General features: G+C 41.7%; 1 protein-coding gene across 4 annotated transcripts; it reads left to right on the forward strand.

Annotated features, from left to right (window-relative positions):
- The first annotated feature begins 24,444 nt into the window (after window positions 1-24,444).
- HSPBP1 (HSPA (Hsp70) binding protein 1) lies at window positions 24,445-84,632 on the forward strand. Of its 4 annotated transcripts, none has more exons than XM_089691018.1 (8): window positions 24,445-24,625; window positions 34,593-34,730; window positions 53,857-54,035; window positions 62,310-62,534; window positions 64,179-64,334; window positions 70,740-70,836; window positions 78,971-79,082; window positions 84,317-84,632. In XM_089691018.1, the coding sequence occupies exons 1-8, from the start codon at window positions 24,450-24,452 to the stop codon at window positions 84,392-84,394; spliced, it is 1,161 nt and encodes a 386-aa protein (XP_089547144.1). In that variant the 5' UTR covers window positions 24,445-24,449; the 3' UTR covers window positions 84,395-84,632. The 4 variants fall into 4 exon arrangements, with proteins under 4 accessions (XP_089547144.1, XP_089547146.1, XP_089547147.1 ...); XM_089691020.1 differs by having other exon boundaries at window positions 24,502-24,625; window positions 53,852-54,035; XM_089691021.1 differs by having other exon boundaries at window positions 24,512-24,671.
- The last annotated feature ends 21,494 nt before the right edge of the window (window positions 84,633-106,126 follow it).

Here is a 106,126-nt window from a genome sequence, read left to right on the forward strand (position 1 = left end):
ACCGGGGTAATATGATATCACTCTCTCTGGAGTCTATACCTCTTTTAATACAAGAGAGGATTTTGCTCTCTTTAGAAACTGCAGCTTGGCATTGCATGCCATTATTAAGCTTGTGATCTACCAGAACCCCCAGATCCTTCTCCACCATTGATTCCCCCAGTTGTACCCCCCTAGTATGTATGAAGCATGCATATTCTTATCCCCCAAGTGCATAACCTTACATTTATCAACATTAAACCTCATTTGCCACATAGTTGCCCAATTAAACAGTGCATTGAGGTCGGCTTGTAAGTTGGAGACATCCTGTAAGGACATTATTCCACTACAAAGCTTGGTGTCATCTGCAAAGACTAAAATTGGATTTTTAATCCCAGACCCTATATCATTTATAAATATATTAAAAACACTGAACCTTGGGGTACACCACTAACACCCCTAGACCATTCAGAGTATGAATCATTAACCACTTCTCTCTGGATACAATCTTTTAGCCAGTTTTCTATCCATTTACATACAGATTTTTCCAAGCCTGTAGACTTTACCTTACATATTAGCCGTGTGTGGGGAACTGTGTCAAACATTTTTGCAAAATCCAAGTATACCACATCCACAGCCACCCCTCTGTTCAAGGTTTTGCTCACCTTCTCATAAAAAGAAATCCAATTTGTTTGACAACTTCTGTCTTTCATGAATCCATGCTGTCTGTTTCTTAAAATATTTTTTTCCAGCAAGAACTCATCTGTGTGGTCTTTTATTAAACACTCCAGTATCTTCCCAATTCTGGTGTTACAGATGCTGCCTGTAACACCAGAATTGGCAGGCTCACCACTGGTGGCAGTAAGCCACATAGGTTTGATTTTTAGCCTTTTGAACTTGTTGCCCATCAAAAAAAATTAAAGGGACACTTTTTAATCAGAGTATAGCATCAAGTCAATTAAACTCCTGGGATATTGATCTGGTCAGGTACATAGCAGAGGGTGTTGTTAATCAGTTTCAGCTGCTTTGATGTTAATGAAAGTAACAACAGGTGCACTGGATGGGCAACAATGAGATGACCCCCAAAACAGGAATGGTTTTACAGGTGGAGGCCACTGACATTTTTTCCCTACTCATCTTTTCTATTTTTCACTAGTTTTGCATTTGGCTAGGGTCAGTGTCACTACTGGTAGCATGAGGCAAAACCTGGACCCTGCAGAGGTTGCACAGGCAATCCAACTCCTCCAGGATGGCACATCAATACGTGCCATTGCCAGAAGATTCCAGGAGATATGCATTTACTCTAGGAGAGCTGGACAGGTCCGTAGAAGGTCCTTAACCCATCAGCAGGACCAATATCTGCTCCTTTGTGCAAGGAGGAACAGGATGAGCACAGCCGGAGCCCTACAAAATTACCTCCAGCAGGCCACTGATGTAAAACAATCAGAAACAGACTTCATGAGGGTGGCCTGAGAGCCCAACGTCCTCTAATGGGCCCTGTGCTCACTGCCTGGCACCACAGAGCTGGATGGGCATTTGTCACTGAACACCAGAATTGACAGGTTCACCACTGGCGCCCTGTGCTTTTCCCAGATGAGAGCAGGTTCACTCTGAGCACATGTGACAGACGTGAAAGGGTCTGGAGAAGCCGTGGAGAACGTTATGCTGCCTGTAACATCATTCAGCATGACCGTTTTGGTGGTGGCTCAGTGATGGTCTGGGGAGGCATATCCATGGAGGGACACACAGACCTCTACAGGCAAGACAATGGCACCCTGACTGCCAATAGGTATCGGGATGAAAACATTGGAACCATTGTCAGATCCTATGCTGGCACAGTGGGTCCTGGGCTCCTCCTAATGCACGACAATGCTCAGCCTCATGTGGCTAGAGTATGCAGGCAGTTCCTGGAGGATGAAAGTATTGATACCATTGAATGGCCCCCATGCTCCCCTGACCTAAATCCAATGGAACACTTCTGGGATATCATGTTTCGGTCCATCCAATGCCACCAGGTTGCACCTCAGACTGTCCAGGAGCTCAGTGATGCCCTGGTCCAGATCTGGGAGAAAATACCCCAGGACACCATCCGTCGTCTCATTAGGAACATGCCCCAATGTTATCAGGCATGCATACAAGCATGTGGGGGCCATACAAACTACTGAGTACTAATTTGAGTTGCTACAATGAAATTTCAGCAAAATGGACTAGCCTGCTGCATAATTTTTTCACCTTGATTTTCAGTCTTTGAATTAAGTCCTCTGTAGGTTGATAATTTTCATTTCCATCAAACGATGGGGCATACTTATGTTCCTAACACATTACCCAATCCATATCAGTATAGATATCCAGCATGATATTTTTCCCCATCGAGATCTGATGTGTTTTCAAAGTGTTCCTTTAATTTTTTTGAGCAGTATATATTTAATATATTTTTAATATGTCAATATTGATTGGGTTATTGGTGTTTAGTAATTTAGTTTTTTTGGTAATACTTGATAGTGTGTTATGTATTTTATATATATTTATTTACTAAGTCTTTTTACCAATACTTACTTCCTGTAATATGTGGTGAGTACAATATTTGATTTTATTTAATTTATGCAATTCATATTTATTGCTTCCAGATCTTAATTTATATCTAGCTTAATTGTTGCACTTTGTTGGCTATGTGTCTATAAGGACATGATTGATGGGTCAGTGAGCCAATCAGCCGGCCCCTCCTTCTCCCCTTGTGACCTGTGGTGTGTATATAATTAGTCTGCTCCCTCACCTGTTTGGATTTGCTAAGGAAGCCAGGAGCTTTGAAACGCGTCATCCCATTGGTAAGACTGGTACAGCCACCGGAACGGTGGCATCATCACTTCTGGTCCGCTGCCCGTCTGATGACATCACTTCTGGGTCTGAGTACACACAGTGTGACCGTCTCCTTGGTGGTTTTCCCCTGGTGCTGAGCATTTGACCAGACCTGGTTACACCTGTGGAATATCAGAAGTTGTCACCCAATCTGCCCCAGGAGTTTCACTGACCAGTATGTGTGTCTTTATGACCTCTTTCACAAAAAATGTTGGGTTATAGTCTATGTACAGAAACTTAGATGTGACCTGGTTTTAGCTCATGACTGTGTCCATCTTAGTATGGTACTCTAATAAACTACTTTCTTTATGGATTTACTCGGAAGCGAGATCTACATTTATTATTATTGGATCTATGAACACCCCTGTTCCAACTAGTGTGCAGCATACAGAATTCAATTTGTTAGTGTATTTAAAATCTGCTAGTAAATCTCCCTCCCCCCCACCGACTCACAATGCTGCTGTCTGCTGTGCTCCTTCATCCAGAGTGTAAGCAGGCTAATAGAGGAGGTGTGTTACTGGCCAGATCACCAGGTGAAAACAGAGGGGAAAAAGGCTAATAATTTAAAACTAATGTACCACATCTAAGGATTGGTAAGCTGCAACATATTACATTTTGGTTCAGGGAAGCCTACCCCACCCTCACCTAACTGCTGCTCTCCTTCATTCCTCCTACCACTCCATCCCCCACAGCCACTTCCTCCTGTACCACTACCCCCTCCCTCCTAGATTGTAAGCTCGAAAGAGTAGGGCCCTATAACCCCTCGTGTGCTGTTTGTAGTTGCTGTAATGTTTCATGTATTGTCCCCCCCTCTATTGTACAGCGCTGAGCAAACCCTTTGGCGCTATATAAACTCGATGTAATGTAATGTAATGTAATGGTTGTGGGTTTATTACTGTTTAATGTATACAATTGCTCCATTCTATGTGATATGAATCAAACTGTGGTGCTGCTTTATGTAAGCCAAGAAAAATATCAACTCCACAGCCACATATGTACTGCTAGTGTATCCTGTAACTGAGATTGTGTTCTATAGCACCATGTATAGCTTTACCCTGGGTTCACATCTGTGCGGGTTTGCAAGCCACGTTTGCACAGGCACGGCAGCCAATCCATTTGAATGGGTTGCTGTGCCTGTGTTTCTAGCAGAAAAAAGGTTCATACACCATTTTGGAAATGCAGTGGCGGGGAAATCACATGGTGCTTTTGCACCATGAGATTTTCCTAGGGTTCCCTCAAATGCAATGCAGCTTGAGATGCATGGAGGTGCAACTAAGAGTGAATGGCAGCTCCGCGCGTCTCTAAAGAGCAGCACATTCTGGCTGCGGGTGGTTGTAGGTGTGGGAACAGCTGCGATTCGTGCAACCACCCCGCATAGTGTGAACCTAAGCTTAAAGAGGATCTTCAGGGCCGGTTCACACCATGCCTGCAAATGAATTGCACAGGAACATACTGTGCATTTTTGTGCAATTCACACCGCATGCAAAACTCACTCCATTTGCAATCTGCAGTGGGTGTCTCTATACAAAGTTAACGACACCCCAAACACATGTCACAAACACAGTGCGTTTGCCTGCACCAAATGGCTTGGTACTTTTGTACCATGCGATCTGGTTGCAGTGTATTTTAAAAAGTAGTGCAGTGTGATTTTAACCCATTCAAAATGGGACTGCACTGGCATGTTTACTAAGGGAAGCCAGCTGTCACTCCTTGCGGCTTTACAGCCAGATTCTCATTGCCCCTGCGTAAGCCATGCTGTGCTGTATGAATGGTCCCGCAGCCTCCTGTGACCTGTGATGTGTCCCAGGAGGTTGTGGGCAGGGGGTTGGGTAGAACTTCCACTCCAATTGCCTAGGAGGTCAGAGTGGAAGTGGGAGTGGGTACCTACTAACACTCGGTACTCCTCCAAAGAAAAAACAACTCCCAAAAAATGGGAGAGGAGGTGTTAAAGCTGAACTTCCCTTTGAGAATGAAGTTCTGCTTTAAAGGATAAGTACACCTTTTGGACAAAAATAATAAATGCTAATTTTTTTGCAGGTAAAAAAATTCATTTATTATTTTGTCCAAAGGAGCCTGGAAAGCATTGCACCAGCGATCAGTGATGCCATACAGGTCTCCTGCAGACCTGTCAGAATATCTGCTTGCCGTACGGGATGTACAGTCAAGCAGATATACTGACAGGAAGCTTCAATGAACTATCATGGCGCTGTGAAGTTCACTGTGAAGTTTGTGTATTGTCAATGCTGCTTGAAACCGCATGAAAAAAACCTTTTTTCCGCTGTAGGTATTTTAAATTTTTATTTTGCATTGGTACTTGTCTCCCATGGCATTGCCCAGCTTCCCATCCCTTTTTTTACATGTGGTTGCCTGCAAGCCCTAAAAATTATCAGAACTTACTAACAAGATTTTTGTTCCTCCCATGGATTTCAGTCGGCTTTGATGCTAAGTTTGGGTTTTGCATACTTCAAGTTGAATTTGCTGAACCCCCCACAAACCGAACCTGGGTAGATTCCTTTCTCCTTATTGAGTCATGTCAATATTTCAACCTTCCTGATGGTACTGTAATTCACTATGTGATAAAATGTGTAATATATATCAGCCTTGTCTTAGTACTAGTTCTCTCTAACTAGATTTCCTAGTAGGCCCTTAATACTTCCAGGGTACTCTGTCTTTTGACCTAGTTAGTGATTTGCTGCCCAATTTGTTCAGTAATGCTGTAGCCGTACAAAGACCCATTCTGGAGGATGATAAGAGACATAGCAAATGTCATAAGATGAAAGACTATGAACAATGGAAACGAATGAGAAATACAAGGTGTTTTAGAAGAAATGGGTCAAAATCATATAGATGTAAGAAAAATTAAAGAAGAAACACAATAAATCTTTATACTTTTCAGACAAAGTTGTGAAATGTACATCATTTTCAGCCCAGACCCAAATCTAAGAGCTTTTCATGTGTACACTATATCCTCATACATTTATGTCTTAATATTTTAACGAATGTGGTTTCCTATATCTAGAGAGAATACTGATTTTCTTTCTCCAGTTTCCAGATTTTGTACAATGAGTTAGACTTGAAATTTATTAGCAACTGCAGTACCTTTGTACCTCTGTAAAACCAGAGCTTTGTTTTGTTTCAAAACTGTGGTTGATTTTGAAAAATATAATATAATCATCTAGCAAAATAATACTGAGCTTCCTAGTGCCATATCCCAAAAATATAAAGAAAAAAACTGCTGGACAAAAGATTGTATGGTCAAGATAGCAGATTTTTTAGGCACAGTGAGAGACCACACTATCATATAAAACCATCACAGTTTATTAACATAAAATAGTCACAAAAAAATAGAACAAGAATTACAAAACCCCCTAACACAACGGGGGGGGGGGATCGTACATGACATATCCCTTTGCATGTTAAGTACCACATGACACCTATTAAACAGATTGTAATTTCAAAAGAGTAAGGCTCTAGGATAAGAAACTGTCAATGCGTTTTGCCTGTATATATAGCTTCTTCAGGACCGTGACTTCTGCGTAAGAGAAAGCAGTACTACTGTATATAAAATACAAAAAAGCAAACAGTGTCTACACAATTATATAAAGCAAAATAGTATATACATGTAATATGCAAAAACAATCCTTGGGCTTGCATAAGGAAGTGGCAACCAGCGATACCTAGTCTGGGGGCGGACATAGGAGACTCGAGTGTGGAAACAGGCAACAAACTAGGGAACCTGATAACATATATCTAGAATCCTCACTCGCTGATATATTATCTCTTCTTTGATATGCTGTGGGATGAACTCAATATCTAGCTATGTTCTATTATTATCTTGTCATGGAATATAGATAGATTTGTGCTTAGCACAAGTAATTTATTCATTGCATCTGTCTATTTGATGTGCATAATATATAATGTATTATATTTGTTTTCTGTTTTGGGCATTCAGTCTCTCCTTGTGGCGGTAGCCAGTGGATGTTGGTTTTGGGGCGGGCATATATATGCGTCTACTCTCCCTATTGGGAGTGTAACACTGGGGTGGGCCGCCTTAATTGTCCATGGCCTGTTTTGGGATGGGTCGCCATGTCCCCTGTCAGCGCGCCTGCGCCTTCGATCTTCTGGTGCATGCTGGCCACTATGTGGACATGCCGTGCGTCTGACCTCACTCACGTTTTAGAGGATTAGAAAAGTCAAAAATAAAAATTCCACTTTGGAGGATCATTTGTGTGTTATGACATTAAAGATACCTTATCAGCTAAAAGATACAGCACTCCCCTGAAATAGAAGAAGTAGGATACTCATCTCTCCAGTGACCCATGACTCCTACCTTTCCTCTTTTCCAGGGCTGCAACCTCCATTACTCCTACATTTCCTCTTTTCCAGGGCTACAGCCTCCATGACTCCTACTTTTCCTCTTTTCCAGGGCTGCAGCCTCTGTGATGCCTACTTTTCCTCTTTTTCAGGGCTGTAGCCTATGTAAGACTCTCACATATACTTCTGGGAATTTTTTATGCCTCCCTCCCCCTTCCTACACTGTGGCTTAATTTTTTGATGCCTGTGTCACTGTTCTCTCCAGTAGTGGCATAAGTGTCAAAGATCAAACCACAGCAGGCAGCAGGAAAAATTAATGAAGATATACAAATATTCTGCAGAGAATCAGATGATCATTTGTATTGTCAATTGCAAACATGACCAGCATGATACTAACAATCTCGTCTAATCTCTAACCTCATTCTCCCATAAGCAAGTGTAAGTGAATAATTGAATGTTGTTGGTAAAAAGGTCCACACACTATTCTACAGAATACCAAAAACTGATGCTTTTTAATTGGTTACCCTGAGCTTGGTCGCACACTGAGCTCCAGGGTAAGTCTTTGCCAACAGCAACATGGTAAAAATACAAAGACAGAGAAATGTAGTTGTGAATGGACAATGCTTAAACACATCCTTAAGTAACTCATATTATGCATTAATCAAGTGGGCTGGCAGACATCTTAAACGTATCCTTTAACAGGCACCCCAAAACACACAAAATAATCAGAAATAAGTTTGTATTTTAACCCAAATATAGAAGGTCATCACCTATGCCAAGGGTTAATATGTCTAGTGAGTCCTGAACAAGGGTTCTACAAAATACTACAAAAACTGATAGACATTTCTTATTGATTATCTGAACTCAGCTCAGAACATGCTTGTGTAACCTTTTAAAGAGGAATTTCATCAGCTTCCCCAAACACTTTTGCAAACCCAGTTTATCATATAAAAGTAGCAAGGACATCATCACAGTGCTGTACATGGCCTGTGCAGAGCAGAACTGTGGAAGAGACCCAGCAATACCACCTACAGAAGACTGTTTACAGGAGGGGTGGATACAAGACCAGCCTTTCTGCACAAGGAGAGATAGCAGTAGTGATCGGTCATTACAGCAAACTGCACAGAGGCAATGTTTCATACTAGATTATTGAACAGATCTGGAAGGAATGCACAAAGCACACCAATATTCAAGGAAGAACACACATGACTCTTGTAAACAGTAAACAGGCAAACTGGTAGGCATCCAAAACACAACATAAAGGTGGACTGTTCTTACATTAGGTGAAAAAAGGTAAATAATCCTAAAAAAAGAATCCAGTCCATTCATTATAAGTGTTCCTCAATAGCCAGCAAGTGGGCAGGTGGGTAGACAGGTAAGTCATCCTTTAGCGGGAAAATGAAATAATTTGCAGCGTTTTTAGAATGTTAGAAAAAGGTTACTAGGCAACGTGATGGGATGGCTTCCAGTTCATTATGACTTTACATTCTTCCTCTTCTTGTGCGTGTACGCTTCCTATCAGGAATAGGTTATTTTATGCTTTATAAATACAGCCATCATTGTTTCTAAAGTGTGCCCTGCCTGCGCTCTGAGAAGAATGTCCTTAAAAACACACTCAATGCATTGATATGGGTTGCTTTTCTGTGTTGTCCTAGGCACTGGTCCAGGACCATGTGCTATAGTAAATATGGCTTTGGTTTCCATATAGATCAATGATCATGGAGTCCACTACTTCAGCTGTTTCCACCATGCTGTGAATCATACAGCTAAATACTATCATTTAACATGTCTGTCATTTATAACAAAACACAATCAGGCTCTAGTGAAAGGAAAACATTATCTGGAAGAGAATTGTTTGAATCCATACAAAGAGCTCTTCCATGGGTCATTACAGGTTCTGCATGCTTTACAAGACGTGTAAATTATTTCTTCTGAAAATACCAAATCTAATCTCTGAAATAGAACATTCTTTCACGCTATGTCACAATGAGATGACTTTGGGGTGTTGTCAATAATTAGAATGAAGTGTGATTATTCTGCTGTATACTGATGGGAAAAAGACTGATCATTAGCGAGACTGCAGCAGATGCTGAAATGATAGACTTGTAGTAACAGCATTGATGTCATAATCAGCTGGCAGAATGGAATAAAAAAACCTGAATAATGTATTTCACAAAGACAAAGCAGTAGGCTTTCAGTGTTAAATGAACATATACTCTATGTTAATCTACATACAGTATAGGTAGATGTTACAGGCGCACCTCTAGGGCCATTGTAAAGGTAAGATAATTGAGATAGTTGGCTAGGTTACAAAACCAGCCAAGCATGAATAAGCAATTTTTGTTTTCATTGCTACCACTTGTTGACCAGACGCTTGAACGTAGTAGGCCAAAAGCAAGCCCAAACCAGACTGGGGGAAGAACAAGATGCATTCCACAAAATACTTCCTAAGATTGAAGCTCCTAGCCTCATACCACACAAGGTAGGCATTCTATGTGTGCTGGTAGCCTTTAGGATATTGGTCCAGCCCCCGTGACAGAAGGTCCAGGCGATTCAGAAGCGTCTACAGAGAATCTGCCAGGACTTTGAGTATATCTGTGTACCACATCCTGGGATAGTTTGGTGCAACTAGATCACTGGAACATCCTCTATTTTGATCTTCCAGATTAGAGGAGAAAGGAGCTGGGCACAAGTGGGCGGCACTGCTGGGCACAGGTGGGCGGAACTGGTGGGTGGCACTGCTGGGCACCGATCCTCAGGGCACTGATCATCAGTGCCCTGATGATCGGTGCTGATCCCTGCTCTGACAACTGCCGGTTCTCGGCAGTACTTTCCTCACGCTCTGACAGTGCGAGGAAAGTGCAGCCGAGAACCGGCAATTCCATTTCCCTGTGATCAGCGTGTCATTGGACACGGCTGATCAAGTGGTAAAAGGCCTTGGTGATTGGCCTTTTACCACATCACGTGATCAGCTGTATCCGTAGGACACAGCGATCACGGAGATCGCCGGGTGCGCACAGGAGAGTGCGTTCTGGGAGGACGTCATATGACGTCCACCCAGAACTGGCCGGCCATAGTGCAGCCGTCAGTTAACTAGTTAAAGGGGACCTTGCACTAATTCACTACCATCAAAGGAGAAGAACTAAATCTTTCCCTTTTCCCTCATTATCCTTTGTCTTATAATCCTGAGGAACTATTATCTACACCCTAGTTCGACCTCATACCAACTGGGCCCCAACAAGCATGCAGAAGACTTCACAGTATTCTTAAAAGGACATTGGTCAATTATAAACGAGAGCTCTCTACACTTCAAATCAGGGGCGGACTGACAACTCATTGGGGCCCCGGGCAATAGGGGATCGTGGGGCCCCTGTGTCCTTGCCCAAACTCAAAAAATCCTATGAAAAAGGTACCAGGGGCATCTCATGAGGCCCCCTACTGACCCCGGGCCCTCCAGCAGTGCCGAGTTTCCAAATGGTCAATCCGCCCCTGCTTCAAATCTAATCCTTGCCATCAGCTTCTGAGGACCAACAGTGAGCTTGCCTGTTTCTTTATAGTTGTACTCGCTCACTGGGGATTCAACAGTCCCCTCAGATTGGAGGCATTGGATTATTTCTGAAAGCAGGCCTGCTAACAGTCGCTGGGTAATTTACTGTGGATGCTGTCACTTTTACTCAAAACCGACAAGAGTATTCTTATTTGCTGTGTATGCCAATGTTGTTTTGTTCTTTCTGATCACGCTACGTTTAAATTCAATATAAACTTTATATTGGTTTACACTAACCTGTGTGTGAGTCCATTGTACAGTGGTGATTTATTCTGGCCACCAGGGTACTGTGGTGTCAGCCAGGGGTGGACTGACAACTCATGGGGCCCCCGGGAAATAGGGGATCATGGGGCCCCTGTGTCCTTGCCCAAACTCAAAAAGCCAATGAAAAAGGTATCAGGGGCATCTCATGGGGCCCCCTACTGACCCTGGGCCCTCGAGCAGTGCCTGAGTTTCCAAATGGTCAGTCCGCCCCTGGTGTCAGCAGAAGTTGGGCTTCAAAAAGAGGTCCAAATTGACAGGGAACCCAAAAATTACTAAGCAATCCTTAAGGGGGTAGTGCTACATGTGTATCACCTGAGGCCAGTCACTTTACTTTATGTACCTGGTTAGCCTTTCTTACATCCTTTTTTTCTGCAAAAAATTAAAGTTACATGAATATATAATACTATATATTTAAATTAACATTATAATAACAGACACTGAAGAAATAAATAATTATGCATCTTAGGCTAGCACAGAGCAGTGATAATGAAATGGAGATCACAGAAATAAAATACTATGCATACAATTACATATACTGGATAAAGTCTTCCACACTACTCTATTCATGACTAAAGAATGGATTAGCATGGAGCTCTGTACCAGATGAGCCAAACTCTGCACAAAACTACACCACTATGCTATATCTTGTATTCATAGATAATTTGTGCAAAATACAATTCTGTAGTCCATTAAATACAATTCTGTAGTCCATTAACCAAATTAGTTTTACCCATTTTCTGTGTACATCTCTGGGTACTTGTCTGTTAATTCACCGGATTTATTTATTTATATACTGTATATATATATATATATATATATATATATATACAGTCAGGTCCATAAATATTGGGACATCGACACAATTCTAACATTTTTGGCTCTATACACCACCACAATGGATTTGAAATGAAACAAACAAGATGTGCTTTAACTGCAGACTGTCAGCTTTAATTTGAGGGTATTTACATCCAAATCAGGTGAACGGTGTAGGAATTACAACACTTTGCATATGTGCCTCCCACTTGTTAAGGGACCAAAAGTAATGGGACAATTGGCTTCTCAGCTGTTCCATGGCCAGGTGTGTGTTATTCCCTCATTATCCCAATTACAATGAGCAGATAAAAGGTCCAGAGTTCATTTCAAGTGTGCTATTTGCATTTGGAATCTGTTGCTGTCAACTCTCAAGATGAGATCCAAAGAGCTGTCACTCAGTGAAGCCATCATTAGGCTGAAAAAACAAAACAAACCCATCAGAGAGATAGCAAAAACATTAGGCGTGGCCAAAACAACTGTTTGGAATATTCTTAAAAAGAAGGAACGCACCGGTGAGCTCAGCAACACCAAAAGACCTGGAAGACCACGGAAAACAACTGTGGTGGATGAGCGAAGAATTCTTTCCCTGGTGAAGAAAACACCCGTCACAACAGTTGGCCAGATCAAGAACACTCTCCAGGAGGTAGGTGTATGTGTGTCAAAGTCACCAATCAAGAGAAGACTTCACCAGAGTGAATACAGAGGGTTCACCACAAGATGGAAACCATTGGTGAGCCTCAAAAACAGGAAGGCCATATTAGAGTTTGCCAAACGACATGTAAAAAAGCCTTCACAGTTCTGGAACAACATCCTATGGACAGATGAGACCAACATCAACTTGTACCAGAGTGATGGGAAGAGAAGAGTATGGAGAAGGAAAGGAACTGCTCATGATCCTAAGCATACCACCTCATCAGTGAAGCATGGTGGTGGTAGTGTCATGGCGTGGGCATGTATGGCTGCCAATGGAACTGCTTCTCTTGTATTTATTGATGATGTGACTGCTGACAAAAGCAGCCGGATGAATTGTGAAGTGTTTCGGGAATATTATCTGCTCATATTCAGCCAAATGCTTCACAACTCATTGGACGCTTCACAGTGCAGATGGACAATGACCCAAAGCAGACTGCAAAAGCAACCAAAGAGTTTTTGAAGGGAAAGAAGTGGAATGTTATGCAATGGCCAAGTCAATCACCTGACCTGAATCCGATTGAGCATGCATTTCACTTGCTGAAGACAAAACTGAAGGGAAAATGCCCCAAGAACAAGCAGGAACTGAAGACAGTTGCAGTAGAGGCCTGGCAGAGCATCACCAGGGATGAAACCCAGCGTCTGGTGATGTCTATGCGTTCCACACTTCAGGCTGTCATTGACCGCAAAGGATTTGCAACCAAGTATTAAAAAGTGAAAGTTTGATTTATGATTATTATTCTGTCCCATTACTTTTGGTCCCTTAACAAGTGGGAGGCACATATGCAAACTGTTGAAATTCCTACACCGTTCACCTGATTTGGATGTAAATGCTCTCAAATTAAAGCTGACAGTCTGCAGTTAAAGCACATCTTGTTCGTTTCATTTCAAATCCATTGTGGTGGTGTATAGAGCCAAAAATGTTAGAATTGTATCCATGTCCCAATAATTATGGACCTGACTGTATATATATATATATATATATATATATATATGTGTATAAATAAATATATATATATATATATTTTTTTTTTTTATATGTTTTATTTAAGTATATATATATAAAAAAAAAAATAAATATATATATATATATATATAAATAAATCCGGTGAATTAACACACAAGTACCCATCCCTGTATGACGTTCAACAGAAGCAGATCCTAGAGCTATATAATCCCTTTTCTGTGGCAATTTGTATTCTTAAGTGAATGTTAACAAATGCTGCCACTGACACATATCTACTGAATGAAAGGAGTCACATCTTATCAATGACTGAGAATTCTGGTCACACATACGAAGCCAAAAGCAGCCAAGCCACAGCAGGAAAACTGCTTGAGGCTTAGTCTACATTTTTCTTTTCATATAAATTTTAACCTCACTTCTTTGTTGTGCAATCTTAACCAATGAAAAAAGGAACATTTATTAAGGTAGAAGAAAATGTGAAGTAAGTGACAGCAATAGACATGTGCATGCCGGAAATTTTTGTTTCATTTCGTTTTTGGATCTATTCATTAAAGTGATTATAAAGGCTTACAATTAAAAAAATGATAATAACAAACATGTCTATATTTTCCTGCTGTGTGCAGTGGTTTTGCACAGAGAAGCCCAAATCCTCCTGTTCTCGGGTCCCCCACCAGTGCTCCTGGCACCTCCCTCCTGTCGGGTGCCCCCACAGCAAGCAGCTTGCTATGGGGGCACCCGCTGCTCCGTGTGTCCATTCACACATGGAGTTGCGGCTCAGCCCCACCCCCTCTCTCTTCTCATTTGCTCAGTGGCTGTGATTGACAGCAGCAGAGCCAATGAGGAGAGGAAGTCCTGGGAAAGCTGAGACTCCAGTGCACATTGCTGGATCAAGAGGGGGGCTTAGGTGAGTATTAGGGGGGGCTGGGGGGCATGCTGCACAGAGAAGATTTTTTACCTTCATACATAGAATGCATTTAGAACCACTTTAATTGAGTTCATTTTCGGATGAATTCGTTAATGCACCTATTCGTTTTCAGATATCATTTCATATCTTCGGCATTCATTTAATTTCATTTGGAATAGCGCTGGTTGTAAGGAGCGGGTATGCGCCGCATTATTAACAACCATGTCTAATCTGCTGTCAGCGGGATTCCCTGCTGTCAACAGAATGTAAAAAAAGAAGTGCTGGCTCTGTTGGGGCAAGTACATGTGGCCACCCCAATCAGTACAGCTGATAAACCAGACTTTTTTTGATAGGAAGGAGTTCAGCCTTCAGGATTCCCCTCTTTCCGAAGAGTGGAAGAAGAGAGCCAGAGGTCCAGAGCCAGAGAAGAGAGGCTGACAAGTTGGGGGAGAGTGTTTTTCATAATGATTATGATGTTGGGCATGCCAAAAGTTAGGGGAGGCTAGACCATTCCGAGAGCGGGCCCGACAATTCCCCCTAGGGGACTTGGTGGATCTCTGAGAGCAATTGGCCGAGCTGAAGAGGGTTGGGATTAATCGGAAATCAAGGAGTCTCTATGCCTCTCCCATTGTAGTGGTCCGCAAGAAGAATGGTACCTTGCAGATTTGTATCGACTATAGAACCCTGAACAATATATAACCTCCCCCCAGATTGAAAATGTTTTGCAGTGTCTATCAGGAACCAAATGGTTTCCTGGATTTGAAGAGTGGATACTACCAAATCCCTATGCACCCTGAAAATAGAGAAAAAACATTTTTCATCAGCCTGTTGGGGCTTTTTCATCCGTTTACATTAGTTTACATCCGTTTAGATCCGTTTACAAAAGAAAGGGTTTTCTTTTGTTAAACGAATGCGGACATTAACCACTTGCCTACCAGGCACTTATACCCCCTTATTTACCAGGCCAATTTTCAGCTTTCAGCGCTGCCGCAATTTGATTGACAATTGCGCGGTCATGCAACATTGTACCCATATGAAATTTTGATCATTTTTTTCTCACAAATAGAGCTTTCTTTTGGTGGTATTTAATCACCACTGGGCGCTTTACTTTTTGCGCTATAAATAAAAAATTGCCAAAAATGTTGAAAAAAAAAAAAAAGTTTCTTTGTTTCTATTATAAAATTTTTCAAACAGGTAATTTTTCTCCTTCACTGATGTGCGTTGATGAGGCAGCACTGATGGGCACTGATAGGCAGCACTAAAGGGCACTGATAGGCAGTACTAATGAGGTGGCACGGATAGGCGGCACTGATAGACAGCACTAATGAGGTGTCACGGATAGGCGGCACTAATATGCAGCACTGATAGGCGGCACTGATAGGTGACACTGATGATGGGTACTGATAGACGGCACTGACTGGCATCACTGCTGGGCACTGACTGGCGGCACTGACTGGCACAACCGCTGGGCACTGACTGGCGGCACTGCTGGGCTGCACTGGTGGGCAGCACTGGTGGGTGGGCACAGGTGGGTGGCACTGGTGGGCACAGGTGGGTGGCACTGGTGGGCACAGGTGGGTGAGCACAGGTGGGTGGCACTGCTGGGCACAGGTAGGTGGCACTTCTGGGCACAGGTGTGTGACATTGCAGAGTGGCACAGGTGGGTGCACTGCTGGGCACAGGTGGGTGATCTGCTGGGCACAGGTGGGCAGAGCTAGTGGGCGCACTGCTGGGCACAGGTGGGCGGAACTTGCGGGTGGCACTGCTGGGCACCGATCATCAGGGCACTGATCATCAGTGCCCTGATGATCGGTGCCGATCCCCGCTCTGACAGCTGCCGGTTCTCGGCAGTACTTTCCTCACGATCTGACAGCGTGAGGAAAGTGCAGCCGAGAACCGGCACTTGCATTTCCCTCTGATCAGCGACACGCATGACATGACACATGGCATGACACATTGGACACCGCTGATCAGGTGGTAAAAGGCCGCTGTGATTGGCCTTTTACCACATCACGGAGATCGCTGGGTGCGCGCCCCCTGGGGCGCGCAGGAGAGCGCGTTCTGGGGGGACGTCATATGACGTCCACTCAGAACTGGCCGGCCGCAGTGTAGCCGTCATTCGGCTATCTGCGGTCGGCAACAAGTTAATGGATGTAAAAAGATGTTCATCCGTTTACATCCGCAAGTCCATAGAAACACATGGGGGGCCGTTTTTCATCTGTATACGGACAGATGAAAAATGGATATAGGGAACCTACCAGTAAATTATTTGCCATGTAGAATTATAATGTATAGCAATAACAGTGATTGATCTGGTTAGTGATGTTGAACTGCTATTATTTTGAACAAAACTGTACATGCGATTCTCATTCAGTTCGGTGATTTCATTTTTTTTAATCCTCAACTCTCCTTCCAAGCAAATACTTGGCCCCTCAAAAGCAGCAACAGCATCAGCAGCAGGAGTAAAATCACGTCAAAATCGTAAACAAGTCACACTACATAATGGCAGCTGAGAATGGATCACAAATGCATTGCACTTGTGTGAACCAGGCCTTAGATGGACTAGCAGATTTAAATAGACTAACAAATTGAAGATGAACTCCAGCTAACATGATATAAGCAGTTACAGCAGATTGTTTTTTTTCTCTTGGGATAAAGGTTTTACATAAATAAATAAGCTGATCATTGTAAGCAGCCCTGTCAGTAGTAAAATGTTTGTCTCAACTCCCTAACTCAGGGGTTTCCAAACTTTCTAAACAAAAGGCCAGTTTACTATCCTTCGGACTTTAGGGGGGCCGGACCGTGGCCATTGGGAGCAGAAAAGGTTCTGACGCCAGTTGGAAAAAACAATGCCCCAGTTTTGGTGACTTAGGAATGGATTGTGCCTCATCATTGTTAGTGTCACTGGGAGAAATTTGGCCACATCATTGTCAATGGGAGGAATTGTGTCTCATCATTGGTGTCATTGACAGGAACTGTGCCCTTCATTGCTGTCAGTGGGGGGAATTGTTCCCCTATTGTTGGTATCAAAGCATATCAAAGTGCCCCAAGGGCTAAATAAAAGAAAGCAAATGGCCGTATCTGCTACCTGGGCTGCAGTTGGGAGATCACTGCTCTAACTGCTACATCTGTAGGACAGCTTGTTCTGTTGAAAAACAACAAATTTACTGATAGGAGAAAATGAAAGAAAGACTAAAAAAGAAAAATAATGCTGCAGCACATCTAAGAATTGGTAAGCTACCCTTCTGTTAAATAAAAAAAGAATTGGTAAGCTGCAATATATAAAATGTTTGCTTTTGGGTTTCCTTTGCCACCTGCAGCAACTTTCTCAATGTAAGCGCATATCTCCACTGCTGAAAAAGAGGTTCTTGCCCATTATTCTTAATGTGTAGAATTCAGAGGTTGCATATATCTTTGACTGAGGTGTTCTTTTGGTGAAAGCAATATGTTCTCCTTAATGCTGGCCCCTCATGTGCTTACCTTCTCTCAGCTCCCAGACCACTTTATTCATCTATATAAGCCTACTTTCACAATGAGGAGTTTTTGAAGCGTTTTTGCATTTAAAAAAGCACCTTAAAAGCTCAAGAAAAACATTTCCCTATGTATGTGAATGTATATCTTTGTATGTTTTCACACTGAGACGTTGTGCTTGCGGTGCAGTGTAAAAACTCCTGCTTGCAGCATCTTTGGGGCATATTTGGGGAGTTAGAAAAAACACTCCAAAAATGACTCTTCCCAAAGTGCTTAAAAAATGCCTTTGAGAAGCGTTTTTGGTGCATTTTTTAAGTCACGTGTCCTTTAAAAACTCTGAGAAAGCGCGCCAGAAGCGCGGAAAAAATGCCTATGTATTTTTGCTGTGTTTTTGCAGCACATCAATGTGAAAGTAGCCTTATGAACAGTTTAAGTCTAAACTTCTCTGGTCAGAACATTCACAGCCCAAAGACTCTGCACCCACCCCCACACAGGAGCACTGAATGACTGAGCTGCTAATTGTCCAGCACCAGCGGTGACACAAAGAGGAGAGAACAATGAGCCACTTGCTCCCCATGCCTGTAAGTGTTGCTCGGGTCACTTTACATTTCTGAGCAAATGACATAACGGAGGAGGTAAGTATAAACTGCCGCAAGGGTCAACATTAAAGCTGAACTCCATGTATGAATTTAATTGCATACTTAAACTCTGGTTTACAATAAGAAAATTATATTCAAGTATAAATTCTTTTAGTAAACTTTAAATAGTTATTTTTTACCAACTTGGTCCCAATGAGCAATTTCCTTCACTGACACATGCAGCGGCTGTCAGCGGCTGATATGAACTGCACCTAGCCTCAGCTACATACAAAATTCAGCGCTGTGATCTGGCAGCAAATAGGGACTTCCCATCCCACTCCAGCAACAAAATTGAGTCAGGCTAAGCACTTTTATGAATGAATACAAAGGTTTCTCTGATTGGCTGAGGCAGAGAAGCAGGCAGGTATCAGCAAACTTTAGCTAATCAGAGGAAGCCTTGTATTTATTCAGAAAATACAAAGCCTTCTGTGAATGGCTGAGCAGCACTCAGCCCAATTGGATTTTATTCCGGGAGGTGGATGGAAAGTCCTGCACTATCATTCATGGTGACTTTGACATCCCCGTTATTGATAACATCCCGGCTATCTCTAAACTTCTCAAATGTAAGTCTCTATGCAGTGTGCATACAGATAATTATCCATCTAAATGTAGCCTCATACCATGATATGATGAATTAGATCCAATTAATTCAGTAATGTCAATAAGCAGTTGATTGTCACCACAAGGCCAGATCATACAAAAAGAACCTTTTTGGATTAAAAAATTATTTTAAAAACAAGCAACTGCTTCAAAATGCTGGGAGATAGTTGGGTGTGGTCCCGATCTCCTTCTGTATAATCTCCTTGGTTGAGCGCTGACCAGGGGTGGACTGACAACTCATGGGGACCCCGGGCAATACGGGATCATGGGGCCTCTGTGTCCTTGCCCACACTCAAAGCACACCCAAAAAAGCCTATAAAAGGTACCAGGGGCATTTCATGGGGCCCCCTACTGACCCCCGGCCCTCAGGCAGTGCCTGAGTGCTCAAGTGATCAGTCGCTGAAGTCTCTTCTGGTTTTCAGTCTTCAGGTGACATCATCCCTGATTCCCGTAGTTGGACAGCCTGCCTTCCAATGGCCAAGACATGTGCTGACACCCCCCCTCCCCTGCACAGAAATTCACTGGGAAGATCAGTGTTTTGCATTTTATTTCTGTTTTGAACTGAAAATTGTTTGACAAGATGAAAGTTCACCTATACTTTAATATATGACAAACCCATAAGTGGGAAGACATCCTCACGGTGCAAAGTAGGAATATACACTGATCAGCCATAACATTATGACCACCCACCATAACCTATTGAGGCATGGACTCCACTAGACCTCTGGAAGTAGGCAGTGTGTAGAAGAAGTAGAGATGTCTGCTCTCCTCCGCTGACAGTTTCCTGGACACCTCAGTCTGTCCGTCCATCCGCCTGCCCGTACATGGAAAGCCTCTTGTGCCTCTATCCTCTGTAACTCGGCAACCAAAAGGAGATTACATGGCGCGTCTGTGACAGTTATTACAAGATCCATTCAAACATCCTATTGAACATCATTCAAGAATAAGTCTTTTTGTGGATAATGCTACATCCAGTCCTGTTGGTTCTACATTGATGGTCATAGAGTAACCTTTACTGTTTAACCCTGAGTCCTTTGAGAAGGTGAGAGAAGTTGCTGCCATCCACGAGCCATCAAGGGAGGAATCCATACCAGGTTATAGAGGCCCTTCAGACGTTTCAGCTGACCTTCTGAGATATTGTATTTTCAAATGCGCAATGAAATTGCGCATCTGGTGAATGCGCAATTTATTACTTGTCACCAGAAGATATGGGAAGGGATCACTCCTTTATCTGATATCTCACTATTAGACTTCACACCTGATGGTTTATGTGGACTTTGTTTGCACTTTATGCACGAATCTTCACTTTTATCGAATGACTGGTTATTGAATACACTTTTATATAAATTTTTGAACGTATACCATTGGACTGATATTTATAAATATTTTATTATATGATTCACATTGCTGGTTATATACTCAATTGTAATGTTTTTTATATAAGCGCTGCACCTTTATCTATACTTTGTTCCTGGGAGATTGTTTTGGTACCTTTTTGGTGTCCCAGCTGCTTTACAATATAGCGCTCACTTTTACCTTTGTGCATTGGTGTTTATTGATGATGTGACAGAAGACAGAAGCAGCCAGATGAATTCTATAGTGTATAGAGATATACTGTCAGCCCATATTCAGCCAAATGCAGCAAAGTTGATTGGACGGCGCTTCACAGTACAGATGGACAATGATCCAAAACACACTGCAGAAGCAACCCAGGAGCTTTTGAAGGAAAAGAATATTCTGCAATGGCCGAGTCAATCACCTGATCTCAACCCAAATGAGCATGCATTTTACTTGCTGAAGGCAAAACTAAAGGCAGAAAGACCCATAAACAAAGAACAACTGAAGACAGCTGCATTTAGAACCTGGGAAAGCAACAGAAAGGAGGAAACCCAGTCTTTGGTAATGTCCATGGGTTCCAGACTTCAGTCAGTCATTGCCAGTAAAGGATTCTCAACAAAATATAAAAAAATGAACATTTTATTTATGAATATATTCATTTGTCCAATTACATTTAAGCCCCTGATAATGGAGGGACTGTGTATAAAAATGGTTTCAGTTCCTAAAATTTGTACTTGATATTTACAGTATCTCACAGAATATTTTATTCTATCTTTTCATGTGACAATGAAGAAATGACACTTTGCTACAATGTGACATAGTGTACAGCTTGTATAACAGTGTAAATTTGCTGTCCCCTCAAAATAACTCAACACACCGCCATTAATGTCTAAACCGCTGGCAAGAAAAGTGAGTACACCCCTAAGTGAAAATGTCCAAACTGGGCCCAAAGTGTCAATATTGTGTGTGGCCACCATTATTTTCCAGCACTGCCTTAACCCTCTTGGGCAGAGCTTCACAGGTTGCCACTGGAGTCCTCTTCCACTCCTCCATGACGACATCAAGGAGCTGGTGGATGTTAGAGACCTTGCGCACCTCCACCTTCCCTTTGAGAATGCCTCACAGATGCTCAATAGGGTTTAGGTCTGGAGACATGCTTGGCCAGTCTATCACCTTTACCCTCAGCTTCTTTAGCAAGGCAGTGGTCATCTTGGAGGTGTGTTTGGGGTTGTTATCATGTTGGAATACTGCTGAAGGGAAGGGATCATGCTCTGCTTCAGTATATCACAGTACATGTTGGTTTTCATGGTTCCCTCAATGAACTGTAGCTCCGCAGTGCCGGCAGCACTCATGCAGCCCCAGACCATGACACTCCCACCACCATGCTTGACTGTAGGCAAGACACACTTGTCTTTGTACTCCTCACCTGGTTGCCGACACACACTCTTGACACCATCTGAACCAAATCAGTTTATCTTGGTCTCATCACACCACATGACATGGTTCCAGTAATCCATGTCCTTAGTCTCTTGTCTTCAGCAAACTGTTTGCAGGCTTTCTTGTGCATCATCTTTAGAAGAGGCTTCTTTCTGGGACGACAGCCATGCAGACCAATTTGATGCAGTGTGTGGCATATGGTCTGAGCACTGAGAGGCTGACCCCCCACCCCTTCAACCTCTGCAGCAATGCTGGCAGCACTCATACGTTTATTTCCCAAAGACAACCTCTGGATATGACGCTGAGCACGTGCACTCAACCTCTTTGGTCAACCATGACAAGGCCTGTTCTGAGTGGAACCTGTCCTGCTAAACCATAGTATTGTCTTGGCCACCGTGCTGCAGCTCAGTTTCAGGGTCTTGGCAATCTTCTTATAGCCTAGGCCATCTTTATGTAGAGCAACAATTCTTTTTTTCAGATCCTCAGAGAGTTCTTTGCCATGAGGTGCCATGTTCAACTTCCAGTGACCCATAGAAGAGAGTGAGAGCGATAACACCAAATTTAACACACCTGCTCCCCATTCACACTTGAGACCTTGTAACACTAACGAGTCGCATGACACTGGGGAGGGAAAATGGCTAATTGGGCCCAATTTGGACATTTTTACTTAGGGGTGTACTAACTTTTGTTGCCAGCGGTTTAGACATTAACCACTTGCCTACCAGGCACTTATACCCCCTTCTTGCCTAGGCCAATATTCAGCTTTCAGTGCTGTCACACTTTGAATGACAATTGCGCGGTCATGCAACACTGTACCCATATGAAATTTTTATCATTTTTTGAGACAGATAGAGATTTCTTTTGGTGGTATATAATCACCTCTGGGTTTTTTGCTAAACAAACCAAAAACAACTGAAACTTTTGAAAAAAAATGTTTTTTCTTAGTTGCTGTTATAAAATGTTGAAAATAAGTGATTTTTCTCCTTCACTGATGTGCGCTAATGAGGCTGCAGTGATGGGCACTGATAGGCTGCACTGATAGGCGGCACTGATGAGGAGGCATTGGTAGGTGGCACTGATGGGCATTGGTAGGTGGCACTAATGGGCACTGAAAGGCAGCACTCCTATATGGCACTGATAGGTGGCACTGATAGGCGGCATTGACTGGCACTGTTAGGTGGCACTGATAGGCAGCACTGACTGGCACTGATAGGTGGCACTGACTGGCATTGATAGGTGGCACTGAAAGGCAGCTCAGATGGGCACTGATATGTGGCATTGATGTGCACTGGTAGGCACTGATATGTGGCATTGATGTGGCACTGGCAGGTGGCAATGATGAGCACTGACAGCTGACGTTGATGGACACTGACAGATGGCACTGATAGGGCTACACTGATCATCAGGGCACACTGATCATCAGTGCCCTGATGATCAGTGTAGATGTCCCTTCTAAGGAATGCCAATTACCGGCTCTCCTCTCCTCACGAGCTGTCAGTGTGACAGCTCGTGAGGAGACCTGCCAGTGCCAAACAGCATTTCCTTATTTACATGCGATCCGCTGTGATTGGACACAGCTGATCACATGACAGAGCCGACGTCTTCGTTGATTGGTGATCCGCTGTGTCCGAGGGATACAGTGCACCACCGATCGCCGTGCTGCGCGCCCCCAGAGCCACACACGCGGTTAGAGTAGAAGGACGTCATATGACATCCTCCCAGAACAAGAGAACCGCCTTGCGCCCATCATTTCCTTATATGGTGGGCAGGAGGCGGTTAATGGCGGTGTGTTGAGTTATTTTGAGGGGACAGCACATTTACACTGTTATACAAGCTGTACACTCACTACGTCACATTGGAGCAAAGTGTCATTTCTTCAGTGTTGTCACATGAAAAGATAGAATAAAATATTTACAAAAATGTGAGGGGTGGACTCACTTCTGGGAGATACTGTATGTTCAACCCCTTGAATTAAAGCTGAAAGTCTGCACTTCATTTGGATTGTTTCATTTTAATTTATCCTGGTGGCATACAGAGCCAAACGTATGAAAATTGTCCAAATATATATGGACCTAACTGTATATGTGCACGGCTCTAGTTTCGGAGTTCCTCTGTCCCAGTCATCTAGCCATTACAAATCGCTCCTTACCTTTGCCCATTTATTTCTGCTTTCAACACAAGAACTTCAGGGACAACATGTTCACTTGCTGCCTATTAAATCCCTCCCACTTTCAGGTGCCATTGTAAGGAGATCATCAATGTTAGTTACTTCAACTGTCAGTGGTCATAATGTTATGGCTGATCGGTGTAGAACTTCCAGGATACCTGAGAGCAGACTGACCAGTTGGAAACTCGGCCACTGCCTGAGGGCCCGGGGTCAGTAGGGGGCCCCATGAGATGCCCCTGGTACCTTTTTTCATAGGCTTTTTTGAGTTTGGCAAGGACACAGGGGCCCCATGATCCCCTATTGCCCAGGGCCCCATGAGTTGTCAGTCCGCCCCTGCCTGAGAGGAAAGCAGAGCTCCTACTGACAACAGGCACACGCCGCTTCCCATCCCACCAATGAGACCCGGCACAGAGAGCTGACACCTGATTGGTTACGATGGATAAATGATCTAGTTCTCTCCGTAGCTGGAGATGGAGTTGTGCCGTGTGCGCCTCTGTGAGGAAGTTCTACGTTTGTCCAGCAGGTGGCGCCGTGTGCCGGCCATGAGCGAGTTGAGGGCGGAAGAGAGAAGAAGCTTCTGGAAGAGACTGGCGAGGTTCCGCACTGATCATATATCATCTATAGGCGTGTGTTTGCAGCAGAGCCGGTGAGTGAGCTGTGACCCTTTCAGGAGGACTCCCCGGTACTGACAGGTATGAAGCCTGCTCTGTGTACATGCTGTATGTCACTCCTCTACACTGATGTCTTCCTGTGGGGGGGAGGAGCAGTGCCAAACTTTACCTGGGGGGGAGCTGTGTCTGGGCAGCCATTGATATCCCTTCATTGTATATAAGGTGTCCCTGTGCACATTGTAATACCATAGAGGGGGGTCCCAGCATGGACCGTGTACAGAGGAGTGAGGAGGGGGGGTCCCAGCATGGACCGTGTACAGAGGAGTGAGGAGGGGGGGTCCCAGCATGGACCGTGTACAGAGGAGTGAGGAGCGGGGGTCCCAGCATGGACCGTGTACAGAGGAGTGAGGAGGGGGGGTCCCAGAATGGACCGTGTACAGAGGAGTGAGGAGGGGGGGGGGTCCCAGCATGGACCGTGTACAGAGGAGTGAGGAGGGGGGGTCCCAGCATGGACCGTGTACAGAGGAGTGAGGAGGGGGGGGGTCCCAGCATGGACCGTGTACAGAGGAGTGAGGAGGGGGGGGTCCCAGCATGGACCGTGTACAGAGGAGTGAGGAGGGGGGGGGGTCCCAGCATGGACCGTGTACAGAGGAGTGAGGAGGGGGGGGGTCCCAGCATGGACCGTGTATAGAGGAGTGAGGGTGGGGGGGTCCCAGCATGGACCATGTATAGAGGAGTGAGGAGGGGGGGGGGTCCCAGCATGGACCATGTACAGAGGAGTTGGGGGGGTCCCAGCATGGACCATGTACAGAGGAGTTGGGGGGGTCCCAGCATGGACCATGTACAGAGGAGTTGGGGGGGTCCCAGCATGGACCATGTACAGAGGAGTTGGGGGGGTCCCAGCATGGACCATGTACAGAGGAGTGAGGGTCCCAGCATGGACCATGTACAGAAGAGTGGGTGCCTGCACTGTGCACACGGCTCCTTCTTCCTCCATAGGGATGTATGGGCTGCTATCGCATCACTGGGGACATGACACTGTATTCTAGCAGACAAGAGCTCCTCCTAGACACTCCTGGGTGAGGTTCAGCCACTCCGACTGACACAGAGCCATGCTGGGTGTCAGGGAGGAGTGTGACCCGGACATACATGGAGGAGCAAAGCATGCAGGGAAATGTAGTCTTCTTTCTCTGTATAACCAGGACAGGAGAATAATCCTCTTGTGAACTTTCCCTCATTCAGGATGATGAGATTTTTCTTCTTCACACACAGGGACAGCAGAACTAAGTCCTGATATTATCCTTCTATACAGTCCAGTCACATTCTGGATTCCCACCCTAATTCACTGACGTTTAATCGCTTGTGACATTCTTGTCACCTCACTTATCTGCATAATTTATCACACGCTCTCATTTAAAGGATAAGTTTACTTTTTATTTAAAAGAATTATTATAAATGCATATATAGGTAAACAAAGGTGCATGTATTGTTTTTTTAATTTTTTTTTCCTAAGAAGCCTGCAGAGTATTAGAGCCACAATCAGCTGATCACAGGTACAACATCAGGATCCTGCAGACTGTCAGCTGTCTTCCTGTACAGGAAATGTGATTGGGATTGCATTCACATCTGTGCATTTCCTAACATGTGGCAATCCATACAGAACATACATGCTTTGCCACGCAGTTCGGACATGCTAATTCCACTTGTGTTGCTATTATATTTTCTGTGTGGGATGCCACGGGTCTGGAAACATGCGAATGCAGCCTAATTGTAATGACACCCCAATCGCAGTTAGCATGCCATCATGGTGACGCAAGAGCGATGTGCGTTTGCAGTGCATGTCCAAAACGTGTGAAACAGCACGTGTGTTTGGGAACATGCAGATGTGAATTCAACTTAATTGTTAATGACATCTCAATTACAATTAGCAGATGTGTGTTTTGCCACAAGTGTTCGATGCTACATGACCAAAAAGGTTCTTGAGCTACTTTGGGGCGTTTGCCATGTGTAGGGTAGCCTGTTCAAGAGAATGAGCTGCCCTATACGCAACGTGCCATTACACGTGAAAAAAATACAGAAAAACGAACAGGAATGCGTGTTTCTGCTATGCTCAGCTGAATGTACTTAGGAGGAGAGTTCTTAGGCAGCAAGGATGACCTGAGAGGAGAGGTGAGGGTTAAAAAAAACCTTAAACTTATCAAAGTCCCAAAGGAATGGCTTCTTATTTAATGCTGATGTAACTTCTGTGGGCTTATATAGAAGTCTATGGGGCTGAAATCGCATTGGAGTCACACCAGAGTAGTGCAGGAACTTTTTCCAGAATCACATCATGCTGAGTTGCAAGAATTAGGATGAGCACCATTGAAAACAATGTGATTTGCCGTTGTCATACAATTCTGTGTGACTCAAGTCCTATCAGAAGTCGCACCAGTGTAAACCTGGGCTTTGTTCACAGAGAGCAATAATGCCTGACAAGGATTACCACCCTTCTCTAGTCTCTCCAAAGCTAGAAAAAAGTTATGGCTGTGCTTACACTTTACAACAGGGCTTCTCAACTGGGGTTCCATGGATCCCTAAGGTTTTGTGAGAGGTTCTCTGGGATTCCACCATGATCTACCCATGAATTGCGTGGGCAGCACAGTGGCTAAATGGTTAGCACTTCTGCCTGGCAGTACTAGGGTCGCTGGTTCAAGTCCCAACCACAGTACCACCTGCCTGGAGTTTGCATGTTCTCCCTGTGCTTGCGTGGGTTTCCTCCGGGTGCTCCGGTTTCCTCCCATACTCCAAAGACATGCTGGTAGGTTAATTGGCTCCTGTCTAAATTGGCCCTAGTATGTATATGTATGAATGTAAGTTAGGGACCTTAGATTGTACGCCCCTTGAGGGTTAGGGACTGATGTGAATGTTATATATATATATATATATGTGTGTGTATATAATATATATATATATATATATATATATATATATATATAATGTGTGTGTGTATATGTAAGTAAAGCGCTGCGTAAATTGACGGCGCTATATAAGCACCTGAAATAAATAAATAAATTGCAGGCATCTGATGGGTAGATCACATCCCCACTGCCAACACTCTTCTATCATGCTCCCCCATATGCAGAGCTCTACTGCTCCCTCTTCCCTTCTTGTCCTCCCCCCCCCCCCCCCCTTCTTATTTAAAGGATAAGTTCACCTCATGTTACATGTTTCACCCATGCTGCCAGTGCTGCAGCTAATCCCTGCTCTCCATGTGACAGCAGTATGGGGAGAAGTTCCCCGTACTAGCTGTCAGTTTTTTATATCAGCCCAGCCCTGTGAGGCTCCACCCACATGGCCAATGTCAATCATTCACAGTTCTGTGAGTGAATGAACTACAAGTTCCGACAGCCTTTGCAGTCATCGGCTTGTAGTTCATTGATTCTCCCTGTCAGTATATCTGTTTGCCTGTACATCTCATATGGGCAAGCAGATATACTGCAAGGTCTGCAGGACTCTTCCTCCTCATTGGCTGAGACAGCTGCTGTCAGTCACAGCCAGTGTGCCAATGAGGAGGGGGGTGGGACTGAGCCGTACCTCTGTGTCTTATGGACGCATAAAGCATGCAGCAGTGCCCCAAGGCGAGAGGCTTTCGCTGGGGGGCACTGCTCGAGGGGAGGAGCCAGGAATGCCAGCGGTGACCCGAATAGAAGAGGATTGGGGCTGCTCTGTGCAAACCACTGCACAGAGCAGGAAAGTATAGACATGTTTGTTTTAAAAAAAAAAAAAGCTTTAGTGTCACTTTAACTATAATAGAATTTACTTTTACAAATAATAATGGTTATTTCACTCTTCCTTCTTAGGTTTTATTTTGTGGTCACCGTCTCCCTTCAGGTCCTTATTCCTGGAGGAGGTGGATTTCAATATTAAGTGGGTGGTCTAAGTATTACATCACTCGCCCAACTCTCTTGCTGTACCGGGCACAAACGACTGCAGCCAGCCTCCTTCTTGGAGCCCCTGTGCACATCATCCTGTGTCCTCCAAGAAGGAATCCCAGCTATGAAAACTGATCATAGCAGCATGGATCTGCTTCCATGTGGGATTACCAGGTTTTCGATAGCAAACAAAAAAAAAAAAAAAACAGATATATTTATAAACATCTTCAGGGAAAACGTACACTTACATGAAAACTTAAGTCCTCATGTGTACAGGGCGTTTCTGCAACTACTTTTAGGGGCGCCAGGCGTTTTTTTTTTATTTTTTTTTTACTGCTTCCAAAAATGCGCACATAGAATTTTAGAAGCTTTCAGTAGCAGTAGCATTTACCAGCAGGAAAAAAAAACAGGGCCAGTGCATCCAGGAGCATTTTGGCAGAAAAAACACTTGACACATGTAAACGCGTGTTAACGCTAAGCGTGTTTTGCGCTTCAGTGTTCATTTCAATTTCAAAATATTCTAGCCAATTAAATGGAAGAAAGTCCAAGCGTTTGATGCTTGTTAACGCACCTAAGCGCTTGTAAAAGCCTTCGACACTTTGACAAGTATGAGGTGTTTTTTCTGACAAAATGCTGTTGCCAAGAGGAGGAGCGTTTTTAAAAAGTCCTGTGTGCATTAGGCCTTATTTTTGAGGCAGCAATATACACCTTATGGCTCATTCACAACGGATGTGCTGGAACTGCTTTAGACAGCCTTGCCCAGTCCAAAACACGCAAAATGCTTATTGAGCGTGCACACATGGGTACTGCCAGGTGCATATGGAGCCCCCATCAGGGCCATTCGGATCTAGGGGGATGCTGCTTGCAGTGCTGAGGTCTGCACACAGTAACTTTAACTGTAGTTTTTTTGTTTGCCGTGGTGCACATGATCTGCTGCCTGCCATCTCCGACTCCAAGTTGTTGTCATTGATGGTGGCTGTGCCTCCTCTCGCTGCCCAGCCAGGTGCCTATGGCTGGAACAGATGCACTCACTGTGCTGTGCGTGGCAATCCTGTTACAAAGCCTGTGAGTGAGATATTGAGAGACAGGATTTGGAGTGAACAAATCCGTGTACTGAAGAGGCCGATGATTTTACCTGCCTCCTTATGAGCTATCCAATCACTGCTATGCCTGACTTGGGAGGCCCGCCCATACTCCACCCCTTGATGTGCGCACACACAGCGCACTGTGCTTTCTGTGTATATGTGAAGGTGTGTAGGACAGGTGGCAAATTGGAGTACACACACTACAGCCTGGAAAATTGGTAGGTGGCGTAAACACCACCTTCCCCCTGCACTCAGTGAATGGTAGTGCCCACCAAATGCAATTAGGGGTATAATTCTTGCCGCAGTCACAAAGCAAAGCAGCATGGCTTCTGCATGAGTACACCCCCAGCCACTGCCTTGTCAGTTAAGGGTTCGTTCACCCCCTTTGCTGTGTTACAACTTGCTGTGCAGGATCAGCGCCAGGGCTGGGACAAGGGGTGGGCGGAAGGGGCACATGCCCTGGGTGCGGAGGTGCTATGTGGAGAAGGGGCACTGAGAGCAGATGAGTGCTCAGCTTGCTAGCTAGCTGAATGACAGGAGTGACGTTGCCATCACTCCTGTTATTTAGAAGAGTGCACAGTGCAGGCTGCGATAGCTACTGGAGGGAGGATTTTTCTCCCCCCTCCCTCCAGCTACGGGACTGGATCTCCTCCCCTGGCAGTTTCAGGCTTGGGTGTAGGAAAACTCAGACTCTGAGGCGCTGTGCCAGCTATTGCTGCTTGTGTGGGTGGGATTGGGGGGGGGGGGCGGGGGGCTTAACGTTTACTGCCACTGACCCCTGCATTGGTGGTCAGTGGCATTGACTGTTAACCCCCATCCCCCTACCTTGTATTGGTCTTCATGGCAGTGAATGTCAATCCCTTCATGCCTCCCCCCACCTTGCATTGGTCTTCATGACAGTGAATTTTCAATGCTGGGGGTTATTAAAGTATAAGTTTTGGATAAAATGGAGATGGATTTGTACACCTGACAGTTTTTATTGCTGTCTTTGCCCCCATTAGGGAGATTTGCCCTCTCTATTTGTCCTGATTATCATTGAAAGTAAAAGAAAATCCCAGACTTAAATTGTCTCCAGAAAAGTAATAGCGGGAAACCTTCTAATGGGATCACTAGTTCTGGTAACCTGGGGGTCCGCAAGGATTCCTCTCACTCCTTGTTTGGCTATTGGACAGGAAGCAAAGGGAAATCCCTGCAATGAGACACCAATGGTGAAAAGAAAATCTGACTGGGGTTATAACCTTTCCTTACCCTATCCAAAATGGGGGGGGGAACAAGTTTTGCCTATAGTTCCACTTTAATGCGTCCACTGACACCAATGCTGGGGGGTTAATAATGCATCCACTGACATCAATGCTGGGGGGTTAATAATGCATCCACTGACACCAATGCTGGGGGGTTAATAATGCGTCCACTGACACCAATGCTGGGGGGTTAATAACGCGTCCACTGACATCAATGCTGGGGGGTTAATAACGCGTCCACTGACATCAATGCTGGGGGGTTAATAATGCGTCCACTGACATCAATGCTGGGGGGTTAATAATGCGTCCACTGACATCAATGCTGGGGGTAATACTTGTGTTGAGAAAGGAGGGCACTTTGTCCTGGGCACTAATTGACTTTGTACCATCACCAATCGGTGCAGTGTAGATTGCTGAGCATTGTACTGTTTTGTTAAAAACTTTATCCTGGTGGATTGTCTCATACTGTGCCGCACTAAAAGAAATTACTATATGCAGTACTTCTTTTTCTTTTTTTTTTCTTTTCCAGCACCACTGTAACACAGTGGTGTGAACTGGACATTACAGAGACAAGGCATTGGTGTGAATATTCCTTAAAGATGGAGCAGTAAAACCACATCTCAACTTCATGGGTTTACCATCCCCAACCACACACATGAAAGGCTACCGGAAAAAAAAAAGTTGAAATTGGAGCAGGCTTGTAAAGGCTGCAGTGAATTACTTTGCCCAGGGGCCCATGATGTTATTAAGATGTTGCCTATGGTGTTGGTTCACAGTGGTGTTCATTGCAAAAAAGACTATAAATTAAATGTTTTTTCTTCGTGCAGCAACTTGGGATGCTAACTACTGCATCACAACACCACTGTGTGAATTTAACTTTCACTTTGATATTTGAATAAAGTTCAGACCAAAAAAAAGCTAAATGGTGCAGTGTGCTGGGATCGGCATGGTTGCTGCCAGTGCACACCAGTAACTGCATGACTAGCGTGGCTGTTTGGTGTGAACACAGCGTTAAAGTAAATTGAAACCCTACCAGGATGATGTTTAGTTTGCTAAAGCATTGTGTATGATAAACAATTGACATTTTTTTAAAATCATAAAATCCTTTAGTGACTGAGGGTAAAACAAATCCTAATGAACACAATTTTGACATCTGTTAGTAAAACGTACAGTTTTACTAACAGATGTCAAAATTGTGTTCATTAGGATTTGTTTTACCCTCAGTCACTAAAGGATTTTATGACTTAAAAAAAATGTCAATGCAGTTTCATCACAACTATTTTGTGCATTCAGGTGGATTATATGTTTTTTTTTCTTTTTTTTTTTTTTCTTTTCATTTTTTCAAGACAAATTGGACTTTCTTTTCATGGTAACAGGTATTGTGTGTGTTTCATTATCAAAAGAAAACTGGCTCAAAATAGTAAAAAATCATTTTTTCTAATTTAGTATATTTCTTGTTACTACTATAACCTACCACCAAAGAAGAACCCAAAATAAATTATCCTGCTCCTGACATATCTCTCTTCCATTCAGAGAGGAAAAAAAACGCAGGGGTGGGCTGCACAGAATGTTACTTGGCCAATCAGATGCTATCACAGTAATCAGGTGACCTGGGGCTCCCAGTGACGGCCTGTTCTCTGTGCTGGGAGAGAGCTGTATGTCCCGTCCCCAGCACAAAGACAGATGTGCATATATGGGGCCACATGGAAAAAGCCCCGTTCTGTGGGGTGCATGTATGTGTATGCTGGTGTGAAGGGGTTAATTTTTTTTTTTTTTTTTTTTTTTTTAAATCTAAGTTATGTCGATTCCCTCCAGCCACATCTATCCACATGAACTTGCTCCAGTGTCACATACCTGTTTGTAGAGCCTGATGTGATGAGGCAGATCTCTCTTACAGCTCTGACTCATGGAACCAGTGGTAGTGAGACCGTGGCCGCAGGAGTGCGGTAAGGTGCCCAGCAGGCTGCACAAGTAAGGGGCTGGTGCTTCGACATGAACGCATCAGATGGCTAGGACAGAAGATGGCAATTGGTGCAGCAGACCCTGAACCTGGCAGATGGTAGGCTGGCAGATGACTGTCTGTGGGTTCTGGACAGGCTCTCAGGCACTAGCTGGCAGAAGACCGGTAGGGACCAGGTAAGTAGCGTTCTGGTCAGGAGATGCTAAGCAGACCGGTAAGACCAGATGCTTGGTCAGGCGAGCCGGTTCAGTAACAGTCAGATCAAGCATGGACAGCAGGCAAGAGAGTGGTCAGGGTACAGGCCAAGGTCCGTATCATCAGAGCAGATAGATGAGCAGGAGAGCAAAACAGGATCCCGAGCCAAGCTGAGGTCAGGGCAGGAGGCATTCAAGCGTGTAAACACCAGCTGGGATCAATCACAAAAGTCAAGTACAGGAACTGACAAAGGAACACAGGAAACGCTGTAGATCAGACAGTAACTGACTAGTACAGCTGCTGCACTGAAATAGTCCATTTGGCATCAGTATTAGCGATGGGTGCATGCACATGGCTATGCACAGCAAATCAAGCACCCACAGGCCTGCGCAATTGTATGCGCCTTGGAGCTTCATTTAGTCTAGGGCCAGTATTTCCCTGACATTGCCAGTCACCAGAGGGGTAAGTATTCGGTTTCTTCTGTCTGGAATATGGGTGTCAGGGTCAATTTAACATGTTAAAGTCAATATAGGATTTTAATGATTTAGCTTTAGATATTTATGTAAAAACAATATCAAAGGCAGCATCCAACATAGAATATTTTTTTTACCAAGTAGACTGTGACTCCTGCACCAGCTTAATATACAGAAATTGTACGGTAGACGCAGGCACCACTTATTGGATTTTCTCTCAGCGGTGTATGGTGGAGTAGTGCAATTTGTCTTGAGATCTGCGCTGTCAGGACATAAGAATGGGCAGGTATCCTGTAACTAGTAAATATATATATATATTTTTTTTTTTTAATAACAAACATGTCAAACTTCCTGCTCTCTGCAAAATAATCCTCCTCTTCTCTGGTCCCCCACCAGCACTGTAGTCCCCTCCCTCCTGCTGAGTGCCTCCAAAGCAAGCCTTTCCAACTTCAGATGAGAGTCCTGCTTTAAGTTTGAGTTCATACTTACCCCTTAAGGCCATGTTCCTGTGTGTTGGTTAGTAAGAAATGTATTTAGGAGACAGTAGTAGGAGTGAGGACAGCAATGGATGAGTCAGAGCGAAAATTCAAAGCTAAAGCTAATGTTTGCATAAATTAGTGTCACATCTAAATTCCTGTCACATCGATCCTGCAATAATAGCTCACAATATGTGGGATATAATTTATCCATATGATTTTTTTTTTCTGCAGCACTACACAAAGGGTGGCTCTACACATGGCTTGTGACAAATGTGAAACGATTGGGCGATGTTGAGGATAGACTGCTTTTAATAAGCATTTTGTAAATGAGAAGCCTGTGATATAATTTTACGGTGTTGTGGAAAACGTAAAAATCAGCTAGGTACTGACTGTCTGCTTTGTTGTGGAGAAAGGAGAACAGACTTTTCTGTACATGTCTGCCACATCCCCACATTGCCCCCAGTCCCCAGTGTTGGCTATGTTTTCAAGGATGGGGAAATGCCTGTAACATACTGTCTGTCATACAAGAACTAAAGAGAGAACGTTTCATGTCAGCATAGTTACTGTTACCTAATTTTTTATTTTTTTTTTTTTTTCCCCATTCGTGCCAAAATATATAGCTGCAAACTAAGCCACATCTTGTTTTTACTGTCCACAGTGGAAATTTGCCATGGCGGATGGAGGAAATGAAGGAAACAGGCAACATCAACACAGTCTCCAGGGACTGCTACATATGGCCATTGAGGCTGGTACAGGATCGGCCGCACCAGACCAAATGGAACAGATGTCTGAAGAGGTATATATCTGCAATCCTTAACTATAGTAAAACAAGGGGATCCTCGCATCCCAATACCTTTATAAAAAAACACTAGTTGGATTAATTGACCATTGTTATTAGAAGCACTTGATGGAATGGCTCTTAACTGTAAAAATCCCCAGGTAGTCTTACCAGTCAATACCAGTATTTCTGGCAATCTTCTAGGACCACAACATGAGGGCTTGTTCTTCCACATGAAACACCAACAGGGCAGTGAAAAATCCCTCCTACCACCCTTTTCCCTGATTTGAATTAAAAGTAGAATACCTCCACCAGTGCACAAGGCAAAAAATATTTCAAGGCAAAAAGAAAAGATGGGAAGGCAGTTTGTTGTCCTGAAAGATTCACAGAAATACCAATATCAGTAAGACTAACTGGGTACTTCCCTGGGTATCTTTCAGGACTGCAAAATGAGAAGAAAAGCAACTAACAAAAGCCACCCACGGTTGGCATCTGCAGAACTTTTCTGCCAAATGTCAGGTCTTGAAAGGGCTCCACTCTATATTAATGAAGGTATGCTGGATTGACCAAATGTCTGCTTGACTGATTTGTTCCACAGAAGATTTTTGTGGCCAGAATGTCACCAAGGATCTGGTAAAATGTGTGGCTTTTTTTGGGAGGTATGGGCAGACAGCTGTAGGCAGATTCTGCAGGAGCCCAACATTGCACCCATGATCAGCAGATCGTGAGTGCAATGCTCTGCAAGCTCAAGGAAAAGATGTGTGAGATGGATGGATAGATAAATAAATATAGATCTATTATTTAAAAATCTTTTTTTTTTTTATCCTTTGATATAAAGGTGATCTTAGCCTTAAATTGTATGGTAAGATTCTTTGACTTTGATGAAGATCCCTTACTCTCCTGGCTGTTGTGATGGCTAGAAGAAATAATCTTTAAAGTCCTAAGCTTTATGGGAACAGTCCAGTAAGGGCTTGAGGGATGATCTGGTTAGTCCATTCAGGACCTTGGACAAATCCCAAAGGGGGACAGCCTTCTGCTGGACTGCTAGCCAGCTGAAAGGAACCTTTTATTTTAAAAGCAATTTTATGTCTAGAAAGCAAGAGTGCTGAAATTGGAACATGGGGAGTACTAAGAGCTAGATCTTTGTCAGCTCCACTTTGAAGAAATTCTGGAAGAGTTGATACCTGAAATGGACTACTTGTTCTTGGAAAAAGAAGACGATTCAGTCTGAATTGCAGAAGCCAAGGAGGTTGCATCAGTATTCTATGAAGATCTGCCAAGTATGTTCTTCTGAGCCACTAGGGACCTTGTCTTTGCCAGACCCTAGTGTGTGTGTGGTGGTGTGTGTTGTGTGTTTTTTTTTTTTTTTTTTTTTTTTGTTTTTTTTTGAGCACTCGATCAATTCACAAATAAGTTGGGAAAAACATACTCCAGGCTGAAATTCCAATTTTGGGCTGGGGCATCTATCTAATCTAAGAATCTTTTTTTATTTTGCTAGCAAAAAGAAATGTTCTACTTTCCTGTTCTCGCTGAAAACAAATGTACGGCAGGCATGCCACACTTACTGTTAATCTGCAGAAAAACACCTGAGTGGGGAAGTCTACCACATCATTCGATGTTCCTCTTGTGGACTGTGGAGATATTTTCTTCCACACAAAACAAAATCTGAGCCATCTATAATAAGGTTCAGGAGATCTTGTGCCTCTTTGGTGATTCAGTTATGCCCACGTGAGAGCATTATCAGAAAACAATTGTACTTTTTGATTCTTTACTAATGTCTGAAAGGCCTATAATGCTTTCTGTACTGCAGTTATTTCTCTCAGGTTGTTAGACGCTTGACCTACAAACCTCCCTGAACTTGATGACTTTGGACATTTATCCCTCAAGAACTAGTATTCATGGTAATCTTTAATGGGGCAACTTTGCCCAACAGACAAAAGTAAAGACTGCAGGGCTCTTGAGCGCAGCTGGACCCAAGTCAATGGCAGTATTCAGCAATAGTCAAACCTAAGAACTTCATGATCACTCTTAGGGTGGCCACTGAAGTGACCTGCTACTTTGTTATACTGTTCTTGGAGATCATATTTTCTGGTAGAAAATAATTTTTGAGCTACTGAGTCAATCTTGTGGCTCAAGAAAACTCTGGCCTGAATAAGAATCAAGAGGACATTTCTCAGACTGTTCAAGGTGACAAGGACCATTTGGAGATCCTGTTTAACTTTCTGTTCTGGTGAGATTGTCCTTCAAGAAGGGAATTGGAGAAATTTAGCAAAGATATAGGGCGTCCATTCTATTAGAATCTTGGTGAAGATTCTGGGTGATACCAAGAGACCAAACGGCAAGGCACATAACTGCCAGAGAAGAAAGCCTGTTTCAAAAAACCCACAAACCTCAGGAATATTTGATGTGCAGGATGAATTGGGAAATGCAAGTATGCATCCTTTAGATTCAAAGTGATCATTAATACCTCCCATTGGTGCACCATGTAATTATTTTTTTTTATTTTTTTCTGAACTCCCTGAGTGGACATACATCATTTTCTTGGTGTTGAGGACCCCAAAAAGGTGTTTTGGGTTTTTTTTTTTTCCTTTGTATGGATGAAGTGTGCATCTTTTTCCTCTGCAGCAGACTATTGTGCTATTTGTTTGTATGAAAAGGTAGGGCTTTTTAAAAAAATATTGGTTTGATACATTAGACTTGTAAGGGATTATTGGTGAAACCTGAATTTTATAAAATGAAAGTAATCTTGTCACCAATGTCAAAATAAGCCAGTTACCTGAAAAAAAAACCAGTAACCTGCCTTGCTTTCATATCCTACTGAAGAATCGTCCTATGAAGCCAGCTGTTATAATAGCTGGAAAAATTGATCTATGTTCCTTTACTCACTGTTGTGTTTTTTTTTTTTCTTCTTTTTCTTTCCCTCTGACCTCCACATCACTACAGGACAAAGTTTTGGAGTGAAGGTCAGCGAAAGGAACTAGTGAGGGTTGTGGGAAATTCGGTTAATTTCAAAAGTGATGTGATTGTGTCTGTCATTTTTACGTCTTGTTGATTTTGAACATTCTATTACATTATTATACACTCACCAGCCACTTTATTAGGTACACCTTGCTAGTGCCGAGAAAATATGCCCCACCTCATCACACCAACACCGCCAGACTGAACCGTTGATACAAGGCAGGATGGATCCATGCTTTCATGTTGTTTATGCCAGATTTTGACCCTACCATGTCTCAGCAACCAGTCTGCCCATTCTCCTCTAACATCAACAAGGCATTTTTGTTCGTTCAATTGCTGCTTACTGGATATTTTTTCTTTCTCTGTAAACCCAAAAGAGTTGTGTGTGAAAATCCTAGTAGATCAGCAGCTTTCAAAATACTTAGACCAGGCCGTGTGGCACCAACAACCATGCCACATTCAAAGTCACTTAAATCCTCTTTCTTCCCCATTCTGATGTTTGGTTTGAACTTCAGGAAATTGTCTTCACCACATCTACATGCCTAAAAGCATTGTTGCTGCCATGTGATTGGCTGATTAGCAATTTGTTTTGCCAAGCAGATGAATAGGTGTACCTAATAAAGTGGCTAGTTAAGTGCCTGAATTTGGCTTTATTACAACATCATGTACAACAGCACTGAGAGAGAGAATGGCACCATTAGGAGTCACTCAGAGTCTGCTTGATGAGCATGTGCTAACCAGGACCATGCTGGCAGGAATTAAAAGCAGAGAGGTGACCTTTTATAATTCTGCTACTGCTCATTCACTAATCAATTACACCCTGGGGCAGGGAAGTGACCTAGCTGTATGGTAATAGAGCAAGTACACCCCAAGAATAGGGATGTACTCAGACTTCCCAAAGCAAAAAAGTGATCAGGGTATAGTATGTCAAAGGAGTTGTCATTATCAAGATTGTCAACAAGTGTTCAATAGGGTTTTTTTTCAAGAATACAAGGTTCACACGTCAGCAGTGTCTGTAGTCTCTCCTCTAGGTAAGGTCTGAGGTGCTTCCCACCAAAACCCATGTGGAGAAAGACCAATAAAAGGAAGAGAAAGCGTTACTGACTGAGTGTAGCATATATAGCAATACACAGGTTAAAAAAAACAAAACAGATAATGCACTCACATAAATTGAGATAGATACGGCATGTAATAAAATCCTGTGATATCCGGCCAGGGGGTGCTCTCCCAGATTGTACAGAAGAACATAGTAAGGGGGGAAAAAAGCACAAAAAGAAGAGAGCGCCACTCTGTCTAGTAAAATGATAAAACCTTGCTGAAAATGGATAATAAAGTAATGCACTCACGTGTAATACAATCGACAAATGTAGTGCTTGGAAATACCAGCAGATGGCATAGTCCTTGGTCCCAATGGTCAGCAGTTTTGTATAGATCAGCATTTCTCAGCCTTTTTTCATGCAAAGCAGCCTTTAAAATTATGGACAATCTCACGGCACCCCATTCTAAAATGTAAAAAAACTATTCAAATAGTTTTACATAATGCAGCAACATCCATACACGTAGGACACCCAACGTTAGAGGTGATTTATTCTTCCAAAGCAAATATTCCTTTTCAAACTGGTACTGACTAGTATTCCAGTGTTTCTCCCTTAAGTGTTACTAAACCCACAACAGTAAAATCAGTCTGTATATGCAGTAAAGCATGCTTTATTATACTCACTGTGGAACCTAAAGGGTAAATCTTTTGCATTGTTTAAAAGGCAGTTTGATCCTGTGTTCTCTGCCCCTCCTCTTGTTCAAATGTCCACTTGATAAGACAGACTGAACCCATAGGCACATGCTCAGTTTAGTGTGTATTGCTAGAGAGGTGTGTTTTTTTTTTTTTTGTTTTTTTTTTTTTTTTTGTTTTGTTTTTTTTCTCCTTGGGAGAGTGCATGTGATCAGCACAGGGCCAATCAGCACTGTCCAGGCAGAGGTCAGGGGTTTTACATCCTCCTAGAGCAGAAAGAAAGCTCCTCCTACAAAGTTTAATCAGTGCTCTGCTGAAGTCACTACTCTAACTGTTGATGAGAAAAGGTATTTAGCAGTTTATATTTATTAAAATAATTACACTTCCATGTTGTGTGTACTGTGAGAGACCAGATATAGTGGATGCAGGGTCCTGGGTTTAGTAACACTTTATTTTCTCTCCCTCCCTCAGCTAATGTGGCCCCACTGCTGATAGAGGGGCAGGGGAGGGGGTAAGCAAGGATGCTGTGCAGGCGCCTGACATCTGCTTTGGCCATTAAATGGGGCTAAATTGTCCCAACATGGTGCCTAAGAAAAAAGTGCAAACAACTAATATGATGCCAGCAGGTATGTGACATCACGGCGTAAAAAAAGGTGCAAAAAGGCATGACGCTCTAACATGTTTAACTGGGAAATACTTATCTATGCAAATATACCAAATTAAGAAAAAAAAAGTGGCATGTTGTCATTATGTTTTGAAAGTAGCATGTTGCGCTATGGGCAAGCAAATATCTGAAATATGGTCAGAAACATTAACTTTGAAGGGTTGTTTGGTCTTCCCCACGTAGAAACTGCTGCAGGAGCTTAGAAGAACATGGATCATCCCTCTGTATTGCAATTAGCAAAGTGTCTAGAGACAGGAGTCTGCAAATTGATTGGCACTGTGTGTGCATTTGCACGTAGTGCAAACCCTGCCCCAAAATGTACCCTTAAAGCTGATCTCCTGATTTACTATCCCTTAGCTAGTTCGTTTGGGCCAAGCTGGTTCAAACAAATAATTTTTCTACCAAGTGTGCCTGTTGTACGCGCTGTATAAACTCTATATAGCCTCAGCTATATGCTGTATACAGCCATGTGACCTTCCCATCTCACACCTGGAACAAAATTGAGTCAGATTGAGCACCATTCATAGGCAGCTCTGTATTCTCAGAGTGAATACAAAGCTTCCTCCAGTTGGCTGAGGCAGGTGGATGACACTGTTTTTTTTTGTTTTTTGTTTTTTTTTTTCTTCTTCAGAGAATACAAAGCTGCCTATGATTAGCTTGGCTTATATTTTTTTTTTTAACAAAACAATTGTACTAATGAATTACCTATAGACTTGGTAAATCTGTAATTAATGGAAAGTGTAGGTGGCAGAAACCCAGAGATGGTTGAGTCATCATATAATCAGTGCCAGTATTTTGAGGATACTCCTAATCTGCTCTACTTTCGAAGTATATCGAATTCTAAAGCTGATAGATGTCCCCTTTTTATAATTTCTATCCTTTTAAATGTGAGGTTCTTGTCTTAAAGCTTTTTGCACGGTGATGGGCCTTCCTTCAATACTTATTTTCATAGCCTCTCGCATTCAATCTTAAACGTATTTCTTTAACCTCCTTCTCAAAGGTATTGTTATCTGAACATTTTCTTGAGATAGGTTGATATTGTCCAATGGGAATGTCTTTGAACTTTTTTGGTGGAGGGAAGTTGTCAGCATGCAGTAAAGGATTGCAAGTGCTAGGGTTACAGTATAAGGAGGAGGAAATGGCCCCAACAGGTTCCTTAGTCAGGCTTCTATCCAAAAAGGTTAATGGTTTCTGAGCAAAAGACAAGGTAAATTTCAAATTTAGATAATTCACAAATGTGTGTAGTATGTGCACCAGACCCATCCAAAAAACAAATATTCTTATCTGCACCAAGATACAATATGGCACAAATAACCAGAAAATATTGACGTTTCCAGTGTCCTTCCCATTCCTCCCAGGTACAGGTTTGCATAAGATGGACCACAAATTATGCCAATTGCAGTACCCTGTACTTGGAGCTAGTGGGACCCAGAGAAAGTGAAGAGTCAGCGGAAAATCAAGTAAATGAAGCATGAAAACGTTATGCTGCTCTTGAGTAATGTCATGTTCATTGAGGAAAGATGTCACCCTTGGAATCACCTTCTCATGGAAAATACACATATACAGTAACTCAACATCCAGCAAAACCAGAATAGTTTCAGGTGGGACCATAATATTATGTAAAAACTGGAGCATATGTGGCGTATCCTGAGTATAGGAGGGTACAGTAATTATCCTGTTTCAAGAAAAAAATAGTGTATTGATGAATCTTCTCCATCATAGAACCAAAGACAATAGGTTGACCAAGCGGGTTCAGAAGAGACTTAGACCTTCAGGTAGGGCATAGAAAGTGGGGATAGTTAGTTTTTCTAGACCAGGCTTTGATCCAGTCCAGCTGGGTCGCCAAGCCGTCAATTGCGATCTACTGGTCCTAGCAACCAATCACCTGCTTATTATAAAATGTTAGCTCTCCCAACTCTCACCTCCGCCTTCCACCCAGCACTATGCCATCTACTGATCTCTGCTCTGCTGTACACACGCTGGCAGGTAGGAAGTGCTACCTACATAGCGGGGTGTGTGTGTAAATAATATGAAGGGGACAAACGGTGCAGTAAGGTACAGTATCAGGGGCTTAGGGAAGAGGGTTGTGAAAGAGGCAGCAAGCCAGAGTATGACGGTGATCGGACCAGGTCACAATTTGGAATTTCTAAAAGAACTCACCAGAGGATATCCTGGAGGCATAAAATAACCAACATTTTGAAGGATTTGAGTAGCTTTATAATGATTTTCTACATGAGGGAACATTAAGTACCCTGAAGGTATTCTGGATTGGTTATGCCCCCAAATGAACGATAAGATGTGGTGATGGGGCAAATGTTGAAACTTGCATAGGAAAGGTCTAAAAGTAATATCTAAAGCCTTGGGCAATACGTCCATTTTTATTGCACTGACAATCTTTATCTGGGACAAGGAGGGAAAGTTCCAAGACTGGCAGAGGTTTGATATGTAATGAAGGAGGGGATAACAGGTTATGGTGTAAACTGTAGAATATTGTGGTGCAAGTTTGACCCCTAAATAATCCAGGGTCAAGAAGGTTAATGGGAAAGGGAAATCTTTGCGCATATGGGATACTGTAGAAACAAACTAGTGGCAGGTAGAGAACTGCACCTGAACACCTCAACACCCTCCCTCCACCCCCTATTCACAAAAACACACACAATAAAGTGGGAACTGGGGAAGGGGAGCTTACTGCTGCACATAGGAGCCTGAATAGCATGCAAATTATAAAGAAGCCAATAGCTTGCTCTGTCGAGCCTTCCCTGGGACTGTCAATGCCCAGCTAACCCCCTACAACATGAAAATACTGCCTCTTCCTGTTCCATACCTTGTTCTGGACCTGTGTGGTGGCTACTTTAGCTGTTATTTTTCAGATTAAGAGCATTTTCCAGTAAGTACACAAAATATCTTTTGATATTGCCAGAAATGCAGTGTCCTTGGCACTTCGTTTGAGCTGAACTACAAGCATAAACAAAGCAATTTTTCTTATTTAACTTACTAATCCACAAACCCCCATGTAATGGAGAGAAGGTGAGGAAGACCCCCTTGAAGTCCAATCTGGGTGCTCCCCCAATAGAAACAGTGGGGTTAGTGAGCATAGCCACCCTAGAACAGGATCACCAGGTGAAAATATGGAAGAACATCTGAACACCTTTTGTATCGCCTCCCCCTTCCTTTAGATTGTAAGCTCCACGAGCAAGGCCCTCCTATTCCTTCTGTACTGAAATGTATTGTAATTGCACTGTCTCCCCTATACTGTAAAGCGCTGCGCAAACTGTTGGCGCTATATAAATCCTGTATACTAATAATAAATAATGAATGCTGCCCCCTCATCCAGGCTGATCAGCTAAAAATCACAAGCTATGTGAAACTACAATGTGCCGCTGTCGTTTTGTTTCCTTCTCATCTCTTTGATAAAGAAGATTCATTGCACCTTTCGGCTTTCAAAACATTGCCCTATATATGCTTAGTCATACAGCGCATAATGCTTACTCTGCAATATAGCTGTCCAGGCATCAGGATAAGGGCTCTCCATCAGTAAGTTGGAGCATGGGATGTTCTCCTGTCTGTACTGTACACATATAAGAATCTCTGCAAATGTCAGGATGAAGGTCAGTGAAACCATAGGAAGTAATCTTGAGATCAATATTTCCCTCATTCTATGTAACGAAGAAGGGTGGAACTTATAAATTCTACGTAAGAACTTTTGTTACAAGGTAAAGTCTTGCACTTTCCAAATATTAATCATGTCCGCATTAGGTATTCAGTTCAGGACTCAAGCCAAAATAGGTATTATGTTAATACCCCTTTTTGGCCACCCTCCATTTGGAATTTAAACAGGAATTATGTTTACAGTGGCTTTGGGTCTTTATCCATTTGCTACATCCCATTTTCCTTTTTTAAACTCCTCTGGCAGTGCAGAGCTGCAGGCTGTTCGGAAGGTTTAATCCTCCCTCTCCTGGATTCCACGGCTTCTGTGACACTGTAGCAGCCCAACGCAATCAATCTCATTACATGTCATTTTTCAGTGTTCTTTGTTTGTAAATAATGAATAGGATTAAGAAACAAACCCATTTTAAGATGAACATACTTTTCAACATCTAAAATTATTTGTATTTGATTAAGAGTATAGTGGTAGGACTAAGCTGCATTTTTGTATATTTCAGTGAATCTTTACGGGAATGTTACCCTTTGGACTTTTTCCTTCACGGTGTCCAATGCATAATATGTAAACTGAATAGCGCTTTATACAATCTGTTCTCTACACCCACAATTATGGCATGCACTATCGTTGTCATATCACACATGTTCTTTGTTTTTGTGTCAGATACCCAAGTATCATATTGTGTAGAGGGGTTACAGTTGGATGTTCAAAATATATTGTAGTTGTTAATGAACTTGGAAAGGGAGTGGGCTTAAAAATATTAAAGGAAACCTGTACTGAGAGAGATATGTAATCAGGGGCCTGGCTACATTTGTTTTGGGCCCCATTCACACTTGCAATTACATGTGGCAGACCTATTGAAAAGCAATGGGAGGCTGGATGCTCGCATGTAATTGCTCATGAAACAATTACCTGCAAATGATTGGTCCTAGACATTTTTCGTATGATTGATCATTTGCAGGTAATCGCTCCAAGAACAATTACATGCAAGTGGACACGATTCGGTGCTGGAACTGTTAGCCTCCCATTGCTTTCCAGGGCTGCCGTGCACAGCAAATCACTGGGAAGCCCTGCTGGGTCTCCTGCATGTATTTGCCAACAGCCCCATTTGCAAGTGTGAATTGGGTCTTATAGTATAAAGCAGGCTATAGACTGGGAGAAAACCGTCCCTTTTTTTTTTTTCTTTAAAACGAAAAATCGGTTGTTCAGTCGGCCGACGTTACCACCATTGTTAACAAAATTGGCTGATTTTCGTCCCGTCTACAGTCGGCAAATATAATAGCGGTGTCCCTGCAGAGAGCTCCGCTATTATATTTGACATTTAAAAGTATAGAGGTTGCAACATTGTATCTATTTGTATCCGAATAGAAACATCTGTATCCGAAATGGATACAAATAGATACAATGTTGCAACTTTGCTATACTTTTAAATGTCAAATATAATAGCGGAGCTCTCTGCAGGGACACCGCTATTATATTTGCCGGCCGTACCCGGGACGAAAATCGGACAATTTTTTTTTTTTTTTTTTAACAATGGTGGTAACGTCGGCCGACTGAACGAATAGATACAAATAGATACAGATGTTCTTCTTTTTCTTCTTTTCTTGCAGGTCACGGCTCATGCGCATTTTTTTTAATCGGTAAAAAGATCGGCCGATTTGCCCATCATTGCAGTGAAAATCATCCGATGGACAAAATCGGACGTTTTTTTTCCAACATGACTGATTAAAAAAAAAAGTGTCAAAATCACAAAAAATGGCCGACCAATTCACCCACTAACGATCCGAAAAACGGCCGATTATTCTTTCGGACGAATGTTCGACCCATCTATGGACTGCTTAACTCATCAAAACCTGTTGCCTTTTGTGGGGTTTTTTCTCTCTACGCTTTTATTGCTTCCAGTGGCCTTGTTGAAGAGGTTTGCCCTGACTTCTTGGATTAAAATGTTTTCACCAGGACAAGAAGCTGGGGACACAGACAGCAATAACAATATGTTGTGGGTTCTGTCCTTCCCCTATTCTACTAAAAGTGAAACAATGTTTTTACCTCTCTGTCCCTGTTGGGAGATTTTTTTTTTTTTTCCTCGCTTCCTGTCATGGTGACATGCACTTACTGGGTCAGGAAGAGGGGGAACATCTCCCCAACAAGGCTACAGAAAGCAGTATAAACAAGCAGAGGTCCTAACCCTTCACCACGCTAGACAAAAAGTTTTGGCTGGTGATGCACTTTAATACTTTGCGTTTGTGTCCAGGAACAATTTTGTCACTCCTTATAGAGTAGGGTCCTGCTTGTATACTTGTTTAAAGTGATATTAAACCCAAAAACAAACTTTTATTGCACCTTACCAATTCTTAGATGTGATGGCTGCATTTGTTTTCTTTTTTAGACTGACTTTCTTCTGTTTTCATCTGGTGATCTGGCCAGTATGTGTGTTTTTTCAAAAGAACAAGCTCTTTGCAGATGCATCTGTCATAACGATGACGCTAACCATTCAAAATGAACAGGGGTGCTTACAATGATCAAGTTTTATTTTAGGTAAAGCCTTTATCCCCCACAAGAAATAAATATTGCTATAACTGCTTATAAAGTGTGAGCTGAAGTTTGGCTTCAATTTGTTTGTGTATTTAAATCTGCTAGTACATCTCCCCTCCTCTCAGATTAAGAGTGCTGCAGTCCAGATGTGTCCCCTATGCTCCTTCATCCGGAGTGGGGGTACTCTAATACAGGAGGTGTGTTACTGGCCACATCACCAGATGAAAACAGTGGGGGAAAAAAAACTAATACAGCCACCACATATTTTATTGGTAATCTGCAATATATTACATTTTTGGGTCTAATACTGCTTTAGGTATGCAACTGCTAACACTCCCTTCCCCCCAGACTAACAATGCTGCTCTCTGCTCTCTCCTCCGTGCATTCATCCAGAGTGGAGGAACTCTAATACAGGAGGTGTGTTACTGGGGGAAAAAAATCTAAAAAAACCCTCCAAAAAACAAAAAACTAATGCATCCACCACATCTGATTTAGTAAACTGCATTTTATTCCATTTTTGGTTTTGGGTTTAGTACTGCCAGAGGCAGACTGACCATTTGGAAACTCGGGCACTGCCTGAGGGCCCGGGGTCAGTAGGGGGCCCCATGAGATGCCCCTGGTACCTTTTTTTTCATAGACTTTTTTGAGTTTGGGCAAGGACACAGGGGCCCCATGATCCCCTATTGCCCGGGGGCCCCATGAGTTGTCAGTCCGCCCCTGAGTACAGCTTTAAAGTTTTTGACACAAAGTGCTGAAATTATTGGTCCAATATGACATTGTGGCAATTATCATTTGTAGAACAGGTTAGCAATAACAAACTGCATTTTTTCTTTATGCAAGTTTCCATTAGTCATGTCAGACAAGGTACCCTGCTGTGCTATTGTTTGCACTTGGTTGTTGGGGATTAGATGCTATGAATACAGCCCAAGACAAAATCATAAACTTACTTCACCAAGTTTAAATGTATTTTTCAACATTTTGAACACATGCAGCTGAGGTGTCCTCTTGCCTAAACTTTTATAAGTTTCATGTCCCCACTCTTCACAAATCATGCCTTATTCATCAGTTTTTGGGAGCACCTATATTTGTGAGTAATTATTTTCAAGGATGAAGCTCCCGAAGAGCAAAATTAGAACCAAAATACCTAATGAGCACCTTGAAAATTTATTGAGAATTGTTACTACATCCATTGGACCAGATATTGATGGGTTAATTTGTTAAAAAAAAAAAAAACCTTGTCAAATATCACATTAGTTTTATGTTACCCTCTTCTACTGTTATAATAAAATATTACAAAAAAGATGAAGTTTTATTACTCGGGTACATTATCCATATCAGTGATCATTAACTTGTGCTCTGCCCCACTTTTTCTGCTCCTCCGTTTTCCTTATTGTTAGTGTATTTTTTGTGCGGCCCAAGACCATTCCTCCTCTTCTCCCAATGTGGCCCAGGAACTGCAAAAGTTGGACACTCGTGCTGTAATGGCTTGCTTCGCCTACAGATGACACTGCATGGAAAATCCAATGTTACAATTTCACAACCTGTGAGATGCAAAGAGGGGACCCTCCTGTATTTCTGCCACGGGGGTTCAGAAAATCCTTTTCAATCTATTTTAGTAATGTGTTTTACACAGAATATAGGTGGCCTTGTGTCAGTGGTTTGCTGGCATGCTGTATGTGGTTGACATTTTGGAAAGGTTTAAGGCCGTGTGTATGCCACTTCTGCTGTAAAACTGGTCCCTGTACTGTCCTTGCTTTATTGTAGTAGCATTATGTCATATTAAAGTATGTTACCGAGAGTACAGATAAGTGCTCTTCTGAGTTTGACATTTGCTTGCTGCTCCCAGTGATTTTAAACAGATGGAGTCCAGGAAAGTGTTTGCCCTGCAGAAGAATTTCAATTTTCTGGCCTCAGATGGTAGTGATAAAAAACAGAGTACATTTGTGTTTACAACCCTGAAAGCTCATATGTTTTCTCCTTGCAGTTTTAACAGGGATTAGTACCATGCATTTTCTATGAATAATGTTTCCAGGTCTGGGAGAGAACTATTGCCATAAAGACCTGTTTGAATACCGTAATAGTCTCTTCTAGCTCCCTGTGCTGTATTTATGGTGGATGAAGTGTTTTGTTGGGTATATCTTTTATAAACAATCATTTGTATCTCACTGCAGCAGTTTCACCTGTTCACTGTGGGGTATAAAGGATTTCTAACATATAGGAAGCATTCTGTCATGAATCAAGCCTGACCCCATAGCTTGATACATGGGTGTGTGTAATAGCTCACTTTTCATTACAAAATGTAACCCAGTTATGTATTAATTAAGGGCACCTTGACACTATTCTGATGTATAAATGCATATTTGCGGTGATTTTAACATGTTATTACTGCAATTGTAGTGTGTTTTTCACAGGACTGTGACTCAAAAATGCAACAGTAGTGTGTGTTTGCCACATTTTCAATGCATTTCAGGCAGGTGGTAACTGACCAAATATGCCCCAAAAATGCAGCAAGCAGGATTTTTTACACCACAACCAACCAGTGTGAAGAGATACATAGGGAAGCATTTTTCATTTAATGCAAAAACACTTTAAAACTCTTTTAGTGTGAAAGCAGCCTTATAGAGAAACTTTTGTCCTGTTTTAAGAAATTAAAAAGAAAGCTACAAATACTGCAGCTGCTGACTTTTAACAGACACTTGACAAGCCAGGAATCCAGCCCTGTCTTTATTAGAAAATAATTCAGATGTCCATCAGCACTCAAGTGCTTTCAATACCAACCCCCAACAGCTGAACAAAACACCAACCGCCCCCTAGTGTATCAAAGTTTAAATAAATAAGCACATGTCCAGTGCCTCAGGAATATTGTATGTTAACTGTCAAAGGTGAGTACTCTCCTGCCACTCACTTCCCCAGACTCTCAAGTGCTGGTTCACATATATGCGGATTGGATGTGGTTTGAACCACATCCAATCCACATGACGTGAAATAACATTGCTTCCTATGGTACCTGTTCACATATGTCCAGTGCACTGGCAGTGTGGATTCAGCGCGGACTCAAAAAGAGTTGTGTCCGATGTTTGAGCAGTGTGGTCCAGTTCAGGTGTGGATTACAGGCTGTTGACTTCTATGGGAACCGTTTCTAAACCGCACATCATCCGTTGTGAACAGGATAAAATCGTGACCTGAACCTGATGCAAACCTGACCTGAACCACTGAACAACTACTGTATCAATTAGCTATGAAACCTGAGCTTCAATCTGCACTGCACATGTGTGAATCAGCCCTTGACCCACATGTATCAAAATGGGTCTAATAAAGCTTCACAACACCCATGTCTCTGTGCCTCAGTTATGCTTTCACTTCAGTGTTACCACATCTTCCACAAAACTCTTTATCTCATCCCCTGTACATCCCCCAAAAATTAAAAAACAAAACAAAAACTATAGTACTGTGATTTTGAAATTACCATAAAAACTTACTATATTGTGCTCACACGTGTGTGTGTGTTTTATAGAACATTTGTTTAGCTCATTACATAAAAGTAAGGTTAATAATATAACTTTACAAAATCTTCAGTTATGCTCCAATTAGTTGATGCAAAAATGAATACACCCCACAACAAAAACTACTACATTTAGTATTTTGTATTACCTCCATGATTTGTAGGGATAGGACCAAGTCTTCTAGGCATGGAATGAACAAGTTGGGACATATTGCAACATCTATCTTTTTCCATTCTTCAAGAACTACCTCTTTTAGAGCCTGGATGCTGGATGGAGAGTGATACTCAACTTGACTATTCAGGATTCCCCAGAGGTGTTCGATTGGGTTCAGATCAGGAGACATACTTGGCCACTGAACCACTTTCACCCTGTTCTTCAGAAGTGCAACAGTGGCCTTAGATGTGTGTTTTGGATCATTGTCATGTTGGAAAAGTGCACAACAACCAAGGGCATGGAGTGATGGTAGCATCTTCTCTTTCAATATAGAGCAGTACATATGTGAATTCAGAATACAGAGTCCCAGTAGTCTTCTTCTTTTTCAGCATGGGCCCTGGCAAATTCTAGGTGGGCTTTAGGAGAGGCTTTCTGCGTGAACAACACCCATATGTGCCATTCCTCTGCAGTGTACATATCCTGGGAAACAATCACTCCAGTTTGGCTTTCCAGGTCTCCCTAGTAAAACAGCACACTGTTAACCCCTTCCTGCCCAGTGTTATTGGTACAGTGTCAGTTCTTTTTATTAACACTGATCACTTTATTAGTGTCACTGGAGATGTCAGTGGCAGTCAATTCCCACCCAGTGTCAGAATGCCCGCTGCAGTACCGCTATAAGTTGCTGATCGCCGCCATTACTAGTATAAAAAATAAATTAAAAAATTCCAGTGTATATACCGCCATTTGTAGATGCTATAACTTTCACGTAAACCAATTAATATACACTTATTGTGATTTTTTTTTTCTGTAGCAAAGACGTAGCAGAATACATTTTGGCCTAAATTTATGAAGAAATGTGTATTTGTTTTTTATTGGATATGTGTTATAGCAAAAAGTAAAAAAAAAAAAAATAGAGGGAGAGAGATATATCAAATACCACCAAACGAAAGCTCTATTTGTGGAAAGAAAATGACATAAATTTCATTTATGTACAGCGTTGCGTATCCCATAGAAAATGTTGAAAGGAAAGTAAAGGTTTTCTGACAAATCTGTTGGGGTCTACTCATTTATGCTGAGCACTGTATATGTAAATTAGGGCTGGGACAACTAATCAAGATAATCGATTATGGAAATATTTTGTCAACTATTTTCATAATCAGTCGGTCAGCCGATTAATGCATTTTTTATTTACATATCAGAAAATGTAGTGCAGCGTACACAAAGCTCAAGCCTGTACATCGTGTGTTTTTGTGTTACTTTCACAGTATAAATTAACTCCTTCTAGTAGTGATTATATGCTGGTTTTGTACCATTAACCCCATCATGACAGATGATAAAAGCATGCTGCTGCTTCTAAATGTCTTCTTCTTATTACTATACAGGATTTATAAAGTGTTAACAGTTCACACAGTGCTTTACAACATAAAGGGGAACAGTACAATTACAATACAGTTTGATACAGAAGGAATAGGAGGGATGAGCTGATGGAGATGGCTGGAGTACAGTTTTTAGGTGGAGGCTGGGGTAGGCTTCCCTGAATAAATGAGTTTTCAAGGATCACCTAAGGCCGAACATAGTAGGTGCTAACCTTGCAATACACATCGATTTTCGGGCGAGAATATTTGTATGAAAATTCTTTGTCCATTCAACGAATGGACAAATGTTGTTTTGAAAATATCACATGCTTTTAACATTCAACTTTAAAATGAATGTAATTTCTGAAAGAAAATCCACATACACTGTCTGAAAACTTGCTAGATTGAGAAGTTTTCTATTCTACTCCTTCGAAGTTCCCTTTTGACCACAGTGATGGGAAAATTTGAAGGAAGAATTTGTTCATGTATGGCCAGCATAATATTATATTACAATCCTGTCTGAAAATCTGCAAAACAGATCTTTTAACATTTTTTTTTTTTTTTTTCCCTTTTAAATAAAAATTTGTATCTCTGAGTCTGTGTACTAAATTCAACATCTAATAGTATATACAGTATATCTCTCCTGTTATTCTGAGAATGGATCAAATATTTTTTTCTATAACCATATAGCTAGTTATTTATATTCATTACTGCATATAGATATTTAGGAATAAATTGTCGTGTGTTTTTTTTTGTTTTTTTTAACTTAACTAATAACATTAACTAAATTATACACCTCACTTTTTGAGGTTTTTACTTGATTAATCAATTAACCGAAACCATAAAAAGCCAACTAATCGATTATGAAAATAATCCTTAGTTGTAGCCGTAAAACAGAATTTTTTTAAATTTTTTTTTTTTTTGCATTTTTTTTTTGTAAGGGCCTTGAAACAGTAGGATTATCCCTAGCATATATTCTGTCCTTTCCTCTGCCTGTGATAGAGACCCTCTCAAGGAAAAAATGGTTAAAAAATAAATAATTTAATTTAAAAAAATAAATATATAATTTCGATTGTAAACTCAAATTAGCGGGACCCTCTCTTTCCTCTTGTGCCAAATTGTATTGTAACTGTGATGTCTACCTTCATTTTATAAAGCGCTGCGCAAACTGTTGTCATTATATAAATCCTGAATAAAATCTATATACACACCAAGTGGGAGTTCTGGATGATCAGCTGCAGGTGGCAGCCCCTTTTGAAGTGAATGTGAGGCTGCTGACTCCCACAGCTAATCACAGCCACTTGCAGACAGTTCACATCTAGGGACCCGCATTTACAGGTAATCATTCCATGAGCGATTCTATATGAGCTGCTGTGATTAGCTGCGGGAGCTGCCAGCCTCTCATTGCTGTTGATGGGGCTCCTTCCCACAGCTAATTTTCGGGAACCCCTGCTGGGTCTCGCATGTAATCGCTAACAGCCCCATTCGCAAGTGTGAATGGGGTCTAAACAAAACAAGTTGTTTATTCCAGCAGAATGGAAAATAAAACCTTTTAGGCATCTAGGGTCAAAGTAAATGCACTATACAGATCTGTATTTTGATACGAAATCACCTTCCAACCATTTGGTTAAACAAACATCTCATGCTTTATTTACAATTTCTGCTTCTCCACCTGGTTTCTTAAGGCACTGGTGATGTAACCAGGGCCTCGTGGCACCATCTTGGGAACTTCTTGTCACATGTTTAAGGTGGCAGACCCAGAATTCTAGGCAGAGTTCCAGGAAGTAAAGGGAGAGGATTAATTTGCTCTGCAAGTAGAATACGGAGGAAAATCAAACTAAAGCTATGCAAAGAATAAGAACCCTGCAATTATCTATAAGTATCGGTAGACTGCCATTACCAAACATTTCTAAAGGTGCTTTTGTTGTAATTTGTATGATGGGGTGAAGTTCCTCTTTAATTTCCACATCTGTCGGGGAAAAATAAAAATCTGTTTGATGGGACTGAGAATATGAGGATTTGCGGCTGAATCTGCTTGGCAGATTCAGCATTGTCCTGCTGTGATCCAATACATTCCTGCCACAGCCTGGGGCCCACACCTCTGACCTCATCAGGTGGCTCTTCCTTCTTTAGGCCTCTGAACCCGTGATGATGCATGCCAGGCCTGCCTTCTTTTGGCTTCTGTGAATAGAGTGAAGCATCCTGGGATATGTGACCTGAGGCTTCTGAGCACTGGAGATATCATCACCTAGGCTTCCAAGGCATTCTCTGATTGGACTAGGTGGTATTGTGACTTCGCCCCCTTGTCTGATTAGAAAACGCATTGCATTCATTGAAATCAATACAAAATGTTCTCTGAATGGAGTCCGTGCTGAGCAAGTGACCCCCCCCACCTTCCATTATTTTCGCAGTGCAGCAGGGCAGCTACTCAGCACGGAAACCAGAAAACAGCTAGTAATACAGTGATTCTTCGCTTCAACAGGGATTGGGCAAGGTATAGAATGTGTCATATACACATATGTTGAGAGATGATTGATTTGAAATATTTCTGTATCTTCTAAAGCATGACTTTATTGTCTTGTAGAGAAGGCGGTGGCTCCAGGAAGCCATGCGCAGTGCCTTTGCAGGCCAGGTTGATGAAGTGCAGCAAATCAAAGAATGCCTACAGGAACTGAACACAGATACAAGTAATGAAAATGGAGATGATCGGAAGGAGAGGGCATTGCAATTGCTTGCAGACCTGTGTGAAAACCTTGATAATGCTTCTGGTAAGTATAATTGTAAGAGGTGGTTAACATTAATGAATGTCCTTGCTTCTAAATGAAAGGTCAGAAGCCATTGTGTTGAGCAACTTAAAAAAAAAAAAAAAAAACTAGTCAAAATTTTGTCACAAATACTGTGACAAATGATCTTCCAGGTCACATGGAGTTGTCTTCAATATGGATCTTCAATGCGTTTCTTTTGGATGGTAGCATTTCCATGGGTAAAAGGCTCTACATGGAGACAGACAAAAATGGATTTGTGTCTGATTAGGACTCCGGAGTCTAACCAGGGAACAAGTGGGTGGGTTCCATGCTCACAGCATTATTTGTTTAAAGCCTTTTATTCCAAACAGTACACAGCTGTTTCAGGTTTGTTGGCCATCGTCCGTGTCTGAATCACAAGAATGGCAAAACGTTTCAGAAATCGCTGGCAGATGTTTGCCCAGATTTCAGATTTAATATGCTGTGATAATTAGCCTGTATAACAATCTATAGAATGGAATCAGTCAATCAGTGTAAGTGGACTTTAGGTGGTGGCCCTGTACAGGTTATCCAGTGTGGATTACAATAGGAGACTTTACAATCAATGTTGGGTAAACATAGGTACATGTTACAGTTGTGTCCAATGTCAGATATAATTGTCCCACATCCTCTCCAGGTAGCACAAAAAAATCTTAATGACTTACTACATTCTGCGTATACCCTATCTCCACTAGTGGCCAGTTGATCGATCCTTTGTAAAAGGCAGATGTTTAAATAATGATCATAGTGAAAACTCTGATATGTAGAACAGAGACGTGTTTTGTACAATTTGGGAATCATTTCCAATTGTACAAACCACAAGATCTAACACAAGATTTGTGTTTTCATCTATTCAAACAGCATGGGTCATCTAAATGAGGGCAGATCATGTCAGACTAATCTGATTGGATTTTTTTACTATGTTATCAATATTTTGGACCAGGGTGGTGCTGTTGACATGGCCTATCTTGATTTTAGCAATGCATTTGATACAGTTCCACATAATGATCTAATTTAAAAGTTGTAAAAGCTAGGGCTTAACCCTTGGTGATTCAGTAGATATGCAGTTGGCTAAAGGATAGATACCAGAGCGTTGTTGAAAATGGGGTTCATTCAGAACAGAGACCAATCACAGGTAGTGTACCACAAGGCTCTGTACTAGGTTCTGTTTTATTTAATTTATATGTAAGTGATATAGCTAAAGGTTTGTTGGGCAAGGTATGTCTTTTTGCTGATGATACAAAGGTATGTAATAGGGTTGATATACCTGGAGGTGTCTGTAACATGGAACATGATTTGGCATTGCTGGAAGATTAGTCAAATCGGTGGAAACTGCAATTCAATGGTTTCATAAAATAATGCACCTAGAGAAAAAGACAGAGTACAACATTGAGGGTACAGTGTAGGTCAGCACTACAGAGAGAGAGATCCTATTTTGTGAGACCTCATTTAGAATACTATCCAGTTCTGGAGACCTCCCTTACAAAAAGATATTGATAAGATAGAATGAGTCCAGAGATTGGTAACAAAAATGGTGAAAAACGGATAAAACATATTAAGAGCGACTTCAGGAGGGAAAGGGGAGACATGACTGAAATCTTTAACCACTAGCCTACAGGGCCCTTATACCCCCTGCCTGCCCAGGCCAATTTTCAGCTTTCAGCGCTGTCACACTTTGACAATTGCGTGGTCATACAACACTGTACCCATATGAAATTTTTATCATTTTTTTTTTTGAGACAGAGCTTTCATTTGCTGGTATTTATTCTCCTCTGGGTTTTTTATTTTTTGCTAAACAAATCAAAAACCACTGAAAATTTAAAAAAAAAAAAAAAAAAGTTTTTTTTTTTTAGTTTTTGTTATAAAATGTTTAAATAAGTGATTTTTCTCCTTCACTGATGTGCGCTAATGAGGCTGCAGGTGGCACTGATGGGTCTACACTGATCATCAAGGCACATTGATCATCAGTGCCCTGATGATCAGTGTACATGTCCCCTCTGAGGAATGCCGATTACTGGCTCTCCTCTCCTCTCAAGCTGTCAGCGGGACAGCTTGTGAGGAGAGAAATGCCGATAACCGGACATTTACATGCGATCAGCTGTGATTGGACACAGCTGATAAGATGACCGAGCCGACATCTTCGGCTCTTTCCATTAATCCGTGATCCGCTGTGTCCGAGGGACACAGCGCACCGCCGATCGCTGCGCTGTACGCTCCTGGAGCCGCCTTGCGCTTGTCATTGCCTTATATGGCGGGCGGCGGTTAAATACATCAAGTAGGTGAACAAGGTTCAAGAGGACAGTATATTCAAGATCAAGAACACGGGGATATGACCTCAAGTTAACTGGAGGAGTTCATAAAGTTTTAGTTGAGTTAAATAGTTGATGCTTGGAACAGATTTCCAGCAGAGGTAGTGGGTCAGTCAGCAGCAAGCATTTTCAAACATGCTTGGGTTAAGCATAGATCTATACTCAAACAAAAAAAGTGAAAAAACCCAATAAAATGAAAGGGGCAGACTTCATGGACTACTGGGACTTTTTTCTGCCGTCCCTTTTCTGTGTTTGTACATATGACCATAGACCTGGAACCTGTTTTTGAGGACCCTGCTCTCTTAGAACAACTGAAGCAGACACCCTCCCCCTTATTATTATGTGCAGATGCTCAGGAAATTGTAATTTTCCAAGTCTCTAAAATGTCCCTTATCTACGTGCATATGCACGTGATTTTGTTGCTAAAAGCTTGGTTTGCTGAACCTGCTTGTAAAAAGCATCTTTAACACATCTTTTTGATGGTGAACACCTGTTTGGAAAATCCCAAGATACGTTCATCAAGGAAGTCACTGGGGGGGAAAGGGCACTCCTACCCCACAAAAAAAGCTTAAGCCTCCAACTCCTACAGCTACTACTTCTGCTTTGTGAAAGGGCTTTTTTCATCCTCCTCAGCCAACAACCTCAAAATAAAGTCTTAACACTTCCTTTCATTGCAAGCCCTGAACTCTTAACTTCACCGAGTCTAACTAGAAATCCTCCCCACAATGATGGGTCTCCCCCACTCCTTAGAGTGGGAGGACATATGTTGGTGTCTGGATCTGCAACATCCTGGACCTCTGGGTCCAATCTATTATTTCAAAAGGATACAAAAAATAATTTTTTATCTCTGCGCTCTGCTTGCTTTTTGCCTTCCAGTCTGTCAACTTCAGACCAAAAGGAGGCATATTTAATGACTGCCTTGCACCAACTTCATGCAAAAGCAATGGGTGTAACCCGTTCAGAATGGTTTCAAAGTTTCTATTCAAATCTATTCATAGTCCCAAAATCAAATGGGGGCATCTGCCCCAATACTGTAATTTTAAAATACATTGATTTCTTTGTGTACCAAAGTGTTACTGATGGTCTCTTTAAGCAAGCTGCTAGCAGACTTTAGCAGGCATTCAGCAAGCTTCAATTAGTTCTGAGGCCTGCTAGCAGCTTGTTTAAAGTAACAATCAGAACTCCCATTAGGATCTGTGTTCAACAATTAAAAAATGAAGCTGAATGTTACTTTTAAAAGCTTCAACAAGGCTTGCTGAAAGCACTGCAAATGCTTTGTAAAAAGCTCACTATTCACACTGCTTTTTATACAAGCTGAGGCCCGTGTAAAAAGGCATTTTAGCACATTGCTTCTCTAAATTAAGAGAAATTTATGGCATCTGTAAGCATACAAAATGACTATCTACACCTCTCCATCATCCACAACATCAGCCCTTTTCTCCATTTTGTTGTGGGAGACCAACATTTCCAATTAAGTAGCATTCCCATTCATGGCTTGTTCTGCAACTCGAGTATTCACGAAAAAGCTTTCCCACTTCAGGATGTTTTGCGATCCCAGCGCACTCATGTCACAGGTTACATAAACGACCTCCTACTGAAGGACTCCTCAGCCACAACCTTGTCTAGCTGAAATTTCCAAAGGACAGTTCAGTTTCTTCAGACTTTTGGCTTATATTTTCAACCTTCCAAAGTCTGCCCTCTAGCACATGCTTCATTTTGAAGTACCAGTCCAAGAAAAATCTCCTTTCTCAGGAAAAAATTACTTCCCGAAGATCCCACATGCAAACTCTCGGGTCAAAATGGCACCTCTGTTTGCTTCTGCATTCCAAACCTCCTCACAATGTGTAACAAACAGATCCAAACCTTGGATTACCCAGTGCTTCTATATTGACATGGTGGATCTCCAATCCTGCCCAGGAATTGTTAAAGTCATTCTTTGACATGCCTTTTGAAAGTGGTGACAAAGGATGTCAGCATTATAAGCTGGGATGGAGTTAACAATTCCCCGACTGTCCAGGGGAATATATTTGAAACTCTTCTTCTACATTCTGGTACGAAGAGCCATAAGATTATCTCTACAAAACTGGACCTCCCTTCTGCAAAGTCACCCATCAGGGTGCAGTTAGACAATGCCACAGAAGTGGGCAACATAAACAATCAAGGGGACACCAGAAGTCAAGGGAAACAAGTTTGCTGCTCTTCTGAGTGGAAACCTATATTCCAACTCTCTTGACTATTCATATGCCTGGAAAAGATAATGGACAATTGGCAAGCGGAATTCCTAAGCCACCAACATCTAGACTTAGAAAAGTGGTCTCTGCACGCCAAGATCTTCCAAAATCTCTGCCAAGGGCAGGAAAAACAGATGTGGATATCCTGGCTTTCAGGTTAAACAATAAGCTAAAACAAATAGTCTGAAACAAGACCAGAAGACCTTTAGCATTTGCAGTAGACCTTCTGATTGTAGGGTTCAGGTGATTCTCATTGGCCCATAAGACCGTGGTATACAGACACATTCATTCATCTAGTTTATGAGCCTTAGCCAGACAGACCAGAATTACTGGCACGGGGCTCCCTGTTCTGATCAGTTTCTCAGTCGCTGGCTTTAACGGCATGGCTGTTGAAACTCAAGTCCTAAAAGATAGTAGCAGTATATCTCACTGTCATGCCCACCTTACTCAGAGCTAATAAAAAATACAACTTCTGCATGGTTTGCCAATGCACTTGGAAAGCTTACTTTGTCTTGTGCATAGACAGATGGCTTAACCCTGGGGAATACTCTCACTTGTATTTTGGTCTTTCTTCAGTATGGTCTCAGTAGACAGAAGGGTCAGGTTTCTGCTTTATCTAGTCTTTTCCAGAAACCTCTTGACTCACATTCCCTAACCAAGACTTTTATTCAGGGAGTTGCTTATATAAATCCCCTAATTTTGCCTTTTCTGTGACACCTTGAGATTTCAACCTAGTGTTCTCTGTCCTTTTAGAGACATCCTTTTGAACAGAGACATTACCTTGGAAGACCTCACATTTTAAGGTTGTCTTCCTGCTATCGTTTATGTCTTTTAGATATTTTTCTAAATTGGCAGCTCTTTCTTTCTCACTCCTTTTTTTTTTTGTCCTGGTTTTCACAGGGAGCAAGTGGTTTTAACACCAAAGCCAGGTCCTTTTCCATCCCCAATATCCCCCATAGGTTCTCCCCCCCCCCCCCCCCATCTCACTGCCCACCCTACTATTTTAACTAGGCCTTCTTGTAAAGTTGCTATATGCCATTGTGTAGTTATTGCTCTGTTTTAGTTTTGTATCATCATCAAACACTGAGATTGAACTACATGATGGGGATGCTTGGGTGGACACAGGAGGGTGGTGATTTTCATATCCCTGTCCTCGGATGGCAATTTACAGACCAGGGGCTGTCCCCTTCTCTGCAACGTAAAATGTCACTTTCTGGGGGAGTGAACAGAGGAGCTGTGTATATGTAAGCCCAGATGATTAGGGAGGCCACTCCCTATCTATCACATGAGTGTTTGTCAGACTGGTATGTTGAGCCTTTATCTGGAGGTCCTTTTTCCTCAGCGAGCCAGGGTTGCTTGGTGTGAAGTGTGTGGCTTGTTGGTGAAGGGAATACCGGTTTATAATTATGTATGATATTATGATTTGTTTCATTATACATTTGATCTTCGGCATAAATTCTTTTTGTCACACACACATAAGGTAGAGTTCACACCCTGTGACCCATGTTTTCACAAGATGTGCTGTATACACGTTGTTTTCACCAGTGGGATTAATTTTCATCCTTAAATATATACAAAAATATGTTTAAAAAAACTTTCTTTTTATGTCATTTTTTTTTTTAGTTTTCTTGAGTTCCTTTGGCTGATGTTGATGGGCTAGACTATATCAATATTTTAACATGTATTGTTTATGAACAAGTTAAAAAGAATTGGTCCCAGGACAGCACCACTCACCACTTTAGACCATTTAGGAAATATGCCATTATTCACTGCCTTTTGCACTCACTCCTGCAACTAGTTTTCCATCCAGGTACACACAATATTAATGCCAAAAGGACCTCAATTTGTAAATTAAGCGTTCATGATGTACTGTATCAAATGCCTTATCGAACTCTAGATAGGCTACATCCACAGTTCTTCCTCTATCCAAATTATAGCTTACCTCCTCAAAGAATGTTAATAGGTTGGTGTGGCAAAAAAGGCCCTTCATCAATCCATGTTGGCTAGCACGAATTATACTATTCTCATCAGCAAATTATTGGATGTGGTCCCTTATCGTTCCTTCCAATATTTTACATACTATTGATGTTAGGCTGACTGGTCTCTAGTTTCCATATATATATTTTTGCCCTTTTTGGAATATTGGTGCCACATTTGCTTTTCCCAATCTGCTGATGCCATTCTAGTCAATAAGCTGATCATATTTTATGGGGCCAATATGTTCAGACTTCTCCTACTTACTATTAATATATTTGAAAAAAATGTGGGGATTTTTTTGTACTGTCCTTAGCAATGTGTCTCTCATCTATTTTAGCTGATCTTTATTACTCTTGCATTTCTTATTGTATTCTTTGTAGTTTTCAAATGCAGATGGTGACCCTTGTGGTCTTTTTTTAATGGACAGTCTGTTCTCGGTAATTTGCCCTTTTACATTCATATTTAGCCACCTAGGTTTAGTGTTTCTTCTTTTTATATTTGTTGCACAGTGGAATGACAAATGACATTGTTTAAATGCATCCTTAAAGTGCTCCCACTTTCGTTCAGTGTTCTTTGTTGCAAGAATTCCATTCCATTTAGTATCATGTAGCATGGAGTGCAGCTTAGTAAAGTTGGTTCTTTTTGAAGTTTAGCATTCTTATCCTTGCCTTGTGTCTCCCTACAAGTTACAGCAAACGTAATTACTATGTTTGTTCAATGTAATTGTGATTGCGATTACCCAAATTATCCCTTACTTCTACATCTGCAAACATCTGTGTTATTAATTATATAATATATTAATTTAGAAGGCCCAACAGAGCATTATTTCTAGTTGGGGCTTCCACCAGTTGACTGACTACAGTCAGTAATTCTGAAAAGTCTGTATTAATGTTTTGCATGCTTGTTTTAAGTCATTGACTAACTAGGTAGTAAATTCAGGGTCTGCATATCGGCACCCATGAGCCTGCACCCGTGAAAACAAGTCCTCAGTAGTAGCTCCCATATTACTGCTCTCACAGGGTCCCTTTGAAGTCCCATGATGTGAAACACTATGCTGACCACCCATTTGTTCTGATCTATTTAACATAATATTGTGCTTTGAGGACAAGTAGCATATTTTATAAAGCAGTGAATGCGACATTCGTTGAATATTTACTGGGACTGAATAACTATCTGTTAACATATGGTGAAGGTCACATTCACTGTTTTACAAATATGCCACTTGTGTATCCAGCAAATTACATGAGTTAGGCTAGGTTCACACCTATGCAAGTTACAGATCTATTTTTTTCTAGTTCGCTTTGCGTTCTTAATGCGTTTATGTTGCGTTTTTCTTGCATTTTACGATATTTGGAATGTGTTCATGTTAGGGGGAGGTGTCTGTTGTCATGCAGGAAATGCACCAGAACGCATGTAAATGCATTTTTCAGTGGATTCCATTGAAGTCTATGGAACCAAAAACGCACTGCGTTGTGTGTCAAAGTCCCTGCACCTTTCCAAAAAAACGGACAGGTGGAAACATATATGTGAACGTTACCCATAGGAACTAATGTTATATTGATCGTAGCATGTTTATGCAGATCTGGAAATTCACTGCAAAATGCATAGGTGTGAACCTAGCCTTAGAGGTGCCAGAAAAGTCAGATTCACTTAGTATTTACCACTCCTTAAAACTTCTTTTGATTTTGAAACACACTAGTGATTTATATATTTTCCATCATCTCCTTTTTCCATTCTGACAGATTTCTGCAAGTTGGGTGGGATGGAACTGCTGTTGAATCGCTACTTGAGCTGCCCTGAAGCTGAGCTTCGCTGGAGAGCTGCTGACCTGGTTGGCATCTGTAGCCAGAATGTACCATTTGTTCAGGAGTGTGCTCTATGTCTTGGTGCTATGAGCAAATTGCTACAATTACTGGATCTTGACAGCAGTGAACAAGTCAGGATAAAATCCTTTTTTGCAATTTCTTGTAAGTGCATGACTTAGATTACATCTTTATATTTGATTTAAAGTACAAATCAACCCAAAACTGTTATTTTAGGTATAGGTGAATGCTGCTGGGCTTCTCATGTTTTGAGGACTCCAGGGAAAAGATCTCCCTAATTAAATTTCCAGCTATCTCTTCTGACATACCAACAGGGCCAGTGCTACCACTAGGCAAACTGGACAGCCGTCTAGGGTGCAGCCACAGCCACTGGTTTCCCTACTCTCCACCATGGCTGGATCTAGGAGGAGAAAACAATTTATTTGTGGATTAGTACTAGAAAGGGGGTGATTTAGGTAAGGTGGAAGGATTTTATGCTGGGAAGGGTAATTTTGAGGGGGTTTAGATAGAGGGATTTGTTGGAATTTGTCCTAGGTGGGGGGAATTGAAGAAAGACGATTGGTGCTAGGAGAGGGGGAATTTGTGCCAGGAGAGGGGACTTGGGGGAATTTGTGCTAGGAGAGGGGACTGAGGGGTTGGGGGGGTTGTGCTAGAAGAGGGGATGGGGGGTGGAATTTGTGTTGGGGGGGATTGAGGGGGAATTTGTACTACAGGTAAAGTTTTATTTTTTTTGGGGGGGGGGGGGCAAGTAGCTGGTCTTGCCTAGGGCGCAAAATAGTCTAGCACCGGCCCTGCATACCAAGTTACAAGGCCTAGCAGTATCTTACTCCTGAAGCCGAATTCTACACTAAAATAATTTGGTGCAATGAGTTAGACTGATTTTTGACAGTTGTGTTAATAATTTTGGTGCAGAGGTTTAATTGTCATTGTTGGATACAAGAAGCTGGTTGGTGATTTAACCCACCATGCTTACCCCAAACAAACTAAAATTTTGTGTGGCCCAAAGAAACTAATCACTGCACATTTTATCCAGTGTACTACATGATTTATCATTTTGGAAATGTTATGAGCACACTAGCCTCTGAGTTACACTACTGTTGTCCCTACCAACTTATCAGGATCTTGTAGCTTTATATGTCTGCTTTCACACTGATTAGTTTTTCTTCTGTTTTGCGTTAAAAAAGGAAGAAAAATGCATGACCATTAAAACCTATAGCATTCTTCACACTGTCCTGCTTGCTGCATTTTGGTGCGTGTTTGTTGTGGTAAGAAAACTGCACCAAAAATGCACTTCCCCATTGAATTGAATGGAAAACACATAAAAACACACCCACAGTTGCATTTTTGGTGCAGTTTTTGAGTCACGTGGTTATTATTGTTTTTTTTCTTCACAGGTACAAACTGCACCAGAAACTTGGTAAAAATACATATGCATTTTCGCAAGGGAGCAGTGTGAAAGTAGTCCAAATGTAGATCTGATTGTCTGCAGTGAGCAACACCTCTAAACTCCTTGCCCTCTATTTTCTTAACATAGACATAGCCTCACATGCATTTCACCATGTTGTGTACATTCTGAATAAATTGCATGGGTCCATTCACATGGGCAGTTACACATACTGTGATTTCCAGTGGCAAGAATCTGTCATGTGACAGGACTTCAAGGAGTACGTTTGCTGTTGTTTTATACGTAAATCATTGAAATGTCCTATTAACAGTGTGGTAGTCTAAGTAATTCTTGCAAGTAGTCACAGGTGAATGCCTGTTAACTCTGTTAATTGTGGCTTTCAGGCCTGGTTCGGGAGCAAGAAGCTGGGCTGGCTGAATTTGTGAAGATGGATGGGTTTTCTGTTTTGATGCGTGCCATGCAGAGTGATGTAGAGAAACTAAAAATAAAATCTGCTTTTTTGCTGCAGAATCTGCTGTACAGCCATCCAGAACATAAAGGTAATTCAGATTCAATTTTTAAGGGAGTTTTCATTGGTAAAATGTATGTGCTTTTCTTTTAATTCATAAAAACATTTTTGGCATATTTTAAATGCGTGTATTTGCGTACACAAATGCAAAAATTGGGGATGCATTGCACGTAAAATACTGTCCAGCAATTCAGATTTTTTTTCTTTTCCTGATCTATATGCAACATGTTTATGCGTCTGTGTGTACAGGCACGTTAAAAACATCGGGCTGTATTTACATCAGTAAAAAAAAAATAAAAGTGCCTGTATGCCTAAAACGTTACATCTTTAGGCATCCTCCTGTGCAAGAGACCTAAAACATGTATTAACATGCTTTAACAATAGCAGCCATGACCTTGTGCTTACTTTGGGCTTCGTAGTAGAAATGATGTATGCTTGGAAAGCTTCAACAAAGCAGCTTGAGCCCAGGTTTTCTGCCAGAAGTGCTGCAATCACCACTGGAAGTGACAGCTGGAGCGCATTCCAGCTCGCACTTCAGCTTTCTTCGGCAGTGTCCTGTGCTCCATGAGCCGCCTGACCCGATGGTACACTTCTGCCTTAGTCTGTGCACACTGGACACGATATTGAGAAACACACAATGGACACCAGTTAGGAGCGGATAGTAAGTACAAGTTGACCAAATGAGTGGTGCACCACCAGTATTATGTGTACTGTTAGCAACTCATTATATGTTGCCATTTATCCCCTCCATCTCCTTTCCCTGTATGTCACATTGCATCAGTACATTTTAAGCCTTGTGATATATACACATTTTTTGACCATTTACATTTCTATTTTAACACCATCCTTTTATGTTTATTTCTGTATTGAATATGCCTAGAGCAGTAGAGCATGTTGGTGGCCCTATGTCTGGCTTGCTGGAGGGTGTTTTTAGATTGTTTGTTTGTTTGTTTGTTTATCCCTGTATAAGTTTGATCATGTGATTCGGCTGTGGTTACCTGCCCCCTGTGGCACGGAGGGGTCTGTGGGTTCTCATGATATGGTCAGTAGGATATTTAAGGTGCATCAAATGGAGCCTCTTTTTGGCTTTAACGAAGAGGACTTGCCCATGAAACGTGTAAGCCAGCGCGGATTCCCTGACGTTGTCTACTTGGCATGCGCATCCATCTGGGTCCTGCCCCCCATTGTGATTGTGGACAAATAATTTTCATATCGCTGTATCCAAACTTGGTTTGTGAGTATATAGGTTTTTATGCAATGTGTAATAAACTCCCGTGCGATAATGCACTAGGCCAATGCGCCCTCTTTTCTCTTGTTTCTTTGCAGTTGGTTTTTGGAATTCCCCAGTCAGTTGAGGGCAGCAAGGCCGCATACACTCAGGTCCATAAGTATTGGGACATCGACACAATTCTAACATTTTTGGCTCTATACTCCACCACAATGGATTTGAAATGAAACGAACAAGATGTGCTTTAACCGCAGACTGTCAGCTTTAATTGGAGGGTATTTACATCCAAATCAGGTGAACAGTGTAGGAATTACAACAGTTTGCATATGTGCCTCCCACTTGTTATGGGACCAAAAGTAATGGGACAGAATAATAATCATAAATCAAACTTTCACTTTTTAATACTTGGTTGCAAATCCTTTGTAGTCAATTACAGCCTGAAGTCTGGAACGCATAGACATCACCAGACGCTGGGTTTCATCCCTGGTGATGCTCTGCCAGGCCTCTAGTGCAACTGTCTTCAGTTCCTGCTTGTTCTTGGGGCATTTTCCCTTCAGTTTTGTCTTCAGCAAGTGAAATGCATGCTCTATCGGATTCAGGTCAGGTGATTGACTTGGCCATTGGATAACATTCCACTACTTTCCCTTAAAAAAACTCTTTGGTTGCTTTTGCAGTATGCTTTGGGTCATTGTCCATCTGCACTGTGAAGCGGCGTCCAATGAGTTCTGAAGCATTTGGCTGAATATGAGCAGATAATATTGCCCAAAACACTTCAGAATTCATCCTGCTGCTTTTGTCAGCAGTCACATCATTAATAAATACAAGAGAACCAGTTCCATTGGCAGCCATACATGCCCATGCCATGACACTACCACCACCATGCTTCACTGATGAGGTGGTATGCTTAGGATCATGAGCAGTTCCTTTCCTTCTCCATACTCTTCTCTTCCCATCACGCTGGTACAAGTTGATCTTGGTCTCATCTGTCCATAGGATGTTGTTCCAGAACTGTGAAGGCTTTTTTAGATGTTGTTTGGCAAACTCTAATCTGGCCTTCCTGTTTTTGAGGCCCACCAATGGTTTACATCTTGTGGTGAACCCTCTGTATTCACTCTGGTGAAGTCTTCTCTTGATTGTTGACTTTGACACACATACACCTAGGACCTCCTGGAGAGTGTTCTTGATCTGGCCAACTGTTGTGAAGGGTGTTTTCTTCACCAGGGAAAGAATTCTTTGGTCATCCACCACAGTAGTTTTCCGTGGTCTTCCGGGTCTTTTGGTGTTGCTGAGCTCACCGGTGCGTTCCTTCTTTTTAAGAATGTTCCAAACAGTTGTTTGGCCACGCCTAATGTTTTTGCTATCTCTCTGATGGGTTTGTTTGGTTTTTTCAGCCTAATGATGGCTTGCTTCACTGATAGTGGCAGCTCTTTGGATCTCATCTTGAGAGTTGACAGCAACAGATTCCAAATGCCAATAGCACACTTTAAATGAACTCTGAACCTTTTTTCTGCTCATTGTAATTGGGATAATGAGGGAATAACACACACCTGGCCATGGAACAGCTGAGAAGCCAATTGTCCCATTACTTTTGGTCCCTTATCAAGTGGGAGGCACATATGCAAACTATTGTAATTCTTACACCGTTCACCTGATTTGGATATAAATACCCTCAAATTAAAGCTGACAGTCTGCAGTTAAAGCACATCTTGTTCGTTTCATTTCAAATCCATTGTGGTGGTGTATCGAGCCAAAAATTTTAGAATTGTGTCGATGTCCCAATATTTATGGACCTGACTGTAGATCCCTTGGTTAACTTTTTGAGAGAACACACACAGGGACTGTAACAAGCCCTCAACGCTCATGCGTGAGAGATTTTGGAATTTTTTTGTTTCCCCCCAGAACAGAGTTTAAACTCTATGAATAAAAGCTGACTTTTGTAAGCCCCCCTTCCCATCAGTGTTTTTATGATTTGTCCCAGTCTCTTTTGCTGCACAACTTGGCCTACATTTAAAGGAAAAAAGCCATGCACAATAAAAAAAAAAAGGAATTACAGGTGGTAACCACATTTACCAGAATATATGTTTCATTGTGGTTATCAATACAGGTTCAACACCAAGGCACACAAACAGGATTTTTACTTACCTGAAACATTTTTGTTCTTGGAATACATTGCAGGAGCTACGTTTTTTACAGAATTCGGTTATATAGCTACCTTTTGGGTGATTGACCATTTGCAGATAAAGCTGTAAGAACAGCCATAGTACAACCAATCCTGTTTCTAGAAAGCCTGAGTTTAGTAGCCTGCACTAAGGAGCAGGGGCGGACTGACCATTTGGAAACTCGGGCACTGCCCAAGGGCCGGGGTCAGTAGGGGGCCCCATGAGATGCCCCTGGTACCTTTTTCATAGGCTTTTTTTGAGTTTGGGCAAGGATACAGGGGCCCCATGATCCCCTATTGTCTGGGGGCTCTATGAGTTGTCAGTCCGCCCCTGCTAAGGGGTGAAATAGAAGAAAAGAGGGGAGGGACTTGTGTGCTGTAAAAGAAACAGATTTTACAGGTAAATCACAAAACCTATTTTCTTAATCACACATTACAGGACATAGAAATGCTACTGAGGGCTGGACAATGCAGCAACAAATGCCTACACAGAGGTCTCTAAATCTCGTGGAGCTGCTGATGGAAGTGCAATTTAAAATTTAGGCAACTACCCTCATTCTCTGGAGGTTTTATCAGCATGTAGTTTCAGATTTATTAGGAGGTTATGGGTGCAGTAATAGGGAGACGGTAGGGGTGAGGATAAGTATAGGCTATGTTGTGGGGAGGACGAGAGAAGGAAAGAGTTTGAGTAGAGAGTGATGTTACAGGGAAGAGAGGGTAGGAACCAGACTGGGAAAAAGAGGTGGTTGAAGAAATAGGAGTCACCTGCAGTCTACTGTTATGAAAAGTTGCTTGTTGCTGATTTTCTTTCTGTGTCTTATCTGAATTGGCATGCTAAAGAACCCCAATACTTGTTCAAGATAGTAAATGTCAGTACAGCAGCTGTAAACTTGATAGAAGAATCATGATGCAAACAATAGAAATGAGAAAATAAAATGATGACGCAAAGGTTTGCTATTCTCTGAGCAGAGAGATGTCTGTACACCTAAAGACACTAGCAAAAAACTGAAACTTGCTACAAGTGGGATGGGTTATGCTAGGGCAGCCCTTTAACCATTTGCCGCCCGGCCAATGGCCGTTTGGCGGCTGGCAAAATCCCTCAGCGTTCCAGGTGGATACCATATGGCATCCTCCTGGGCATGCGCAGTTTGCGTGCCTGCAGAGCCGTGCAGCGGTGCAATCTGTCACCAGCCGTGTACCTCGGACACGGCCGATGACAGATCTGAGTACCGGCCCCGTTGCCAGTACCATGCGACTTGCTGTGACCAATTACAGCAGGTCACATTACAGTTGTATACAATGGATGGCTTCATTCATGCCATCCATTGTATACTAGTGTACCTAGCTGTGAATGGTCACAGCGATCACATGCACAAGCTGGGCCAATCACAGCCCAGCTGTGTCATGTGATTAGCCGTGGCCAAATCACAGCTAAGCACAAAAAAAAAAAACCCTGAATGAATCGATGTCATTCAGGTAAATGCTTGCTTATAGCAAAGTAATTCTTTCCTATAAGCAAATTGTGTAAAAAAAAAAAAAATACTGATCACTTCCCCGAAGTAGTACAATGTTACTATGGTAACATTGTACTACTTTGGTCCTAGTGAAATATGGAAAAAAAATTAAAAATAATAAAATTAAAAAAAAAAAAAAAAATATATATATATATATATATATATATATATATATATATATTATTTTATTTTATTTTTTTTTCATACTGTCAGTGTCCCTGATCCCAGTTATATGATGACACTGTACTGCACTGGTGACAGTATGTAAAAAAAAAAATAGTGAAAATCGTTTTTTTAAATTTTCCGAAAAATTATGACAAAAAATACAACTTCAAAAAACTCGCCATGCCTCTTATGAAGTACGTCGGACTATCTACTTTACAAAAAGGGGTCATTTGGGGGATATCTGTACTGTTCTGATATTCTTGGACCTCAAGAAATTAGATTGGCTGTCAGTGCTTCAGGATTGATCAATTTTCAGATCTATACCATAGTTTGTGAACTCTATAACTTTCCTACAAACTAAAAAATACATCCTAATTTGGGTTATTTTCACCAAAGACATGTAGCAGAATACATCTCGGCCTAAATTTATGAAGAGCAATTATTTATTTGCAAACTTTTATAACAGAAGCAAAAAAAAGGGTTTGTTTTTTTTTTCAAAATTTTTGGTCTTTTTTTGTTAATTTAGCAAAAAATAAAAATCCCAGCGGTGATTAAATACCACCAAAAGAAAGCTCTAGTTGTGTGAAGAAAATGATAAAATTTTGGTTTGGGTACAATGTTGTAAGACCGCGCAATTGTCATTCAAAGTGTGAGAGCGCTGAAACCTGAAAAATGGCCTGGGCAGGAAGGGGGTAAAAGTGCCCGGTATTTAAATGGATAAAACTTTGATTGCCAGTGTCCATTCACCTGAAGGTAGCTGTATAACCCAATCATCAAAGTTACTGTGTCCTGTGTGCAACTAAGAAATGATTGTGTTCTATGTGCTTGTTCACACCATACATGTTGGGTAATGTGTACTGCATTAAATGGCAGTATGTCTGCATTTTTACGCTGTATGTTGCTGTGTTTAGAAGTGTCTGAAATGTAAATTTGTAATATTTCAATAACGTTAAAAAATCCAGTTTTTTATTGCATTGTAACTATGCAAAGCACTGCCCTTACACAATGAACACCAGCCTACTGGCAATTTAGCACAGGGGCTGGTGTGAACAAGCCTTTAAGCTTTTGTGTGCATAAATTATAGATCTGCATTAACAGTGGACAGAAGAAGCCGCCTGGTAGTTTTGTAGAGGAATGTAGATAGTAGTTCTTCCTTTCCGTCTGTCTTTTCTCATTTTGCTACTTCTGCTGTAGGACTCTCAAATGAAACATCTGTACGTAAGTTCTGTTTATATTTCATTGATTTGTCAATTTTCCAGAAAGCAACATGCGAAAAATGCTCTTTGTGCACAAGTGCTAACCTAATGTAAAATATTGCATATGAATAATCTCATTTAAAATTTAGTGGTAACATAGATTACTGATTTGCAGGTACACTATGTTCTATGGGGATGATTCAGCAACTGGTATCTTTGCTTCGCAGCGAGCATAGCCCTTTCCATGAACATGTCCTCTCTGCCCTGTGCAGGTAAAATACATTATGCATGTCTGAAATTTCATCGTACATGTTTTGCAGTGAAAATAAATGTCTTCTATGCTATCCTAAAATATTCATGAACATTTATTTTATAAATATTATGCTGCACACAACTCAGTTAATCCATGGATGAACCCTGCAGGTAGTTTTTTCCCAGGTTCATTGTTGCTTTCAGATATTTAAAATCTGTTTTTCTTCCACAAAGCTTATAAGTATTTTTCCACTGCTATCTAGATAATCTGGTGATTACAAGTTGCAGTGCTTTCAAGGTTATTCATGTTAATTATTTCCATACTTACATTTGGATAATGTGACTCTTGCACCTTGTACCATTTATCCAGGTGAACGTTCCCCTGTAGAGCATGTTCTAGTAGTTTCAATAACCGTGACTGAAATAAATTTAGTCTGTACTAGCATAAGCAATTTCTACTTCTACTTGTTGATTTGTGTATCAATGCCTGTTTTTACAAAAAAGAAAAATTCAGTGGCCCAGTGTGGTAAAAGATTAAAAAGAAGCTCTGGCTGCAATACTTACCTGCCTTCTGGTGCTATCCCCCAAAGATTCATCACTCCTTGGTCCAGTGCTGCTCCTCTTCCAGGCTGAATGACACCATACTCATGCAATCCACATCCTGTGAGACCAGACCATTATGGACATGCCCCTCTGAATGTATCACATCACGCTGGTGGTTCTCCTGAACAGCACAGTGCTTATTGGTCCTTCAGTGCAATGACTCCAGAGTCACAGGATTAAGAAAGACCTGTGACATCAGTGGATTGGCCAGAACACTGCAGGAAACAGGCATGCATAATTGCATTTAAATTAAAAATTGGCAGGGGGAATGTCAGGGAAGGAGAGGGGCAGGGATAGCGGAAGGTGCTGGAAAATTTTTTAGAGTTGTTCTACATCATTCCAAAAATGTGACCTGCATTGATATGGAAATGTTTAAAAACAACTACTCCACTCATTAAAGGACCGTTTGAACTTGAAACCAAGGTGAAGGAGCTGCAACTACAACATGCAATAATAAAAAGCAAAAGAAACCATAAAAAATAGACATATTTGTTATTAAAATTCACCTGTGGGATGTACAGAAATATGGAAACACTACATGATTTGCAGGAGTGAAAGTGAGGACATGGTTCTCATTGAAAACGGAAGTGTTGTAACATTCTTTTGCTTCCGCTGCGTGATGAGACACCTAGCTAACAGGTGGGAAGCCTCACTTTTGTCATTCACTGTGTATGCTGCTAGTAATACAGTCATGTCAGAGCTTACTGAGCTTCAAAGAGGGCAAACTGTTGGTGTGTGCTTAGCTGGTGCCTCTGTGACTGAAGTTGCCAATTTATTTGCCATATTGCGAGGTGCAGTATCAAAGGTTATGATGGCATATACAGTTTCTGGAAAACCATCTGACAAGCATAAGCGTGGTCAACATGGTCAACGAACATCCATAAATCGTGGACTATTGATCAATGAAAGACTGTAATATGATCCAATGAATTGGGCTTTACACTGTTCCCAACCACCAGATGTGTTTACGCGTGGAAATCGCTGTCCCAAGCTTATGACCAGGACTGTCTTGTGCCCACGGTAAAGCATGGTGGCAGCGCAATCATGGTTTGGGCAGCCATATCATGGTATTCTGCTGGCCCCATCATTACCTTGAAGGGTAGAGTCACTGCCAGCGACCATGTACAAATTTTAGCTCACAATGTGCACCCCATGGTGCAGACCTTGTTTCCCAAAGATCATGCCACTTACCAAGATAACAATGCTCCGATTCACACAGCTGGTGTTGTGGAATCATGGTTTGATAAGGATGCAGACAAAGCCTTGCACTTTCCCTTGGCACCGCAGTCGCCGAACCTTAATATCATAGAGCCACTATGCTCAGTTTTGGAGAACAAGGTTTGGGCTTGTTTTCCATCTCTGGCATCTTTGCGAGAACTGGAACTATTTCTGCATGAAGAGTGGTATCATTACCATCCATGATCTATATTTATCAATTCCCAGGAGAATTCAGGCCATCTTGGATGTCGAAGGCGGTCCACCACTATATTGGGTAACGATTTTGTTCTTTTTGCCTGGTGTTTCTATAATTTTGTCCAACCCGTGTAGTAAACTTATGTGTAAATATTGACAGCAAAGACCGCATAGCCACGCCTCTCCTTTTTAAAAACTGAACTATGCAGTATAAATTTTGTCATATTGAGAATTTGACTGTAGACCTAAATTGGCCCAATCACTGCGGGACTGCTGTAAAGACGGGTTAAAATGTATGGAGTGGAGTTAGTCACAGGGTGTTTCACAGGTCCAAGGTAGTGGTGATATGCACTGGTGTGACCCAGTCTCTGAAGACCCCCTCAGGGGTATGCAATTTCAAAGTGGGTGAAGCGGGGGCACTGCAATCACTCTTAAAAAAAATGTGGCCCATATTTTCCTGGTGAGGCAGTGTCTTCAAGGCCCGGTCCTTTTAAGTACATATGGGTCTCCCTGTGTCACTGCTTTTTTGCACTACAGGGCTCTATTTGGACACGTTATGTGAGAGGCTAGTCTTCTTGCATCTGGCCTCTGAGGGGACTGTAATGCGGTAGATGTGTCGCAGCCTTGGAGTGGGTTGCATCAGTTTAAAAACTCTGCTGCCAACTTAGAGGTCTTGACTGTTTTCCCAAGTGCTTGGTTGGGCAGCCTTCCTTGCTGGCTTCACTCCCTTTGTCCTTCAGTTGAGCTTTTCATGTGTTCATTGGAAGACTTAAATTATGTCTTGGGCTGTATTCCTTTGGTGGTAAGACTGCTTCTGTCTGGCAGTAATGGCTAGTCTTTGGATGATTTCGGGCACCCACAGCCTGAGGTTGGCACAACTAGGTGGCTTCCCCTTCCACCGCAGCTGCTTTTAAGTACCATGATTGGGTCCCCCTCACTGCTGTAATGGGAAATGCGAACAGAAGGGGAATGGAGCGAAAGGGTTATTCAGCACACTTTTTGCCCAAAGATCCATGGAGAGGCTCTGTATGCAACCCCTGCGGATCCTATTTGGGATTGGGTATTTCTCTCCCACCTGGGTCTCTTCCTTCTTCAAATACCTCCTCTGTCCCCTTGGTCGTTTCCCACTGCTCCCCTGCCAAAGCAAAGAAGAGTGTCTCTATGGTGGTATTTGGGAAGGATCACTACCCTCTGGAAATGTTAAGACACAAGGGCCGGTAAAAGTCCCTCTATTTTTCTTCCCAGCTCTGTGACTTTGTCATGGCCACTGCCTTACTTTCAAAGAAGCAGGGGAAGAAAGGGAAGATAAGCCCTCTTCAGAGTCTGAGGATTCCACATGGGTGCCAGTAACAAGTCTTTTGGCTTTATTAACATCTGCAGCACCAGATTACCACTGCAAGGGTAGGGGGGGGGGGATTGGAAGACCTGGATATTTCAATGAAAGCAGCCACCATCAGCACAAGTGACACTTCACATTGATTGTATGCAATGTCCTTTGTACAATTTTTTTTTTTTTTTAAAAGTGTACTTTAAGGTTTGTGTTGACAGTCTAGAGCAGGGGTCCTAAAACTACGGCCCACCAACGCCATTTATTCGGCTTGCAGGGCCAGCTGGAAAAAAAATTAAAATCGGAAAACAAAAAGAAAACAGACTGGCAAATAGCTAGGTTGCTCACTAGCTCCTCAGGCTCGAGGACCCAGCAAGTGGCAACCTGGAAGCCCCTGAATTCACCTGCTGCAGCCAGAGGAGCATCAGGAGAAGAGAGCACACCAGGTACAGTGCATTGCTGTGTCCAGTACGTTACAGAGTACAGTGCATGGTGGTGTCCAGTTTGTTAGTGTACATTGCATTGCGGTGTCCAGTGCCTATGTGACGCCTATGTGAAGCCAAGCTATCTGACAGAACCCCCCGCAAAGTCCCACTGTTGAAAAAAAGACGTGCTGAAGAGGTTACAATTTGCCAAAGAGCACATTGACTGGCCTAAAGAGAAATGGCGCAACATTTTGTGGACTGATGAAAGTAAGATTGTTCTTTTTGGGTCTAGTGGCCAGTGACAGTTTGTCAGACGACCTCCAAACACTGAATTCAAGCCACAGTACACTGTGAAGACAGTGAAGCATGGTTGCGCAAGCATCATGATATGTGAATGTTTCTCATACTACGGTGTTGGGCCTATTTATCGCATACCAGGGATCATGGATCAGTTTGAATACATCAGAATACTTGAAGAGGTCATGCTGCCTTATGCTGAAGAGGAAATGCCCTTGAAATGGGTGTTCCAACAAGACAACGACCCCAAACACACCAGTAAACGTGCAACATCTTGGTTCCAGACCAACAAGATTGACGTTATGGAGTGGCAAGCCCAAACCCCGGATCTTAATCCAATAGAAAACTTGTGGGGTGACATCAAAGATTCAGTTTCTGAGGCAAAACCAAGAAATAGAGAACTGTGGAATGTAGTCCAATCATCCTGGGCTGGAATACCTGCTCACAGGTGCCAGAAGTTGGTTGACTCCATGCAACACAGATGTACAGCAGTTCTCAGAAACAGTGCTTATACAACTAAATATTAATTAAGTGATTCAAAGGAAAGCAAAATCTTCAAACATTTTTCAGTTTATATAGTGAATGTTTGAGTTTGTAAAGAAGAATACAAACACTGCTATTTTTTTGAACAGTCTAATGTTCACTTTTCTTACATTTTTTTTATAGGAACAACACAAATTTGATATATTTTTCTTCATGTTCTGATTTGGAATAGAATGTGTAGTGTTCCCAATGCTTTTGTGTGTATGGAAATAAAAGCTATTAGAAGGATTTTGAGCTTTATTCACTTCTTTCAACACACTGCTATTATTTTGAACACAATTGTGTGTGTGTATGTATGTATGTGTGTGTATGTATGTATGTATGTGTGTATATATATATATATATATATATATATATATATATATATATATATATATATATATAGATAATTTATTATTATACAGGATTTATATAGCACTAACAGTTTGCTCAGCGCTCCTTGGAGCTTACAATCTAGGAGGGAGGGGCTAGTGGTACAAAAGGTAGTAACTGTGGGGGATGGACTGGTTGGAAGAGTAGAAGATTCCAGTATTAGCTGAGGGCAGGATTGGCTTCCCTGAAGAGAGGTTTTCAGAGATCGCCTAAAAGTGAGCAGAGTAGGCGATAGTCTGATAAATTGGGGTAGAGAGTTCCAGAGAATGGGGGAAGCTCTGGAGAAGTCCTGGAGATGAGCATGGGAGGAGGAGACAAGGGAGCTAGAGAGCAGGAGGTCGTGCGAGGAGCGGAGAGTACTGTTTGGGTGGCATTTGGAGACAAGATTGGTGATGTAATTTGGGGCAGAGTTATAAATGGCTTTATATGTGATTTATTAATGTTTTGAATTTTATACGTTGGGCAATTGGAAGCCAGTGGAGGAATTGGCAGAGAGGGGTGGCTGATACAGAACGGTTAGTAAGGTGGATGAGTCTGGCAGCAGCAGTCATGATAGACTGAAGAGGGGATAGCCTGCAATGAGGTAGGCCAATGAGGAGGGAGTTACAATAGTCAAGGCGAGATATAACAAGGGAGTGAATAAGTTGCTTAGTGGTTTCCGAGGTTAGGAACGGTCGTATCTTGGAGGTGAAGTCTACAAGATTTGGACAGTGATTGGATTTGGGACTGAAAGGACAGATGGGAGTCTAGGATTACACCTAGTACCCTGACATGAGGGGAGGGACTGATTGTGTTATTGATCTTGATGGAGAAGTCAGGGGAGAGGGCACGGGATGGTGGGAATACTAAGAGCTCAGTTTTGGAAAGATTGAGTTTGAGGAAGTGGAGTGACATCCATGCCGATATGTCACTTAGTAGGTTAGTAATGCGAGAGGAGACTGAAGGGGTGAAGTAAGGGGTAGAAAGATAGATTTGTGTGTCATCAGCATACAGATGGTACTTAAAGCTGTGGGAGTTTATCAAGTGACCAAGGGAGGAGGTGTGTGTGTGTGTTATAAATTTTGCCTGTCATGTCCGGGTAGGGGGTGTGCCGCAGATTTCAATCACTGGGTCCCGGCCAGTGATTACCGAGCATCTCCGACGGGGAGAAAGATTGTTTTGTTTGGAAAAGTGAAGAACACCCCCCCCCTCTAGTAAACCGCACATAGTTAACCCATTGATCGCCCCTCACATTAACCCCTTCCTGCCCTGTGCCATTAGTACAAGGTCGGTGCTTTTTTTTTTTTTGTTTAGCACTGATCACTGTATTGGTGTCACTGGAGATGTCAGTGTCACCAAGTTAATGCCCCCCCCAGTGTCAGAATGTCCGCCGTAGTCCCGCTAAAAGTCACTGATCGCCACCATTACTAGTAGGAACAAAAAATCCCATTATCTATACCACCATTTGTAAACGCTATAACTTTAATGTAAACCAATTAAGTTACACATACAGTATTGGGATTTTTTTTTTTTTTTTTAATCAAAGACGTAGCGGAATACATTTTGGCCTAAACTTATGACGAAATTTGATTTTTTTTTTTTTTTTTTTGCTGAACATGTTTATTAGCAAAAAGTCCAAAATATTGTTTTTTTTTGTTCTCGAAATTGTCGGTCTTTCTTTGCTTATAGTGCAAAAAAAACCAAAAAAACACACAAGTGATCAAATACCACTGAAAGAAAGTTCAATCTGTGGGAAAAAAGGACGTACATTTAATTTGGGTGCAGCGTTGCATGACCGCGCAATTGTCAGTTAAAGTAACGCAGCGCCGTAAAGCAAAAAAATGGCCTGGTCAGGAAGGGGGAGGGGGAATCCTCAGGAGGGCAAGTTGTTAGATTTTGCACTTTTTAGTTTTAGTAAATCAACCCCTTTTGTCTTTGTAAGATCCCAGGTGTTCTGTTTTGGATGCTCCATGTTTACATTGTGGTCTTTAAATACAAAATAGGGACATGGTTAGTTTAATGTGCGTTGACAGCTCGTTAAAGGTTGCTTTTACACAACCCATATCAAGGTATTGAAAACTGCACAATAGCATGCATATAATAATGCACTGGAGCATTGTAATGGGGACCTTGATCTGAGAGTGAAACCAAGTGCAGAGTCATAAACGGGCACCGTAATGTGCCAGCACATACCTTTAGCATCTAAAAATACCAGTCCTCTGTATCCAGGTATGCAAATTTAATTATCAAATTTCTAAACAATTGGTACACTTTCACATGCAGCAGTGCAATGAAGACAACAAGCATTCTGACTGTGCTATGGAATGCAGTAGAGGCACTCGGGCTTTCTCTAGGGTGTGAGTTTGGCCAGCTCACGCCAAAGAATTGTACTGTATAGTGCAACACACATTGCATTGCTAAAAATGGGTCATGTATGTTTTTCTATCTGTTGTGGTGCATTGACAGCCCATTCACAATGAGTGGGCTGCCTTAATACAACACATGTTAACACGTACTCTAACCTGCATACTCTAACCATAGTGGACCTCTGTGAATCCGAGAAACCAGTAACTGTGAAAAGACCAGTTTGATTTAGGGTGGTCATCATGTGGTACTAAGTGGTGTGTAGTATTTTCAACTGATTTAAAATGCCCATGCACCTGTAGATTCTTTAGGAAACTCAAAGTTAATACATTGTATCTTCAAAGGATTCAGAGAAGAAATTCCTCTCAATTAAGATCTTTTTTGTTTACATAGTTTTCTGCTGAAGCTTACTTCTTCTGACTGTTACCTGCTCATCTGCAAGTCTGACAAGAATGACATTTCCCATCAGCTGAAAGATTTATGAGATACTACAGATCAGATCATATTTTGAATCATTTACAGTAGATCATTAAGGCTCTTACTGTTACAGCTCTGAAGTTTTGGTTGTTCCATTAAACAACTCCACTCCGGCCTAAAATCTCTATTAGTAAATATGGCACAGTGCACTGTTGGCTGATGCAATACTTTCCACCTTAAATCCACACACAGGATATGTGAGAACAAGATTTATCACTCATTCCCCTCATGGTGTCTCCCCACTGAGCTGCCAGTAGAAGATATGAAGGAAGGCAGAGCATGTGAAACCATTGTTTCATTTTGAAAATAAGCTGTTGATAGAAGTTCTTTACTTTACTTTTTTTTTTTGTTTAGCATGGTGTCTGAGTTCCCGCTCGGTGTAGCTGAATGTCGAGCACCTCAGCTTGGTTTTGAAGAGCTACTGAAAGAGCGATCTCAGCTAATACAGAAGCAGGAGGAATTTCAGGTAAAACGTTTCTATTTCCTCGCACACAGGCACATACAGTTTGATGGCCATGTCTGTGAATCAGAAGGTTATTATTTTTTAAATGAGTCTAAAGAACATACAAAAAAAAAATCTCTAGTCAAAGCGATATGTATCCAATCATTGGGCAAGTCGTCTGAGCACCAGAACCTACAATGTTGCTCTGCAGTAACATCTGTGCACGTTTGGTTCTTCTTTGCTGCACTCTTTTAGGCCTCATGCACATGGGTGTATTTGCAACATCTGTGCCACCCAGATGCCAAAATGTGCCCGTTTTTTTTGTGCTGTAGGGGCAAATGCTCCCATGTACATGAGGCCTTCCAAATGTAAGGAAGAGTAACAAACAGCCTGTACACAAGGAGAATTGTCCTATAGACTAGACTATCTCCATGTGAAATAGCGTGTATTCAACTACTGAATCTGCTTGTTATCACCTCCTAAGAGATCAGAAATGCCCTGATTTATTAGAGGTAATTACTGAAAATGTGAGCATTGCTGACCTTGTCGAGGCCACTTATAGCCAAAAGTACTGCTTTTTTTTTTTTTTTGCACATCATTTATATAGCTAGCTCTCTGAACTGAAGACACACATAGTTTGAAGGAATTAAAGATGTCTGAACTCCACGCAGCTTGAAATTACATATAGTGAGCCATTTTGCCTCACTATCATATATGAAAGGTTTGGACAGTCAAAATCCAACTGCGTTCTTAGATTGTGACTGGGAGTTTTAGTAGTTGATTGGTTAGATGAGGCATGATAGTTACGATAATTAGCAAAAAGTTATTTGGAGGTTTTTGTCCTCTCTAGAGATGTTCAGTGTGACAACATCCTCATTGTATGGGTAATTTAGAACTGTTAAATTATATCCTTTCTTGGTATGGTTTTAGTAACTGCTCATTTAATTGTTACATTTTGATTTTTTTTTTCTTTAGGTTGGTTATTTGCATAACCCTAGACAAATTTTTGTATGCACTATGCAATTACATCCAGACTGTTAATTAGCAGCCCGACTAATGTGAAAAAGAGTAGTTTCTTTCTCATACTTATTTTAATTGTCTGTTATATTGCCTTTTATAACAGCATGTTAATGCAACTAAAATGTACCTAGGAACTTTTTTTTATATTTAAAAATGATAAACTCTATCTACAACCCATTCTTTATGCAGTAGACAGCAAGATGTTGAGAGGTAGCTGTATACAGGTGGATGAGAGTACAGGGAGGTCTTTACTGCTGGATGATCTTTGTTACACATATGTATATAGAAATGTACATTTGTATGGGTCAAGTGTATGCTAATCTGTACACTAAGCAAACACCACTGACTCTAGCTACATCCCAAGGAACAGCAGTCGGTCTACTGAGCAATTCCAGGCTGGCTCAATAGAGAATTTTTTGTTTAGAGACAAAAGGATTTTTTGATTGTACAGTATAGGACGCAGGCATCTTTAAGTCCTCATTAACATGGGTGCTGAGTCTGTGAATAGGTCATATGTTTATGCAGCTTGAGCCTAGTCCCAGTGCTCATGTGTCTGAGGCCTACATCTTTGACTAGGTTATATGCAGGTACCTTCAGGTGAATGGACAGTGGATGGAGAATGTTTTGCACCCTACCTTCACCCTGCTTCAGTCTCTCCAACTTGATCTTCCCTGGCACAGGAGAATGCCTTCTAGGTTTAAAAGGTTAAAAACTGTAACCCCTCTCTACTACAGTCTCTACAGCAATAGGATCAGGTGAAATATTACTGCAACTGTATCTCCTCCCATTTGCCCTGTCGGCAATTCTGGATCTTTCCACCTATTTAAACCCCATAGCTTTCTGGTGGTGGCATACAAAAGAGGTCAAGCATGTTTATGAACTGTTAATTATTGACTGCATCAAACCCTTCCAATATTTGTAGAAGCGCTAGAATTTACCTACTGGGGAAGCCTTCCGTTATACTGAAAAAAACATTACATTTCCAGTTTAATTACACACAGAACTAAATGCCTCACGCACCTGACACCATTAGACAATTGCTGTCAGAAGGAGCCTTACTCCAGGGGTCTGGTTTTGTGCTCTATATGCTTCAACTACAGACCCTACAGATCCCAGAAAACTACGTAAAAAAGTGGGAAACAGACCTGGGCACAATTCTTGACCGAATATGATAACATTTGGTTGGCCGCCTCCAAATGTTCCAGAGACAGCTTAGCCCAAGAAAATGCATACTAGTTTGTTCCATGATGGTATATGACTGCTGACCACATACATAAATCCATTCCCAACACACCCATAATGTGCTTTCAGGGCTGTAGAGAATGCAGAACTCTTTTCCACAAGGCTTTCCACTTCTGGATATGAGTATATAACATGATTAGATCAGTCCTAAATGTCAATCTCACTACCCTTTGGGAAACCCTATTACATAGGCCTATCCTAGTCCTTAATAGAAACACGAGAAAGCTGGTGGGATCTGTGTTCTTAGTGGCCTGGCAAACATTAGCCAAAGCCTGGAGACGGCCATCACTTTAATTCTCTACACCGAGTGTTTTATGTATGGATTATAAAATTAATTCTCAATACTGCACTTAGAGGTGCCCCTTTGTGTTCTTTTTTTTTTTCCCTACCACTTTAAGGAAATGGCATTTAATCTTTGTTCTCCCTGAAGGTTTCCGCAAGGGTCTCCCTGCTTCTCACTCCACCATGTTGTGTGGATCAAACAAGCTATTGTTGAGGCATATAGTCTGAAGAATAGTCAGACCTGTTCATGCTTCATGGGCTTTTGAGCATCACGCAGATTTGCAAGGCTTCCACCAGCCTCCTCTGATGCTAGTTTTAGATGCAGGCAATACAAGGTACTCTCAGTCTGTCAAGCTATTTTTGACCTGTATGTTAAGGACATCCCAGATGTAATAATTTAAAGAAGCCTGTGGCCTGTACTGTACGATCAGGGAAACAGGATTTTTGGCTTCCCAGTAAAGTCAGTTGACTGGAGTACAGTACATAGGACATAAGCCCCTTCCCGCTGTTCTAATGATCTCCCTATAGCTTTTAGCAGAAACTGAGGCTAGCTGGAAGTAGACAGGGAGAGTATCCCTGCAGCCTTTCTGCTGCTAATGATCAATCACCTAAAGGCATTTGCATATAACACAGTCACAATCATGTTAAGGAAGCCTGTGTCCTTTACTATACTCAAACAAGATATACCTGTGCTCAAATCCTAATAGCTTGTGTATGTATTTATCTATTAGGCGCTAAAGGGGTGTATCCACATGTTAATGCTAGAAATCCCAGAGGAACCCTCTGCACCCTGCTAATTATCCTTTACAGCAAACGTTGCAATAAAAAGTAGGGATTTTTGGTTCACACTTAATGCAATATACACTATATCGCCAAAAGTATTGGGACGCCTGCCTTTACACGCACATGAAATTTAATGGCATCCCAGTCTTAGTCCATAGGGTTCAATATTGAGTTGGTCCACCCTTTGCAGCTATAACAGCTTCAACTCTTCTAGAAAGGCTGTCCACAAGGTTTAGGAGTGTGTCTATGGGAATGTCTGACCATTCTTCCAGAAGCGCATTTGTGAGGTCAGGCACTGATGTCGGACAAGAAGGCCTTGCTCACAGTCTTCACTCTAATTCATTCCAAAGGTGTTCTATCGGGTTGAGGTCAGGACTCTTTGCAGGCCAGTCAAGTTCCTCCACCCCAAACTCGCTCATCCATGTCTTATGGATCTTGCTTTGTGCACCTGTGTGCAGTCATGTTGGAACAGGAAGGGGCCATCCCCCCTGTTCCCACAAAGTTGGGAGCATGAAGTTGGAACTAAGGGGCCCAGCCCCTGAAAAACAACCCTGCACCATAATCCCCCCTCCACCAAACTTTACACTTGGCACAATGCAGTCAGGTAAATACCGTTCTCCTGGCAACCACCAAACCCAGACACGTCCATCAGATTGCCAGAGAAGCGTGATTTGTCACTACAGAGAACATGTCTCCACTGCTCTAGAGTCCAGTGGTGGCATGCTTTACACCACTGCATCCGACACTTTGCATTGCACTTGGTGATGTAAGGCTTGGATGCAGCTGCTCAGCCATGGAAATCCATTCCATGAAGCTCTGTATGCACTGTTGTGCTAATCTGAAGGCCACATGAAGTTTGGAGGTCTTTAGCTATTGACTCTGCAGACAGCTGGTGACTTCTGCGCACTCTGCGCTTCAGCATGCACTGACCCCGCTCTGTCATTTTACGTGACCTACCACTTCGTGGCTGAGTTGCTGTTGTTCCCAGTTGCTTCCACTTTGTCATAATATGTAGCAAGGAAATTTCACGGATGGACTTATTGCACAGGTGGCAACCTATCACGGTACCACGCTTGAATTCACGGAGCTCCTGAGAGCGACCCATTCTTTCACAAATGTTTGTAGAAGCAGTCTACATGCCTGGTGCTTGATTTTATACACCTGTGTAGGAGGTGATTGGAACACCTGAATCCAATGATTTGGAGAGGTGTCCCAATACGTTTGGCAATATAGTGTTTTTTTAAGCTAGCCAATGGCATCATAGTAATCCCTCTATAGCCAGTTCTGCTCTGCCAACGCAAATGCTACTGTGGACACAATGCCAACCTTGGGCAAACGGACACAAAGTGGGGGAGAGCTACTAGGTTTAGGTCTGGCTACTGACGTACTAGGCAACAGAAACAAGATATACTTGTGCTCAAATCCCAATAGCTTTTACATTCATTTATCTATCAGGTGCTAAAGGCCTCTGCACACTGCTAGTTACCCTTTCCAGCAAACTTTGCAATAAATGGGATTTTTAGTTGACACATATTGCAATACATGTTTAAGCTGGACTGGTCATAGAGGGATTACTTTGACGCAGTTGGCCAGCTTAAACATGTATTGCAATATGTGTCAACTAAAAATCCCTATTTTTTTTATTGCAACGTTTGCTGGAAAGGATAAATTAGCAGTGTGCAGAGGGTTCCTCTGGGATTTCTAGTCTTTACTATACTCCAGGAAATAGAACAAAATCCAGTTTTACTATTTAGCTCTATCTGCAGCAGCAGTGAGGCAGCATGGACCGAGAGGGTTATTATATGTAACTAAAAGAAAATAGCTTTGATGAAAATTGTGTTTAAAAAGGATTTGATTTAAACTCCTGAGTAATTTTGAAAGCATGGTTTACTTTTTAAAAAGCAATGTTTTTTGTTTTTTTTTTCTTTTAGGAAGAGTTGGAGTTTTGTGAGCATCTCTTAAAGATCTGCTTTCAGGATACTCTTGATGACTATGGAATGGACCGATGATCACATAGAAACTGTGTTCACAAATATTGCCTCATGATGGGGCAAGATGATGAGTAAAATATTCAGTTATAGACTTGTTACTTTGGCTCTCCTCAGACATATGCAATCTTTGTTTCAAAAGATAAGTCTGAGAATTTAATAAAAAAAAAATTATAATTATTGGACTGACCTATTTAATATGTTTTTCTGCATAAACAGCTTGTGCATCTTGGAATAAAATACATATGTTTTGGAAACATTTGAAGTGTAGTTTTTCTCTTACTTGGTTTGCATGTTTGATCTTTTTACAAGTACAGTTTGGTTGGAGCTTCATTACTCAGATTTCTGCAGTTCAGCCTATATTAATCCTTTCAGTATAACAATGTGCATAAATGTAATTTTAAAGGATTGGAATCTTGTTTCCTCTTGACCCAAACGTTCAATTGCTTAGCAGTCCCTGACAATGCAGTTTACAATAATTAGATACAATTGTATAACAAACACATATCTTCTGTTAAACACAAAAATGCATTTATCTTGACCAGGCATTTAAAGGACTGCCTCTTTTAATCGTAGGGAAATTGTGGCTGTGTCTCAAACCAATGTATTTTTATTAACTAAAAAGGAGATTTCACATTTTCTTGGAGAAAACACACACCCAATAAAGAGACATTATCAACTTGGCCATTTAGGGCAAAATGACAAATCTGTGTATTACTCAACCCCTGACACCTTTTCTTGTTAAAACTTTTTATTAAATTCAGAGCCAAAAGAACAAACATAAGGCATTTCAAATACATGTATATGAACAAAAAAAACAGAAAAGAAAGGGGGAGATGAGGGAGAGCAAGTTGCCCTACTACAGAAAGGGATTGTAATATGATACACAGTTAACGAGGAACCCTTGAACAGTTGAAAGTGTTGCATAACAAGGCAAGGTAAGACGTGGCAAGCTCTGGGAGGAGAGCGATATTTCCTTGAACTACATGACGGTTCCGCATAAGGCCATGGTAAAAGGGTTAAGGTAGAAAAGAGAGGAGGGGAGGAGAATAGGAAGAACCAGAGGAAAGTGGAGGTGTGTGACTTCCGGGGGAGAGAAGATAGTCTCCGGATCAAACCAAGGTATAATTTAAATGAAAAATGGTAATGCCTTCACAAGGAAGGACTAGATAGCACTAAGGGAGAAGCAGTGTATCATCAAAGTTCGACGTAAGGAACCGGTCCACCCATGGGGTCCATATCATCAGGAATTTGGAGATCAAATCTAGGACGGTAGAACCCCTGACAACTTTTATATACAACCTTCGTGGAGCATGTGCCCGACTGATGTGCTTAGGCCTAGGACCAATGGCTCAATAGTTACACGATGGAGTGTCGCTCCCTCTGAGCTCTGACATTGACACTGAGTATTTTGGTGTCAGCTGTGACATATGAAAGAGCTTCAGAGAATTGCAGGAGAGGTAAATATAAAGTGATTGGGTGTTGGATTTTATACACACTGGTACTTTACCATACGTGGGCATGGTGACCGTGTTGATTTAAGAATATGTAATAAAATATATTTTCTTTTTATTATGACAATAATCCAATTCCGAGCCTTGCACTTAACATTCACTCTGCTTATATTCCCTTAACAGAAACCATTCTGGATATTAAGACAATATCAACAAATGACAAATTGCTGTATGTATTGTGCTATGCTTTGGAACAGTCAAGTTTTCCTGATAACTTTAAGGCCTTGTTCACACCATGCGTGCAGAAAAACTGATGGAAACTGATGTGCAGATTTCACTTGCAGGGACATCAGTTTACATCAGTTTTGTATGTGCGGTTCAAATCTTGGCCGGTTCAGCAGGGACAGGCTGAGATTCGAGTCATGTATAGGCATGCTTAATGCACCCACGTTGAATGAAATAACTTGAGAACAACCAGCCTGTCAGATTTTACATGCAATTATTGCTAGCAATTTATTATAGAACACAATGGCTATGCGGGAGGTTTGCCGGAAAGAAAATTGCTCCTTGTATGGCCGGCTTAAAACTTTTTTTTTTTTTTTTTAATGTACCAGGGACAGTACTTACCATGAATGCAGAGTGTCCCATGTGCTGGTGGCAGCTGTGTTCAGTTGAAATCGGAAGTCCTCTGCCCCTAAATAACCCAACAGTGGTGATCCTTTGGTGCTTCGTGGGTCACTATGAGAGGCTGTATCTGTGACAGGCATTCTTGGAGTTTTGACTATGCACACCCTTTCCACCCATGTGCTCCATTCATAGCACAACTTCTATCAATTCCTGCAAATAAAAGTGTTCTATAAATGGAGGAAATGGACCTTTAATTCATCCATAGAGCGCTTTTGATTTAGGGAACCGATAGTAAAGGTTGTATGGATGGAGCACGGGGGAGAAGAGGGCAGGCATTATCAGCACTTAAAAGGTACCTGTCACAGCTACTCATATTAACCCCCCAGCATCATAAGATCGCTGCTGGGGGGTGTTCAGGGGCAGAGGACTTCAGCAGTCAACTTTACAAAGCTGTCGCCAGCACACACTCTTCATCAAGACATTCTTCATCCATGGTAATTATCATATCTGATGCTGGTTCTGACAAAAGAAAAAAATTACTAAACTTCAGAAGAGAGCAATAGGAGGAGTTGTATAGGAGCTGCCAAAGTAAGTACCTTTCATTTTCCATGGGCCTTTATGTACCTGACATCATGCATGCCACTTTTTTTTAAACAACACTTAGATCATCCACATCTATGGTAACTCTTGGTAAAACATTACTGCAACACTCTGAACAGGCCCTAAGGGACTGTGTTGACCAGCTTTTGTTTGCTGCAGAACTGCTTCTCTCCTGATTTAAGTCCTATAAGTATACAAAATCTGCTTGAAAGGATAAGTTCACCATTTGTAACATGTTACATAATACACCCATATTCAGGGTGTAACACGTTACAATTGCATCCACCAGCCAAACCCCCCCCGATCCCCCATTGTGACAGCTCCATTCACAGTAAGAAAAATAATATACATTTTTATACCTTCAAAAAGATGTGCATTTATTTTTCAAATCAAATGCATCAGTCAGTGAAGTTTGAATGAGCTAAAAAGCAAACTCGACAGCCAAAAGCTTGTTGATGCTGGCCTTAAGATGGTGTAATTTACACTTAGCTGAGCTGATGCATAACCACTTTTTTATTGATCATTATTCAGACTGAGTGCTTATCATTAAAAATGATATGATCACAATGATTATCATGGTAACCAGAGAACAGGGAGTGCTGAGTCACAATTTAGCTATATGTTATAGTACGTTAACGCAGCCCATTTATTATGAATAGGCCAGCGAACACTGCAACAGATTAAGGAACACACCTAACCTTTTTTTTTTTTTTTTTTTGCAATACAGCCCAGCACAATGCACAGTACGTGTGTTGTGGTGTGCTGTGCATTGTGCTGTATTGTAGAATGCATTGGAGTGCCATTTACAATGACGATGCATTGCACAAAGAAGCAGGTGCGTTGTATGTTCTAGCAACTCCTGTTAACACGCAAGTTACTATCCCTGCTGTGCCCTATCTTGTTCCCTCTCGTTAAGAGCAGCTACAGCTGTGAGACAAGATCTGTATGACAGGTTGTTACAGTAAAAAATTATACCAAAATAGAAGAAAAAATAATTTGAAATTAAAGCAGAACTAAACTCTCGATCAAAGTTTATTTTTTAATGCTTATGTAGTAAATATGTAGGAATGCATATATTTACTTATTTTAACCACTTGACCTTCGGAAGGTTTTACCCCTTTCAGGACCAGGGCATTTTTGCTATTCAGCACTGTGCTACTTTAACTTGCAATTGCTCGGTTATGCAACACTGCACCCAAATTAAATTTATGGCTTTATTCACATAAATAGAGCTTTCTTATGGTGGTATTTGATCACCACTGCTTTTTTATTATATAAATTAAAAAAGACTGAAAATTTTGAAAAAACTGAAATTTTGAAAAAAAAAATATTTTCTCATTTCTGTTCTAAAACCTATCCAATAAAATCCAATTTCTTCATAAATTTGGGCCAAAATGTATTCTGCTACATGTCTTTAGTAAAAAAAAAAAAATCCCAATAAGTGTTTAGTAATTAGTTTGTGTGAAAATTACAGCATCTACAAACTATAGTACACTGTATATACTGAAATTTACGCAACATTATACACTATAGTAAGTAATGGCGCTGATCAGCGACTTATAGTGTGGCTGTGGTAGTGTTGCAAGCAATCTGGCGCTTACACTGGCTGGGAGGGACACTAACTGACCTCGCTAGTAGGGTAGGGTCAGTAGGGGGCCCCATGAGATGCCCCTGGTACCTTTCATAGGCTTTTTTGGGTGTGGTTTGAGTGTGGGCGAGGACACTGGCCCCATGATCCCCTATTGCCCGGGGGCCCCATGAGTTGTCAGTTTGCCCCTGTGCCTAACAAGTGTATGCAAATGTATAGTTAAAAAAAAAAAAAAATTCAGCGCAATACTAAAAATACAGGGCTAAATAAATCCAATGTAAATAGTGAAAACAGAAAAATTGTGCTATGTGACATTAATATGTGCTATATCACAATAAATATCAACACATTTACATGAATATCCATAAAACTGCATACCCGACACCGTTGACGTCAAGCTGTAAACCGGAAGTGCACGTGCCGCCATTTTGGATAAGGGATTTATGTGTTGAAAATCATCACAGGGCTCTGTACACAGGGAACAATCTCTCGGTTTCTTATCCCTGCGAAGCAGGGATGAGAAACAAAGAGATCCTTTCGTAAAAGCAGCACACAATACCGACATTACACACTGTTAGGTATACATTTAACCCCTTGATAGCCCTAGATGTTAATCTCCTTCCTAGCCAGGGTCATTAGTACAGTGACAGTGTATAGTATTATCACCGATCGCTGTATTAGTGTCACTGGAAATATCCGTGGCAGTTAGTCAGTTCCCCTCAGCAACAGTCAGTGTGAGATTGCCCACCACACTATTGCAGTCCCATTATAAGTCACTTATCATTGCCATTAGCAGTATAAAAAAAATAAATAAAAATTCCAATATATATACCATAGTTGGCAGACACTATGGGGTTTATTTACTAAAGCTGGAGAGTCCAAAATCAGACTCCCTTCTGCATAGAAACCAATCAGCTTCCAGGTTTCATTGCCAAAGCTTCACTGAACAAGCTGAGGTTAGAAGCTGATTGGTTTTTATGCAGAAGGGCTCTCCAGCTTTAGTAAATAAACCCCTATGTCTTTCACGCAAACCAATCATTATACACTTAATGGGATGTCTTTCAAAAACGTACCAGAATACATTTTGGCTAAAATGTATTTAAAAATTTAGTTTTTTATTGGATATGTTTTATAGCAGAAAATAAAAGGTTGTTTTTTTTCAAAATGTTCTGTATTTTTCCTGTTTATCACAAAAAATAAAAAGCCCAGTGGTGATCAAATACCATAAAAAAAAAAAAAACCTCTAGTTGTGTGATAAAAATGATATATATTTGTGTTCAAAATAATAGCAGTCAGACATCACTAACCTGATCAATCACTGTTTTTGGTAGAAATGATATTTCTACATGGCAAATAATTTACTAGCAGGTGTAGTAGAGTAATAGAAATCCAACAGACCCAACAGTCATGACATGCATGCTGCTGATTCTGTGTAATTGAATCACTAATTGAAAGGGGCATGTTCAAAATAATAGCAGTGTGGAGTTCTATTAGTGAGGTCATTCATTCTTTGAAAAACAGCAGCAAAGGCAGAAAATGTTGTACATGCTGGTTACAGTGCATTTCTCTCTGAAATTCTGAGGAAAATGGGTTGTTCCAGACATTGTTCAGAATAACAGCGTACCTTGATTAAAACGTTGATTGGAGAGGGGAAAATGTATAAAGAAGTGCAGAAAATGATAGGCTGCTCAGCTAAAATGATCGCAAATGCTTTAAAATGGCAACCAAAACCTGAAAGACGTAGAAGAAAGCGAAAAACTACCATTCGAATGGATAGAAGAATAGCCAAAATGGCAAGGACTCAGCCAACAATCAGCTCCAGGAAGATCAAAGAAGGTCTAACGTTACCTGTGAGTACTGTTACAATTAGAAGACGCCTATGTGAAGCCAAGCTATCTGCAAGAAGCCCCCTCAAAGTCCCACTGTTGAAAAAAAGACATGTGCTGGAGAGGTTACAATTTGCCAAAGAGCACATTGACTGGCCTAAAGAGAAATGGCGCAACATTTTGTGGACTGATGAAAGTAAGATTGTTCTTTTTGGGTCTAGTGGCCGGAGACAGTTTGTCAGACGACGCCCAAACACTGAATTCCAGCCACAGTACACTGTGAAGACAGTGAAGCATGGTTGCGCAAGCATCATGATATGGGGATGTAAGCATGTTATAAGTATAAGAAGTTTGTTCGGAAACACGGGAGGAGGAGCTTAATCATGGCGGTGTGAGAGAGGGCGATGTGAGCCCTCTCCGTAGGATGACCGCCCTCCTTCCCTAGATGTTCCCCATGGAAGCTGCAAAGGTCCCCGGCTAAGAACTTGCGGATGAGGGGGGGTCCCGAGAGTGAAGCGGTGGAGACAGAGCTGCGGGAGTCCTGGACGGCGAGACGGCTGGGAACCTCTCGCTCGAGATTGCTGGGAGTGCGGGTGACAGGAGGCAGTCACGTGACCCGCCGAAGGGGAGTACTGGGAGACAGAGAGGCCGGCTGGCTTCCTGATTCAGGGGGAGACGCCGGCTCTCTCATCGACAGTGCAGGTGGACCCGGCGCATCGATCCGACTCAGCAGGAGAGGAAGGAGAGAAAAGCGGCTGGCCTTCTATGGAATCGAAGCCGCTGTTGTAGAGAGGCCCACATGATTGTCGGTTACCCAGGGGTGAAACGGACAGAGAGAGAAGAAAGGGACTCGGAGAAGCCCCTCACCCCCCCTCTCCTCTTCCACCCCCTCTCCCCCCCCCCTCCAGTCGAAGGGAAAAGGAGCAAAGCCACACCAGAATACTGAGAGCCTCACTGGAGTGAAGCAGTTGGAAGGAGGGTGAGTGAGAGTATCTGGACTATATATTTAACTTGTTCATGGATAGTTTCTTGGTGTGGTAGGAGAAGTATATATAGAGAAAAAGGGGGGACCACCAAATAGGATGAAGAAATTAGAACTCACCTAAAGGACTTATTGTCAGCATATACCTTAAAGTGTAAAAGAAGAGAACCTGGATACATTTTAAAATATGAAGAGCAAAAATAGTAAAGGGAATGGCCCCAAACATGCCCAATCTGGAACAATTAGAAAATTAACATCCCAAGGTAATGTGACCCCAGAAAGAACTCAGGGGGCAGGTGAAAAAAGTATAATGGAAAACAGTATGGATAAAAGCGCACGATCTCCAGTGGAAATGGATAATAACCAACAAATAACAGGGGAAATAGAGTTAAAAGAAAATGAAGGAGAACTACAAATCCCAAATAAAAAGGAGATGGCAGAAATGTTTAGAAATCTGGAAAAATCAATTAAACAGGAAATGGGAATTATTCGGAAAGATCTGAGTAGAAGAAACAGAAGAAAAAATCAATAAACATGCTCAAATTCTTCCTGAACTGAAAAATCAGATAATGGAGATTAGGCAAGAACAGAAAAAATTGGGATATAAGTTGGAGATACAAGGTAACATGCACAGGAAAAATAATCTCAGGATAAAAGGAATTCAGGAGCTTGCACAAGATAAAGATTTAAGAGAGACGATACAAAAAAATTTAAACTCCATTATGGGTAGATCTAGAACAGAGACATTCCTATTAGACAATATACAGTTGTGGCCAAAATTATTCAACCCCCAATGCTGTAAAGGGGTTTAGGGACTATAGTGTACATTTGGAATTGTATTCAGAATCAAATCCTACAAGGACGTTGTAACTACCCAAATGCAACTAAAATGACATCAATTGTTTATGTAATACAGTAGTAAATGGTTCTTATGTGGTTTCTTCATTGCCACAATTATTCAACCCCTTAAAGACTACCACTCTGAAGAACAGAGGTTCATACAGGTGCTTTCCATCAGGTATTGAAAACACCTGTGGATGTCACCGAGCAGCAATCAAGCATAATAAGCACCAATTAGGCAGCTTTAAAATGACTGTGATACTCAGCTCCTTCTAGACATTTACTGGTGTGGTTACAAACATGGTGAAGGCAAGAGAATGGTCCAGGAAGACAAGAGAAGAGGTGATTTCTCTTCACAGGAAGGGCAATGGCTATAAGAAGATTGCAAAGATGTTAAACATACCAAGAGACACCTTAGGAAGCATCATTCGCAAATTCAAGGCAAAGGGCACTGTTGAAACGCTACCTGGTCGTGGCAGAAAGAAGATGCTGACTTCGACTGCTGTGCGCTACCTGAAGCGTAGAGTGGAGAGAAGTCCCCGTGTGACTGCTGAGGAACTGAGAAAAGATTTGTCAGATGTGGGTACAGAAGTTTCAGCCCAGACAATAAGACGCACACTGCGTAATGAAGGCCTCCGTGCCAGAACTCCCAGGCGTACCCCCTTGCTGTCTCCAAAGAATAAGAAGAGTCGACTGCAGTATGCCAAAAGCCATGTGGACAAACCACAAAAGTTGTGGGATAGTGTTCTGTGGACTGATGAAACAAAATTAGAACTGTTTGGGCCCATGGATCAACGCTATGTTTGGAGGAGGAAGAACAAGGCCTATGATGAAAAGAACACCTTGCCTACTGTGAAGCATGGTGGAGGGTCAATCATGCTTTGGGGCTGTTTTGCTTCTGCAGGTACAGGGAAGCTTCAGCGTGTGCAAGGTACCATGAATTCTCTTCAGTACCAGGAGATATTGGATGGAAACGTGATGCAGTCCGTCACACACCTGAGGCTTGGGAGACGTTGGACCTTTCAACAGGACAATGATCCCAAGCATACCTCCAAGTCCACTAGAGCATGGTTGCAGAGGAAAGGCTGGAACATTTTGGAGTGGCCATCGCAGTCACCAGACTTAAATCCGATTGAGAACCTCTGGTGGGACTTAAAGAAAGCAGTTGCAGTGCGCAAGCCTAAGAATGTGACTGAACTGGAGGCCTTTGCCCATGAAGAATGGGCGAAGATACCCGTAGATCGCTGCAAGACACTTGTGTCAAGCTATGCTTCACGTTTAAAAGCTGTTATAACTGTAAAAGGATGCTGTACTAAGTACTAAGATTGAATGTCACTTGGGGGTTGAATAAAACTGATAATGCTGTGAGCACAGAAAAGACATTTGTGGTTATTTCATTATAACTGTTATGTTATATTTGTCTGACCTACAAGTGCCTCTTTAATGTAAATGTAAGCAAGATGACTGAATGATCAAAAGCAATGTCAAACTGGCCAAAACACTCAATTTCAGTGGGGGTTGAATAATTTTGGCCACAACTGTATATAGATTAGGAAGGGCCCAACGAGATCGGGCGGAAGAGAGACCGAGAGATGTAGTGGTTCAATTTAATAAAATTGAAGAGAGAGAAGAAATATGGAAGAAGATAAAAGGAAGATATAATATTGAGTATGAAGGAAAAAATATACAAATCTTTGCAGACTTGACACCTGAGACATTATGGAGAAAGAGATCATTGAGACCTTTAATAGAACAGATGAAAAAACAGAATATACAGTATAGATGGAGCGGCTCAATGTGTCTAATCGGATGGAAGAATGGAGTTACTGCATACCTGAGATTTCCTGAGGAATTGAGAGACTTTTTTGACAAACTTAACATCCAAAGAGTAGGGATTCCAGGTTGGGAGGTAGAGGGAGGGGAAAATGCCGAGGGAAAAGAGGAATGGCAGCAAGTTAGAAGAAAGAATAAAGAAGGGATGGAAAGGAGAACATTGAGGGAAATGGAGGGAAGGTGAACCGTACAAGGTTAGAGTTCTACCTCAGGGCTAAAATCCAAATGTGACAGTAAGCTCACAAAGGATCAGATGGCAAAAATAGGCCTGGTGGGGGGTGGGGGGGGAGGGGGAGGGATGAGAGGGTTGCCGAGGGGGGAGGAGGATGTTGGGGAGGGGGGAGGGGAAAAGGGAGGGTTGTGGTGGGGGAGGGGGAGAAGGATGGTATAGGGGGAAGGTTTTAAAAATACTCTGCATAAGGATGAGATGTATACAAGAATTATGGAAGATATAAAATTTATAACATATAATGTAAAAGGGTTGAATAGTCCTGGGAAGAGATTTAAGCTATTTAAGGAGTTGCAACATAGAGAAGCCTCGGTAGTTTTTTTACAGGAGACGCATTTTGAGATTAAGTCAAATATCAAATTAAATACTAGAAATTATCCAACATGGTTTTATGCAGATTCCCCAATTAAGAGAGCTAAAGGGGTGGCAATTGGGTTTGCTAAAAATGTAAGGTGGGAGGTGGAGGAGAGAGAGACAGATCCTGAGGGGAGATTCTTGTTTTTGAAAGGTAGATTGCAGGAAATAGAGTGTACAATAGCGAATATTTATTGCCCAAATAAGAGACCAGAGGTATACCTGAAAGGGATATTAAGAAAATTGAGGGACTTTAAAAAGGGAAGACTGATAATGGCGGGAGATTTGAATTTATGTCTGGATCCACAGATGGATACAACTTCTCGTGTGCAACGAGAGGGAGGTAGGTCTATGAGGATCTTGAAAAAGGAGATACATGAGGGTCAACTAGTGGATATATGGAGAATAATGCACCGAAAGGAAAGAGACTATACCTTCTTCTCTAATGCACACAAGATTTATTCGAGATTGGATTATATAATGGTAGAACATCAACTTATAGAGAGGGTGGTTAAAGTAGAAATAGAGACAATGACTCTCTCAGATCATGCCCCAGTTATAATGAAGGTAAGATGGGGGAGACAACTGACAAGAGGGGTAGGATGGAGGTTAAACGAGGCCCTTCTATTAGATCAAGAGACAAATCAGCAGATCAGACGGGAGATGGAAAGATATTTTCAGGAGAACGAAACGGGATGTCTCAATGGCCACTGTCTGGGAGTCCCATAAGGTATATATTAGGGGTATATTGATTGCGCTAGGGGCAAAAAAGAAAAGAGAAAGGAGTAAGAAAATGACAGGGCTCTTAAAAGATATAAACGACCTGGAACAAATCCATAAAAATAGAATAACGTGAGATAAGACAGAAGATAATAGGAAAGAAGAAAGAATTGGAGATATTAATGGAAGAAGAGAGGAGGAGAGTACTCAATAAAGTTGCAGGGGAGAGGTATAGATGGGGAGATCGACCAGGAAAATATTTACTGAAAGCCCTGAGAAAAAAGAAAAATAGAAATTACATAGAAAAAATAAGAAACCCCAACGGAGAAATGGCTCACTCTACTAAAGAGATTGGGAAGGTGTTCAAGGATTATTACAATAAGCTGTATAATATTAAGTCTCAAAACCTAGTAAATAATAGTGAAAATGAGAACAGAGAAAAAAGAAAGGCATACTTAAAAAATGCAGGACTACCAAAGATAGATGAAGATCTATTGAAATCCCTGGAATTAGAAATTACACAGGAGGAAATAAAAATAGCACTAAAAGATACTAAGGTGGGGAAAAGTCCTGGCCCAGACGGATATACCGTGAGGTATTATAAAAAATATAGTGAACTATTAATACCAAAGTTGAAGGAATATATGAATGCCCTGGGTGGAGAAATGGAGATTAGACAGGAATCCCTACAAGCCCATGTAACACTTATACATAAGGAAGGGAAGGATGCTACTCAATGTTCGAGTTATAGGCCAATTGCACTCCTAAATGTAGATACAAAGTTATATGCAAAGGTTTTAGCAAATAGGATGAAAGACTTAATGCCAGAATGGATCCAGGGAGATCAGGTTGGTTTTGTATCGGGGAGGGAGGGTAGAGATAACGGAATTAGAACTCTGTTGTTGATCCAGAAAGCTAAGAAAGGGAAAGCCCCGGCAGTGGTTCTCTCGATCGATGCTGAAAAAGCTTTTGATAGAGTAAACTGGAGCTTTATGATGGATACCCTAGAGATCATGGGGGTAGGTGGTAGAATGAGGGAATGGATAGGAAAATTGTACAAAACGCCATCCGTGGTTATTTTGGTTAATGGTGAAAAATCTGCGCCTATAAGGATGTCAAATGGGACTAGACAGGGATGCCCACTGTCCCCATTACTGTATGTGTTAACATTGGAACCTTTGTTAGAAACAATTAGGAAGAACGTAGATATAAAGGGAATACAAATAGGGGAAACGGAACATAAGGTGGCAGCTTTTGCAGACGATCTGTTGTTTTATGTGGGTAATCCTAGGATAACACTCCCGAATTTAATAAAAAGCTTAAAAGAGTATGGAGAAATATCAAATTTGAAAATCAACCCGACAAAAACCGAGATCTTGAATATAAATCTTCCGAATAGTGAGAAAGAAAAGATACAAAAAGAATTCCCTTTTATATCGAGAGATAGAGAGATAAAATATTTAGGAGTTAAACTTACTGCTTCATATACAAAATTGTATGAATTAAATTATATTTCCCTTTTAAACGAGATTAAGGAGGAATTGAAGAAATTGGGAGGAGGAATCCCTTCCTGGTTAGGACGAATAAATCTGATAAAAATGATAATTGTACCCAAAGTTTTATATAAATATCAAATGATCCCAATAAAACTCCCAGAGGCATTTTTTAAAGAAATTAAAAAGATGATAACAAAATTTATATGGAAAAATAAAAAATCTAGAATATCGTATGATTTGATGAGTAGAGGTAAAGAGAGAGGGGGACTGGGAGTGCCAGATTTTAGGAGATACTATAATGCTGTAGTTTTAACAAGAATTTATGATTGGACACACAATATAAGGGGGAAAAGATGGGTGAAGATAGAGAATGATCTGAGTGGAGTTGACCTGAGTAGAAATATATGGGCACCAGCACAATATAGAGGCTTAAAAGAAACCACGAGTGTGTTTACATTGAATGTCTTAAAGGTTTGGGATAATTTACACAAGTATATGCATTGGGATTTTAATTCACAATTAATGTCACTAAGGAATATGGAGTATTTTTTACCAGGTATTGAGGGGAGTATGGGAAAATGGATCAAAAAGGAAGACATTCAACTAAGGGATATTATGGATGGACAGAAATTGAAAACATTGAAAGATTTAAAAAAAGGTGGAAGGGAACTTTTTATTAAGATTGATGAGTGGAAACACCACCAATTAAAACACTTCGTTGAGGGTCTTCCGAAACCCATAAGAGGGAGAAAGGAGTGGAACTTGTTTGAGAGGTTGTTGGAATCACGGGGAGATGGAAAATGGGGCACGGCAAAAATTTATAAAATTCTCACCGAGTTAGTCACGGAAGTAAAACCAAGCTATATAGAAAAATGTGAAAAGGATTTGGGGGTAGAGATAGATGAGGATAAACAGAGGAAAATATATAGACTTACACACGAGAACATTAGCATGAGAGAGGTGGAGGTAAATTATAAGAGTTTAGTAAGATGGCACATTACACCAATTGTGGAACACAAAATGGGTGTAGAGAGAGCACAGGAGTGTTGGCGTGGGTGTGGAGAGATTGGTACGTGGTTTCATATTTGGTGGGAGTGCCCAAGGATTCAAATGTTTTGGGAGACAAAGGTCAACTTAATAGAGGAAATCTCAGGAATAAAGATAGGATTAGACCCACAAGTGTGCTTATTACATAAAACAGATTTACCAGTGAATAAATATAAAAACTCGGGTATATGGTACTTTGTGAATGCAGCTAAGGGTTTGATACCTAAATTCTGGCATAGTGTAGAGGTTCCGAGAGGGAAGGACTGGGTAGAGAGAGTAAATCAGATTGGTAGGATGGAGAAACTGTACTATATCCAGGAAGATAAGATGGAGATATATAATAGGAGATGGGAGAAATGGGAAGATTTTGTACACCAAATGAGTATACATGAAGTAATGTTAAGAGAAGATTCTTAATTTTATAGGGAAGGAAGTAAGAGAAAAATGCAGAGTGGGAGGGTGGAGGGATGTGGTAGGGTGTAGGGATAGAGGTAAGGGAAAAAAGAAGAAAAAGGAGGTAATAGAAAGAGAATAAGAGTAAGAATTTTATATGAGAATGTAGATGAAATGTATTGTTATGTTCTTCTTTCTTGTTCCTCTTTTTTCTTTTTATATGTAATTATAAATATGAAAATTTTATAAATATTTGAATTAAAAAAAAAAAATGATATGGGGATGTTTCTCATACTACGGTGTTGGGCCTATTTATCGCATACCAGGGATCATATATCAGTTTGAATACATCAGAATACTTGAAGAGCTCATGCTGCCTTATGCTGAAGAGGAAATGCCCTTGAAATAGGTGTTCCAACAAGACAACGACCCCAAACACACCAGTAAACGTGCAACATCTTGGTTCCAGACCAACAAGATTGACGTTATGGAGTGGCCAGCCCAATCCCCAGATCTTAATCCAATAGAAAACTTGTGGGGGGGTGACATCAAAAATGCAGTTTCTGAGGCAAAACCAAGAAATAGAGAAGAACTGTGGAATGTAGTCCAATCATCCTGGGCTGGAATACCTGTTCACAGGTGCCAGACGTTGGTTGACTCCATACAACACAGATGTACAGCAGTTCTCAGAAACAGTGCTTATACAACTAAATATTAATTAAGTGATTCAAAGGAAAGCAAAATCTTCAAACATTTTTCAGTTTATATAGTGAATGTTTGAGTTTGTAAAGAAGAATACAAACACTGCTATTTTTTTGAACAGTCTAATATTCACTTTTCTTCAATTTTTTTACAGGAACAACACAAATTTGATATATTTTTCTTCATGTTTTGATTTGGAACAGAATGCGTAGTGTTCCCAATGCATTTGTGTATGGAAATAAAAGCTATTAGAAGGATTTTGAGCTTTATTCACTTTTTTCAACACACTGCTATTATTTTGAACACAACTGTACATTTTGTTTGGGTATAGTGTTGCATATCTGCGCAATTACCAATTAATATACAGCAGTGCTAAAAAAAATGGCCTTGTCATGAGGGGGGTAAAACCTTCTGGTGCTTAAGTGGTTGTTGTGAGTTTTGGCGCACTGTGTAGGAAAAATGTTTTGGTGTGTTAGGCAGCCAACTTAAATGAATGGGCTATCTCAACTCCTTGTCTACCAAGGTGTGTTTATAAATATCCTGGTATTCAAGGAATAAAACAAGCTTGTGGCTTGGTATGGATTTTTGGAGCTTGTCTATGAGATAAAAGTGATCCGAGCCACCCCACTGCTTTTATGGGTTTTTAAGGTGCCCGCAGTGTTTCTTGGGCTCACCCATTCTTCTGCTAGTGTCTGTGGTAAACGACTCCTGAGAGTAAGAGGTGATCAGGGAATATTGGTTCCCCGATATCCCCCACAAAAAATTAACCCAGAAGCTACAATAATTACATCAATTCAAGATTTAGAGCTGTCATTCCTTGGCTACTGTAGCCAGGAAAGCAGCTAATCAAGCATGATCTGTACTTGATTAGCTCAAGTGGAGGGCAGGGCGGACATTGGGAGTCAAACCCCTGATGTCTCTATAAAGAGAACCTGTCCATGCTATTATATAGGTGGTTTGTTAGCCCACTTGTGATAGCAGCAAAATTAACTGAAGAAAGAAGTGTGAAAAAAAATTTAAAAGCACCCCTGTACACATCCCAATGCAAATGCACAGCACAGGTTAACTGCATCACAAGTAGGGTATTGCCTCAAACGTCAGGGTGACAATCCATCTAGGGGCATAATTCACTGTTAATGCCAAACTAATAACCTGTGAAGGCTTTTAAAGCATTGCCTATGGAGAATTTGGGGTACCATAGTCTTTTGCAACTTCACGGGCAAGCAGAATTTTACGGTTTGACATTTTTTATATCTATTTGACTTGATACAACCCCATATTTCATATTTTATCAAAACAATGGGTATTATATTGTTTGTTTGCACTACAATTCATTTTAGTGCAATTATTTCCAAATAGTATGTGTTTGACAAATAGCTGAGCAAATATTATGCAACATAAAACGTTGTGACTGCCACTAGTTTATTCCTATTGTTCTTATGTTATTCTTATTATAATTGTTTGTGGGTTTAAAGTAATTTCTAGCAAAAAAAAGTGCAGATTTTAATGTGTTACAAAAAAGCAAAAATGTCCCCAGACAAGTGGTTAATGTAACACACAGTAACATGCAGGTGTTATCACACCACGACAGTTTGAATCCGGCCTTAGAGCTCAGTTGCACCAGTAGACTGCAGTAACATGTCAATGCAGCATTCAGACATTGCAATGCCATTCATTGTGAATGGCAACCCAATGCACCACCAGACCATATTGGAACAAACAGTGTGTATGCAAAAAATGCAGCACTCCTCATATTTTTATGATTTAAAGATAAACTTCAGGCAAACAGCTAAAAACATGATAAAATACATATTTGGGAACAGGGGCAGGAGACCTGATTTTTCTCTGCTGCAGTTTCACTTACAGGTTCCATCTTCACCCCAGGAAAGTAAAAGGCGAAGCAGCAGACCGATGAGCTCATTTACACTCACCGACCACTTTATTAGGTACAGTTGTTCAATTGCTTGGTAACACAAATTGCTAATCAGCCAATCACATGGCAACAACTCAATCTATTTAGGCAACTAGACGTGGTGAAGGCGACTTGCTGAAGTTCAAACCGAGCATCGGAATGGGGGATAAAAGGATATTTAAGTGAATTTGAATGTGAATTGGTTGTTGTTGGGCTAGTCTGAGTATTTAAAAAACTGCTGATATACTAGGATTTTCACGCACAACCATCTCTAGGGATTACAGAGCATGGTCCAAAAAAGATAAAATATTCAGTGAGTGGCAGTTGTGTGGACAAAAATGCCTTGTTGATGTCAGAGGAGAGACTGGTTTGAGATGATAGAAAGGCAACAGTTACTCAAATACCCACTTGTTACAACCAAGGTATGCAGAATACCATCTCATGTATCAACGGTTCAGGCTGGTGGTGGTGCAGTGGTGTGGGGCAAATTTTCTTGCCACTAGCAAGGTGTACCTAATAAAGTGGCTGGTGAGTGTATGTCACTCTGCTCTCTCCTCCCATTAACATTCTCACTGCACTGCAACACACCTACTCTGGCTCCTTGTGCTGTTCCTCTCTGAACTCTGCTGTACAGGGGAACACAAAATGCTGATACCAGGACAAATTCCAATACTTTCCCTGCTTAAAACGGTAGTAAAGTCATCCATTGAAAACATAAATGCTGAACTCCCTGCAGGTTTAAGTCATAATGTACTAGTGCACCGCATACTGCACATTATGACAGACTTATTTGCAAACAGCTGTCATGACTCCTCTTGCGCTTCCATCTTCTCCCAATGTTCCTTCCAGGTTTCGTATCTTCGGCCGCTTGTATGGTCAGGCTGCGGAGATATCACTCCTGCGCATGCACAGGGGAGTAACATTGCCATGGCACACAGAGAGGGCCAAAAATGTGTTCTGAGATGCGCATGTGCAGTTCACATCACATTACCTGCTAACAGGCAGGATGGACACTTATGACAGGAGAGACCATTAGGGGTTTATTTACTAAAGCTGGAGAGTCCAAAATCAGACTCCCTTCTGCATAGAAACCAATCAGCTTCTAACCTCAGCTTGTTCAATGAAGCTTTGGCAATGAAACCTGGAAGCTGATTGGTTTCTATGCAGAAGGGAGTCTGATTTTGGACTCTCCAGCTTTAGTAAATAAACCCTTTAGGGTCTGTTATAAACACCATGCCTGTCAGCAAAATTTAACTAAATAACTTTACTACCACTTTAAAGCAGAACTCTGAGCAAAAACTTCTTTACATGTCCTTGTTGCTGATTTCCTACCTTCACTGAATATGCCATCCATATTCTGGTTCACTCAGTAGTTGCTCTGAAATATGCTATTAATTTTGAAATTAAACCATTAATTCTCTTTGGTATCCTGTTTGGTGGCTACTATGCCTCCTTTCCCCCAGCCACTGGTTCTGGCTCATCCTTTCTGCATAATGAATAAATGAATAGATCAATGCAATTAGGTCATACACTCCTCCATGACAGCAGACAAGTTCTGCACCTCTTACCCTGCTCTTTACAATCTAAGGCTTCATGTACATGAACAAAACTCGAGTTTAGGAGCTTTTGGCAATTTTTTTTGTCAAAGCTCCTAAACTCAACTTCATAAAATCCTATGTGTCCATGTACACCTCTCCTGAGCACGAAAGAATTGTGTTCAGGATGGGAATGTTTTGATTACGAATCGTGGGAAAACGTAAAATGTGGTTAAAAATGTGGCAAACTGCGGTACCGCATTTTTGCGTTTCCCAGTGGCTGGCGGTCAGAGTAGGCTCATCTACACAATACCCTCAGAGAATTCCAAGAACCAAGCTCAATGCAGACCACTGATACTAGAGACTACTTACTGGAAGTTAATTTTCTCAGGCTTCCTACTTAGGTAGCAGATGAGCTGGACAGAGCCATTAGAATTGAGCAATATTATCCCTAGTTCACTCAACATTAAAAACCTGGGATCTGATGGATTTATGAAAACAGATTATGGAAAAACAATCCTTGGTTCTCTTGAACAACAATATGTACATATTTCAACTCACCATTTCTTCTTCACCTCATTGGGAAGCCTTATTGACTCACATAACAGTTCTCCAGAAATTGGGCAAAACAATAGGTCCATCTCTCTCATGAATACAGTACCTTAAAGCAGAGCTCCAGTCTCCGGGGAAAAAAATAAGTCAGCAGCTACAAAACTGTAGCTGCTGGCTTTTTAAAAAACAGCCATTCACCTGTCCCCCCGAGCAGTGTTCTCACTACAGTCGGGTTCACCGTCCGGCTTCTGTCAATGTAGCCGGCATCTTAAGTGTGGGCTTCACAGCCAGATACCCACTGCACATGTGTGAGCAGCGCTGCACATCGCGAATGGTCCCGCAGTTTTTTGGGACCTGTCATGTGTCCCAGAAAGCTGTGGTGGGGGCAAAAACTTCCACTCCTGATAGCCTAGGCAGTCAGAGCATAAGTGGGAGTGGGTACCTGTCACAATCAGGTACCCACTCCCCAAAGATGCCAATTCCTAACGGGGAACGGGGTACGAGTTGTTAAAGCGAAACGCCCCCTTTTGTGTGGAGCTCTGCTTTAACTTCTTTCCAAACTTCTTGCTCTCAGGTGTCAACCCCCAACTTAGTCCACCTTGATCAAACTGGCTATATCTGAGGCTGGAAGGCCAGAGACAATAATATAAGGGCCCTCAATATCCTACAATGGTCAAATCAATAAATTTGCATTCTGCCTTCTCTGACCCTATGAATTTATGCTTTTCCTGTATACCAACCTAGAGGCTAAAGTCAAAGTTAAAGACACTCTCAGATCCATAGCTCCACTCAAGACTGGCCTCTCCTGCACATGGACAACCTGCGTGCCCACCATCACAGTCTGTCTCCACTCTTCATTTCAAATAGGAAGGACTATCAACCGCACTCCAACTAGAACTAGCTCTTCTTGCAATATTTTTTAATCAGTGAATTAACTGCACACAGTGATGTCTGAGATATGTTTACTTTGAGAGGAGTGAAGTGACAGAAATTTTGTGTGTGTGAGTGTGTGTTGGGGGGTGAAGATCTGTTTTAAGGTGCATTTAAGAAGAACTCTCACCAGAAGATAACAGATTTTGTAAATCCCCCAGGGGCCCCAGTGCATTCTTCCCGGTAAAATCTATGCTGTGGTTTGGAGATAAAATTTCATTTTTATTTGTCAGTGCTGGCTGTAGGTTCATGCCAAACTGCAGCCCAGATTATGGACGTTCTTATGAGGGCCTCCCCTACAGGCAGCATAGAAACCATCACCATCTCTCCATTTTGCAGCTCTCCTTATTATGCAATCTGCATAGGCGTGAACCAGGTCTAAAGAAAACCTACCTGCCTGCTCGTAGTCTTTGTGAAATGTATACTGAGCTGTGCCAGTGCCCCTCTGTTCCCATTCTGGCACAGCGCCTGTGTACTGGCATTCCTGAGTATGTGCAGGAGTGACAACATTCCATGTCACCCAGTGAAAACAGCCACAGTTCAGGACCCAGAAAAAGGTGGGTAGAAAATGCCAGCACTGGTAAATGATGTTGGACCATTGAATAGGTAAATGCTGCGGAGTTTAGCTCTGTTTTAACTTTTGCTTCCTTCCGTGGTACACAACACACCTGATCCTTAAGTATTTGTGAAAATTTGAGTAATTGTTTAGGTCCACATTGATAAGGTACACTTTACTGCCAAAAGTATTGGGACCCCTGCCTTTACACGCACATGAACTTTAATGGCCTCCCAGTCTTAGTCCGTAGGGTTCAATATCGAGTTGGTCCACCCTTTGCAGCTATAACACCTTCAACTTTTCTGGGAAGGCTGTCCACAAGGTTTAGGAGTGTGTCTATAGGAATGTTTGACCATTCTTCCAGAAGTGCATTTGTGAGGTCAGGCACTGATATTGGACAAGAAGGCCTGGCTTGCGGTCTCCCCTCTAATTCATCCCAAAGGTGTTCTATCGGGTTGAGGTCAGGACTCTGTGCAGGCCAGTCAAGTTCCTCCACCCCAAACTCACTCATCCATGTCATTATGGACCTTGCTTTGTGCACAGTCATGTTGGAACAGGAAGGGGCCATCCCCAAACTGTTCCCACAAAGTTGGGAACATGAAATTGTCCAAAATGTCTTGGTATGCTGACACCGTAAGAGTTCCCTTCACTGGAACTAAGGGGCCAAGCCCAACCCCTGAAGAACAACCGCACACCATAATCCCCCCTCCACCAAACTTTACACTTGGCACAATGCAGTCAGGCAATTACCATTCTCTTGGCAACTACCCAGACACGTTCATGGGATTGCCAGACAGAGAAGCATGATTCGTCACTCCAGAGAACACGTCTCCACTGCTATAGAGTCCAGTGGCGGCGTGCGTTACACCACTGCATTGCACTTGGTGATGTAAGGCTTGGATGTAGCTGCTCAGCCATAGAAACCCATTCTATGAAGCTCTCTACTCACTGTTGTGCTAATCTGAAAGCCAAACGATGTTTGGAGGTCTTTAGCTATTAATTCTGCAGACAGTTGGAGACTTCTGCGCACTGTGCGCTTCAGCATGCGCTGGACCCTGCTCTGTCATTTTATGCGGCCTACCACTTTGTGGCTGAGTTGCTGTTGTTCCCAGTTGCTTCCACTTTGTTATAATCCCACTAACAGCTGACTGTGGAATATTTAGTAGCCAGGAAATGTCATGGATGGACTTATTGCACAGGTGGCAATCTATCACAGTACCATGCTTGAAATCACTGAGCTCCTGAGAGCGACCCATTCTTTCACAAATGTTTGTAGAAGCAGTGTGCATGCCTAGGTGCTTGGTTTTATACACCTGTGGCCATGGAGGTGATTGGAACACCTGAATCCACTGATTTGTAGGGGTGCCCCAATACTCTTGGCAATATAATGTAGATCAGGCAATGGTAGGGATCACGTAGAGCCTTTGCAGGGTTTTCAGAGGACTACAATGTGGCTTTTTAACAAATGCGTGGGAGCAGGCAGGATTTTGAATGCAGAAGGGATATAGTGTCTCTTCTGCATTCAGGTAGAGCTTTTAGCTTGTTTTGGATAGTGTGGAGAGAGATTAGAACATCTG

This window comes from Staurois parvus, unplaced genomic scaffold, assembly GCF_062004578.1.
Source record: "Staurois parvus isolate SC_StPar_1 unplaced genomic scaffold, SC_StPar_1.0 ptg000548l, whole genome shotgun sequence".
NCBI lineage: Eukaryota > Metazoa > Chordata > Amphibia > Anura > Ranidae > Staurois > Staurois parvus.

What these genes read in the sequence shown, in the direction of transcription:
- HSPBP1 (XM_089691018.1), top strand. Translation starts at nt 24,450, where the DNA reads ATGGAGTTGTGCCGTGTGCGCCTCTGTGAGGAAGTTCTACGTTTGTCC. An exon ending in ATCCTTTTTTGCAATTTCTT is followed by an intron (nt 62,535 to 64,178) that starts GTAAGTGCATGA and finishes TGTGGCTTTCAG; the next exon opens with GCCTGGTTCGGGAGCAAGAA. An exon ending in CAGCCATCCAGAACATAAAG is followed by an intron (nt 64,335 to 70,739) that starts GTAATTCAGATT and finishes ACTGATTTGCAG; the next exon opens with GTACACTATGTTCTATGGGG.